The sequence below is a fragment of the Sciurus carolinensis genome, chromosome X (genome assembly GCF_902686445.1).
Source record: "Sciurus carolinensis chromosome X, mSciCar1.2, whole genome shotgun sequence".
NCBI classification, from domain to species: domain Eukaryota; kingdom Metazoa; phylum Chordata; class Mammalia; order Rodentia; family Sciuridae; genus Sciurus; species Sciurus carolinensis.
This window is the reverse complement of record NC_062232.1, coordinates 108,635,378-108,779,556: the sequence shown is the minus strand read 5'-3', so window position 1 is coordinate 108,779,556 and position 144,179 is coordinate 108,635,378. Positions and strand designations below refer to the sequence as shown.

The 144,179-nt window shown below is 41.5% G+C and overlaps 2 protein-coding genes across 6 annotated transcripts; one reads left to right on the top strand and one right to left on the bottom strand.

Annotated features, from left to right (window-relative positions):
• Positions 1–17,063: 17,063 nt before the first annotated feature.
• Apln (apelin) lies at positions 17,064–26,692 on the top strand. 2 transcript variants are annotated; one of them, XM_047536085.1, is made up of 3 exons: positions 17,064–17,440; positions 23,288–23,453; positions 24,062–26,692. In XM_047536085.1, exons 1-2 carry the CDS (start codon positions 17,371–17,373, stop codon positions 23,446–23,448), a joined length of 231 nt encoding a protein of 76 aa, XP_047392041.1. In that variant the 5' UTR covers positions 17,064–17,370; the 3' UTR covers positions 23,449–23,453; positions 24,062–26,692. The 2 variants fall into 2 exon arrangements, with proteins under 2 accessions (XP_047392041.1, XP_047392040.1); XM_047536084.1 differs by lacking the exon at positions 24,062–26,692 and adding an exon at positions 23,581–23,678 and having other exon boundaries at positions 17,238–17,440.
• Positions 26,693–77,794: 51,102 nt separating this feature from the next.
• Positions 77,795–143,448, bottom strand: Ocrl (OCRL inositol polyphosphate-5-phosphatase). 4 transcript variants are annotated; one of them, XM_047536520.1, is made up of 24 exons: positions 143,226–143,448; positions 142,887–142,966; positions 138,390–138,469; positions 126,219–126,257; positions 117,309–117,419; positions 116,798–116,887; positions 116,022–116,142; positions 115,777–115,938; positions 114,453–114,554; positions 113,652–113,766; positions 112,131–112,247; positions 111,846–112,033; positions 109,755–109,866; positions 106,636–106,745; positions 104,850–104,985; positions 97,335–97,445; positions 96,320–96,485; positions 95,815–96,050; positions 87,932–87,955; positions 84,786–84,902; positions 83,838–83,922; positions 83,083–83,210; positions 80,675–80,786; positions 77,795–80,469 (listed from the first exon to the last, which is right to left on the bottom strand). In XM_047536520.1, exons 1-24 carry the CDS (start codon positions 143,262–143,264, stop codon positions 80,345–80,347), a joined length of 2,706 nt encoding a protein of 901 aa, XP_047392476.1. In that variant the 5' UTR covers positions 143,265–143,448; the 3' UTR covers positions 77,795–80,344. The 4 variants fall into 4 exon arrangements, with proteins under 4 accessions (XP_047392476.1, XP_047392477.1, XP_047392478.1 ...); XM_047536521.1 differs by having other exon boundaries at positions 142,887–142,957; XM_047536522.1 differs by lacking the exon at positions 87,932–87,955.
• Positions 143,449–144,179: the final 731 nt, after the last annotated feature.

The following is a 144,179-nucleotide window of genomic DNA, read 5'->3' as shown; positions in this document are numbered from 1 at the left end:
AGTGTAGACATCATGTGAATAACACTATCAACCAACTTGACTTAATCAATATTTTATAGACTTCTTCACCACCACTAGCAGAATATACTTTCTTTCCAAGAGCATCATCACATTTACCAAAGAAGACCATATTCTGGGCAATAAAATAGTTGTAAGTAAACTAAAAATAATTTAAGTTATACAATGTATATTCTCTTACTATAAAGAATTTATTTATTTTTTTGATTCATTGTACATGAATGGGGTACAACTTTCATTTCTGTGTTTGTACATGAAGTACAGGCACACCATTTGTGTAATCATACATTTACATAGGATAATGATGTTTGTCTCATTCTATTATCTTTCCTACCCCTGCCCCCTCCCCACTTCTCATTTTCCTCTATACAATCCATCCTTCCTCCATTCTTGCCTCCGTCCCCCCCATCCCATTGTGTGTTATCATCCATTTATCAGACAAATCATTCAGCCTTTGATTTTTGGGGATTGGCTTATTTCACTTAGCATGATATTCTCCAATTCCATCCGTTTACCTGCAAATACCATAATTTTATTCTTCTTTATGGCTGAATAGTATTCCATTGTGCATATATACCACAGTTTCTTTATCCATTCATCAATTGAAGGACATCTAGGTTGGTTCCACAATCTGGCTATTGTGAATTGAGCAGCTATGAACATTGATGTGGCTGTATCTCTGTAGTATGCTGATTTTAAGTCCTTTGGGTATAGGCCAAGGAGTGGGATAGCTGGGTCAAATGGTGGTTCCATTCCACGTTTTCTAAGGAATCTCCACACTGCTTTCCAGAGTGGCTGCACTAATTTGCAGCCCCACCAGCAATGTATGAGTGTACCTTTCTCCCCACATCCTCGCCAACACCTGTTGTTGCTTGTATTCTTGATAATCGCCATTCCAATTGGAGTGAGATGGAATCTTAGGGTAGTTTTGATTTGCATTTCTCTTATTACTAGAGATGTTGAACATCTTTTCATATATCTGTTGATTGCTTGTAGATCTTCTCCTGTGAAGTGTCTGCTCATTTCCTTAGCCCATTTGTCGATTGGATTATTTGCATTCTTGGTGTAGAGTTTTTTGAGTTCTTTATAGATTCTGGAGATTAGTGCTCTATCTGATGTATGATTGGCAAAGATTTTCTCCCACTCTGTAGGCTCTCTCTTCACATTATTGATTGTTTCCTTGCTGAGAAAAACCTTTTTAGTTTGAATCTATTCCAATTATTGATTCCTGATTTTATTTCTTGTGCTTTGGGAGTCATGTTAAGGAAGTCTGGTCCTAAGCTGACATGATGAAGATTTGAACCTACTTTTTCTTCTATTAGGTGCAGGGTCTCTGATCTAATTCTGAGGTTCGTGATCCATTTTGAGTTGAGTTTTTTGCAGGGTGAGAGATAGGGGTTTAGTTTCATTTTACTGCATATGGATTTCCAGTTTTCCCAGCACCATTTGTTGAAGAGGCTATCTTTTCTCCATTGTATGTTTTTGGCACTTTTGCCTAGTATAAGATAACTGTATTGATGTGGGTTTGTCTCTGTGTCCTCTATTCTGTACCATTGTTCTACTTGTCTGTTTGGGTGCCAATACCTTGCCGTTTTTTTCAAACTATCACTAATTGCCAATGACATGATTCTATATTTAGAGGAGTTGAAAAATTCCACCAGAAAACTTCTAGAACTCAGAAATGAATTCAGTAATGTAGCAGGATATAAAATCTACACACATAAATCTAATGCATTTTTATTCATAAGTGATAAATCCTCTGAAAGAGAAATTAGGAAAACTACCCCATTCACAGTAGCCTCAAAAAAAAATAAATAAAATACTTGAGAGTCAATCTAACAAAAGAGGTGAAAGACCTCTACAATGAGAACTACAGAACACTAAAGAAAGAAATGAAAGAAAACCTTAGAAGATGGAAAGATCTCCCATGTTCTTGGATAGGCAGAATTAATATTGTCAAAATGGTCATACTTCTAAAGGTGCAATCCAGATTCAATGCAATTCCAATTAAAATCTTAATGATGTACCTCATAGAAATAGAGAAAGAAATCATGAAATTCATTTGGAAGAATAAGAGACCCAGAATAGCTAAAGCAGTCTTTAGCAGGAAGAGCAAAAGCAGGTGGTATCACAATACCAGACCTTCAACTATACTACAGAACTATAATGAATTTAAATCAGAAATCCTCAATAGGAAGGTTTCTGGAAAATATCTAAATATCTGGAAACTAGATAACATACTTCTAGGTAATCCATAGGCTAAAGAAGAAATCAAATGGAAAATTAAAAAATATTTTGAAGTGAATGAAAGTGAAAGACAAACAACAATTTTGGGGATGCCACTAATATTTATATTAGAAAATAGGAGCTAGCTGCAGTGGTGCATGCCTGTAATTCCAGCAAGTTGGTAAGCTAAGGCAGGAGGATCACACATTCAAGAACAGCCTCAACAACTTTGCAAGGCACTGTCTCAAAACAAAAAGTAACAAAAAGGCTAAGGATGTAGCTCTGTGGAAGAGTACTTGCCTAACATACATGAGGTCCTGGGTTTCATCCTCAACGCTGTAAAAAAGGAAAAAGAAAATAAATAACAAAGGTCTTATATTATTCAGAGTTCTCTAGAGAGACTATAGAATGTCTATAGGTATATAGAAAGAGAATTATTATGAAAGACTGGATCACATGATTTTGGAGGCTGAGAAGCCCTTTGATCTGCTGTCTATAAACTGGAGTCCCAGGAAAGCCAGTAGTGTAATTCTAGTCTAAACCTGAAGGTCTGAGAACAAGGGAAGCTCATAATGTCTGTCCTAGTCTGTTGGCCTGAGAAATAGGATTACCAATGTCCAAGGGCCAGTAAAGAAGTATGTCCCAACTCAAGTGGAGAAAACAAATTTTCCCTTCTTTCACCTGTCTGTTCCATTCAGGATCTTCACATATTATATGATACCCATTCATGCTAGTGAGGGGGATCTTTGCTCAGTCTACTGATTCAAATGCTAATCTTTTCTAGAAGCACTCTGAGAGACATATCCAGAAATAATGTTTTGACCGCTTCTAGGCATCCTTTAGCCCAGGCAAATTGACACATATAATTAGTCATCACAAATCTTAACTCAATGACCTCAGTTTCCACCAGAAGAAACTAGAAAAAGATGAGCAAATTAAACCCAAAGTAGAAGAAAGGAAATAATAAAGATTAGAACAGAAACCAAGGAGGTAGAAAAGGAAACAATACAAAAATTAATGAAACCAAAAGTTGGGAGATCAATAAAATTGATAAAATCTATAGCCAGACTAATCAGGACAAGAAGAAAGAAGACACAGATTACCAATATGAAGAATGACAGGGTGAATAACTACAGATTCTACCAAAGTTAAAAGGATACTAAGGGAAAGGTAGGTACAATTTTTTGCCAGTAAATTTGACAACTTAGATGAAATAGACAAATTTCTTGAAAGACACAAAATACAAAAACTCAGGAAAAATAAGTACTATGAATATTCCTCTATTAAAGAAATTGAATTTATAATTAAAACTTTTCCTACAGAGATAATTTTAAGGCAAGATGGTTTCAGTGATGAATTCTACAAAAATTTTAAATAAGTAATGTCAAACCCTTTCAGAAAGTTGAAAAGAAGGGAATCTTTCCTTTTTCAATAATTTGATAACAAAAGCAGAAAAAGATGTCATAAGAAAAGTATGGATCGATATCTTTTATAAACATACATGTAAAAATGTTAGCAGATCAAATCTAACAATATGTTAAAAAGACACTACATACGTGATCAAGTAGAATTTATCCCAGTAAGGCAAGTTTGGCTTAACATTTGAAAATCAAGCAATGTAATAGGCTGCATTATAAACAAAAATATGAAAAAGCCACATAATTATCTCAACAAACACAGAAAAAACATTTGAGAAAAATCTAACATTTATTTCTAAGAAAAACTTATAGCAAGTTAAGAATAGAAGGAAACTTTCTATAATGAAGAGGAATATTATGGAAAACCTATAGTTAGCTAATTTAACATTATTTAATAGTCAAATACCAAAGTCTTTTACCCTAAGATCAGGATCTAGTCACGAATGTCCTACCCTTATTCAGAATTTAACTGGAAGTTCTTGCTAGTGCAATAAGGCAAGAAAATGAAATAAAATTCTTCTAGATAAGAAAGGAAGAAATAAAACTATATTTGATGCATACAACAGTGAATCTCAAAACAATTTTGCTGTATGAAAGAAGCAAAAACAAAAAGTCCATATTGTTATTTCATTTATAAAAATTCTAGAAAATGCAAAGTATATATCAATAGAAGATCAGTGGTGGCTGTGATTTAAGGAAGAGGAAAGGGGCTGGAGGGAAAGATTGAAAAAGAGCAGAAGGAAATTTTAAGGAGCGATGGAAACTTTTAGAATGGTATTAGTTTTATGGGGGTATGTATAAGTTAAAGCTTAGTAAATTGTACACTTTTGTAACTGCATGCAATTGTACAGGCTATTGAACATTACTTATCCTTCCATAAACAAATAAAGGATGAGGTCTTTGAACAGATGAACCACAACATCATTTCCAACTCTAATTCTGTGGTACCTATTAGAGCAAATTATCCTGAAGTCTTCTACTAACACAGTGCTTTGTCCTGGGACGCCCAAATCATTGAGACAAAACTGGGGATTTTGCTTGGATTATGCCTTTATCTACCTCCTTGGGATTGTGTAGACAGAGACTCAAAAGGCCAGTGGGACAGAACAGAGAAACATACCATGAAGTTAGTGGGAATACATCCAGTTCAGAGGAGGAAACTGGGGAAATGACAGCCTAATGAGCACTGCTCTTTCCAATTTCTTTAAGTCTCTGATTCAGAGGATAGGCTCGCCATGGACATTCCAGACCAGTGAGGCATCTCAGGGATGTGAATGCATAGACATCCCAGGGGAGAAAACAATGGAAGACAAGATGGAAATGAGAAATGGCCTTTTTAGGTCTCTTGACCCAAATGCAAGGAGCTAAGAGGATATGGAGGAAGAGGTGGAAGTGTCCCTTCCCTGCAGGAAAGGAGATTATGATTTGAAGGGGTCTGGGGAAATCAAATGTAAGAAACTAAAGACCTGGAATGTCAAATCTCCAGGGATACCTTATAGATGGCCAAGCTGGAGGAGCAAGAGGAAGGAGGTGATACCCTCCCTGCCTGTTAACAGTGAAAGCCAAGAAGATGAGGAAGTAGAAGAATGCAAAGTCAAGAGACACGCTTCAAAGTCATTTGTCAGCTGGACAGTGTCTTAAGCCAGTGTCACTGCTGATGGATCACCTCACAGGAAGCACCACAGAGATGGACCCAGCCCAGGAGGCGTTACCCTATCCCCAGCCTGCACTGGGAATCAGACACTTAAAAGGAAGACAAGAAAAACCCCAAATACCTGAGCTGACTGCAGAGAATATGTACACCTGAGGAGAATGGCATTTTCTTTTTGATCCCAGAGGGTGATAAGTTATGCACTGCAAGCCTGAAGCAGGGGAATTGAGTGTTCTTGTAATTGTATCCTACATAACAGAGTCACAAAAACTTCTTACAGAGAGGAATGTAGACCTCAATTATCCTTTTCCACCTCCATCTCTGTTTCTTTGCTGCCCCTAAGCCCTGTGTAGTACACCTCCTACTCCTCAGAAAGCTGGTTACGTTGGCCAGTATCAGAACGATTCCTCAATTTATTAATGTATCGCATGGTTTGTAAAGCCCCTTCCTCTCTATTATTTCATTTTGCTTCTTATTGAAACCTGTGAGATAGGCATTCTCATTTTTTAGGAGATGAACATGAGGCACCAGAACACAGATGTTTCGACTCATTCATTTGTATATTCATTCAGATAATGATTGAATACATACTATGTGTTGGACACTGATAGGTATTGAGGAGTGTCATAAAACCAAACAGCCACAGCCCCTGCCCTTGTGGAGCTCTGTCTAGTTGAATGTGGTGGCCCAGACAATAATTCAACACAAATATGAGAGAAGTCATTATAGGAGAATCTCAGCCAATCTGAGGGTCAAGGACAGCAACTCTTGAGGAGGAGTTATTTGGTCTTCAGATGAGTTGATGGGTGATGGGCATTAGCCAGGCAGAGATTGGGCAGGGCAGAGACTCCTCCAGAAGGAGGGAAGAGTATTGGGAAGGCATTGTGACAGGAGGAACTTGGCACTGCAGACAGGAGAGTGAGAGGCAAGAGAGGAGGCTGGTGGGGCTGGATTATGCAGAGCCTCACAGACCAGAGCTGAATTTGATACAAAGAGTCATGGGGAGCCACAGAAGGTTCTCAAGTTGAGAGGGACTGGCATGACCAATGTGTGAGGATGGAGGCCTGGGAGGCTCCGATTCGTTGTTTGTTTGATATTTGTTGTTTGTAATTTAAGAGCGGTGGGGTCGCAAACCCTTGTCTCCAGCATGGGAGGCAGGCTCTCTACGTAATGGGCTATATCGCCAGCACGACCAATGTGTGAGGAATGACAGAACTTGAATTAGAATAGGGCAGCAGTAACAGAAATAAGTATAGATATGAGAGATATTTGGAGGTAAAATTGACTGACAGAAAGTTCATGCTTTTTTGATTCTACCATGCCAGGGATATGAATGGAGATGCTGGGATATAGTGGGTTGAATGGCGGTCCCCCCCAAAGATATGTCCTTGTTCTATTCCCTAAAAACTATGAATGGGACACACTTATTTGAAAATGGTCTTTGCAGATGTAACTAAGTTGAGAGATGAGAGCATCCGGGTGGGTTCCCAAAACCAATGATGATGGTCTTTATAAGAGTAAGGAAGAAGGCTGGGGTGCAGTTCTGTGGTAGAGTGCTTACTTTGCATGTGTGAAACCTGGGTTCCATCCCCAGCACCGCCAAAAAATAGTGAAGCAGAAGGAGATCACACAGACAGAAGAGGAGGAGGCCAAGTGAGGATGGAGACAGAGATTGCCGTGATGTAGCCCTAAGCCCTGGAGCCACAATAAGCCGAAAGAGGCAAGGAAGGATTGAGTTTCTTTCCTTTCCTTTCCTTTCCTTTTCTCTCCTTCCTTCCTTCCTTCCTTCCTTCCTTTCTTTCTTTCTTTCTTTCTTTCTTTCTTTCTTTCTTTCTTTCTTTCTTTCTTTCTTTCTTTCTTTTCTTCCTCTTTTCCCTCTCTTCTCTTCTCTTCTCTTCTTCTCTTCTCTTTTCTTCTTCTTCTTCTTCTTCTTCTTCTTCTTCTTCTTCTTCTTCTTCTTCTTCTTCTTCTTCCTCTTCTCCTTGTCCTCCTTCTCTCTCTCTCTCTCTCTCTCTCTCTCTCTCTCTCTCTCTCTCTCTCTCTCTTTCTCTCTCTCTCTCCTTCCTTCCTTTCTTCCTGACAATTGTGTGTATTTATTGGGGTATTGGGGTACAGCATGATATTTTGATCTCTGTATACATTGGAGGAGGAGTCAATCAAGTTAATTAATGTGTCTGACTTATCACCAATTTCTTAACTTAGTGCTTTCTTTCTTGATTTCAAATTTCTGGCCTCCAAAAATGAAAAATGATAAACTTTTATTGGTCTAAGCCACCAAGTTTGTATTTTTTACAGCAGCACTGGGAAACTAGCATGTGGGGCTTTGCTATAAAATGACTATTTTTCTTTTTCATTGTTTTTCCCCAAGAGTGTTGTCTTTTAAATATTAGTAAAATACTTGACTTTGTCTTTACGTGTGGGAAATGTATGAAGGATAAAAAAGTGAGGACCCAAAAAGATCTGTCTGTTACCAGGATCAGAACCAGGAAGTGATTGGTGCCAATCTGTGACCACTTTAAGGATATGAACTTGGATTTGAGATGGAGTCAAGTCGACCTCATTATCTTTCTGGTTTTGATACACCGTCTTTGACCTTGACCTTATTATCTTAGACCCAGTTCCCAACATCTTTGCCAGGCTCAGCACACAAAGTTTCCAGTTTCAAGATCATAAAATACCCTACCTGATGTAAGCACTGATAATATTAGCCAGGAAAGCAAGACCAAGAAAGGTTCAACAGCCCACTGGACCTGTTCATCTGGTAGTGGCCATCCCAGCACAGGAGGCCTTGCTGACTGAGGAAAGAATCTGCATGCCTCCCCTGAGTACTAGAATATTTATAAACCCTAGGGGAGAGGAAGGATGGAGACTCCTGGAAAACGTCATAGAGGATGTGCAGAGGAAATGGAACTGCTCTGAAAGACAAACAGGAGGAACAGGACCTGTGTGGCTAGGGAGAGGCCAAAGGATCAGAAGGAATTAGGCAGGATGCAGTGAAAAAGGGGCACCTCGGTGGGGCTGGGCTGGGCTGGGGGCAGGGGCAGAGGAGTGGTTCTTCATCTTCTTGGAGGCTCCTTCTGACAACCTAGCCAGTCTGTGAACAGTGAATCCTTCAAAGACATTTGAAATATGATCAATTGGCTGAATAACATTTTTCAGAAACATGGTTGTTAGTCAAGTGAGTTGTATACATGAGAACCTGAGAAAAGGATATAGTTTGCAAAGAAGTTGGAAGAAACACAAATCTACGTCAAATGAGCATTTCCAGGTTATTTGGAGACAATTTGGAAGTGGCTGAAAAGGCACTCTGTGGAAGGAATTAGCATGCAGTGGGACTAAAATACAGTATTAAGTGCCAGGGATGCACCTAGAGGTAGTGAAGTTACATTGCAAAATGGCTACTTCTCTAATTTTTGCAAAAGGAATAACTTATGATGCTAGACTCTGTGCTCGGAGAAGGGCAAGTGTGGTCTAGTTTGGGACCCAGCATGATGAGGATTAGGAGGCACTGGACACCAAGATAAGGGGAGACTCATACAGCTAGTTGAAGAAACCCCAACAAAATCCAGCCAATCCCAGTGAGTTTATTTCCTCCAAATGATCGTGAGGGTTTTTGATTCAGAGAGTAAGTTCTAGGCCAGGTTCCCCATAATTAATATCATGTTCTTTGATTCAAATGGTTTCACACCCCAAAGCGGAAGTTAATCCATAAATTGACTTAGGCATCTACCACTCCATGGCAAGCATTGTGCCCGTGACTCTGGTGGCTATAGAAAGCCCAAGTTTATACTCAATAGAATCAGAAAGACGTACTGGGTCACTAGACAGGGGAAATTCATGTTCTGTGCCTGTTCTTAACCAAGCAAAGATAATTTGTCATGGAACCAGTTAGCAAGGCATCAACTAGCAGCTGACCTCACAGGTTTCCAAGTTCCTCCAAGTTCCTATTAAGTAGCTCCAGATACGGGAAGTTTTGAACCTTTTCTTAGATACTTATTTTTAAAAAATGAATGTCCCTGCTATGAAACTCTTTTGTTCATTAATTTGGCTATGTCTTAGGGAACAAATTGGATGAGCAATATTGGAGAATCTCATTATATGTTCCAGAAGGACTGAACTGTGGAATGAGGGTCCCATGCTTAACCACAACCATTGTGAGTACCTGTATAACCAGCTCAGGGGCGTGAACAGAGGTAGTGTAGTTGGCCAGGGAGACCCAGTTCTATGCCAGGAAGACAGAGAGAGAAAAGTAAGAGACGGTCGTTAGTCAGATCTAGAGCCCAGTCCTGAGTCTGCCACCAGTTTTTTGTATAACTTTGGGCAAACTGCTTTTTCCTTTCTGGGTCTGTTTCTCCATCTATACAATGAGGGGATTGGGGCTCTTTCTGATATGAAATTTCCCTGATTGCTGGCCAGGATCATCCTTTTCCAGATGTCCACTCCTATTATCTATCTCTATTACTCCAGTAAAAACAACCACCATGCAGTTGGGAATGGGGGTCACATCTCTGTATTTCTGTTAACTATTGGTGTTGATCCATTAAAAAACCTGTTGGATAAGTTGTAATGAGTTTGCCCAAATATGAACACTTGATGTGTATCCTAAACCTACATGATTCCTCCTTTGGCTCAATGAGTATTTGCTTTGGATAATAGCACATCTGGTGAAAATACAAAAATGAATAAGATGTAGTCTTATCTCATATTGGCAAGATATATATCTTTGAGCATACACAACAATCACACAGTGCTCACCTATGAGAACTAAGCACTGTGCCAAGTACATTATAGATATCAGTTCATTTAATCATTCCAATAACCCAGGGAGCTAGGTGCTAGCCCTTTCCTTTACATTGAAGTACCTAAGGCTCAGAAATGGTTAATCATCTGCCCAAAGTTACCCTCTTAGTGACAGAGCTTCTTTATTCCAGAACCCATGTGCTTACTCATTATGGTTTACTACATCCTAACTCAAGACAGTGTTAGATGTTAGAGGTACAAATAAAAGGATATATGCACCAAAGAAGTGAGAAACAGCTTCTTGATGCCTCGTGAAGGGAGAATGAGGGCTTTGAGTTTAGGTAAAACTAGGAAAATTACTTAACCTCTGTTATCCTCAGTTAACCCATCTGTAAAATGGAGCTGATAAAGAATGGGACCTATCTCATAGGTGTGAGGATTAAATGAGTTAATACTTAAGAAGCATTTATAACAGTGCTTGAAACATAGCACATGTACAATAGATTTTAGCTATCACTAACACTGTCACTATCACCATCACCATCATCATCATCACCATCATTGCTATTTGTGGGGACAGGCAGAAAGGAGTGTGTTGCAATAGGATTACAGTCTGAAACTTCAGTAGCTGGGCCTGCAGGTTGAAAGTTGGTTGTGAATTGTCAGAGATTCACTTCATTGTTTTTTTTTTTTTATTGGTGCATATTAATTACACAAAACAGTAGGTTTCGTTGTGGCATATTCATACATACATATAACAACTGGATCAGTTTCACTCCTCAATATCTCCCCTTACCCTCCCCTCTCCTTCCCCTGATCCGCTGCCTTTACACTAATGGTCTCCCTTCTATATTCATAATGACCACTTTTTCCCCTTCAGCTTCCCACAAATGAGAGAAAACACATAATACTTGACTTTCTGAGTTTGGCTTATTTTACTTGACATAATGATCTCCAGTATCAGGCTGGGATTGTAGCACAGTGACAGAGTGTTTGCCCACCACATGTGAGGCCCTGGGTTCCATCCTCAGCACCACTTAAAAATAAATAAATAAAATAAAGGTATTTTGTCCATCTACACCTAAAAATATATGTATAAAAATCATCTCCAGTATCATCCATTTTCCTGAAAATGACATAATTTCATTCTTTTTTTATGGCTAAATAACACTCTATTTGTGTGTGTGTGTGTGTATCTCACATTTTATTTATCCATTCCTTTTTTGATGGACACCTAGGCTGATTCTATAATTTGGCTATTGTGAATTGCACTGTGATAAATATGGGTATGCATATATCTCTAAAGTATGCTGACTTTAATTCTTTTGGATCAATACTGAGGAGTAGTATAACTGGATCATATGATAATTCTATTTTTAGTTTATTGCAGAACCTCCATACTGATTTCCATTGTGGTTGTACTAATTTTCATTCCAACCAACATTATGTGTATTTCCTTTTTCCCTGCATCCTTACAGCCTTTATTATTATTATTATTATTATTATTATTATTATTATTATTTGTGTGTGTGTGTGTGTGTGTGTGTGTGTGTGTGTTTCAGTACTGAGGATTGAACCTTGCACACAGGGGCACTTGACCACTGAGTTATATCCCCTGTCCTTTTTGTTTTTATTTAGAGACAGGGATTGCTAAATTGCTTAGGCTGGCCTCGAATTTGTGATCCCTCTGCATTAACCTCTAAAGTAGTTGGGATTACAGGTGTGCACCACTAAACCCAGCTTGTTATTTGTACTTTATTTATTTTTGTTGTTTTTAGATATACATGACAGTAGGGTATATTTTGATATATTATACATACATGGGGTGCAACCCATTATAATTTTGATCCCATTCTTATGGTTGAACATGATCCATTCTGACTGGGGTGAGGATGGAATCTCAATGTAGTTTTTTTTTTTTAGTTCTTTGAAATCAAGCTTTATCAAGTATTCTCCCCCCACCCTTAAATCACAGATAACATTCAGGAAGAATATGGTGGCAGCTGAAATTTCTGGGAAATTCAGTACATTTCAATTAAATTATTTAAAAATGTTCTTCATTGATGGAAAGCAGTTACATTTTGAATGCATTATTTCTAATGACATTTCTGTGGTTTTTAACTTGTTAAATCTGTTCTTTTTAGTTATATATAACAGTAGAATGTATTTTGGCAAATTATACATATACAAATTATAACTTATTCTATTAACGATCCCATTCTTGTGGTTTTAAGTTATACTCCATGTAGTTTTGATTTGTATTTCCCTGATGGTTAAAGATAATGAACATTTTTTGTTTGTTTGTTTTTGCAGTGCTGGGGATTGAACCTAGGGCCTAGTGCATGCAAGGCAAGCACTCTACCAACTGAGCTATGTCCCCAGCTCTGATGAACATTTTTTAAATGCATGTTGGCCATTGTGCTTTTTTGTGAGAAGTCTCTATTCAGTTCATTTGTCCATTTATTGAGTGGGTTTTTAAATTATTTGGTGTAGAGTTTTTGAGTACTTTATATAGTCCTCCTTAGTTGATTAGGAACGAGGTGAGCTCTGTGTACAGAAGACAATGAAAATCATTGCAGTGTCTCGTTGCTTAAAAAGGTAGAGTTTGCTATTACCTTGGAATAGGAAATTGTCTCCCCAAAGCCCTATTAGAATGAATATCATACATAGGAGGCATAACCTCAAACCATTATAGCCAGGCATGGTGGTGCACACCTGTAATCCCAGCAACTTAAGAGGCTGAGGCAGGAGAATTGCAAGTTTGAGGCCAGCCTCAGCAATTTAACAAGATCCTCAGCTAGTGAAACCCTGTCTCAAAATAAAATTAATAAGTAAATAAAAAGGACTGGGGATGTAGCTCAGTGGTAAAAGGCTACTGGGTTAAATCCTCAGTGCTCCCCAGAAATTATCATGTATGAACTCCCTCAATCAAGCATATTCATCAGATCAGATTAACCCCAAAACCCCAACAAATACTGGTGCTTTGTGGGAATAAAATAGTAAGCAGTTTTGATGGCTCCTAAGAACACAGATATGAATTGAGGCGGGCAACTTCAGAGTCCTTCCTTCCTGATAAGTCAGTTCCAGGAGGCCAGAGGACAGACCCAAAGGTAGGAGGAAGGGGAAGTCAAGCAAAGGAGAAAACATTGAATGAGCAACTACCATGGATGCAAACTGTACTAAGTATTTTGACATATATTATCTCATTTAGTCACCCAACCATAATGTCCTAGTTTATTCCTGGTGCTATAACAAAATATCCAAGGCTGGGTAATTTACAAATAACAGCAATTTATTGCTTACAATTCTGAAGGCTGGAAAATCCAAGATTAAGGCACCAGCATGTTTGTTGTCTGATGAGAGATTCCAAGCCCTCTTTTCTGCCTCTAAGATGGCACCTTGGATGTTGCTTCCTCTGGAGGTCATGAATGCTATGTCCTCACAAGGCGGGAGGGACAGGAGGGTGAAAAGGACACTGAGTTGCTCCCTTAAACCTCTCTTATAAGGACACTAATCTATTTGTGTGGATGGAGCTCTCAAGACTTAATCATCTTCCAAAAGGCCTGTCCTCTTAATATCATTACCTTGGGGTTTAGTTTCAACATATGAATTTTGGAGGGACATATACATTTAAACCATAGCACATAATAAGGTAGGTACCATTATTATGCTCATTTTATAGATGAAGAAACAGCCTTGGAGAGGCTAAGTAACTTGCCCAAGGTCACATAGCTAATGAATGCGATTAAGGGGCAGAAATCCGTTATAAAAATCTGAGTTATTTTTAATATACCACACTGCTCATATAAACCCACAGTACAGAGAGGCAGACAAATAAACTGAGGAGTTGTAGCTAGTGGTGATGACATAGCTTGTGATAATGCCAATGAGGGGGACAAGTCCACACATTAGTTTCAGGTAAGTCATCTATCTCACCTCTGTCCCCCAAATACTCTGAATCCTACCCCTGCTCTCAGGATTGTCCCTCACCATCCCAGAAAGTGAAAGATTGAGTCTTGCCCCTGACCATGGTCCCAAACCCCAAGTGCAACAATACACCTCACCCTGCTGCCTTACAGCAGGAGGGTAGGACTGATTTCCTGAACCTTCAGAGACACAGTATCATCTTCCTGAACAAAAGGCAGTACAGAGTTCTGCTGGCAGTTATTTATTTATTTGACAAACAGTTATAGGGTGCCACCTGTATGCCAGGCACTGTGCTAGGTGCCATCATTCCAGTGATCTTAAAGTTGGGTACATGGAAACAGGAAAACTGGTCATTTCAACATGATATTGAGATAATAGGGGATTCTACAAGGGGTTCAAAGTGAGAAATCACAGTTGCTCTCCTTGCCTCATGGGGCTTGATTTCAGAATGGATACAGTCAGCCTTCTCTTCAGAACAGCAGGTCTAGAGCATGGCATGCCAATACAAAAGTGCTCTCAAGCATCCTCAAGAGTAACTGCCCATGAAAGGTCCAGCCCATAGCTGGCATGAAGAGGGCAAGCTCACTGTGGGCAAAAGTGGCCTAAGAAGAGAGATGAGATCTTAGCTCTGGGACTAAGAAAATGGATATAATTTAGTTAAGTGGAGAGAAAGATTAGGTTTAAAAATGTTTCTCTCAAGTTTTCAACTCTTTACATCTTGCCTTAAATGAACACCTTCATATTATTGCTGCTTTGCTTTAATTTGTATCATTTACTTGTATGTAAATGCACATACATGTATGTGTTTTTCAGTGTTTGGGGATCAAAACCAGGGCTTTGTGCATGTTAGGAAGTGCTCTACCACTGAGGCACACCCCACCCTTTAGATGCATGTTTTGAAAACTAGGTAAGGTGGGGAAGGAGTAATAGGACAAAGTAGAATCAATGAGTGCTTTAACCCAGAGTCATGCAATAGAACTCTCTGCAATGATTGAAAGCTCTACTCTGTTATGATCAATACAGTTGCTACTAGCAATATATGACTCCTCTGCAACAGAAGTATGGCCAGTGCGACCGAGGAACTGAAATTTTAACTTCTTTAAAACGTGGTTAGTAGCTGCTCTATAGGAAAGTGCCACTGTCACCACTCAGTTGTAGCCCATATGGACCCTAGTGAAGGTGTGAAGTCTTCTATTAATCTAGTTATGGGGGATACTTATTTGGGTGTGCATGTGCTTGTTCAATCAAGGGTTGGAACACCAAGTTTCCTAAAAATGAGGGACAGAAGGGCCAAAGGAGTAAGGGCTTATTCCTGATTTGCACAGTACTTTCAGGCATAGTACCTCATTCAATCCCATAACAACCCTGAAACAGGCAGGGAACAGATTATCATCCCCATAAAACCCACTAAATTGAGGGATGATAGCAAGGCCCTACAGCAGATATTGGCACCTAGGAGCTAAGTGTTTCTCTTCCTGGTTGGAACACTTTCCAGGGAACAGTGAAGGAACAATGATCTCATGTTACTCATGGCTGCTGCTCAGTCTGGGCCTCTCAGAATAAGAGAGATTCTCTGCTTCATATTCCTTTTTCTACCTGATTGTGGATCATAAACCATTACCAAGAACCCTATCATATTCCCTTCCCTCTCCCTTGATTTAGGCATTTAGGGATGCATTTGAAAAATTCACTCATATATTCAAAATTACATATTGAGCATCTGTCATGTCCCAGACACTGTTCTGGGACACAGCCATGAACTAAAGTAAGATCTCTCTTTTGTGGTGCTGACAATTCTGGTAGAGGAAGACTAATAATAAATAATGTACATTCTGTATTTTTGTAATATTTCATAATAATATACCATGGTTTCTCATGTCTTTTATGTCACACATAAAACACTGTCCAATGTACCTTTTTGTAAATCTGGACTTGCACTTCAAGCAAACTGCCTGGCTTGCTGAAAGGTGGAAACACCTTTTGAGTTAGTCTTTTAACAAGTGTTGAGTGCCACCTATGTGCAGAGTGTGATATTGGGGACTTTGGAGAGATGCAAATGACTGATAGGACTGGGTCCTACCTTAGGGGATTCCCAGTCTGATGCAAGAGGCAGCTCCTTTCCTTGGGAGCTCCCAGGCTACAGAAGGAGCAAACAGTGTAGTCTGGAAAGGCAAACTTCAGAACCCACTCAAAAAGGGGAATCCCATGTACATGCACAACCAGCTCAGCCTAGACTGTGTGGACTTGGGTAAACTAACCCCTCTTATGATCATGGAACTAGATAGAGGACAGCTTCAGGGAACAAGAAAAGGGACACCGTAGGAGCTGTCCCATGTCCCAACAGTGAGGAGGAAAGGAAGGACAGCCCCTACCGGATTATTGTTACATTACTGAGACTCTGGATGAGATGGGATTTGAGGGACTGGTGGCAAGAATGAAGAGCTCATGGGCAGGATGGGAGGCAGGTATTCCAGGTAGAGGATACCTCCTGGGAGATGGTAGGAGTGCTGGGCATAAGCCTTGGCAATCACCCCAATTCAAATCTGATTGAAGGTGCAGAAGAGAAAGGACCAGCGCTCCAGGGTAGGGGTGGGGTCTTGACCAAACCCTTGGAGATGCATAGTGGCAAGAGAAAGGACCACCGTCAGGGTCAGAGGTGCAGGGGCTGAGTGGGGGCAGTCCGGATGGGGTCCTTCCCTGAGTGCCCAAGTTTCCTGACAGCTGTTGAGGAAGCGAGGTGAGAAAGGGTTAAGTGTGCCCTCCACCGCCCCAAATGCTTCCTGTGTTTGAAATCCTTTAGGTCTCCGCAAACTCTCTGGCCCCTGGCCAGGCGGGCATTGTCCGGGGAGCGGTTGTGGGTTGCCCGAGCGGTCAGTCGCTCAGTCTTTGTTGTGGGGCCACCTCGGGGTTCCCTCTCGCGCCCTGCCTGGGGTTGCAGAGTGCGTGCCTGGAGGGGGGCGGTGCGGGAGGCTCGCTCCCTCTCCCTCTTCCTGGCCCCCCCTCCAGCCCTCCCGATGACCACATGACCAAGTGGGCTCGCGGCCAAGCCACAAGCTACAAAATGCAGCCCCTGGAGTGAGCGGGGAGCATTCTCGCTGGCAGCCTGGGCCACAAGCAGTTGCAGACGCGGCCGAGCAAAGTCAGCCACTTGGAAAGAGATCGCTGCAGAGCTCTGCTTCGCGGCGCTGCTCCGCGGCGGCGGAGGGAGGCTGCAGGAGAGCCCGCGCGGAGGCGGCAGACTGCGGCGCTCACACTCACGCGGCCCGGGAGCCACGCGAGTCCCACGCCCGCACGCGCCAGCCGCGGCTTGCGCCTTTTCGGTGCCTCAGGGCTCCCAGCCTCTCCCGCTTCCCGCCGGCTCGTCAGGGCCGCGGCGGCCCGAGGAGCAGTATGAATCTGCGGCTCTGCGTGCAGGCGCTGCTGCTGCTGCTCTGGCTCTCCTTGCTCGCGGTGTGTGGAGGTGAGTGCGCGCCCTCCTGCGCGCCCGCTCTTGCTTTGGCTTTCCCCGGCGGCAGCCGGCGCGCTCCCCTCCCTCCGCCCCACTCGCGCTCTCCCGGCCTCCCAGGGAGCCCGGCGCGAGCCATGCAGCAGCAGCCACGCGCTGGCCGCGCCGGGCGGCAGATTGACAGGGCGTCCGGAGCCAGGGGCGGCCCGCGGCGGGGACCGGTTCCTGGCGGGGTGGGGGTTCAGAATGGCCTGGAGCATCACCGGTCTGCGCCTGGCCCCTTCTGACCGCTCCTCTAGGTCCCGAGGAGCTCAGGGCCCCAGGCGAGCGCCTCATGTCCCGCACCCTGCACCCCACGTGGCGGGGGCATGAGGGCCTGCCCAGCTCCCCGCGTGGGTCAGAGGAGAGATCGGACCTGAGGTGGGTGGGCTGGGTTCCCGCGTCGAAGGTCTTCTGGCTCCTGGAGGTTAGGGGCCGCAGGCCACTGGGGATGATGTGCCAACATGCCGACGTGACACTTGTTGCATAGGCAGGAGTGTGCGGCGGGGGCGGGGGCGGCGGCGGCGTGGATCCCAGCTGTTGCTACTTTCAGCCTGCAAGTGAGCAGAGGCAGCCTCCCCCAGGCTGCCCTGCCGGTCTTCTTCATTACTCCAAGGTCCTCTCTGTCTCCTCCCCGACTCCTGCACAGGACGCCTTCCCCACAGCCTCCGTGCTACTTCCATATCCTGGCTCCAACCTCCACTTTGTCCCAGGCATATGCATGCTTCACCTTCATCCCTCTGTCTCCCAGCCCCAAACCAGGAAACAGGCACTGACTTGGCACCTCTATGCAGGTCAGGGGGGCCCTTTTGCCCTTACCTGTACCACACCCTCACCTGGTAATACTTGGCACTGGGCTCCCTTGCCTGTCCCAAGCCTGGTTCCCATCCATGCCCCTGCAGCCCCTGCCCAGGTTGCCTGTCCTTCGTGGGTCAGTGTCTCTCCAGGCTGCCAGCTCCCACCTCCAGCTGCCACAGTCCTGTGATCTGGCTGTCACTGCTGCCTGCCTGGCACCAGATGGAGAAGGCCAAGACTAGGTGGATTAATGCCAGTACCAGGGCTGGAGTCACAGGGAAGTGAGGTTGGAGGAAAGCAGAGAGCAGAGCAGCAAGTTTCCTAGAGGAAGGACACAAGGCCGGACTTGATTCCAAACCCTCCAGAACAAGAATGATGGCTTACAGCCCAGGAACCTCTGGGGGTTCAGCCAACTCTGCCTGCCTCTTTATATAGGCCACCTCCTTTCTCTACTCTTGCTCTTTGGCACTGGCCTGATCCCAGGAGCACTGCTGAGCTTCTTAGGAAGGTGCATTGGTTGGGTCTGGCACCTCCTGCCTCCAGCTGGATGTCCAGTGATCTCCCTCTTTGAGACTCCAGCACTGAGCCGGTTACCTCCTTGGGAAGAAGGGAGCAACCTTTCTCCTCAGAAACTCCTGTCAGGCAGGCAGTGGTTGGAAGGGAACAAATAAAGACACATCACCGGGGCCCACCTCCCAGGAGCTACCATCCAGTAGAGTTGGCAAGACAAGAAACCACAGGCAAATGGTCCATGGTGTTGCCTTCAGGGGAGAAAAAGAATAGGTGCAGAAAGGGTATCTGAGAGGAAGCTGAGGTTTTGGGATCGCACACTCAAGGCTCCCTTGAGGTAACAGGGAGACCCTTGGCCAACAGATACCACTTGAGCCTTTGTGGCAGTACTGGTAAAGGGAAGAGCTCGTTTCAAAGGAAGAGAAGTTGGCCATGCTGCCAGAACACTGTGTGCTTCTGGCCCAGACTCTGCCGCTTCTTGCTTTATTTCTCCCTTTTTCATGTCATCTGTCCCCTGATTTGGGGACATTCTTGCCCTCATATTTTACCTAAGCCTAGCATTGGAAACTTTCAAAGCCCCCACTTCTTTTCCACCTTTTGACTTATCCTGGAGCCAAGGAGAGCACCTCCCTGCAGGTGGTCACTAGCCAGGGGTCTAGGTACACATGCCCCCTCTTCCTGCTTTCTGTCCTGGCCTAGAAACAGGCACCCCAGAACTATCTTATCCTTGGCCCAGACTTACATGCACTCTCTTCAGCCAGAGTCCCCAAACTTCCAGGCCTGAAAACCATGCTTCCTCCTCTTGCCCCACATTCTGTCCTGACATGGGATGTTCACCTCCACTCCTCAATTCCTTCCCTCCCTCACCTCCACTCCTCAATTCCTTCCCTCCCTCCTTCACTGCCTCCTGACCTGGGATACACTTTGCTCTTCTGCGTCTGAATGCTGCTGGACCCAGGCCAGTGTCCCTAGGTCTTTGAGCACCTCCCTTTCTCCCCTCCTGCTCCCCCTTTCCAGTCCCTGCTCAAAGTATGCAGTCACAGTGGCAGTGTGAGGACAGCCTACTGTATTCCCCCCACTGGGGGAGCATCTTCTCTCCATTCCCAGTCCCAAGCACTAAGTACCCATGGAACCTGAGCCCGGCCTCTCAGAAGCAGAGGACTAATGCAGGTCAAGTGGAGGGACAGGCTGCCAGAACCTGAAGTGACCAGGCTGAAGAGCTGGCACGAAGAGATAGCACAGGGTCCTGGAGAAGGGGACTGGGGTGGGAGGCTGGGCAGACAAAGGAAAATTGCCTCACCTCAGAGACACATGCAGTGCCACAGAGCAGCAGAGGCAGGGGGTGCATTGCCAGCAGGGTCCCCAGCAGAGCATGACTGTGAGCTTTTAAAGCAATCACAAGACAAGCCAGACCACAAGAAGGAAAACAGGTGCATCATTCCTGGTGAGGCCGGCAAGTTCTTGAAAAGTTGCATGTACCTCTTTGTACATTGGCAGGGTTGGAGTTCAGATTGCATGTAGGTCACATCCCATTCTCCCCTGACTGTGGTTCTCAGTGTGGAGATGCTGTAGCTTCATGACTCAGGGCACTTCAGAGAGCAACAGCTCTAATCCCTCGAGCTCTGTGATTCTTTGAGGGATCGCCCATCTTAAGCAGCACATGAGTTGGAAGGAAATATTGAAGTGCACTGGGGATGGCCCCTATTTCTAAAGGCGAGTTCTTTTGTACAGGCAGAATCTCTGCAGTGTTGAGAAACAAGTCTCTAATTTGCCCTTTTGGACAGCACAAAGGTAGAGTTTCAAGTGTCAGCTTATCTGACAGTGAGCCAGACTCAGCATCAAAAGTAGGAAACAGGTGGGTGATGGGCTCAGGGTTAGGGAGGAACCTACAGACTTCTGGTGACAAGGAGGACAATGAGCCCCCATCCAATGGGATACAAGGGGCCAGGGGCTTCTAGGTGGCTGCCCTCCAGGGCCTGGCTGATACTCAGTGAGCTCAGGGTGACTCTTCTCTGTATGCTTACAGTCTAGACATCTTCCTGGCCACTGTCTCAGCCACCATCCCTGCTCTTCATCCTGGCTTGTGACCTCCCTTCCCATAGGACCCTCGCCCAGCCCTCCCTTCCTGAATATCACAGGCACAGTCTGGTATGCTTAACATGTGGGGATGATACTCTTCTCCTTCTGGCTCTGTGCCTCTCTTCCCATGCCTGCTTACCCCTGGGGTACAATGGCCTGTGCTCTTGCCCCTGCCCTCACAGTAGTTGAAGTCATGGACATTAGAACAAAGGCTTCACTTACATTTTAAGACCCTTATGTCCTTCCCTTATTCCTGGCCACATGCTCAGCATAGTTCCTATTGCCCTGAACCCCGAGTGTGTATCTGATACTAACTCCTGATCAGCATCATTCAGATCCATCCTAAGTGTGCAGAGTGAGTTTTGGGGTTCCCCCAAGGGCATACATTGGAACTGCTAGGATGGGAACTTAATGAAGGTCTTTCCTTCCCTCTTTTCCCTCCCTCTCAAGTGCCAGCCTCTTAGCAAATGGCAGCAAGAGGGGACCTCTGGATCAGATCAGACAGAAGCCACCCCCTTGCTCCAGCTATCCCTCCTATTCCAAAATGCAAATATAATTTTTTTTTTTGGTACCGGGGATTGAACCCAGGGTCACTTTACCACCGAGTCACATCTCCAGACCTTTTTATTTGTTTTTATTTTGAGACACGGTCTTGCTAAGTTGCTCAGTACCTAACTAAGTTGCTGAGGCTGGCTTTGAACTTGCGATCCTCCTGCTTCAGCCTCCCTAGCTGCTGGGATTACAGGCATATGCCACTGTGCCCAGCTATTTTTGTTTTAATTCTTATAGGTTATGAGTTTAGGGGCTCAGTTGACACATTAACCCACCTTGACCATTAGCACGGAAGTATGGCTCGTTAACCAAGTAACCCTAGTTGACAGTGGGCCTGATGTTTTTTCTTGGAGAAGGAAAGGAGGGTGCAGGGTTAGAGATGTTCATGTGTGGGGTGGGTATGTGTGTCTGAATGTGAGTGGGGAGAAAGAACAACAGGCCCCAGAGGCTGAGCAAAGAGGGCCTAAAGGACAGATCTCACCCACTTTTGGCCTAAGAGGAGACTAAATGCCTGGAAATTGTGTGCAAACAGAGGAGGACTCATAGGAGCCAAGGAAGAAACCAGAGCATGGGGGCATTGGAGGCGGGGTTGGGGGATGAGAAGCAGCCAATGAGAGGTTATATGGAAACTGTGAGCTATTAGGGATTCCTGAATGGATGGCAATGAGGTTCAAGAGACAGGATATAGCCGAAGGCAAATCTGATGGTGTGAGAGGCAGAGAGACTGGTACTCATTATCAGTGGCCTGAAGACTGGCCCCATATTGGGCACTGCACAAGCACCCTGCCCCTCTGCCTCTTCCCAACACCGTCTCATCTCAACACACTGCCTGAGTCTGTTGGCCACACTTGTCTCTGGGTGCCAGCTTGGCTTCCCTAGCTGGACTTTAGGCTTCAAGAGAACTGGCAAGTGTGCCTTCTCCCTAATCATGCCCAAGTATACCCAGCACCACTTGGATTCCACTGTCAGGGCTCGGGCTGGCATCAGGAGACTTCTACTCTAAGCCCCATATGGGCAGATGTCAAGAGGAACCTGGGGGAGCAGAACAGAAACCAGCTAGGGTTAGAATAGAAGGAATTTACATCAAACACAGGATGGGAGGTATGATCTGGTGCATATACATGCTGTTAAGGTGACCATTCACTCATCCATCCATCCATGCATCGTGCATGCAATGTTTATTAGCCTCTAAATATGGTCACAGGCTGAGTCACAGATGCCCAAGCTACACCCACAGGGCAGCCTCAGGACAAGTGAGATGCCTAACCACTGATGAGATGCCCATGGGCGAGGCATGAGATATCTAGTACTCAAAAGTGGGTCACCCTGCCCATCAAAGTATGTAGGAGAACAATGACGTGATGTTCAGGATTTGCTTTAAAATACCATAGCCAAGAAAAAAGAAAAGGGACAACTGGAGCATATGTGACTCCATCTGGATTGCTATTGAATCTGGGTGATGGATCCATGGAAGGGGAGTCATAGTAATGGTGTGTGTCTGAAATGTCTAAAGTATACCAGTCACTGGGGCACCATGGTTACTGCCTCCTGCACCCCAACCAAGTATAGGCCTGATGCCCCAGAGTGCACCTCTCAATGACCTTCCAAAGAAAAGAACCTGTTTGTGCCTGTCAGAAACATGATTCAACCATCAAAACCATCTACCTCAGTGGCAAGATGTGAGTTGTGGGTTCTGTTTGCCCTAGGACAGTGTGCAAATGGCAAATTTTTCATCAGGATAGTGAAGAACGAAAAGAGAAAGCTATGAGGAGTGCCACCTCATGGAGAAATTGTTCTCTCCTGTGGGCCTATGGTCTGTGGTCCCCTTTCCTGGCCATCTGCCATTTTCATTAGCTTTCCAATTAACAAACCTTTTCCTTTCTGCAGTGCCTGTGATGCAGTCTCCTGATGAGAAGGGGCTGGAGGAAGGCAATGTTCGCTACCTGGTGCAGCCCAGGGCTTCAAGGAATGGACCCTGGCAGGGAGGCCGGAGGAAATTTCGCCGCCAGAGGCCCCGCCTCTCCCACAAGGGCCCCATGCCTTTCTGAAGCAGGTACTCACTGGAGCCCCTGGTCAGTCAGTGGGCAGTGCTAAATGGGAAGGGAAGGGAGAACCTAGAAGCTAATAAGCCCACTGCTTACCACTGGCCAGACACATCATCTAGCTCCTTCACTTTACAGAGGGGAAGACTGAGGCCCAGAGAAGGACTTGACAGTTGGGACTGATATCTGGACTTCCCAAGAGCTGAGTGTTACCTCCCTTCTACCCTATTGCCTGGGGTTGGGCAGGCTGACCGTTGGAGAGTTCTGGAAGTCCTAGCAGCCCTTAACTGGGGAGAGGTGCACAGGATGTGCCTATGGGTGTCCAGGTCTAGGACTGAGAAGGAAGGAGGCAAGAGCAGGAAGAGAGCTGGTTGTGGTGGTCCAGAGCTTCAGGTATCAAAGGTGGCTGCAGAGAGCAGGGCCTAAGGCTGCCTCTGAGGCCTGGGCTATTACCATCCCTTGTAGCTGGGACAGAGGAACACCAACTCAGAGTCTTGGGCTTTAGGTTCAGGGGTAGGGATATAGGGGGTTGAAGGCTGTTCTCTCCTTTCCTGGGGCAGGGGAGTCCTTTGACCTGGGACATGTCCATGACTTCTCTTGTTATTTTTTGTTTCTTCAGGACTGAAGGGGCCCCTAGGTGCCCATCCCCTGCGGTTCTCTCTACTCCACAGTTTGGTCTACTTCCCTGGAGCCCTCACATCCATTCAGCTGCCGTCTTGCACCTGTTCTAGCTGCTGATGGTCCCGGCTCTTCTCACCCACCAGCTTCCTCTAATGGCGTGGTCCTGCCCCTCATTCAGATGATTCCATTTCTCTCATAAGGATCCATTTAACCCAACTTTCTGGCCCCTCCCTGGACTGACTCTGGATACCCAGCTTCTACCTGGCCTGCTGCATACCCTAGTCCCTATTTTACCCATCTATGGTCCCCACCATTCAGTTAGCCTTTCCCTCCTCAATCCTGCCCTGGAATCTGGATGGAAACACTCTCTTCTTCAGTGGGCTCCTTTCAGATCCATATTTTCTTGTCAGTTGGACCCTTCTCTCTGCCACCAGAGAGGAATACAAAGATGTACAATGAGATAGTTAGAGGGGCTGGGTGTTGGGATCCAGAGAGGGTACATTGGGGGCACCAAAATGGGGAGGAATGGTCTTCTGGTGAAGTGGGGTGAGGCACTGGAGAAGAAGACCAATAGCCTCTGTGACCTGTTCCTCATCCCTGTGTTGGGCTTCGTTCAAGAAGAAAAGAAGAAGAGGGGCCCCTGAAGTACTTTGTTACTTCTCTCACCTTATTCTGTCTCCTAAAACATTCTTTCTCTCTATCCCCCACAACTAGTTCAAATTCTGGGTCACAAGAGGAGGGTGCTGGGCCTGATGTGGCCCTATACCCTCCCAAGGGTAAATGCCAAGTAGGAGGGTTGTTTTTGCCAAGAATCCCAGAATATCAGAACTGAAAGGACCCTTGGAGATCACTTAGCTCAGCCGCTTTATGCCAAAGCCTGTGAAAACAGAGTCCTGGAGAGGGGAGTGATCTGCTCAGGGTTACTGCTGAGTCAGAATGGGGACCAGGTCTCCAGATTCCCACTTTATGATATCCTCTTCCCTCTTGATGATGCCTAACAAATGAAGTGCCTTTTGCTGGGGTTAGGGCTGGGAGTGTCTGGGAAGGGAAGGGAGAGGTAAGCTGGCTGTGAACTGCCCTGTTGTGGGGACGGAGCTGCTCCTACCTCCCTTGCCTTCCCCTGCTGCTCCATTCCCAACCTGGAAGGTTCCAGAACTGGCCAGCTGCCCCTCTTCTGGCAGTACTCCCATGCCTCAGGAACTTTAACAGGGGAGCTCAGGCACTGGGATTACTGTTCAGACCCCACACTGTCCATTGCCAGAAGTAGTCTTAAATCATTGAACCCATTGGCCTCCCCTTCGTGTTGACTGGACCCTCTTTCCTAGTGGACTTCCTTGGGGAGCAGAGGGCAAAGAATGGCAAAGAAAGGGAAGGAGAAGAAGGAGAGATGGGAAGATGTACAGATAGGGTTGCACCTCTTTCGCCAGGGCCTGTCTTCCATGAGGGGCCTTCTCAGCCCTTCCCTCTTGGGGACCCTCTTGCTTTTTTGCCTGTGCAGATTTCCTTCCCAGAAGCCTCTAAGGAGGGAGAAAAGGGAAGACAGAAGCTTGATGCCCACCTACATATACATAGGGTAGGGGGAGTCAGGGCCCCCCAGGTCCCACAATAACGCCAATGCCTGCCTGTCCACCCCCCCTCAAGTCTTTCCCTCTGCTGCTGCTAATGCTGCTGCTGCTGCTGCTGCTGCCATAGCCTCAAAGCCCACCCTGGGGAGCCAAGCTGGACACTGTCTCCCCACCCCACCAGACTTGGAGTTGGGGCTGACCAGTGTCCAGAAAGTCTCTTCTGCTACTCGTCCCCCTAGTAGGGACCTTGCCTTTTTATTCCTCCTTTCTGCATCTCCTGCCTCATCAGCCTGTCATAACCTACAGCCAACCCAGCCCCATGGGGAAGGGAAGAGGAGAGGGATGGTGGCTGAGACAGATAGGAGATACAGGGCAGAGGAGGGTAGTGGGTGGGCTAAGGGGGCTGTCTTATTTAAAGTGGTTGTGTATGATTCTTATACTAATTTATACAAAGATATTAAGACTTTTCATTAAGAAATTGTCCCCTTCCTGTAATTGTGTTTGCTGTGTTTGTAAAGATTGTTCTGTGTAAATATGTCTTTATAATAAAGAGTTAAAAGCTGACAGTTTGCCCTTACTCTTGGAGGTCATGTTCAGAAGGGGCATTTCCCCTGTGCAGGGCCATGGTTGTCCCTGTGCCCACAGATTGCGCATGCAGGGAGGTAAGTGCTTGCATCCCAAATCGGTTCTAGGTCAAGTGGCCTGAAACCAACTTGCCACAAGCTCACAAAAGGAATCTATGCATAATGACCAGCTCACACAAAATTCAGCCCACTCTTTAGTCTTTGGCATCTGTTTGAATGTCCTAATTTTTTCTGGCAGTGACATTTAAAGGATTTTTTTTAACAGCAATTTACTTAACATGCTGATTGAAAGTGGGATTTCTACTAAAAGTTGTATTGGTGGGTGTCTTCTACTTTATCTACTCTTGAACACTTTCGGGACTTTTTAGCCAGTTTGCCTTTCTCAAAAAATGGTATGTTTTCAGCAAAAAATACATTTGGTAAGACTTTGTATGTATCAATTTTATGTTTCACAAAGTGGAGTTGTAAGATGAATGAGATAGACCGAAAAATAAAATGCAAGGAGTTCAATACAGTTCCACCCCATCTGTCTCACTTTTTCATGCTTGTTGTCAAAATGTCAATATCTTGCAGAACAGAAAGGAACATTGGGTACATGCTAATTTGGTTAATAAACACATTAGGTGCACACAGGCATACACTATACAGAGTAAAACCCAATGAGAAGGAGACAGGAGTGATCAAAATGGGTGTATTCGATAAATCTTGTGGGGAATTCGATGGATTTGACAAGTATTTAGTGCCAGAAATATACAACTTTAAAGAAAGTGCCTTCAGACGAAATTGCTAAAAAGTCATAAAACCAATAGGAGATAAAATAGAAGTCACTCATAAGCATAAAAAACTATCTCACCATTGACAAAGTGCTGCAAATTATGACACAGTGATTTAAAAATATGACATGTTAGAAGTCTCTTAGGAAAATTGGTGCAAAATGTCTTATTTTAAAATTACTAGTTTGACTTTTAGACAAACTAGTCATTGGAGGAACTGGGTTTAGGTAGAGGTTATGGGTGGCCTGACTTTACTCTGATTGGCCTGTTATCTCCCTAATCACACTCAAAGCTCTAATTTCATATGAAACCAAGAAGAAAGGGGTGGGAGCAGGGCAGAACAACTTAATACTGACCCATAAGATTACAGGCCTTTAACAGTTTACAGAGCTCTTTAAAAATATTAACTCATCTTCCTAATAACTGAGCCACAAAGCCCACTACTAGATCCCTGTTTAAAAAAAAAAAAAAATATATATATATATATATATATACATAGTTTTTAGTTGTAGATGGACACAATACCTTTATATTATTTATTTATTAATTTATTTTTATGTGGTGCTGAAGGTCAAACCCAGTGCCTCACACATGCTAGGCAAGCGCTCTACCACTGAGCTACAACCCAAGTCTCTTGAATCTCCATTTTACAGATGAGAAAATAGGCCAGGAGGGGAAGTGACCAGTCCAAATTCTCGCACCTTGCAAGTGAATTTTAAATCTGGTCTGCTAATTCTAGAATGTGAACTCTTTCTACAGTAGTAGAAAGGAAGGTCCTCTAACCAGAGGGTACAAGATGTGTTTTGTTTTATCAATAAGTGCAATTGAAATTTGGGATACAAGATAAGACAGCCTGGCCGGATGAGACTGGGGAAAGTGAGTGGAGTCTGAGCAATTAAAACTGGCCCCAGAAAGTTCAATAACATTTGGCTAAGTTTGGCAGGAGGATGGTGGGTGGAAGAGGTTGGCACAAGGAAGCCGGAGCAGCCACCAGGGTCCATGGGGCATATTTAGTCAACTGGATCCTAGTGGGTGGACACAGCAGGGGATGAGGGGAAGGAAAGTTGGCAGGCTTCTGTCAGGATAATTAGATGTCGAACCAAAAGAAAGCAGACATACAGGTTGCCACCCTTTGGACATATCTTAGATTGACCTAATAAATACAACAGAATCTGCGTGGGGCTGTTTGTCAATATGCAGAGCCTTATTTACTTATTTGCTATTTTTATTTTGGTACTGGGAATTTAACCCAGGGACACTTTACCACTGAGCTACATCCCGGCCCTTTTTATTTTGTACTTCTATTTTGATGCAGGGTGTCACTAAGTTGCTTAGGGCCTAACTTGCTGAGGCTGGCCTTGAACTTGTGATCCTTTCAAGTTGCTGGGATTATAGGCATGCACCACCAAGCCTGGCTCAAAATGCAGAGCTTTAGAAAAAGAAAAAGAAGTTCACTTAACTGATTGTTTCTGACCAGGAGGTCCTGGACTAAGGTTGAAGGGTGAGGGCAGAGAACCTGAAAAACAACACTGCTTCAAATTCATCCGGAAATTAGTCAGTTTCTGAAGTAACAGAGATTAAAGATACACATGACTTTTCAGGCCCCCATGTGTGGTGTCAAATGAGCCATAGCTGCTTTGAAGCCCAACACTTCAGACTCTCCCATAAATCCTGGTTGACTTGGTACTCCCAAATGGGGCAAGGCTTCTCTTCCACAACCAAGGTAACCATGGAACCTGGTTTGAGCGGCCATTCTGAGGTGATTATATAATTCCATTTTTGTGGCCTAAAGGTTATTCCACTGAAATCTCTCAATTCAAGGTTACTTTCTGACCACAGTGAGCCTGTGCCAGTTAACTGCCAAAGAAAATGGTGGAGAAGACTTAGTGCCTTCTTCTCCTAGCCCCAGAAGGGCTGCCAACTCAGCCAGTATTTCCCTGGAACCCCCAAAAGGAAAGGTCTCTGCAGTGCTCCTTTGAAAAGCCAGTTTGCCCTTCGTAGTGATCCATTCTTGGAGGGGATTCTGGCAAGGAACTCCAACTGCAGCCTTGAATTTTGAAATCAGGGGCCAGCAAACTTTTTCTGTAAAGGGCCAGGTAGTAGTTGCTATTTTATGAGCCATTTAGGCTCTGTCTCAACTACTCAACTCTGTTTTTGTCATGTAAAAGCAGCACAGACAATACATGAACCACTGGGCATGGCTGTGTTCCAACAAATCTTTATTTATAAATACAGGCAGCAGGCTGTAGTTTGCCCAACTCTTTCTCAAATGAGGTATCAGCAAGCCCTTCAATTCAGCCCTTGAACCCTTGCCTGGGACCTGAGAGGAAGACTTGCATTCTACAGCAAGGCCTATCGTTAAGGGAATTTAATAAACTGGTTATGATCTGACCTCTATGCCGGTATCTGACCATACTCAGACTAACAAAGTGCTTGCAGTGGAGGGGGAAGTATAGAGTCAGACCAGGATTCAAATTCTGGTACATTTACTCATCGGTGTGACCTCGAAGCCAGTGTCTTGACCTGGAAAATTCTGCATTTTTTCTCTATGCAGGATGCAGCTACCAACTTTACAGGGCTGGAATCAGGACTGAACACCATGGTGCAAGTAAACTGTTTGGCATAGAGCCCATCCCATGGTATCAACTCTCTAAGTGGAAGCTGTTGTTATTTCTGCCAAGTCCTGCTCTAGTCCTGAGAAGCAGACAGGGCAGTCCCCAATTTGTAGATGGGGAAATGGGCTCAGGGAGGCAGAGCTGCTTTTTCAAATGCACATAGCTGCTAATTGTGAGTCATGCTTCAGACCGAGGTTCAGCCTCACCTTGGGTTAGCCACCCTTCCCCAGCATGGGGTTTGCTTCCCCATAAGGAGTGTGCCTTGGTCACTGGGACCTTCTTGTCTCCTAAACAACACATAAGGCCTCTCCAGGGACAGGTTAGGCCTACCTCATTCTCCCTTGAGGTAGCTTGAGCTTCAACAGCAGCCCAAGAGGCCTCTCCAGAGGTGCTAAGTGCTCATCATTAGTTCCTTATCTGGGCATCCTTGTCTGGAACTGTGGAGTCAGGAATCTGTTCCAGAAGATTTAGAAGGCACTAGGGGTACCAGAAGCCTGGGTTATGTCCTGAATCTGCTCCTGCCAATAGTTTGCTTGGCATCTTGGCAAATTATTTCCTTGTCTTCTGAGCTTCAACCTCATTACCTGCCCAGGCCACCTTGGGGAGGTGGATGGGTGTGAAGCACATGATGATGAATAGACCTTGTTGTGGTCCCAGAAACACTGGAGGTCCCTTGGTTTGACCTCCAGAGGGAGTTCAGGGCCTGACACAGGGGCTCATAGGGAGGAATTCTAAGAGAAAAAAAATAGGCATTTGGCAGGAAAATGGGAACTTTAGCCAACAAGGAAGGCCACTGCAGGGTTATATGGGTCTGCACATTTCCCTTTACCTCAGGGGCTTCTGAACCTCCATTTCATACTCTTCCATTGTGGAAACCAAAGCCTTTCTGATCTTTGCTGAGGTTTAAAGAATTGGCAGGCCATAGCCGAGCTAGTCCAGTGACAGAAACTCCAAGTTCAGAGCTCTAGATCCTAAATCCCACTTGGCCAGTAATGCTGTGTGATTCCAGCCAGGTAAGGTCAGTTCATCTTTTGGGGCTCTCAGTTTTTTCTCACCTATTTTCATAGGACAAACACCTTCGCCCTCCCTACCTCAGACATATCAAGTCCTAGAAGGCTAGAGCTGATAGGAGCCTGGGAAGGTATTCAGTACCTCAAACCCTTTCATTTTTTGCAGATGAAGAAAGTCAGACTTGGAAAAGAAAAGTGACCCACTTAGAGGGACGTAGCTAGATAATACCACTGAACTCGTATACTGCATTTCTCAGGTGCCAAACACTTCAATGCGCTGTGCCTGTTCTGACTCAGATCCCATCACAACTCCATTTTATAGTTTTTAGGAAATTGAGGCACTGTAAGGCTAAGTAGTCAGTTTAAGGATCTTCCATGAGGTTTGCTAATGAATGCAAAGAAGCAAGGTGGCATTGCTTAAAAGAAGTCAAAGGCACTGCAGGATTGCCAAGCACTCCCTCAGGGCTGCAGTCACCTGTCGACTGTAGGGTAGAGGCATTGTTCTGGTACCTTCATTCCCAGCGCAGCAGAGTGGCTTCTATCCGCAGGGTGGTGAGAGGCCTGCTTTGAAGAAGATGCCCATCTTTCCAGCTAAGCAGGGATGTCTTTGGCTCCCTCTCAGGCAGGCATGGTAATAAGGGCTAATGAGCCTGGCATATGTTATGGGGAGGGGCATCCTCCTCCCTGTTTCTAGGCCGCCAAACTTTTTCACAGCCTCAAGTTCCTCTAGCCTCCCTTGGGAACTCCCAACTCCTCAGGTGGGAGGGATGTGGAAAGAAGATGAGGACATATAAGACAGGGAGGGAAGAAATCACGCTGAGGCATGGGAATGGGTCCGGGAGAGGTCTTCCCACCCAGCCTCCATCTTCAGGACCTCCGAGATCTTCCAAACTGATTCGCTCCCCCCCATTCTAGGTTACCTTCCAGCTCAGCTCCACAGCCCTCCCCCACTCCATCTTCACTCCCAAATGGCCTTTCAAGTTTAGGTCCCAGTTCTTTCTTATTTATTTATTTATTTATGGTACTGGGGACTGAGCTACATCCCCAGTCCTTTTTATTTATTTTTTTTATTTTGACATAGAACTTTTCAAAGTTGCTGAGAGGCTCACGAAGTTGCAGAGGCTGGCCTCAAACTTGTGATTCTCTTGCCTCAGCCTCTGAATTGCTGGGATCATTGCTGGCTATGTCCCAGTTCTTGTGCAAGTTTCCAAAGGAGTTGCATTAAAAAGCCTTTTGTGCTTGCCCGGACCCATGATAATCAATTCCCTGGACATTCAGCAAGAGAAATGCCTATCCTATGTGGGATACCATGTGGGGGACAGTGGAGGAGGCTTGCTTCTCACCTTTCCTCTGGGAGGCTCCATGAAAAAGATGTGTGTGTTAAGTGACAGACCTGGCTGTCTGTTGCTGCCACAGTGCTCTCTGTATCCCCACTCCACCCAGATCTCTCCTCTGTCCTAACCTGTATATGGGCCCAATTGTCCTCTAGTTTCCCCAGAACTCCCTTCCCTGGTTCTCTGTCTCCCTATTTTCCCAGTCCTTTAAGCGAGAGCCAATGCTGCCTCCCCCATGAAACCCAAAGCTCCCCTAGTTCTGAAGGCCTCCCAGCAAGTGAGACCAGGATTGGAACCCAGGCTTGTTCCCCCCACCTCCAAAGCCCTTGTATTTGCCAGACTGAGCATGGGCACGACCATGATTAAGGTGAGGATATGCACACTTTCTAGCACAGGATATGGAGACTTAAAAATCTTGGCCCCTCCACCTACCAGCCTGGGTCAGTCACCTTCCCTTTCTGGGCCTCAATTTTATCATTTCTAAAATGGCAATAATAATCCCTAGCTCTTTTGCTAGCTTATAGCAACTGAAGTTTCTGAAGTAAAAATGTTTGGTACATCAAGAGTACCATGCACCATGCATGTGTGAAACAGGGAGAAAAATGGCCTCTCTCAGCATCTCTAAAGGACTATAGAAATTCCTTACTTAGATTGGGCATGGAGCTCTGTAGTAAAGTGTGTGCTTAGCATGCATGAGGCCCTGGGTTCACTCCCAGGCACCTCTCCCACCAAGAGAAAAAAAAAAAAGAAAAGAAAAGAAATAGGATCTTTGGTCAACATTCACCAAATGTTTCTTGAGTGCCTACTATGTACCGCACTTCTTAAACCTGGAGAGGGAGACAGTTATTATTCAAGTATCACAATGAATGTCTGACCAGAAGCCGAGGAAAACACCAGGCCTCTAGGCAGTTTCCTACCCAATGTACCAGGTACTTGGGGACTTGGGGTGGTGGTCAGAGAAGACTTCCTGCAGGAGAAGTGCGAGCTGAGACCTCAGGAAGGCAGGTCCTTACAGAGAGGGCTCAGGAGTTTACTGCTTCATTCTCTCTCTCTCTCTCTCTCTCTCTCTCTCTCTCTCTCTCTCTTTCTCTCTCTCTCGTCCCAGGATTGAACTCGAGGGCACTTAACCACTGAGCCACATCCCCAGCCCCTTTTATTTTTTATTTTGAAACAAGGTCTCACTAACTTGCTTAGGTTCTCACTAAGATGATGAAACTGGCTTTGAACTTAGGATCCTCCTGCCTCAGCCTCCAGAGTCTCAGGGATTGCAGGCATGTGCCACCACGCCCAGCAGACTGCTTTATTCTCAAACTCATTTCCCAGCAGAGGAAGCAGACCTTGAGAGGCAGTTACTTGACCAGTGAGCCATTCCATTGACCTGCGTTTTGGCGGACTCCCTTCCCGCCTCTAGGCTGGCAGGCAGGGTTCGCTATGGCAGTTAAAGCATTCTCTCTTGCTAACACGCCCAAGGCTCTGTCAATTTCACCTGCTGCTCAGTAGGGGCGGAGGCTCCCCACCCACAGGACTGGGGTGGTTGCTGTGGTCCTGGGCCAACTCACAGGCTGGCCTCACACTTTGAAAGTTTCCTGTACGCTCCCCTTTCCTTGCGGTAGCTCAGCCTCACTTTCTCCTCCCAGCGTGCTTAGTCTTCGGGAGAAATCCAGTGCGCCGTGAGATGCTGCCCCCTGCTGGCTAAGAGCTGGAACTGCAGTCCTGGAAATGCTCGTGTGTATGAACACTGAAAGGCTAAGCGTTTGTTTGTAATGTGTACCTTATTACAGTCTGTAGGTATGCTGACTGCTTGTGCATGATATGTAAGTGGGAGAGGGAGAGTGGTTGCCCTCCAAGGATACCAGGGATGAAGTCTTTGCTGGCAAAGGGCAGTAGCTGTGCCTCGTTTGTTTGCATCCTTACAGGGCTGTCCTAGGTGATCTGGTTCTCTCCCTGTCCCAAGGAGCTCTTCTTTCAGCTAATCCTATGTTCCCACCAGCCTTCCCCCTGCCAGGTGTATCCCAGCACCCCTGCAGCTCCTGTGGGCAATCGCATAGCTGCAGGAGGTAAGAAGCAGATCTGATTCTTGCATATGCTCACAGGAGAGGTCTTAAGAAGTATCTCCATTCTCTGCCAAGGCCCACCTCAGGGCTGCTCATTTCCTCTGTGCTGGTGCAACCTTGCAAGGTGTTTCTGGCCAGGAAACATTCCAATTAGTCAATGCCCATGCCATGCTGGTTATCAGAGATTTTCAAAGATGTCATCCTGTCTACTCTCCACACTCCCAAGTAACATGTATATTTTAATCCAGAATTTCAGGAGGCCATGAGTCAGGGTATTACTCTTGTTCTCAAGCCTAATAAAAAGCTTTTCCCTCCTTTTAGCAAGCCTTTTGCATCACTTCTGCAAATGGCAGGAGAACATTAGCTCACATTGCTGGTCTAATCAAGCAAAATCCCTTGGTGAGGCCATCAGTCATCAGTTAATTTCTCAAGTCACTAGGTTGGGAACAGAATTTCCGGGATGTTACTGGAGTCCTAGGCCAGAGGCCTGATTCTGGGGATCCAACAAACCAGATCTGGATACTTGCCCCAAAAATCAAACAAGAAAAGATAATGGTGAAAAACATGAAAGGAACTTTAATCAGCATAGCTACACTAAGAAGACAAAGGGACCCGTGTCCTTAGCTCTGTCTTTGAGGAACTGACAATGACTTTGAGGTTTTATAGAAAGGGCAATGGGGTCAGGGGCCAGGGGTTTGCATAGCTGGAGGGTTTGCACAGTTGCCAAAGCAGGTGACCTTGGTCAGGTGTGGTCTGGTCCATCGTTATCTCCGGATTGGTCAGGCAGGGAATTGTTGGCATAAGAAAGTTGCTGCTGCAGGCGGGGGAAGGCTGGTTTCCACACATCACAAGATGTTTATTGATCAGACCTGTTGTTTCTGGAATCCAAGGTGAGCCAGAACAAAGAAGATAGATGCAAAATGGAGGTAGAGAAGCCATGTCTTTAATCCTGCTTTTAGCTACCCATCAGTTGCAGGCAAAAGTGAAGCGTCTAAGTACTTGTTGCAGGATCAGTGTCTACCCCTTTGGACTGTGCCCAAAGAGAAAGCTTTCTGAGTGAGCTCAGAGGGATGGGAGTCCTAGAGGAGCCAAGTTCAGCTTCCAGTAATTAACTTCAAGTAAGTGCTCACGCACAGCCTTGCCTTCTCCTTTGCCAGTGGGTGGAACACACTAGCCACACCCAGAGCATTTCTAGGAAATACCCTTTTCTGCTCTTTAGGTCGGGCCTTGATGCCTCCGTGCTGAAGTAGGAGAAGTGGGAGCTGCCTTCCACAGTAACCATTACTGGGCACAGCTCCTCTGCTGCCCATCCCGTGGTACGCCCCTTCCCAACTGCTGTCCTCCCCACAGGGCAGCCTTGAGGACTGAGAGGTGGCATGCCAGAGGGGAAGCTTCCATTCCAGTTCTTCCCCTGGATAGCTGAGATCACTCACCCCCTCTTAGCTTCTCTTCCCTTATCACACGGGGATGATCATTGTATCTCTGGTGGTGGTCCTTAGACGAATGAAGACACTGAGTCCCAAAGCACTTTGAAAAGAAAACAAATGCTGGAAGCATGGGAGTGGGAACTTTAAGGCTCTGAAGTGCTCCCCGAAGCAGCTCCCAGTCAGCACAGAGCCCCACCCTTGCCAGAATCCCATTTTTTATCCCTCAGGTGTACAGAAGACTTAAAGCCAACAGTCAGATAGCATTTCAGGTTTGGTAGGGACTTTAGTTGAGCCATCATTAGGTAATTCAGGCTAACATTTTTTGAACACTTATATGCTAGGTATTATTCTAGGTGCTTTACATATGGAATACTCATTTAATTTCTACAACAACCCTATAAGGTAGAAACTCTTATCATCCCCATTTTGCAGATGAAGAAAGCAAGGCTCAGTAAACTAAAGTAAATCACCTAGTCACACAGTTAGTAAACTGGGCCAAGATTTAGAGCCTGACTGCCTGACTCCAGAACCTGAGATCTAAATCATTATGTTCTAATGGTCTCCATATAACCTCACTGAGCAGTTGTTTTGTCTCTGCTTGAATACCTCCCCACGATGGGGAGCTCATTACTTCTCAAGTAAGCCCATTCTGACTCCATACAACTGTAGCTTCTCAAATCTTCTGGCATCTCTGGTCAAGATTTTGGAGATCCAGACCACACAATGATCTAAGTTTTCTGAAGACTGAAACTGGGAATAGGCTAAAAACAGGAAGTTGTCAAAAGCAAAAATTCCTGTACTCCCTGGCACACAGAGACCCTCTGATCCCACTCCTCTTAGCATTCCAACATCTTTTCATCAAATGGAGGTTGAAGCAGGAAGTAAAATGGTTCTCTCCACCTTGATATTCTTTCAGTCAAGGAAAGTGGACAAGCTGGTGTTGTTTCCTCCAGTTATATCATATCAACAGAACACATGCAGTGCCCATTGTATTAATAGGTGCTCACTAAAAGCTGCACGATGAAATGAACGAATAGATAAGTCAATGAAATACAGGCTCACAGCCTCCTTTCCCACCAGCCTCAGTTTCTTGAAAGAGTTGGTTTTCATCATGCTTTGAGATCCTTAAAAGTGCATTTCCATGGTAACCAGACATGGACCTGACCTTCTTCCAGCCAAATGGAAGCTATGTGACTTTTCTGTCACATAGACTGAGCTCACTCCAGAAAAGACCTCAAATTACCTTTAGTGTCCTCTGAGTAGGCCACTGTCAGTTGGGAGACCTGTGGAGTGGGTACTGTCATGGGCGGATCCCAGAGAGCCCATATCTCCTCAGGGAAGTCCCTGGGCTGATTGACCTTGCTGAGGTTTCCATGGTAACAACACTAGGCTAATGGGTTGCCAGGGTGATGATGCGCTACTGCTAAGATTGCACGGGACCGGACCACACAGGGCCACCGGGTTGAAAAGATGCTAATAACACCTTTCTGAGTTTCCATGACAACAACACTCAAGCACTGGGTAGGCTTTGTCCCAATCCCAGATTAGGCCCCCACCCTCCACACTCAGCAAGAACACCCTGGGGGGCCAGGCCACTGGCCCCATGTCCTCAGGGCTTGGCCCCTGCCATTCCCTCCCAAGGGGAAGAGAAGTCCAGGGCTTGCTCCCCTCCTGGGCCCCCTCTCTGCGCAAACCCCCTCATCATATTTCTCTTCAGGGTGTCCTGCTGAAGCAGACTGGGTTTGGGCAGTTGGGACTGTCAGGTAGAACTGGGACAGGAACAGGCTCAGAGTGGTTGGTGTTGGAGAAAATGATTTTTGAGGAAAGCTTTTGAAATCAAGTGCTTCTCTTGCCTGCTCCCAGGACATGCATTCTGGGGCTGAGGACACAGCCAAGGGTCCATCTCCTCCTAGCAAAGCCAGGAGCATGGAATCAAGAGTTTTCACACTATTTCTAAAACCATGGCACGTGTAAATTCCATCAAAGCAGGATCAGGTGCCGAAAGCATCACCTATTCAATCTCATCCCTCTCCCCACCAGTGTCCTCCAAGGCACCTAGGCTTCCGTGGAACACAATTTGAAAAGTCTCAGCTCTGGGTCCAGATGAAAGGGCTGAGAACCAGAGAAAGGCCTGGGGTTGTGACTCAGTGGTAGAGCACTTACCTAGCACCTGTGAGGCACTGGGTTCCATCTGCAGCACCACATGAAAACAAATTAATTAATTAATTAAACAAAGTTGTAAGAACAATGTTTAAAAAAAGGAACTAGAGAGAGCAAGGGACTTGCCCAAGGTCCCACAGTCAGTCACTAGTATAGCCAGAACTAAAACCCAGGGCTCTTATGTTTGCAGGGTCACTCCCAAAAAATTAGGATGTTATGAACTTTTTGAGTGAGCTATAATCTGGGATCTCTGACTTCCCAAGGACCACTGGGACTTTTACCTTTCTATCTATTCATGGGGCTTATAATGAGGATCTGGGGAAGAAAGGAGGGTCCATTGTGGGGGTAGGCCAAAATGTTTAGAATGGATCTTCCAGTTTTGACACTTTCAGCACCTACTATGCATAAGTCATTACGTTAGGATATGTTTTGTGTGCTATTTGTGCTCTTATTTTTTCTTTATAACAAGTTATGAAAACAGGCATAATTATCTTCCTTTAAACAAATGAGAAAAAGGAAGCCCAATGTGGGGGATAACTGAAGTTTGCGAGTATTACACATTGAACATCTCTTCAGCAGGATGCCTCCTGACAAGCTCCAGCTGGGGATTCTGCGATGACTAATGACCCATGGCCTATCTCTGGGGACACCGAGCTGAAGCAGATGGATGCAGTGAAGGTATTAGAACCCCTTACTACCTGCCCCGCCCCCAGCTAATGTCCTTTAATGCCCCATCATGGGTGAATAAGGAAAATCCCATCTCTAAGGTGAGATGCGTGTTATTCGTTCACAATATGACACAGCTGTTCATTACAACAGGCAGAATATTTTGTGAGTTGGGATGGGGGTGGTGGTGGTAGTGGTTGTATCTAGTTACCATGGAAACTCAGGAAGGTGTTATTAACACTATGTCACATGAAAGGTCGGTAATTATTCCCTGATTCCTGAATGTGTGGCCTAGCTGAGCTGTAGCTAAGATTTGTGGCTCTGGTGAATGTGGCCCCTCTATGGCTTCCTGGGAACTGCTCAAGTGTAACTTCACTGGGACTCAATGGACATTGAGTGTTCTTGGGTTACACCCCTCCAACTGGACATTCTTTCCCTCTGTCTTGTTTGTTTGCGCTGCTACAACAAAATGCCTGAGACTGGGTGGCTTGTAAACCATAGAAACTTATAGTTCTGGAGACTGGGAAATCCAAGGTCAAGGTGCAGGTAGTTCAATGTCTGGTAAGGACTTTTCTAATGGCGCCTTGTTCCTGTGTCCTCCAGAGGGGAGGAGCACTGGATTCTCACATGGTGGGATAGCAGAAGTGAGCAAACCCACCCCTCAGCCCTTTTATAAGGGAACTAATCCCATGCATAAGGATTCCACCCTCATGACTTAGCGCCTAAAACCCCACCTCTTAATACTATCACATTTGCCACTAAGTTTCAACACATGAATTTGGAGGGAGGACACATTCATAGCATCCTCCTTTGAATTCTATCTCACATAAGGTCACTTTCCTGCCAGGTTAGGTGGCACATGCTTGTAATCCCAGCGGCTCTGGAGGCTGAATCAGGAGGACCATGAGTTCAAAGCTAGCCTCAGGAACTTAGTGAGGCCCCTAAGCAACTTAGCAAGACCGTCTGAAAACAAAACAAAACAGACTGGGGATGCGGCTCAGTGATTAAGTGCCCCTGGATTCAATCCCCAGTACATTTACTTTCCTGTCTAACACTGTCTGTCAAACATCCCTCCTTCATTTCACAGTAGCACCCCTCTTTCATATGAACTTGTTTGCATTTGTTTCCATTGTGAGGATTACACTGGATTGAATTCTGAGCATTGACTCTGGGTCTCAGCTCCGTGACTCACTGACTATGTTCCTGGTCAAGTCATTTGACTTCTTCAGGCCTCAGTTTCCTTCTCTGTAGTCTGCGAGTTAGTTGTCCCCCTCTAGGCTGAGAGCTCTGTGACTGCAGACACAGGACTTTCTGATTCACTGCTGTAGCCCCATCCCCCTGTATATCCCTCCTCCTTTCCTCCTCCTCCTCCATAAGAACCCTGGCTCAGCCTTCTTAGGGTCCTGGTGTCCCCACAAAGGTCAGAGAGATCCATGGCAAAGCTCTCACTGGGGCTAATGGTTTAGATGGCCCCTCCATTTCTTTTCTTTTCTTTTCTTTTCTTTTCCTTTCTTCCCTTCCCTTCCATTCCCTTCCCTTCCCTTCCCTTCCCTTCCCTGCCCTTCCCTTCCCTCCCTTCCCCTCCCCTCCCCTCCCCTCCTCTCCTCTCCTCTCCACTCCTCTTCTCTCTCTCTCTCTCTCTCTCTCTCTCTCTCTCTCTCTCTCTCTCTCTCTCTCTCTCTCTCTCTCTTTTTCTTGTACCAGAGATTGAACCCAGGGGCACTTAACTACTGAGCAACATCCCCAGTCCTTTTGCTATTTTTTAAAACATTTCGAGACGGGGTCTAAGTTGCTTAGGGCCTCACTAACTTGCTTAGGCTAGCCTTGAACTTGCGATCCTCCTGTCTTACCCTCCAAGTCACTGAGGTTACAGGCATGTGCCACCATGCCCAGCTTGCCCCTCCCTTTCTAAAGAAAGGCCAGGGGGGAGGCCTCAGGCCCCATGACAGGTGAGATGATATGGAGGTGTGTGGGCCTCTGTCAACCCCAAATCATGCCTTTCTTTGCCACCTTCAAGCAGGGTGGCTGTGAGTGAGTAGATCTTTGACCAGTGGGGACAGAAGCTTTACATACAAGTTTCTCTTCACAGGCAAAAGACAATCTAGGCATAGATTACATAGACATTAAAGTCAGATGGCCTTGATTCTGATCTCAGCTTTGCCACTTAACAGCTGTGAGACTATAGGCAAGGCACTGTAGTCTCAGGGGTAGTTTCCTCATCTATAAGATGGAGGTGATTGGAGGTGATGACAGTGCCTGTCTCATAGGGATCATGTGTTAATGGTTTGTGTGTGTGTGTGTTGGGTATATCTGATAATGCTTGGCATCAAGTAAGCACTCAATAAAAATCAAAGAGGAAACAGCTGGGGGTATAACTCTTTCCTAGCATGGGCAGGGTCCTGGGTTCTATCCCTAGCACTGCAAAAACTTGAAGGGAGAATCAAGGAGGGAACTCTTTACCCCAAGTAAGTGTGGGGAATCCCTCCCTCTCACCCACTCCCCTCCCATTGCTGCCACCACCCCAGTTTGTGGTCAGAGTTGTCCTACTTTCCCATGGGAAGAAAGTCCAAACTAGTTACTCCATTGTTGCTGATTGGGCCCTAGAGCAGGGCAGAGTTTTCTACCTCATGGCCCAGTCTTTTCCCTGACCTTTTCAGCAACAATCAGTACCATTTATTTATTTATGATGCATTTGTTGAGCTCCTGCTATATGCTACTCCTTTGCTACCTCAAGTTTTGCTTGGATCAGCTCTTTAAACTCTGCTTCAAAGGACTACCCTAGCTTCTCAACAGTCCTTTCTTAGCATAAAGTCTCCTTTGAACTATGGTCCACCCCTCTCGGCCACTCAGTGGCTCTACAATCTTGGACCACACCCCTTCCTATTCTGTGCCTCAATTTCCTCATGTAGATAATGAGAGATGGATAGTCTCTAAGGTCCTTTTTAGTGCAGGTGGTTATAGTGACTGGTTGTCACTGGCTTCTTGTCCCAATGTCAGGATGAGTTGTGTGTAACCTAGGAGCTCACGAACAGCAGGACTTGGAGGTTTGAGCCCTGGGTTCCCTGATTGCTGGGAGAGTCTCCAGGCTCAAGGTACTCCAGGACTCCTCAGAAAGGGGTAAGGCCCATGGTGGGGGCAGGCGTGGGGCCTGAGGCAGGGATTCCCAGAAGGGAGACCTCTATCTTTCCAGTGAGTTCCCAAATGTTGCCCAAGGCATACTGGACTCCAACTGAAAGGGGAAGACAGGCCTTGCCAAGACTGGATGAAAGCAGCTGCCCAGATCTGGCTAGGGCCTTCCAGGCCTGGACAGAAACTCTTTCACTAGGCTTGTCAGCTTGCTGGAGAGCCAATGGTGCCGAGCAGCGGCTGCAAGAGGAAATAATGGGAACAGCTCCACTGAAGTGAGAGCCAGGCTCCCAGGCTGCCTGCCTTCCCTGAGGGCTGTGCTTGGCCCACAATGACCCTCCCACACACTCCTCATTAGGCCTTATCCGAATTCCATTGGCCTTACGGCTTGCATCTCACCATTTGGTCTTCAAGGGCTTCCCCACCCACCACCCTCACACCCCAGAGCCTCCCAATTTAAATTACAGTCTCTTGACACCCAAGGAATTCTTACTCATTTCCAGCTGTAGCATTTCCTGTTTGAACCCAAACCTTGGTCCTCATTTCTTTCTTTGTGGGGTGGGAGAGCTCCTCCTCAACCTCACAGGCATATGGGATCAAGCCAAGGTTGGTTCTCTAGCAGAGGAACAGCAAGCATGCTGAAAGCAATGGAGCCTAGTGCAGAACCAGCACTGGACTTGAACTACTTGCAGAGAGAATACCTGAGTTTGCTGGTTCTGGCTTAGCCGTTTGTTGCGTATATAACTTATAGAAAGCCACTCCACCTCTCTGCACCTGTTTCTTCATCTATCACCTATCATCTATCATCTATCATCTATCATCTATCAGGTGATGCTATCACCTGCTCTACCAACCTTGCTGGAGCAATATGTGGCTCATATAAGAATACATATGTGAGAGTGCCCTCATCCTACATGGTGCTGTGTAAATGCTTGGAAGTCACAAGATGCCCTTCCTTCTCTCCTAGTAGTGTGCCTTCCACACCATTTTCTCCCCTTCCATCATCTGCAGTGGGCTCCTTCCCCTTGGCCCTTGAATGTACTCAAAGCATCCCTGTCCCTCCACTGACTTCCACCACCAAATTCTGACAAATGGTCCCTAGCCAGACACCTTCATTTTCTATCCTCCTCCTGCTGTCTGGTTTTCCTTCACTCCTGCCCCTCTCCACTTTTCTTCTTCCCTGATGTCACTGCAGGCATTGGGTCCTTTTGATCCCGATGGTCCGCAGTGATTCCTACCTCCTGCTGTTCCCACCCTTATCTAATCTCTTCCCCTTCAGTGTGGGCTGCACCTATGAGTTTAACAAATAGAATATGGCAAAGATGATGGGGTGTCATTTCTGAGGTTAGATTGTCTGATAATAACTCCTATCTTTATTATACTCCCTCACCATCTCTCACTTGCTCTGAGGAAACCAGCTGCCATATTGTGAACTACTCTCTGGAGAGGTCCACATGGCAAGGAACTGAGGTCTGCCAATAGCCAGCAAGCAATTGAGATTCTCCATTCAATAGCCAGTGAGCACCTGAAGGCTCCTGACAACAGCCTTATGAGTGAGCTTGGGGATTCTCTGCCAATTGAGCCCTGAGGTGACTGACACCTTGGCTATACCTTGGCTATACCCTGGCTGACACCTTGACTATAGTTTGTGAGAGACTCCAAAATGGAGGGGTCCAACTTAACCACACCCAGACCCACAGAATCCAGGAAATAATAAATGCTTTGTTTTTTAAGCTGTTAACTTTGACGTTTCCAGGACTTTGAACAACATAACTAACCAAATATTGCTAGAGAGAAATCAGGCTAAGACCAACTTAGTGAATAGGGCACAATGAAATCAAGAGATAAGGCTTGTTTCCTATTGCCTGGGAATTCATGATCCCAGGCACACAGATGGAGGGGAACAGAAATACACAATCATTTACTATCTGTCTGATGCCTAGTATCATAAAGCTTTGCATCACAGTTTGTAGAAATAGAAAATGCATCCAGAAATTCAAATAAATGAAATTCTCTTAATAGGAAGAAGGATAAAAATTGGGGCACATTTATGCAATGGAATATTATACAGTTATATTGAAAAAGTTGGATGTTTTGGTATAATATCAAAAACCTAATATTGAGCAAAAAGAGCAAGTTGCAAAAAGATGTAGAGGATATTATTTTTATAAATTTCAAATACTCATAAAGCAATCCTATAAATTGTTAATAGATACAATGTATTATAAAAGTATAAAAACACGCAGGGGAAAGGTACAAATCTCTCTCCAGAGCTCCAGACTCACACCCCACTCAACATCTTCCCTTGGATGTCTAGTAATGTGACAGTGATCTAGTGCCTGATCCTCCCCTCCCACAAACCTGCCCCCAACCTCTGCAGTAAATGACAGGACAACTCCAAAGTGTCTCAGGAGGAAAACTTTTGGGTCATCTGTAATTTTTCTCTTTCTTTCCCATTGTGCCTTTTATCAAATCCATTGGCAAATTCTGTTGACTCTGCCCTTAGATTAGGTCTAGATTCTGCCTGTGTCTCACCATATCCACCATTACTGCCATGGCCTAAGACATCATCAACTTTCACCAGGATTATTGCAAGAGATTTCTTCAGTCTCCCTATTTCCTACCCTTGTTCCTCCTCAGTCCATTGTCAACACTGTAGCTGGAATAATCATTTACAATCTAAGGCCACGTCTCTGCTCAGAACCCTCTGATGGTCTCCATCTCCTTCATTACATTGGCAAATGAGGACCTCCAGGATCTGGCTACCATTAGTTCCCAGCCTCACCTCCTGCTGCTCTTCCCTTGAACCTTCCACTCCGAACACACTGACCTCCTTGTTAGTCCTTGTTCACTACCAGCACATTCCTACCTCAGGGTCTTTGCACTTGCTACTCCCTTAGCACAGACTATTCTGGATATCAGCAAGGTCTACTCTCTCATGTCCTTTGGTATTTACTTTAAATGACACCTTCTGAGTAAAACCATTTCGACCCATCATATTTAAAATGATTGCAAATACCCTTTACTCAATTCCTCTTTCTTGCTCTATTTTTATCCATACCACTTATTGCCACATGTCACAGCACACATTTTAGTTCTTTGTTTATTGTTATTCTCTCCCCATACAAGAAATGTGAACTCCAGGAGGGTGGGGATTTTTGTTTGTTGTGTTCTCTACTGTATTCCCAGGGCCTATGAACTTGGCACATAGTAGGTGAAGACAGGTGGCAGCTTCACCCAGGAAGTTTTGCCTATCAGTTAGGGAAGGCTTTCTGGAAGATTCTTATTCCTACACCCATGGCAAAAGTAGTGTCTGGTCCTGCCACACCTAATGGCCTCTCTGGAAGAATGGATTGGGTGAGAGTATGCATGAGAAAGAGTATGTGGACCTGAGTGGAAATGGATAGGGCTAAGAGTGGGGAATGGAGGGAATCTTATTGTGTGTGTAACTGTGGGGGTAACTGTATGTTGGTACTCAGGAAGGAGAGGGGAAAGATGCCTGGCTGTGTTAGGGTGAACCCAAGGCACAGAGGTCTAGTTAGCCCCTCAGATTCCATCTTGGATTCTAGCAGGTGTCCTTAGTATGGTCAACCTAGCTGTATCTTCCCAAGTAGTGTCCCTTGAGGGTCCAGGAGTGCTGGTGACTATTAGACCAAGCATCATAGAGGAGGTGGGGTGAAGCTTCAGGCATTTCCCTTCAAAACCCAAAGGAATGCCAGAGAAGCCCTGAGAACAATGGGGAGCTGACAGACCCTCAGAGAACTTGTGACGTGGGCTCTGAAGGGGGGCACGCAGCTGTCTGCCAGAACTTGGGGCAGGGGAAAGGGGTTGGCGGGGATACAGAGAAGTCGTGGAATTCTTGAAGGAAGAAGCCGGAAGCAGCTGGGGATGACACTGATAGGCATTTCCCGCCTCAGGATGCCCTCCTGCTTTCTTCACTGCCGCTGCAGCTGCAAAAGCAAAAGCAGCAGCTTCCCTCTGGCCCCAAATGGCCATTCTAGATGTTGGGAGCTGTAGGGCCCCCGTCAGCTCCCTCCACTTTCAGCCACCCTCCCAGTCCCAGAGGAAAGCAGGCAAATTCCTCAGCTCACAGCAATATATTAGGCCTAAAGGTTAGCAGTTGCAGGGTATGGGTCAAGGCAATTGTCTACAGCTCCCAGCCTTTGCCAAGAGAGGACCCAAGGGCATTTGGGTCTGGAAGGGTATTTGCCTTCTTGAGCTCTCACTGGGACTCAACCACCCCATATTATACTGGGCATTGCTCAACCTCCAAATATTCTTTGGGTACTTCTGTGAGCAGCACTGGGCTCCAGGCAAATAGAAGTTTCACTTAAAAGGCCCTCTCACTTTTTTCTCACCTTGGTACCCCATTCCAGAACTTCTCAATCTCTCTTGCATTGTAACACACTTTAAGCATACTGCCATTGGCATACTTGAGGTGTGAGCTCCCTCAGCCCAATTTGTAGTAATCGTGGCCACACCTCTTAATAATCCTTAATAGTTGCTCAAGGTTTCAGCATAGGGAAGTTAAGCTAAGGCCATATGCAACTCCAAGCTGTCTAGCTATACTCTCCTACTGCTTTTCTCTCCCATTTAAGAAAGCCTGACCAAGGGAAAGTAACCTTATTCTGTGAGGAACTCCAACTTCACCTTTGTTTATAATAAGGATAATTACAAATCCAATTTCGTTTTACTGGCAAACTTTGATACTTTACTATTAGCAACATATCTTCTAACCAATCTGCCTTCACTCTGTTGTTCACAGAAATGGCTCCTTTCAGAGCCTGCTCTGAAATTCTATTGTATGAAAGGGGTTTCAAGGAGATGTGTGTTAGTCAGTTTTCAGTCACTGTAACAAATTCCTGGGGTAATCAACTTATAAAAGGAAGAGATTGTGTTGGACCTATGACAGCACATCATGAGTAGAAGTGCATGCCCCAGCAAAACCACTTACCTCACGACTGGGAAGTGAAAGGCAGCAAGAAGAGACTGGAGTCCCACAATCACCTTTAAGAGCATGCTTCAATGGCCTGAAGATCTCCCAATAGGCCCACCTCTTAAAGGTCCCACCACATTCCAATACTGTCAAGCCGGGATCAAACCTTTAACACGTGGGCCTTTGGAGGACATTTAAGATACACACTATAGCAAGAGGTCCTCCACAGATACCTCAGCCAAGGTGGGTTGGTGGTGATGATGGGTCTGGATGTCAGACTGCAGCAGAGACCAGCACCCAGGCTGTGCATATAGCAGCAACAATAGCAGCAACAGTCATGTTTGGCTCAAGTTCTCTTGAACACTGAGAAACAGCCTGCTGCTCACCACCTTCTAGGTACACACCAAAAGGCTGATGCTGATCCAGAGAGGGATAGCTGAAGAGATTCATAAACAGAAGGGCTATAGTTCCTGAAGTCCAAACATGAGGATGTGCTTCAGGAGGTACAGACACATGGAACCTTTCAATGGGAGAGATGGTTTCCTTAGTCTGTTTATGTTGCTATAACGTAATACTACACACTGAGTGATTTATAAAGAAAATAAGTTTATTTGATTCACGATTCTGGAAGCTGGAAAGCCCAAGGACATGGTCACAGTGTCTGGAAAGAGTTTGAGTACTTTCCTGTTACATACCTCCTAGTGGAAGATATCACATGGCGAGAGGGTGAGTGAGCATGTGCAGAAGAGCCCACTTGTATAACAAGGTCACTCTAATGAGAACTAGCCAACTATCACCAGAACCAATCCGTTCCCATTGGAAGGCCTTAATCTGTTCATGAGGGTGGAGCCCAGGTAAGTTAAACACCTCCCATTAGGCCCCATGTCCCAACATTGCCACATTTGGAGTTAATGCTTCAAAAATGAACTTTGGGGGAACACATTCACACCATAGCAAAGGAAAAGGTGTTCAGAAATCATTTAAATCTTTGCTGTTCAGACCATTACCACTAGCCACACATGTTTATGGAGCACTTAGATGTTCCCTAAGGGAAAAATATACACCAGAATTTGAAGACTTTGTATGAGAAAAGAATATAAATAATCTCATTAATACTTTTATACTGATTACATTTTAAAATGATATTTTAGGTTCATTGAGTTAAATTAAATGTATTATTAAATATACAAAATTGCAAAGGAGCAGGAGGAATCTTTTGGAAGCTTCCTTAATTATTTTTGGCTCAATTGCTCAATCAAGAGATGGAAGATGGGAATTAAATCTATGTTCACTCTGATCACATTTTTCTTAACTTTTATAATTCTGATTATACAAGCAGAACCCTGAGTTATGAGGTTCCTCCATTCCCCTTAATATTTAAATGACATTGCTTTAAGCTCTGTTATAAGGAAGGTTAACCTGTACCCATCCCCAAGATGTTAGGTGCTATAAAATTTATGAAAAAATCCACAGTCACTTCAAATTAACAGAAAGGTCATTTTTGCTATGTGTGGCACAGGGAAAGAAGAGAAATCATTGTAGCAGAGTAGTTAAAAGTACATGGGGGTGCTTGAGATCACTGAGAATATAGCTCAGCACCCTGGTGGAGCCAAATTCCAGCCCCAATGGGTGGTGAACCTGATTTGAAGAACTTCTGGATATATCTAAAATCCTTGACCAGGAAGGAAAGAATCTGGAGGTCCAAGTTCAACAGGGACTGGGTAATCATATGCATTTTTATAACAGGAAATGTATAGTGTTTGATTGAGTTCAGAATTGACCTGGCTTTACTGTAGACCCAGAACCCTGGGATGAGAGTGGGCACACAACAGCCTAGATCTGGTCCAGGGGTCAACATGGTGGAGGCTGCTTGGTGCATCCATTCACTATTTTCTATTTTCATTTTTTTCTTTCTGTTTTTCTTTGTGGGGGCGGGATTATACTGGGGATTGAACCCAGGGATGCTTAAGCACTGAGCCAAATCCCCAAGCTCTTTTAAATATTTTTTTTAAGATACACAGTCTCATTGAGTTGCTGAGGGACTCACTAAGTTGCTAAGGCTGCCTTTGAACTGGAGATCCTCCTGCCTCAGCCTCCCAAGCCACTGGAATTACAGATTTGCACTACTGTGCCCAGTACTTCACTATTTTCTTGAAAGAAGGGAAGATTTGAACATTATTTCCTAAAGCTTTATATAGTGTTTACTATATACCAGATACTCTTCTAAGTGCACTGCAAACAATAATTCATCTAGGTCTTACTACAATCCTATGAAGTGCCATTATCACCCCATTTGACAGATATGGAAATGGAGGCACAGAGTTCATTTACTTGTCCAAGACCACACAGATGGAGGCCAGAATCAAATCTAGACAGATTCCATGTTCATAACACTGTTATACTGAATGGGGTGAGGGCAGGGTAGTCCAAGCTAGGAATAGAATAAGCAGAGTCAGGGACACAAGAACACAGAGACCCTCATGGAAAGCAGAGATGTCACTGGTATGGCTGGAGTGTCTAGTGCATGAAGGGGAGTAGTCCAAGAGTGGGAAGGAAAGAAGTGGCTTCAAGCTAAGTCTTCAGGTACCTGAGGAGAAAGGGTCTCATGGAGCTTTGAGGAGTGTAAGAGCAGCACTTACCCCAGGTTGGCTCAAGAAAGAAAGGAGACATACCCCTCTGAACTGGCCCAGCAGAGACCATGCTGCTCATTTCCCAGAGGGCCTCCCTGAGTCTCACTGACCATCCACTAAACTCTAAGGCCAATGTTCATTCAAGGACAAGAATGGAAAATCCATCATGCTCAAGGCCGGAAATTCCACAGTGAAGGCCTGTTGAGCTGCACCATTGCAGCAAAAGCCAGCCCCCGCACAAGGCCGGTCCCATTCCTGTTTTGTTTGTTTGGGGACTGTATGTTGTTATTCCCCCCCTGCCTGTGTTTATGTCGGGGAACATTTGCTGTCAGAAAACAAAGTCCATGCAGGGCCCGCCAATGCAGCTGACTATGGACCCCTTCACTCGGGCATTTCCGGGCTTGCTTCCTCCTGATGGATTTCTCAATTGAACAACATCAAAGATCTTCTTTTCCAGCGTCCCTCTCATCTTAAAGGGACTGTGGTGCTGAGAGGAAGCCATTTGATTCTGAAAGCAAAGCAATGTCTAGACTTGGCATCTTTACGTGTCTCCAGCACAGGAGAGAAATAAAACAGGCCTGTCCACAACCTCCAGCAAGCAGGAGCAAGGAACCCAGGGCCTGATCCTCCAGGCCTCTCTTCAGGGATCATATATTCATGGGAGCTGATAGGGTCAGAACTGGGAGGGCAGTCCTGAGGCGGTAGTTCTTATTGACTCAGATCTCTGAACTAGAATGGAAGGCAGGAGAGCCAACATCTCTGGCTTCCAGTATGGAGCACCTTTATTTTACAGATGAAATAACTGAGACTCAGGAGAAAAGGAGGAGGATGAAGAGACCCAAAGAAGGGAAACAGATTAGGGGAGTGGTGTCAAAAATAAAGGCTAAAACAGGAACATAATGAAAGATAAAGAGCCAGGGTTGACTTGGGAAGCTGAGGCAGGAGGATCATGAGTTCAAAGCCAGCCTCAGCAAAAGCAAGGTGCTAAGCAACTCAGTAAGATCCTGTCTCTAAATAAAATACAAAATAGGGCTGGGGATGTGGCTCAGTGGTCAGGTGCCCCTGAGTTCAATCCCTGGTACAAAAAAAAAAAAAAAAGGCCAGGACTATGCCCACAGCCTCTGCAAGATCTGGCCAAAGGTCACTTTGTATCTTTCTTCTGCCCCCTCCCTGGCCCTCACCTTAGATGTTTGACCTCTTGCTTGAGCCTGATGGACATCTGCACTCCTCATTGCCTGATGGTCCCTGCTACCAGCCAACAGACAGCTGATTGCATCCCAGCAAGCCTGGGGGAAAGTCTGCCCATCGCATCTGAATCCTTCCACTCCTTCAAGTCCAGCCTGACTCCCACTTCCTCTGCCCATCCCTTCTTCTTGGACAACAGAAAGTCTTGGATGCATTGTTTAGCACTAGGCTGTTTACTGTATGGCCCATGGGTTTCCCCACCCTCCTGCATGAGATAATGTAATCCATCAGGCAGGGCAGAGGCCAAGTCTTCCCCTCCCATCCCCTCCTCTCTCTTCCTCTTCCCTTCTTCCTTTCAATGGGTCATGCCCTGTGTTAGACACAGTCATATGATCCAGTGGGCTTCCCCATCAACATGGAGATCAACTGACCACTCAAACTAGTAGTGACTGAGGAGAGATTGGAGAATGGGCAGGTGGCAAAAGAAAGGGACACAAAAGATTATAGGAAGAGTTCGGAAGTTGTGAAGGGTAAAGAAACACATGCTGATCCAGTTAAGATCTCCTCCACTATATAGAGCACCCTTGACTCTGCTAATCTAAAGCTCCATCCAAAGCCTAGCTTGCACTAGCACTGGGCTCTCTATCCCCAGGCACAGCTTGATGGACACCATGCCCCATGGGGTGGGCCTCCTACTCAGCAACTCAGTTGGGGACTGGAGCATGGATGTTGCACCAAGCCAGCCAGCAAAACATTCACTGACCTGGTCCCTGTGAAATCCACATCAGAAACTCATACCTAGTTGTAAGGTCTCCTGGGTAAGGCACCTGGATCTGGGCAGTAGCATCTGGGTGAGGAACACTGGGCAATAGTATCTGGGTGAGGAACAGAGCCAAACTGGGCCTTGTCTGAGACATCTTTGAATCCCCTGATTCCCAACTCTTCAGTACCTAGCACCATGCCTGGGACACAGAGGGTATTCAGCAAACCTTTGCTAATGAATTGTAGCCATTGTCACAGAACACCTACTATGAGGCAGATACAGTGCTAGCCTAGGTACCTAGGTACCCTACAAAAATCTTGACAACCCTAGCAGGAAGTTACTGTATTTTAGCCCCATTTTATAGATTTTAATTCTCAGAAAGATTAAAAGAGACTCTTTCTGAGGTCATACAGAAAGTACATGGTCGGGCTAGTATTCAATTTCAAGTTTATCTGATGCTAGAATCAGGTTGGTAACCCCATTCTACACTGTCAAATGAACAAATGAACTGGAATCCATGATGATGATCTCATTAGCCCTAGGTCCAAGCAAAAGACATGAATCTATGAAATGTGAGAATCTGAGATACACTCCCCTTCCAACACACACACACACACACACACACACACACACACACACTCACACGCACACAGACACACCCTGGGCTTGGAAAACATCTCTTCAGAGCAAATGTTGTAACCCTCAGCAGGGAAGTGACTGCAGAGCACAGATTGTTGGGGTTAGAGGGAGAGAACTTCACGCTAAAACAAGCCTGCAAGGGTAGGCAATAGCCAAGGTCCCGGGGAAACTGAGAAATCACTGAGAAACCCACTATAAAACTTTCAGGATTAGGAATACACCACGGTGAAACTCTACATCATGTCCAACCACAAGAATGGGAAATTATACTCCATGTATGTATAATATGTCAAATACACTCTACTGTCATGTATAACTAAAAACAACAAATTAAAAAAAAAACATTCAGGAGACTTGTGACTCTCTGCCTGTTCCTTTAAGTCACAGGAGCGGTATGGGTGGTTATTCAGCATAGCAGCTTCCCAAGCCCCAGCAGGGTGGGTGCCCTTGGGCCTAGCTTCTTGTGGCAAGCCTCACCCATTAGCTGACAGACATGAATAGAGTCAGAAAGAAGAGATCCACCTAGGACAAGCCAGGTCAATGCCCAAAACCTCATGCACACAAAGCCTTCAGGTGAGGCTCCTGGAGATGTCCTAGCCCCTTCAGATCTTTGCTTATGATTTGCTGCCTCAGTAAATTCTACCCTTCCCACCTAATTTTTCTCCAATCCATTACCCCTGAACCCAGGTCCTAACCCAAGTCCTACTGCTCTGAACTGTTATTACTTAGGGCAGAAATTGAAGCCCCATGGTGTGTCCAGTCACAGCCTTCTCTTACATTATTGGGACAATGGGTGGAAGGTTGTTCTGGTATTTTTATTGAAATCCACATGCATTTGCTAAAGAAGGGTCTATTTTTTCATACAAACATGTATTTAACAGAAGCCTTTTTTTTTGGTACCAGGAATTGAATACAGGATTGCTTTGCTTAACCACTGAGCCACATCCCTAGCCCTTTTACATTTTTTTTATGATGAGACAGGGTCTTGCTAAGGTTCTTTGGACCTTGCTAAGTTGCTGAGGCTGGTTTTGAACTTATAATCCTCCTGCCTCAGCCTCCCAAGCTACTGGAATTACAGTTGTGTGCCACCATGCCCTGCTAACAGAAGCCCTTTAGAGGAAGCATCATGGCCCAGTTTTTGAATCAATTGTGACCACTTTGCTCTGGTCTCTTCCTCCTCTCAGTAACTGTGCCACATTTCATACAATGCTCAGCCAAAATCTTGAAGACAGTAGTCACAAGGCAGTAGATGTCAAAATCAGACCAGATTGCTATTTCCACCTGGACTCCCCAGGTATAGCTTGGGCTGTTAAGGTCCCTTCTCATGTGGGTTCTTCATCAGGCAGGGAGGCTTGGGGTAGGCCTGTCTGGCAGGAATGCAAGAGGGTCAGGTGAGTGAGCACTGTTCTCAGAACAGAACCTGCAATGTAAACAGGTTGATTTTACCTAAATGGAGCTGTTGCCTCACTCACCCTTCCCAGTCACTTTACCAATGCACTCCTCAACTGGACATTCAGAAACTCTCTCACCTCAGATCTGATCAATTACTACCCCATTGCCACTCTGGTGAAGCCACCACTGACTTTCCCTGGGATTTTCCAACAGCCTCCTCACTGGTCATCTGGTTACTGATTTTTACTCAGAGGCCAGAGTCTGAGACACTGAAAACAGATGTCCTGTTCATGCTCAGGCCCTGCAGGCCCTGGCCCACTGCCTCTTAGGCCACATCTCTTCCCTTCTCCCCTCCCTCCTTCTACTGCAGCCACATTGACCTTCTTTCTGTTTCTCCTAGGAGCTGAACTGCTCTAGGCCTCAGGAACATTCATTCACCCTGAATGTCTCCCCCTCTCCACCCCAGACCTTTTCCTGGTAGCCTGTGATATGGTCCTCTGGTCAGAGTTACTAGGTGCCCTTCTCAGAGAGGCCTTCCCTGACAGTTCTGTCACTGAGTGTCCCCCTCCATTCCCTGCTGAGTCTTATCACTGAAGTATGCCTCTGTCTACTTTATTTAAAGTTGCCTACATGCACTGCTCTCCCTATTCCTTTCTATGATTTATTTTTATCCAGTGGCATTTATCATCAAATGACTTCTTTGACTATGTACTTCTTTTCTTTTTGTATGTCTATTACATGGAATGGGATTTTAGGTTATTTTGTTCACCGCTGTAGTACCAGGACCAAGTATAGTACTTTGTGTATAGTTGGTGCTCAAGAAGAATTTGCTGGATGAGTTCACTGATTTCAATTACTTGTGAGCACTATACAAAACAAGATCATATTTATACTGTAACTTATTTTCAGCCATTTCTTAGGGGAAGGCCTGGTGTGTGGGAACATAGCCTATACAGAATCCATTAAACTGGCTAGTATGGAATCCTAACTTAGAACAAAGAACAACTCTTGTATACGTGACTTCCTTGCCAAGATCAGTTATTGCAATCTTCACTCTTGAAGGAGGACTGAGGTTTGACATAATTCAATCACATACAAGATCAATGAGAAATCTTAGCAGTGTTTAGCTCATTGTTTGTTTACCTCAACTGTTGGCAGACAGGATCTAAACTGCAGTAGGAGTTGATGTAGCACTTCCTAAGCAACCTGGGTCAACAACAACCACAACAAAAACAGGGGAATTCCCCAGGGTGGTAACTAATAATAGCTCATTTCACACTCACCAGCTGTGTGACCTCAAGCAACTTTCTTGACCTCTCTGAGCCTCAGTGTCCCCATCTGTAAAAATGAGAATGATAATGGTACCTAACTCATAGGGCCACTGTGAGACTTAAATGAATATGTGGATGGTGTTTGGAACAATACCCAGTATACAATAAGCACTACCCAAGTGTCACTTATTATTTGTATTATTATTTCTAGACAATAAATGTCTCCAGAGAGGATCCATATCCCCCATCTGCATGCCCTGCACAAACTATATAAGCACAATAGAACTGTAAGCTATTACTACCCTTACTACTGCTATCAGGATGATGATATCTGAAAGCAGTAGTGTGATTACTTGAGTCATGTTTTTTTTTTTCCATAGAAACTGCAAGCTCCATGAAGGCAGGCAGGGACCATGACAGCCAAGAGCCCTGGAACATAGTGAGTGCTAAACTTACACATAGTAGATGCTCATGAGTGACTTTCACCCAGGACTTTGGTAACTCATGTCATGAAATGAGTGTTCACACCCTGGGCAGGAGACATAGTAGACCTCAAAATACACCAAACACAAGAACAAGTTTCCTACTCACCCCACTCCCAACAGGAATCCTGTTCAGAATCAGGTTCCAGGTCTGGGCTCCTCAAACCTGCCTGGCAGACAGTTTCAGGTGTGTTTCCTATCTGACATTGCAGAACTGTCATTCTGCCCTTCAAGACGTTCTCCTTTACTAAGGCTCAGACCAAGAGACAGCATATGGCAAAGATTACACTCAAATAATTTTTGTTCCCCTACATTTCCCAGATTCTCTTGCAGTTAAATTTAGGCCTATGACAAATTCTGACCAAGAGAGTCAATGGGAATAATGTGCATCATTTTGGGGCTGTAGCAATTAAGTTGGTATGCTGTTATGGACTGAATTGTGTCCCCCCGCAAACGCATATGCTGAAGCCAAAATCACCAGTGTGACTGTATTTGGAGTAAGGAGTACTTAAGGTTGAATGAGGTCATGAAGATGGGGCCCTGAACCAGTGGGATTAGCCTCCTCATGCGAGAGAGCTTGCTAGCTCTCTCTCTCTGCCAGAGGACACAGTGAGAAATCAGCTACCTGCAGGCAGGGAAAAAGTCCCTCATCAGGCACTAAATCTGCCAGTGTCTTGATTGTAGACTCCTCAGACTCCAGAACTGTAAGAAATAAATTCCTATTGTTTAAGCCATCCAGCCTTTGGTAGTTTGTTATGACAGCCTGGGCCAACTAAGACGATGTGCTTCTCCATGTTTCTCTTCCCCTGACCTGAAGCTCTTGGAGGTCACTTGTTTCAGATAAGTTATCTCCTATCCAACCTGACCTAGACTATGTGTGAACAAGGACAAAGACCTTCTTGTGTTTGACATGTTCAGGATAACCCAGCCTATCCTGAACAATACACATTTGGCAGGGAAAGGACCAAAAAAATAGATGCACGTTCTCCCTCCTGGGTCAGCTTGCCCCCCCAAACGAAGTGTGGACCCAGTGAGTCTTAGGTATTAAGACAAACTGTGCTTCCTGTGTCTTGGGATTCAGCAAACAGTGACTATTTAAAGTGCTCAAGGAATCCAGTGAATTTTCAAGTAAGAAAACAAGAAGTCCAGCTGCTAAAAAGTTAGGAAACACTGGGAGGTAAGGCATTGTTTTCAGGAAGCCCCCACTGAAATGCACACCACTTCCATGGAAGGGGTCATACGTTTATCCACTGACAACCAAGGGGCACATTCTTAAGGGCTGATTTTCAGGGGAGGACTAGAGGGAGAGGTTCAAGGCCTCAGGGCCACCCTGGGTCACAAAGTAGGAGACAGACTGCACAACCTGGCCCAGAGTTATTCTTCTGGGGCTCCTGGAGGAGGCTTTCCTCCAGAGTAGGAGGCCCATGTCACTACTTCAGTTTCTTTGTGGTTTCTCACTGATGTGCCTTTTCTGGATCATGCCACTCCATGACCATCTCTTTAGACCATACATGAGAAAGAAAGGAAGTGACTTTTTGTTTGTTTGTTTGTTTTTAATGGTTGGCAAGACTTACCTCCAAGTGGCTTTTTCCATCTGACATTCCAAATTCTTTTCCTCATTCAAGATCAAGCTCAAGCCTAATCTCCCTTAGGAAATCTTCCCTGACTTCTTCCCTTTGTAATGCCTGCTGATTGACTAATAACACTAGCTGCAACCAATATTTATTATGTGCTTAAATGAGCTAAGTTGGGGCTCATTTTTCTTTTATGCTGTCTCATCTGACCCTCCCAGATTCTAAGGGAGGTGTGGTTATCATCCCTGCTTTACATCTAAGGAAACTGAGGATCAGAGATGGAAAGGAACTTAGCCAAAGTTGCACAGCTAGCATGTGGCACAGCTGGAAACCAAACATTTCTGATTCAGAGACCCTGATCTTAACCACTGCTCTCTACTGCCTCCCACGCTCAGGCCGTGAGCTCTTGGAGGGTAGGGATGGCTTCTTCTGATTAATACTTAGTCCTTCTCCTTTGAACAGGACTTTATAATTAATATGGTGTGTCTGCATAATATCATCTAATCTTTATTGCATTCCTGAGATATTTGTGTTATCCACAGTTTACAGACAAGGTAACTGAGGCTCAGAGAGTTCCATGTCTTGCAAGAGGCATTCAATGAGCAACAGTGAATTGGTCTTTCTCTGCCCCAAGATGCTTCTTTCTTGGAAATGGGTCCTCCACTCTTGGCAATTTGGTAGGCTCAGCCTCACTTCCACCCAATTTAAAATAGCTGAGATCAATAAGGACAGGCATTTTATCTTCACTCCTTGGGAGTTGGAGCAGAGGCATACAAAGTTATGCAATTGGCATTCATCAGGATGTAAGTGGGCCTTCTGCAGCCCCTAGAACTGGCAACTAGGGCTCAAAGCTGAGGATAAGTCCCAAGAGAGAACTGCTAGGGAATAGGGGCCCAAGGCCTCCCAAACAGGCTCTACTGCTTCCACCCTCTCCTCTCCCAGTTATATAAGCAGAAGGTGGTGGGGGTGCCTTATGAGATCAAGAGACTCTGGCCTAGTGTTGTGACTTCTCACTTCCCCAGGCCCCCAGCCAAGTGAGGGGTCCCAAGAGAACGTAATCAAGAAGAGCAGGGAAGGGGATGGGTTGGGGTTGGACTGTGAAGAGGGAAGGATGGCATCTTGTTCCTAGCTAGGGTGGCAGGCCCATGGCTCTGCCCTGAGCCTACGTATGATAGCAAAGTGTAGGGGAAGTGGAAAGAAGGCTGAGCAGAAGCAGCAGCTGTGTGGCCAGCGGTGTGTGTTTTCCTCAGTCAAGTGGACACCCCAGAAGGGAGGTAGTATGCTTGAACTATCTTACCTTATTCCAGCTAAGAGGACTGGCTGCTCGGCACAAGAGATCCCAGAAGCAAAGGCCTTTCGGGATACTAGTGAGGGGCAGGTGTATATAAAAATGATTGGAAAAAGCAGGGGAATAACTGCTTCCACATCAGGGAACTCTGAAACGGGGAGGCTTCCTGACCCTTCTGAGGTGGGGGTGGTGACTGTAGAAGAAGCTCATTGTGTGCACCCTGTTGTGTTGAGATTCTATGATGAACCAATTACACAGGTGAGACCCAGTCCTTAATTACCCGTGATCCTTCCTATCTTCCTTCAAAGAGCTCTAGTGGCACCCTGCCTCCTTGCAGCCTTTCAAGTCTAGACTGGCCTAGCAGTTGGAAGAGGGGAGGACAGGGTCTCAGGCAGGGACTACAGAGAGGCAAGAGAGGCCCCACGCCTATGCTACACTTGCGCAGCCCTGTGTGCAAGCACCTCCCTAAACTGTGTACCCCAGGGGCCTCATTTGCCTCACCTTTGACCAGACCCTAATGGTACCTACCACAGGTCCTGAGCCACTGCTCACTGGTTCCCCTGGGATTCATGGAACTTTTCAGGTCCAAGAGGACTGGGTGCTGAGGACCTAGGGATCTGGGGCTGACCCTGTAGTCAGCTTTCACTCAGATGGGCAGACCCGGAACACATGGGCTTCCCACAAAGGATACCAAGGGGATGCCTGCAGCAAAACAGCCCGGAAGAAGTATCCCTCATCTCCCCATTCCAAATCCAAAAAGTTCTGTGCATGTGAGGAGGTAAGGGCATAAAAATGGAAGAGTGGAGACCTGCACCCAAGCTCCCTGCGCTTTACTGCTGTGTGACCCAGCCAGGTGACAACCTCTCTGTGCCTGTTCCCCAACTGCAAGATAATGATAGCCCTTCTTCATAGGGCTGTGGCAGGAAGGACATGGGGTCGTGTCTGCAAAGGTCTGGGCTTACTCTCTGTGTAAGTTGGAGCAAGTTCCTTAATCTCTTTGTGATTTATCCGTAACATGATTTTTTTTTTTTGCAGTACTGGGAATTGAACCCAGGGCCTTGAAAAATGTAGACAATCACTGTACTTCTGAGCTACATCCCCAACCCCTTTAATTTTTTTTTTTTTTTTTTGAGACAGGGGCTTGCTGCCTTGCTAAGTGGCTGACTGGCCTCAGACTTAAGATCCTCCTCCTCCAGCCTCTTAGGTGTGTGCCATAGTGTCTAACTCCAAAGTTATTTTAAACTACCAGAAAGCAGGTAGTTAAATAGAAATGGAAAGACTTTTTTAACTATGTGAAAGCAGACTGCTGGTCCAAAGACTTTCTTAAGGTCTTTTCTTGTTTCATGTTTCCATGATTTAAAACAAAACAAAACAAATAATCAGAAATGCCTCTGCTTCGAATTAGAGAAGGGAGCTTAGCATGTACCACTCCCCATCCCACCCACCGGCCCCCCCCATCCAGCCAACCAAAGAAAACTAAGGTTATTCTGCCCCCTGGTGTTCGCTACTGTCACTGAGTCATTTCCAGCGACCCATCTAGGTTTCCGATTTAAAAATCACTAATTTGTCTTCATTCATTCACCCATTCATTCATGCCCCATGCTTTTTTTTTCTTTTTTTGGTACCAGGATTGAACCAAGGGGTGCTTAACCATTGAACCACGTCTACAACCCTTTTGAAATATTTTATTTAGAGACAGGGTCTTACAAGTTGTTTAGGGGCCTCGCTAAGTTACTGAGGCTGGTTTTGAAATCATGATCCTCCTGCCTCAGCCTCCCAAGCTGCTGAAATTACAGATGTGCGCCACCACACCTGGCATGACTCACAACTTTTATTGAGTGCCCCACTCTGGGCCAGATGCTGTACTGCACACTGAGTTTATAAAGATGAACAACACTGAGAACATTCACTGAAGAAGGTACAGTCCAGTGGGGAAGACACACACAAGCAGATTGTTTTGATGTAAATAAGTGCACTGTAAAGAGTCATGATACAGTGCAAAGAGGGTGTGCTCAACTTGGGGGAAGCAGGGGACATGACAGGAAGAGCTTGGCAAGAAGAGGCAGGGGTTGTTTGATGACTTTGTTGAGTTCTTCAGATGTGTGTACAGAAGGGAGTGCACAGGGGTGCATTTACGGGGGTGTAGAGTGGTGTGACGGGAGCACAGTGCAGGTTCCAGGTAACAGTAGGAGATGAAGGTGAGAGCTGGGAGGCAGTCAGGGAATGGTGGGTCTTGTGCGCCAGGCAAAGGGCTTGGATCTGATCCCTGAGTGATTGGGAATCATTGATGACCTTTGAGCAGGTCAGTGACATGGTTAGGTCTGAACTTCTGTAAGTTCATTCTGGCTGCTTTGTAGAGGTACAAGGATGGAGAGGTTCTTGGTCCTGTTGCTAGGCTGAGAAACAAAATTAAAGAAACAACATGAAACCCATATTGTCAAGTTAAATTTAAATTTCAGATACAGAATAATATTTCTGGTATACGTATACCCCAAATGTTTTACAAGATATCCTAAAAATTATTCTTTTCATCTGAAATTCAAATTTAATAGGCCATCCGTTATTTTATCTGGCATCCCTATCTTAGGGCCATCAAGGAGAGATGACAGCAATTTGGTCTAAAGTGAAGGTATTAGAATTTGGATAGGCATAGAAAAAGTCAAGGGATATTCTAGATACAGAAAGAACTTGGGATGACACAGATATGGCACCATGAAAGAGAGGGAAGAATCAAACATGACACCTGATCTGTAGTTTGGGCTGTTTGCTCTATGTTGGGTCCTCCAACTCTACCCCCACACTGAGCAGGTCCTTCCTAAAACATCCCAGAGAAAACCCGAAGCCAGGAGCCAAGACACCCTCCGGAGCCTCAGTCTCCTCTGCTCAGCTCCATCTTCTGCTTGGTTCTGCACTATGGTCCTGCCTTGCTTAGGTCAGTTCACCTGTCAGGTCTGGGGACTACAATGAAGCTAGGCCCCTCTAGGTCTCTGTTCCTTACCTCTCTGCACCACTCTTCACAATACTGCACATGAGGCATGCAGCTGAGGCCCCCACTGCTGACTAGGACAGATTCTTCCTGCCACGGAGGAAATTCAAAAATCCCAGTACCGTAGGGGTTTTCTTACCTCCAGAAAGCTGGAACTGAATAGGCGGTCTGGACTCCGCAGGCTTCTTGTGACCCAACAGTGCCTCCCAGTGGTCATACAGCACACTGCAGGCCAACGTGAGACAGGAGACTGGTTTGTTGACCACTGAGAAAGCCTCACATGGAAGAATCAGGGGTCCTGCCCCTAAGTTGGCCACACATCAAGAGTGCCCTTGGAGGGGCTGGGGTTGTGGCTCAGTGGTACAGTGTTTACCTAGCAAGTGTGAGGCACTGGGTCAATCCTCAGCACGACATAAAAATAAATAAATAAAAAAGAATGCTCTTGGCACTCGTAAGCTTTTAAGGATCTGAGTCACACATCTGTTTGTTGAACCTGCTTGTAAAGAGGTGTCCTAAGATGATAGCCAATCAACCAGACCGTGAGGTCTCCATTCTTGGCAGGACCCAGGAAGATGCTCCAGGCTGAACTGTTCAGTCTTTCAAATTGCCGCCTTCTGGATTTCACAGACACCAGCCTACAAAGAAATCTCGATGTTTTTGAGGACCCACCCACACCTAGTTGTGAATGGGTTGGGAGGGAAATCTCATAATTGGGTTCCCCACATTGGGCATGTCACTAGGCCAGAGGGCTATGTTTGTGACTACCAAACTCTCCAATACACCATCGCTCTTTCTGAGGGTCACAACCAGTCAGAAAAAAAAAAAAAAAAAAAAAAAAACCTGTCAAATTTCCTACCTATATCCCCTCCACACTGGAGCCTGAAAGCATATGGCAAGAGGCAAGGGACTGTGCCCCAAGAGGCAGAAGTTAAGACAATTAGGTCTCAGATGACTTTGTGGGCTGGCACTCAAGGCTGCTCTGGAACAACTGAAGAAGACTTCTAAAGGGGCCTGGCTCAGGAAACTCAGGTCCTCCCTTTCCCTCAGACTCCAGGGGGCAGGGAATACCCAGGCTATGATGCAGAGGCTGAGGCTATCGCCGACCCCTGCTAGTGTCTTCCTTCAGTCTCTGTCTGAGAGAAATGGCATGCACTCTGCTTTCTATCAGGTTTTGGCCATTAGTCTTTATAATGTACCCTGGGGGATCTGACCTCTATTTTCTTGAGCACAGACACTGCAGAGATATAAAACTTACCATGTGCCTCATCTATAAAATGGGAATAATAATACCTCACAAGGTGGTCAAGAAAGCAAAATGAGTTTAAACATGTCAAATGCTTATTTTGTTGTTAGTTTAATTATTTCTAATTCTTCTAAGAGTCTGAGATTTACTCTCTGCAAGGGTCTACATATTGGCTTGGGTCTGAAGTTCCTGAATCTTTCTCCTTTGCCCAGAGGATCTTCAGTTGCCTACTTGAAAAATGAAACAGGGATTACTCCATTTTTTCCAGGATTACCTCAGCTCCTGGACCAACTCCATCAGCTGTGAGTCTTCCAGAATGCAAAACTCTCTAAGGGTTCTGTGGCTCAAGGAGCACCATAATCATGTTCACTGGTTTGTGCAACACCCCAACTATCTTCCAGTAACTAATGAACAGCAGCTTGCCAACCTCTGGGCTGAGGAATTGTGGTCTGCCTGTGCCATCAAAATACACTCCATATTTGAGCCACTGGTCTGTTCTCCCTTCTAGACTGTTTGTTTTAGCCCTACTTCCTGGGCAGCTTTCAGAGGTACACAGTGGGAAGACAAAGGTGAAGTTTCTAGGGCCTCCTTTTGCCTAGCCAAAGGGTCTTCCTGCTGTAGACCATCTCCATCAATCCCACATTCCCTGCAGCCAGAGTCCCACAAGCCATCTTCCATGTCCTTAACCTGACTATCCTGCCAATGACCTCAGGCAGGGGAAGTTTCTCAGTCCTCAATGGTGGGAATTTATCTGGGTTTAGGTGTATGGTATGGATCCTATGGATATTCTTACAGATGTTACTCAATTGTCCCAATACCACCTAATGAATAATTAACATTAGAATAGATTCCACATGGCGAGATACTTGCACAATGAAAACTACATATATTAAGGGATGAGTACATACATGATTCCTATTGATCTCATGCTCACTCTACGTACAAGCTCACTGAGTAGTGGTGTGTGTGTGGGGGGGTAAAATTGTACCAAATCATTGTTTTCATCTCCTTTATTTTTTGTTCTGAGTACTTGTGTGTGAATTCTGAGAGTTAAATGCTATAAGATATGCACTTACTATCAAATCAAGGCCAATTTCCGGGTTCTTAGGTGCTATATTAAGGGACCCTGACCTTCAGTGATAGGGGCTCAGACAACCACAGACTAGCTCAGTGATTGGCATTCTTTTGGAAAGGATGTGATAGTCACATGGTCTCTGTGACAACCAATCAATCCTTCTGTTTTAGTACAAAAGCAGCCATAGATTACCTGAAAAGAAATGAGCATGGCTGTGTTGCAATAAAAACTTATTTATAAAGACAGTGGGTTCTGTTTGGTCAATGTGCCCAAGTTGGCCAATCCCTGAGAGCAACTGAGACATAATTCTATAGGACTTGTCCAGAGGTTAATTATATGTTAGTCATACAGGAGAGTGTCATAAAATATAGGGTCATTGAGAGTTCTTCTGGACATCTTAAATGGGCCTTTTTGTCTAGATAGATAGTCAGGGCTTCTGGCAGGTGATCCCTTAATAGTATGGCCTGTGTCTACTCTCATAGAGAAGGCACTGATGTCATTTTGGATCTCCCAGGGATGTCCCTAAATTAAGTTTAAACTTCAACTAGGACCATTCCACAGAGATATCTCCTTTTACCTTCATCAAACTGTGTTAGTTCACTGGTCAATTCCAAGCATATCACCAACAAACCCTGGGTTATCACTCATGCTGCCCATCAAAAGAGAGAAGGGGTATGAGGATTGCCAGGGTTGGATGGTGCTACCATTCACTGAAAACCCAGGAGAAGGAAGTTTATGGGGGAAAATGAATTCAGCTTGGGATAGGTTGAGTTTAAGATGTCTATGGGACATCCAAGTAGAGATCTCCAGCCGATAGTGCCACACAAGCATTCAAGCTATCTACATGCAACTCTGCTCATGCTTTCCAAGAAAGAGAAAATCACAGTTGAAAGTATTCTTGCAGTTCCACCTGCCTTTTGGTCAAGTGAGCATGTGCTCTTGAATGAGTGTGAGATGGAAGAAGTGGCTCTGCTATTCCTTCAGTGGCTCTCAGTTCTAACATACCTTTAGTGGTATGACCAACTCCCTGGACTGAAGACATTCTAAAGATGACACTGTGTGTGACAGAGAGAGAGAGAGACAGACACGAGACACCTCTCCTGAAATACCCACTTGGGGATATTTAAGGGATTTTTTTTCTGGGCATATTCAATTTCTGCCTTAGGTAAATTGGCTTTGGAACATAAACACAAATAAAATGTGACACCACTGTAAATGAGTCTGAAGTGGAGAAGTGAGGATGGACATTGCTTCAGATAGTTTGGGAATTCATAAGCACACAGTTGGTGACTGCAAACAAATCAGCGAGTGGGGCTGATGGAAAGAGAATCAAGTAAGAAGTGACCTAAGCTCCAACCCCAGCACAGGGCATCAGTTAGTGGTGGGATCAAGGAAAAGGAGCATGCAACAGAGACTGAGATGGAGCAGTCAGTGAGGTAGGAGGAAAACCAGGAGTATGGAGTCCTGACAACCCAGTGAAGGGGGTGTTCCAGAAGAAGGATGACATGCTGCTGAAAGGTCAGAAAAGGTGACAACTGAGAAAAAGCCTTTGGCAAAATAGAGGTTGCTAGTGAACTTGGTGACAGTCATGTCAGAGGGATGGGCTAGAGGAGATTGAGGGGTGAGTGAAAGGTGAACAAGTGTGGGTAGCAAGTGGAGACAACTCTTCTAAGTGTGACTGTGGAGTGGGATGACAGTTTGGTAGACCAGGAAAGTTCTATCCTTCAGCTCTCATTCCTTTCTATCAGATCAGTCCTGGGGATGAATGAAGGAATTTTATCCCTTGCTATCATTACATGGCCCCCAAAGAGTCTAGGTCTACTGTACAAAGTGAGAGGCTGAGATAACGATTATTGTCTTACAGCTCTAGTGGCTGGAAGTCTAAAATCAGCAGGGTCGGTTCCTTCTGAGGGCTGTGAGGAGGATCTGTTCCATTTCTCTGACCTGGCTTCCGGTGGTTTGCTTGGCATTCCTTGTCTTACAGATGTATCACCTTGATCTCTGCCTTTATCTTCATAGGGCACTCTCCCTATGTGTGTGAGTCTGTGTCCAAAGTGCCCCCCCTTTATAAGGATATCTGTGATAATGGAGTAGGGCCCACTCTTGTCCAATATCACCTCATTTACCTAACTACATTGGCAACAACCCTATTTCCAGAAGGTCATGTTCTCAGGTATTGGGGATTAGGACTTCAACAGAAGAACTTGGGAGGATATAATCCAACCCATAACAGGTCTCATTTCCTTTTTCTTCTTTCTTTTCACTTCCTTCTCCTATCATCTGACCAGGGGTATCCTGTTCTTTCGCAGTTCACACCTGTGCTTCCCTCGCTTCATCCAGCTGCCCCAATCACTTCCATCCTTCTTTCCCAGCTCCTTTCCCAGATCTAAGCCATTAGCTTTCAGCAGCAATATTACCTCCCAAGCTTTGTAGACAATTTCTAAATAATTTGAAATATTGAGAGACAGTGGCAGAGGAAAACATTATTTAATTCAGCCTGGTGTTCAGTGAAAGAAGGCTGAGAACTCCATGACCTTTAAATAGGTTATATCTAGTCCTGAGAAACTGTTTTGCTTTTGTTGACTTTTGGCGTCATAGGTAGGAGACTATAAGGAAAATAGTGTATCATATTCCCCCAAATAGAAAGAAATGATCGTGAAATAAGAAAAGTGCACTTTAAATGCCAGTTTTACAACTGAGAATAATCATTCTCTTCTGCCATCTACTGGTCACAGCTACAATCAGTAAATGATCCTTGTTTGTCAAAGCCAGGGCCACTCTTAGAGGTAGAGGAGTGGCCCATTGTTGCCAAAAGGCCCTGGGTGGGAGGCGTGTGGAGGGGGGTGGGGGGAGGTTATGGAGGCATGCCTTGCAGCTCCCTCTGAAGGGCACAGTCAGGACAGGACTGTTGCTAGGTGCAATGGCACATGCCTGTAATCCCAGCTACTCAGGAGGCTGAGGCAGTAGGATTGCAAATTTGAGGCCAGCCTGGGCAATTTAGCAAGACCCTGTCTCCAAATTAAAAAAAGGGCTCATTGGAAAAGCACCCCTGGGTTCACCCCAGTACAGAAGAAACAAAACCAAAAATAAACAACAACATAAAGATAGAACTTTTGCTGGGCTACCTTGTAAGAGCTGGAGGAGAGTTGCCCACATGGATGTGAGAGAAAGAACAAGGCTGCAATGTGAAGGAGCAGTGGTGAGTGGCCAGCTCTGGGCTGGCAAGGCCTCCTCCAGTCGCCTCCATGCCAGAGCAGGACACTGTGTTCATTCATTCTAATACACAGACATTTCTTTCTTTCATGAAATAATGTTTTCCTTGATCCCTTTCTGATTATGAAAAGCAATACACATTCATTGTAAAGTATTTACGAAATGAGAAAAACATAAAAGTGAACAAAAATCATTGAGGTTGGCACCAATGAGTGACTTGGGATGCTCTACCATAATCTCCATGAGCACCCCCAAAGTTGTTTTGAATACACATGCAATTTAAAGTAGAACTCTGTTTGCTATGCAAAGGCAGCTTGCAGCCTCAAGACAAATTCTCCAGCCTACCTTTTTCTTTGGTTTTGTTTTTGCAGTACTGGGGACTGAACCCAGGGCCTCAAGCATGCTAGGTAAGCATTCTACCAGTGAGCTACATCCCCAGACCACCAGCCTACCTTTTAATGGTTTCTAAACTTTCCTATGTGGCATTCTAGAGCCACCACAGCTCATAATGCCACCATCTAAGGGTGACTGCTATCAACAATTTGGAGCATGAACTTCCACTATCTTTCTGCCTATGTATTATCTTTACATCTGATCATTTGACTTTAGAAATATTTAGTACCTACCTACTTATATCCTACCTTTTCCACTGAATGTTACATCCTAACATTTTTTCCATGTCATCACCTCCCAAAAACATTTGGAGTGAAACTCCACATCATGTACAACCAAAAGAATGGATCCTAATTAGAATAAGATATATCCCATATATGTATAATATGTCCAAACACACTATTGTCATCTATATCTTTAAAAAAATTTAAAAAATGAAGAAATGGAAAACATAATGCTAAGTAAATTAAGTCAGATAGAGTAAATCAAGGATTGATCATTTTCCCTCATAAGTGGAAGCTAGAGCAAAATAAGCGGAAAAAAGTAGGGGTGGGGATGATTGGATATCATAAAGATATATGGTAGATCAGTGGGATAGAAGGAGATTACGCAGGAAGAAGGACAGGAAAGGGGAGGAGATGCAGAATGAATTTAACAAAACCATGCTATGCACATATGTAAATATACCATAGGGAATTCTACCTTTATTTATATGTAAAAAGTACCAATAAAGATAAATGAATAAATAAATGAGCAAAAGGTAGATCAGTAGAGAAAGAAGAATAAGGGGAGGGAAGAGGGGAGGAAAAGCAGGGAACGTAGACTAAAAGGGAGTAAATCAAATCCCATGCATGTATGACTTTGTCAGAATGAACCCAACTACTATGTATAATAAAAAGAAAAAACATTATTTGGGGTTGGGGACAGAGCTCAGTGGTAGAACACTTGCCTAGCATGCACCAAGCCCTGTGTTTGATCCCTAGTACCACAAACAATAACAAAACTATACTATTTGTAAAGGCTCCACAATATTCTATCCACAAAAATCAATGTGTTCACCAACCTTTTGATTATGAAGGCTATGTAAATTTTTTCTAGATTTTTGGCTCTATGAATAATACTGGGATAAACATTCACAGAGTTATGCCTTGTGCTCCTCTAGGATCGTTTCCTAGAAGCAGAATGATTAGTGTCAATGTTTCTAGGCTCTTAACACATATTGCCACATTGCTTCTAGATGACACTCATTGACCCTTTACAAGTCCCAGGCAGGCTTGTTTTCCCTGAGCTTTGCCAACACTGAAGTAATAGATGACAAAGATTATTGGACATCAGGCACTAAGTTAGGTGATGGGGCTATGAGATTAAGGAAAAATCCAGGAATTACATCTCTGCCTCCACAGAGTTTCTGACTTGGTGGGACAGAGTGACTTTGATCAAATAGTAATGCATAATTACAAGCTGAGGGAGAGGAAAGGGTATGAGGAGAGTGTGTAACAAGGTTAGGATCTAGCTGGAGCTGGGCAGTGGCCAAGGAAGGCTCCTCAGAGAAAGTGACATTTCTGCTGAGACTGAAGTCTTGGGAGGAGTTGGCTCTGTGGTGAAAGGATTCAGACACCAGTCAAGGACAGAAATCATGTTGGTTGAAGCCAAAGGCACGGCAGGTGGTAGGGTGTGAATGGAGTCTTAGTTCATGACAATCAGACCAACTGGACCTTATAGGTCCCCATGATAATTCTAGGAAACCACTGGATGGTTTAAAACAGGTGATATAGTTGGATTTGTTTTCTGAGAATCACTACAGTTTTTTAAAAAAAAATTTAATTGTGATAAAAAACACAAAATGTATTATCTCATTCTTTAATATTTTTTAAATTGTATATGGACACAATGTCTTTATTTTTATATGGTGATGAGGATCAAACACAGTGCCTCACACATGCTAGGCAAGCACTCTATCACTGAGCAACAACCCCAGCCCCCATCTCCATCATTTTAAAGCATAGAGTTCAATAGTGTTCAGTATATTCACATTGTTGTGCAACAGATCACCAAACTTTTTCATCTTGCAACACTGAAACTAGATACCCACTAAATAACTGCCTATTTCCTGTCCTCAACTCCTAGGAACCCCATTCTACTTTCAATCAATTTGACTACCTCCCATTAGTAGAATCATAGAGTAAATGTCTTTTTGTGACTGGCTTATTTGATTGCCACTTTTGGTTATTGTGAATAATGGTGCTATGAACATGAGTGTGTAAATGTATCTTTAGGATCTCGTTTTCAATTCTTTTGGATATATATCCAGAGGTATGATTGCTAGATCATATAGTAGTTCTATCTTTAGTGTTTTGAGGGATCTTGAGAATTACTTTAAAAAAGCAAATTCGGCAAGGCTGGTTTTGCCACCTAAAACCAATAGAAAATAGCAGTACTCTATGACTGCTAAAAATTATTACCTTCTTGGACTACATTAATATAGTTCACTACATTTTCTCTGTCACACACACACACACACACACACACACACAAACTCATCTGAAGTTAATAGAGCTCAAAATGAATAATTAATCACATACACATTTTAGGAATATCTACTGCATACACTTATATCTTTAAGTGGCTTTGAGGGACAATCTTTGTCAACCAAACATCACTGAGCACTTGATCTCTGTAAGGCATCATGGGGAAACCCCAAATAGGCTGAGTTTTTCTACTCTCTTGAAGCTTCCAGTCCCAAAGAGGCAACAACACTCTTTGGTGTGTGGTGTGTTGATCTAGTCACACAAGGAATGGTTTTAGGGGTCCAGGGGAGGCAAGAGTCATGAGGAAAGGATTCTTGGAGGTCACATTTGGGTTTGATAGGGTTTGTACAGGTGGAGAGGGAAGGGCTAAAGGGTTCTAAGTGGCTGCTGTAGATTGAGTTAGAGTAGAGTGTGCATGAGTTTAGGGAAGGAGTAGGCATGAGAAGGTGGAGTGGGCGTGAGAAGGTCGAGAGGGGGAGACTCAGCCAGAGAAATGGGTGGAAGAGATTAATGAGAGGTTTGAATGCCAGGTCGAAGAACAGGAACTTCTTTGGTAAGCAGGGAAGGGGGGCACAGAGGGATTCTGAGTAGGGGAGTGACATCAAAGAGTGCAGTGATGTGTAGGATAGACTGAAAGACAGAAAAACTGGCAGCTGAGGAATTCATTAGAAAAGGGTTAAATTACCTTAGGTTTATTACCCCAGGTCTGAGATAATGAGGGTTTGAATTCTATGAGGGTGGGAAGTGGGTAGGGGCAGGGAGGGGTCAGTGAGAGGAGACTGTGAAATGTCCTGATCCTGTTCTCATTTCCTTGGACATTTCATCATACCTTTTTCCTTCTCCCTTCTACCCTCCCATTTTGTCTTCCCTCTCTTCTTCCCTCTGTGCTCTTTTCTTGTCCCCATCCTCCCTCCATCAACCCCTCTTTTCTTCCATCAATCTTTTTTCTTCTTTAAGAAAAGACCATGTACTTGTTTCCAATCTTACCCATTTTGCTTTCCTTCAGAACCTTGCACAGTGGCCTGCACTTAGCAGGTGCTTCATTAATATCTGTTGGGTTGCAACTGGTAAATGATTAGAAGTGGAGCAGGGTCAAAAATAGGCAAAGGTTCAGGCCTGTGTGATGGGAGAGAGAAAGATGCCAGGAGAAGCGGGTTAGGGTCTAAGACAGTTTGAACTTGAGCTGTGAACAGGTTATCTAGTTGACATGACATCTTTGGGTGCAGTGAGAAGGGATGGCGATTTTAAAGAGCATCCTCACTGCTCTGGTTTGGATGTTGAATGTCCCCCAAAAGCCTAGTGTTAAGTGCTTGCCCCTCAGGATGGTGCTATGGGAGGTGGTGGTACCTTTAGGAGGTGGGACCTAGTGGGAGTAAGTTGGATCACTGGGGGTGTGCTCTTGAAGGGACTCTGATCTCTTCCTCCTTTTTGGGTTCCATCTCAGCAGTTTTGTTGCACCACGCACTCACTACCATAGCCATCCAGTATTCCCACCAGAAGCCCCAAACAATGGGGAAACCAAATCACAGACCAAATCTCTACAAACATGAGCTAACCGAACCCTTTCTAAGTTATCTCAAGCACTTTATTATAGTAACAGAAAGCAAACATACCCACCTTCACCTCCAGTACAGCTGGGGAGATAATGGTTGTGTTTAAGAGCACAGTTTGGGCTCTAGGGTCATATTCTAGTAACTAGCTGAATAGCAAGTTACACAGACTCTTTGAGCCTCTGCTTCCTCACCTATAAAACTGAGGATAAAGCAGTACTTTTAAAGGTTTTTTTGATGGCCAAAATGATAGTAAATGTATTATTACAGAATCTGGAATAAATGAGAGCTAGAATTATTAGCTATTTTGTTAAAGTTAGGAAGAGGACATCACATCATGGAGCAAAAACTCATTTCGCATCATTCCTCTGAGAAAAGCCACTCATGGCTTCCTGTTGCACATCAAGCAAAATGCTTCCCTTGTCCCCTCAGGCCCTCTGTGATCCTGCCCTGCTCACCTCTTATCTAGCACATCCTCCTCCTCACGGTGTTCTGCCTGGCTGTCCCTGGAACATGACAAGCTGGTTTGCTTCCTTAGGGCCTTTGCATTTGCTCTTTCCTTTCATTGGAATGTTCTTTGTTGGATCTTGCCTGTCTGGCTTTTTTGAGTTTTGGTATGTATTGTGTAACCACCATTCAAATCAAGATATGGTATGTTTTGGCTTCCTGAGATCTAGGTCTTAGCTCAAATACCTCCTCCTCAAAGCGATCTTGTCTGACCAAGTCCCTCTGTCGTACCCTTTCACACTCACCTTGCTTTGTCTGCTTCATAGTACCGTGATGGCCTGTGGCTGTCTCGGTGTACTTCCTTTTGCCTGTCTCTTTACCTCCATCCCTGCCCCACCCTCCTAATGAAAGCACCAAGAGAGCAGTGACTTTGTCCTGTTTACTTCTGTATCACCACTTTGAACAGTCTGTGCCTGTAGGAGGTACTCCATAAATACTTGTCAAATTGATAAATAAGATGCAAGAGGAGGTGGTGATGGTTGAAAAGGAAAAGTCCGGCAAGGGTAGGAGAAGGCTCATACAAGGAAGTGCTGGCCTCGGCAAGAAAGAAGGTGAAGCTAGAGACATTCTGATGTACAGGGCAGGACTTAGAGAGGGCCGCTTTGCTATTTTCACAAAGTAAAGGGTGTAGTCACCTGTAGAGAGCTGAAGGGCAGCAGGAGAGAGGTCTGGGACAGGACCAATAGGGAGTTTGGGCTACTGCTATTTCCTACTTATTCACCAGGCATTATTCCAAGCCCTTTAAATGTATTAACTGATTTTATCCTTATGACAATCCTGAGGAAAGATTACTATTACAATTTTTATTTTAAGGTGTAGGTTGCAATGGTTTGAGGGTGTACCCCAAAGGTTCATGAACTGGAAGCTTGATTCCCAGTGTGACAGTGTTGAGGTGATGGGAACCTCAAAGAGGTGGAACATACAAGGTGATTAAGTGATTGGGGATTGATGTGGTTCTTGAGGAACTTGGGTTATAACAGTGAGTTTTTTTTATAAAGAGTCTGGTCCCTGAATCTCTCATTTCCTGTATTGCTATGTGATCTCTTCTTTTCCTTGGAGTGCTCCTATCATGATGCCATCTACCCTGTTGTGATGTAGCCAAAAGGCCCTCACCAGAGCTGTCCCCATGCTGGCACCAGATGCCCCAAACTAAGCTAAAAAACCTCTTTTCTATATAAAGTACTTGGCCTCCAGTATTTTGTTACAGCAATGCAAAAAAAGACTAACACATGGATACACTTTAAATATGTACATTTTTCATCTGTCAATTATACCTCAATTAAGCCAGATAAAAAAGATGTGTAAGCCAAGGCATAGAGAGATCAATTAATTTTTGCTCAGTATCATATATCTGGGAAGTGGCAGAGCTGGGATTTGAATTCAATTTGACTGCTGGAGCCTGTGTTAAGAACCACTACAGTTTCTTGCCTCCCTAGTCCCAGTGGAGCAAGTAGGTGAACATTCAACATGAATGAAAAGGAGGATTACAGAACCACAGATGGCAGGCCCAGGGGCAGTTAGCCAGAAAACTGTGACAAAAAGCTCAGGACTTGGATCAGAGAATGTGAATGGCACAGGGTGGATGATGGAATTAGGTACAACAAAGATGGGGGCTGAGGCATTCTGAAGGGTGAGTGGGTAGGGAATTAGTTTTCTAGGGAGAAAAAATAGTATGTGCAAAAGATCTGACCTGGGAAAGCTCTCAGCTCACTGGAAGGGAACAGTGTCATGGTGACAGGGGTTGGGGAAGGTTACTAGTAGACAGGGATAGGATCCTTCAGTGTAATATTCTGCAAAGTGTGGTCTAAGCAATCCTACATCAAGATGCTCTTGGGTATTTATTTAGAATGTGGACTCCTGTGCCTCATCTCAAACCTACTTAATCAGATTTTCTGAGTAGGGTGTTATGATTTAGATATGAGGTGCCCCCAAAAGCTCATGTGTGAGACAAGGTAAGAATTTCCAAAGGTGAAATGATTACAGAGGTATAATTTAATCAGTGAATTAATCCATGGATATGGATTAATTCGGTGGTAACTGCATGCAACTAGGGTGTGGCTACAAGAAGCAGGTCACTGGGGGTGTGCCTTTGGGGTTTATGTTTTGTCCCTAGTGAGCAGAACTCTTTCTCTTCTTCTTGATTGCTATGTCTTGATTGCTTTCCTCTGCCACACCCTTCTGCTATGATGTCCTACCTCACCTTGGGCCTAGAGCTATAGAGTTCATCAACCATGGACCAAATCTCCAAAACCCTGAGCCGAAATAAACTTTTCTTCCTCTACATTGTTTTTGTCAGGTCTTTTGTTCATATCAGCACAAAGTTGACTGAAACATGGTGCCTGGGACCCACTTTTTAACAATGTCTCCAGGTGATTCTTTTTTTAAAAATTTTATTGGTTCTTTTTAGTTATACATGACAATAGAATCCATTTTGACATAATTACACAAGCATGAAATATGTCTTGTTCTAATTCAGAGATTGGCACCCACCAGTGTAGGGCCTAGTGAATCATGGGAAAATTCAGGTTTCATTGTAAATCCGACCTACTGTGACATTTATGTTCATTAAGAATTCAGTGATGGGGAAATCACTGAAGGGTTATCAAGAGGGGAATGATGAGACTGATGCTCTTAAGTCATGCTGCCTGCTGTAGAATGAATTGAGGGCAGCAAGGCTATGAAGACAACAAGGTAGAAGGCTATTACAACCGTCCATGTGAGGAATGATGGTGACCTGGATCAGTATATTAGCAGTGGAGGTGATGAGAAATGGATGAACATCAGGCATTGTCATCAAGGTGGAGTTGATGGGACATGGAGAAAAAAAGGCTAAGTCCTAGATGCTTAGCCTAAGCAACTGGGTAGATGGCACTGACATTCTCTGAGATGAGGAATGACTGACAGAAGATCTGGGTTGGGTGAAGATAGAAGAATTCAAAATAAAAGAAATCCATTTTGTATATTTAAAGCTTGAGAGGCCTATAACTTATCCAAGGGGAGATGTCAGTTAACTAATTGGACATATTGGGCAGAAACTCAGAAGGTATGAGTTGAAAAATACACATTGGACTCAGGGGCATTAGAGTTAGTATTTAAAGCCATGGTAAGTGGCAAGATGCCATGAAAGTAATGAATGGAAAAGCAGAGTGAAATTGTTTGAAAAAATAGACTTCCTACTTAGGATGAAGAAGAGGCTTAAAGAGCATGAGAAAGCAGAAGTGGATGATTAAGAGCTCTGGTCCTTTTAGGGTAATATGTGGCTAGGCTTGCAGGAAAGCTCTATACTGGGTTGATGGCTGAAAGAGTGGAAGTGAAGGTCTCAGGGCTTTTGAAACAAGTGATATTAATGTCAGGTGACACTGAAGTCACCAAAGATGATGGCAGGGGGCGAGACAGAGAGGACAAATGGCACTAGGTAGTGACAAATGTGTTGTGAAATAACTGAATTGGTAAATCTTTGGTCCCTATACCAGTAGCCTCAACATTACCTGGGAAATTGTTAGAAATGTAAAGTCTTGCCACTCCCCATATGGTTTGTCCCCAGCAAAACTCAAGATGAGGCTTGGTCACCAGTATAGCAGTGTTAGGAGATGGGGTCTTGTGGGAGGTATTTGAGTCATGGGAATGGAGCCCTTGTGAATGGATTAATGCCCTTCTTTTGGAAATGGGTTAGCTATCATAGGAGTTCAGCCCCTTTTTCTCACTTGTGCACCCGCCCTCATGCCCTTCCATTTCCTGCTATGAGCTGAAGGAGCATGAAGGCCTCACCAGAAGCCAAGCAGATGTCAGTGTCACGCTTCTGAGCTTCTCAGTCTCCAGAACTGAATCAAAATAAACCTTTATTCCTTATTTTTAAAGTATCCCAGGTGATTCTGTTGTGCCGCCAAGGATAAGAACCACTTATTTAGGCAGTTTCCAGGTAATGCTGATGCTGCCAGGTTGGGGACCACAGAAAACCACAGCCCTAGACGACTGTAATGAGTGGTCAGGATAGAGAACCACCCATCAAATTGAAGATGGGAGAAGTGTACAGCACAGAACCACACTCTCAAAGCATCAAGGAACAAGCAAGACCCTCTTCTTTGCCCTGGGATCTGGAGGGGTGGGAATAGTTTCCACTAGTACAAGATGAGAGAGAAGGTACCACTGGTGGATAAAAATCAATTCAGGTAAGAAGTTAGACAAGGCCCAAATAGCAAAGGTCAAAATTAAAGAGGGATTTACTCACTAGGCAAGTCAGAAGAGTCAGAAGCCAGGCACCCAGGAAAAGGCAAATTTCCACAGGAAAAAACAAAAGGCCAGCAGGGAGGAATGGGCAGAGCAGCTGGTGTGGCTCCTGAAGCTGGATGGCAGTCAGGTGTCACACATTGGTGATGGTAAATTGTTATGCATTCTTTGACTTACACCTCACCCTCACTAACAAAAAGGTTTATGGGAAAATTCTAAAATACAGAACTATAGAAGGTGTGATGGCATGTCTGGGGTTCATGTGTGTGTGAAGGGGTTGAACAGGCTGACCACTGGCCTGATCTTACCTACCTGACAAGGTTATCATCAAAAGAGAAATCTAAAGCATTAGGTTTAGTCAATATGACAAAGAAGAAAGCTGGGGGATTGGTAATCTACTTAGCATCTTCTATGCACCAGGTACCATCCTGGGAACTTTAACTATTTCTAATTTAATGCAGGGTCTTGTGGGTCATGGGAAAGTTTGGATATTATTCTAAATGCACTAGGAAGCCTCTGAAGGGTTTTTAACAAGGAAGTGATGAGATTCACATAATTAAGTCATATAAGATCAATATTATGCCTATTCCATTTTTAGGCAAGAAAACAAGAGGTTAGCTAGTCCAATAAACCAAGTCTCTTTGAGATAAAGCAATTATGGCAAAATGTTAAGTGGAGAGTTTAGGTTAGAGTGTTCATTCAACCAGGTCTAACTTCAAAGCTCAAGCTCTTTTTTCCCACTCTGCTATACTGTATTGCTAACCTAAGTAACTTTAGGTCAATCATTGTCCCAAGACTTTCCCCATTTAGACAGTGAGATTGAATTAGATCATCACTAAGTTTCTCTCCCAAACATTTTGTGATTTCACAGTTGCAGTGTGCAACTTTGGAAAATTAGGGAAAACCAAGAGCCAATTCTTCAACTTGCCTTGTTATCAGAGAGGCCCTAATGGATCTCCTGTAACAGAAGCCCAACAGCCAGGATGCAGTTTCCTCTGCAACATCAGGCAAGTATGGTTATCATGCCTCCTATGCCACACTGACCATCACTGTGTAAAAATGCTGGGCATAGCCAGGTACAGTGTTGCACACCTTATAATCCCAGTGACCTTCGGAAGGTTGAGGCAGAAGAGCTGCAGGTTTGAGACCAGCCTTGGCAATTTAGAGAGGACCTGTCTCAAAATAAAAAATAAAGGGGCTGGGGAGATAGCTCAAGTTGGTAGAGTGCTTGCCTTGTAAGCACAAGGCCCTGAGTTCGATCCCCAGCACCCAAAAAAAATAAATAAATAAATAAATAAAATAAAAAATAAAAAATAAAAAGGACTGGGTCAAAAAAAAAAAAAAAACAAAAAAAAACTCAGTGGTAAAGTACCCGTGGGTTCAAATCCCAGTATTGAAAAAAAAAAAAAAAGCTGCTGAGGGGGAGGTCACTCTCAAAAGGAAACACCTTCTTCTGCCAAGCATTATGGGTGGGGTTAGAAAAACTATTCTTGATAACACTGAGTAAGCACATTCATCAGGATCAAGCTCACAGTTGGAGGGAACTGGAAGAGTGCCCTGGTTGAGAAGAAGCTTACAGCTGAGGCCTCTTCAGTCTCAAAGGGAATGGAATCAGAATTCACAAACTCATAATGGATATTGGCTGGGAAAACATGGCACCCTGCTCCAATCAGGGGTATCCTCCCTAAGTGTTAGCTTAGATCTGAGATACCCAAAGTACTAAATTTATGTACCTTATCATTCCAAAGGGTAATAAAAGTTCAAAACTGGCTTTGAAAAGCTGCAAAATGAATTATGTGAAAACAAGCTCTTTAGGAGTCATGGCTAACCTACTGAGGTTATGTCAGAAAGAACAATTGGGTCTTCTCCCAATATGTAAGCTAAGAGTTTGTCAAATTTCTGAGGCTGGAAAGATCATGGATCTGACCTAGTGTGAAATTTATGTGCATTAAACTTCAACATACAGCTGGGTACATTGGAATGCGCTTGTAGTCCCAGTTACAAAGGAGGCTGAGGAAGGATCATTTCAGTTCAGAAGTTCAAGGCCAACCTGGGCAACATTGCCAAACCCTACTAAAAAAAAAAATCAACATCCTTTCCTTTTGTTGTATGAGTGCTTAGGATTCAAATAAGGGTATTTGGTTGGCCTGTGAAAGGATATGACTTTTTAAAATGTGTTTTGCAATGCTGGGGATGAAACCTAGGGCCTGGAGCATGCTAGGCAAGGACTCTACCATTGAGCTATACCCTAGCCAGTGTTACTTCTTTATTGGCTTCTGAAAACACATGGCTTCTCATCTCTGCGAGCAAATACACTGAAAAGTTTCTTTGTTTGTTTCAGTGCTGGGGATCAAACACAAGGCCTCACATATGCTAGGCAAATGCTCCATCACTGAGCTACAGTCTCAGCCTGAGAACTCCTATAAATGATACTTCCCTGCAAGAGAGATGATCACAGTAAAGGTATATCTGATGGGGACTACAGCAACATCAAGTGGGACCCAGTGATATAAGCTTCCCTCCTCAGTTCTTTTTCACCAATATCACATTTTGATTTTTCATACAACATATATTTATTCAGAAAAGAATTTGCAATAAATTATAATAAAAAAGACACAAAATACAGAATCCCACTAGCAGCTTTGCTTAGTGACTAAGACATTTTTGGGAAATATAACAAACAATTACAGAATAAGAATCAGGAAACAGTGAAAGGAAAACTAATGCAATGTCACCTCAGGGATTTGAACCATTTCTTCCTAAAACAACAGGTGCAGAGTCCTTCCCTACCAGTTGAATCTGAAATCCTTAATTTGGAGGAACTATGAAATAGTACCTTGGTGTACTTAGGAATTAGAGGGTGGGATGCTGGGACAGGCATAGGAGGGAAGCAGATTTCTTATATCTAGTCTGTCTTCTCTTCTCTATCTAGAGATTGTCTAAAATCCTCAACCCTGTATATATCCCAGGATGAGCCGGGAAAAAGGTTGATGCAGTGAACCAACTTAGTGCTTTGACCTGATTAAGAAAGAGGCTATATGTGTGCTGCACAGAGCTCATAATAACCATACTCTTGGTCACCCAAAGACCCCAGGTTGGAAAGATACTAGAAAACAGGCTTAGGAAAGCCATTTCCCTGCGTTAGTACTCTATCCTAGCTTCAATTATCTAGCTCCTATTCTCTGCCTCTTTCTGTGACCACTTTGTGGACAACTGGAGATGACCAAACTGTTCTGCTCTCAGTCTTCCATTAACTAAGTTCACCACCCAGCCCCTGACCTATCAGACCTTAAACTATCTGGCATCAGTATTTTGACTCTAATTTCTCTCAGGCCCAATCAAGAAAGGGTTTAACCAGTATATTGCAGTATACATACCTTGTCTTCCCCCAAAGAACTCAACTTTCAAGAGATTGGAGAATCGGAGAACCAGTCAGTGGTAGAGTTTCCCCTGGCCTCTCATTGGATGGTCTAGAAGAGTTAAGGAATCAAAGCCCAAGATTGCACAGAGCCCATACATTATGTCCCTTGAGTCTAATGTTAACAGGCAAGAATAACTTGGGGTGGTTTTAATGAAAGAAACCAGGAGGAAGTCAATTGCATCAGGGAGTTTTGCAGTCAGTGGCTGGTGGCTTGTTTGTCAATCAACAAATTAATTTTTTAAAAGGCTGTCCCATAAAGCTTGAATGAATGAAATATTCAGAGGGTTATCTTGGGTGGGCAAGGCAAGGTTTTATGGTTGGTCCCACTGATCAATCTCTCTTACACAATACTGTATACAGTGACTGGGAGGCAAAGGGAGTCTTCTACATCCTTGAAGAAGCCAGATATGCAGCCCAAAGTCAACCCTGCTGGGGTGGGGTAACACATGTCCCTTGGTACTTCAGACAATTAAAGAAGGGTTCTGAGGGTTATCCTCAGTATCCTTGCTGTGGGTGGAACATTAGCTCCAGAGGGGTCTGCTAGAGGCACACAAACTCCCTTTTTCAGTGTGGGGAAATTGGCAAGTGTTGCTCTGGAGGTGAATTTTTTCTTTCTTTTTACACTGGGGATTGAACCTAGTGGTGCTTTACCACTGAGCTACATTCCAAGTTCTTTTTTTTTTAGTCATTATTTTGAGACAACGTCTCACTAAGTTGCTGAGATTGTCCTCAAACTTGCAATCCTCCAGCCTCAGTTTCCCAAGTTGCTAGGATTTACAGGTGTGCACCACTGAGTCCGGCATTGGAGGTGGCTAAGTGGGAGATGCATCCCCTAGTGTCCAGGATTAATAATCCTCATATAATAATAGGATAGGGAAAGTAGGAAGCAGGACCTATCAAATGTGAATACTCTCACTCCTGAAATACTCAAAGTGCTTCCACTCTGAATGTGATTCTGTTATGTCAATGGGATGCCATCTCTATAGCTCCTAAAGTTATGTTACTAAATGTGATCTAAGACAAGAAAAAAGGTTCCACCCAGTGCGGATCCACAAAAAGGCTGATAACAGTGACATATACATGCCATTGTAGTAGAAATGCACAAATGCATGTAATGACCACATATAGACAGTGAACTCACTGTTAAGGAGAACCAAGGAGTCATTAGCCTCACCCAGGCTTCCTTTGAAGTGATAGAAGGAGTGAAGGGGAGTGCAAAGGAGTGACATGGGGAAGAGTGGGTCAAAAGTGCATTATATGGAGGACTACAGACAAGTCTGAGATATAGCAAGTAGTGCTTATAGACCTAGAATGGAAACATCTCAGAATCTAGGCCTATGACTAAGGACAATCATGACAATTGGGTAGGAGGGCAACAAACATTATCCGTAGGTAAAGGAGTGTAAATACAGACCTCTTTGCCTTATAAAGAGAAAACACAAAAACACCAAAATACGGTAACTTTGGCTTGGCAATATAAGTCTAAAAGTATTTTGCTGTGTAGAATATGGTAAAGAAGGGATTAAGAAACTCTTTTTCTTTTGCACTATTAACAGAACCTGAGATCCTGCAATAGACCCTTCCTGTGGCACGCCTTCTCAAATCATTCTGAAATACTTGGAGCCCAAGATCTTTCTCCTCTAGAATTTTGAAGAAGAAAAGACTTAGTCTTCATCACTCCCAAGCAGAAAGCCCAAAAGAAACTGGATGGCACGCTGGCGGTCACTTGGAGTCTGTCTTGCCATAAGGTTGGGTGGAGGCCTTAGGAGAAGAGTAGTGAAGAGAGTGGCTGGAGGGGAAGAGAAAGAAAAGGGGAAAAGCTTTGTGAGACATGATGTAAGTAAAACCTCAGGGCTGGAAGGCAGGGGGACAAAGACAGTAGGATTGAAATGACTGTCATGTGCTTGAACATCCATAAGGTATACAATGTAAATGATGCACAGACTGTTGTCCACAAACACCCCCATGTAGCTGTTCTTATGAAGTACCCTTACCGATCATGTTGGCGCTGACGTTGTTATATTCAGAGAATTTTAACAGTTCTCGAAGGAATGCCATCAAGTAACGGAAAACATTTCTATGGCATCTTGGCAGCTGGGAAATTACCTGTTTTTAAAAAGGGGATGGACAGTGAGGAAAATAGGTGGAAGAAGGGAGTAAAAAGAATTTGTAGGTGCCATAAAAGCAGTTTACAATCCAATCTTTATGGACCCTGTTTTTCTCTACCTTCCATTACTTACTCATGACCAACATAATACCTGCCAAATTGTATCTTCTAAGTAAGAATGGTCATATTGTTTGGTACCTTACTCAATGACCAGGCCATACATTCATCACAGATTTACATGCAAATGATTCCTCAAAAGAAGGCAGGTGCTACAGTGAATCTCACCCTCATACATATCCATAAAGACTGGGGTCCTAATTAGAATGAGATATATTTCATGCTTGTATAATTATATCAAAATGGATTCTATTGTCATGTATAACTAAAAAGTACTCATTAAAAAAAAAGATCAAACTGTGGTATATACATACAATGGAATATTAATCAGCCATAAAGAGGAATAAAATTATGGCATTTGCTGGTAAATGGATATCATGCTAAGTGAAATAAGCCAAGCCCCCAAAATCAAAGGCTGAATGTTTTCTCTGATAAGTGGATGATGACACATAATGGGGAGGGTGGCGGAGGTGCCAAGAGAAGAATGGAGGAACTTTGGATGGTGTAGAGGAAAATGGGGCAGGAGGAGGTGGGGGAAGGAAATATAGTACACTGAGATGGACATTATTACCCTATGTACATGTGTGATTACATGAATGTGTGAATCTACACTGCGTACAAACACAGAAATGAAAAGTTTTACCCCATTCGTGTACAATGAATCAAAATGCAGTCTGTAAAAAATAAAAACTTAAAAAAATTAAAATTGAAAAAAAGATCATATGTAAAAACTTAAAAACTTAACTTCCTAGAAGAGAACAGCAGAATAGTGGTCAGCAAGGGCTGGGAAAGAGGTGAGGTAGGGGCAATAGAGGGAGGTCACATGACCAGACACAGTTAGACAGGAACAGTAGGTACTAGCTTTCCACAGTGTAGTAAGGTGGCTGGAGTTTACAACGTATTACACATTTTGTAAAGAACTAGAGAGGAATTCAAATGTTTAAGGAGATGACAATGTTAATTATCCTGATTTAATCACTACACATTCTCTACCTATATGGAATTAAGATACTGTACCCCATAAACATGTACACATTTTTAGAATAAAATAATTTGAATAGAAAAAAGGGGGGGCAAGAATGGAGGAAGGAGGGACTGTATAGAGGGAAAAGAGGGGTGAGAGGGGTGGGAGGGGTGGGGGGAAGGGAAAAAATAACAGAATGAATCAAACACCATTACCCTAGGTAAATGTATGATTACACAAATGGTATGCCTCTACTTCATGTACAAACAGAAACATGTATCCCATTTGTTTACAATAAAAATAAATTTAAAAAAATAAATAAAAAAGAAAAAAAGAAAAAAGAAGGTATAAGTTCATTAGAGTAGACAAAGGGGATGGAAGGAAGGGAGGGGGATGAAAATAGGAAAGACAGTGGAATGAATCAGACAGAATTTTCCTTTGTGCATATATGAATACACAACCAGTGAAACTCCACATCGTGTACAATCAGAAGAATGGGATCCTAATTAGAATAAGTTATACTCCATGTATGCATAAAATGTCAAAATATACTCTACTGTCATGTATATCTAAAAAGAGCAAATAAAAAAATTTTTAAAAAACCCTCCTCAAAAAAGGTAGATGTTAATCTGTTCTTTTCCTATTTTTCCAGACAGGTAGCCAAGCTGAATGGAATTCTCTACAATGTCATTTAGCATCACTGAGGACCTCCCCTCAATACTCACTAGTCTAATTTATAGGTAGTATCAGCTATTGTGCATCAAATTCATCTGAAGATTAAAAATACACCAAGAAGACTCAAAGGCTTCCTTCCAAGAGTCACCCTTTTTGGTAATAACCATCAGAATGCCATGTACAATCAACTTCACCAATCTTAACTCAGAGTAGAGGCATCTACTTCACTTTGTCTTCTCTAAACAGAAATAGGCCAACTGGAAAAAAATGTGGCAAATATAATGAGAAATAACAACCTAAAATTCAAGGGTCTCAACTCTGAATGTTGGTGTCCTGCCAAGAATAACATACCCAGACCGATCCTACCATGCAGCTGGCTGACTCTCAGGCTTTGTAAAACTGATGATTTCTCTGTGGGCGAAACTGCCCCAAACATACCTTCAGATCAAACTCACCTGTCGGCAGACTCAGGGCTTTGTAAAACTGATGATTTCTCTGTGGGCAAAAATGCCGCAAACATACCTTCAGATCAAACTCACCTGTCGGCAGACTCGAGGATCATGAGCAGAGTCAAGACATCGCTGATACAGCTCATAACAGATAACTGGCTCTGGCAAGGCTTCCAGGAAAATGAGCAGTGCTTCAGCCACAGAGTGATTACTGCCAGCTGAATCACCTTAAGTCAAGGGAAAGGGGCTCCAGGAAAAAGGCCATTTAGAGTCTCAAACGGCTCCCTTCAGCAAGTTCTTGAAGGAACATTTTCCTCCTCATACTCAGGGCACACCGAAACTAACTTGGGTTTGATATGTTATTGGTCCACGTACCCTGCAGCTGATTTGTTACAGAATTGGTCAAAGACTCTGGGATACTTGGCCCAATTTGATACTCGGAAGAATCTAGAGCCAACAGAATAAGAGTTCCCACTGGAACAATCCTATAAACTAACTGCCAGTGTTTCCCATCCTTCTTCCTCCCCTAATGACAGCACATGTGGGGGCAGGAGTAAGTGAGGGGCTGAAGGAGAACAGTCCTGAGGCTGTGGCTCCTATGCTCCATACTTATTAAAAGTCATTGTTACCTACCCTTGCTTCCTCTTAGTAATACCTTGACACACAGAGAGGTCAAAAGTTACTGAAAGAAACAGAAACAACTGGATAGTTAGTGATTATCTTATAATAAGAGACAACTACAAAGACAATAAATATAGAAATACGAAAATTACACGTAGGTGGGAAAAAGCGTTTGGTCAAGTACCCATCCAGCTTCTTAAGCCTTGCTTGGGTAGAAAGGATACGAATTTTCTCAGGAATGCTGGTATCCAGACAATCAATTATCTGCTGTAACTCTTCCTGCATTCCAGGAGTTTGGAACAGGTCCTCCTACCAAAGAAATCAGAATGAAGGGAACAAGGCAAGATAATTATCGCTTCTGTTCTGAAGATCACAGCAGAAAGCAAAAGGGAGGGCAGTATGTATATTAATAATTAGGAATGGAAGTTTGAAAACAACACTTTTCCTTTACATCATCTCTACAATCCATGTGAAATTTTATTTCAAACAAGAAAATGATCTTCAATGGTTTTAGCCTACTCTTGACACGGCAAGAGAATAGTGGTCAGATGAAGAAACTAGGTGTCCCATTTGGAGCCTCTGGACAAGACAGGGTACACTTAACCATGTTCAAATACTGACACTACTGAATGCTGGAGAGGAGTAAATGCCATATTTATGCTAATTTTGCTTTCATGTTATATTACTCTTCAGTAGATAAGAGAACATTACCCTTCAATTTGGTCCAAGAGAATTCTCTTTTATTGGGTAATGGGTCAGGGTGGCTAGTGATTTAGATCTGATTTAAAAGATATATCAGGACTAAGTTAAGGAAATGGGCTTAACGTTTGCTTTGGACTTTAAAATCAGTCAGGCTATGTGACAGCTAAAGTGAGCATTACAGTCTGAGGTACTCAGAAAAATGTGCAGAGCCAGGAGACAGGTATTCTCAGCTCTGGTCCTAGTTCTGCTACTGTACTTAGATCATGGCCTTAGGTAAATCACTTAGCTCACATACTTTAGCTGTCACATCTGTGAATAGGGATGCTTCCACCCATGCAGGCAATCTGATACTGCTACTGTGTGGAGGTGGCTTGGGAAAGTTTAAAAGCACTATGCTGACGTGAGGTCTTAGAACTTCCTATGGGACTTGTACACATCTGAAGTTACAAGGAAAGCCTACTCTTACTTACCTGGTGACAGGCATATTTGAATAAGTGATCTACTAGAAGCCAGATCTCCTTGGGGACTTGAAGGGGTCTCTCGCTGGTACCTTCATCCAAGGGAACCATTTGCAGAAGGTTTTTCTCCTAATAGATGCAACAGGGTGAGGATTAAAAGGGTCTCAGAATAAAAACTTAATTTCCTTTTAATTCTATTCCTGTTGAGTACAATGTGATCTGTATATCTTAAGATTTTTCATTTTTTTCCTCACTGGGGACACCCCTTGTCAGAGGCACTTGACACAGATTCCCACAGTTAAAGGATCTCCTTTCCTAAATGCTTCAGTTGGTCATCAAAGTGTTTCACTTGGGTTTACGATGTTTATCATGTGGATACATTCTGTGTTATAAATCCTTTCAAGGTGACACTGAGAACCAACATTTTAGAAATACAGTCATAACAGTGTCCTCCCTGACTTGTGAACATTGTTACAATCATCAATAAGTACTTTTGAGAGACCATGCCTATACTTAGGTTTGTTTACTTTTAACTTAGTCTTCCTTCAGGTATTATCACAAATGCTACCATTTTCATTGTTGTTTTAAAGGGGGTTCTTTGGCTCTCAGGAATTAAAGACAATTGTCCATGTTAGACCCACATGCATGAATATTTCAGGCTTAATAGAAGTTCTAATCTTAAGGCACTAAACTCATAAGCCTTAAGAACCAAAAGCAGTAAATTAAATACAGCAAGCGAACAATCAGAAATATCATGAAAAGTCTAGGGTCTAAGTCCAGAAGTTGTTGTTCATAATAATAACTCAGTGAAGATTTCTATGAGAATTTACTCCTTTCACCTGCTTTTCTACTATCTTTTACATTCTTCTGAAAGGATGAAAGAGAAAATAATCTAGAAGTGTGACGTCAATTAGATCAATAAATCTGAGCTTGAAAATGGCTAGGAAATAAACTGAATTGTGCCTTAGCACTAAAAAAAAAACACCCCCAAAAGGAAAAACCTCCTATGTATGTAGTAAAATATAAATTATATGAGAAAGATGTCTGAAATAGGTTAAAAGAATTCTGAAGGCAGCCTTCAGAAAAATACTAATGAAGAAAACGTGACCATTTTTTGGCATCCTCCTTTCTCCCATATCTTCAGCTCATACACTATATATGTTCAACTTTAGGAAATCCTTGCCCAACACTGTGCAACCTGTAAATTACATCCACAACCCCCATCCATGTATCTTTAAGGGAAAAAAATAAACATTCTTCTATTTTCACAGAGGCCATGAATATTACAGCAGCACTGAGGTCTCAAGTTCTTAACACTATGTTCTTTAATAAGCACTGATGATCTTCTAAGGCTACTGTGCCTTTCTAAGGTAATAAGGAAGAGAAGGAAGCATGACAGTTGGTTACCATTTAAAGTCCATATATATTTTTTTATATTTGCTTTGTTTCCTTTCTTTCTTTCCCTGGGATTCTATCACTTGATATTCATGTTCCCTATAGTTGCCAGAACTTCCATCAGTGGCTCAACCATTGACTTCTTTCTGGTTGCAAGTATTAAGTGCAGGCATCCACATGGTGTCTGAGACAAAACACTGTCCATAATGTACTCTTCTTTCTGGACCAAATGCAACACATGTACAGATTGTTTAGCAGATGCCTCCAAACTTATCATATATAAATTATTCAACACTGATTCATGTACTTTAATAAACATCTGACTTCCAATGCCTTAGTACATTCTTGTACTAAGGCACTGAGGCAAACACACAACACTGACCAAGAAAAAGACAGAACTTGGACTACTCTTAACAGGGAAGGGCTGGGAAGCAGAGCTGTCTCAAATCACAGTGGTTTAAAAAGGTTAATAAAATGTCAATAGGTTATATGTCCCATCCACTATCCATTCTCAAATTCATGTGAGATAATACAAAATATCATACTTGCATCTCTGAAGTCTAGAGAAAGACACAGTAAGAAAATGAAGAAATAATAATTTTTAAAGTTCAACAAATTATCCTGAATTCTGAATTTTGAAAAGGAACCAAGACACTTTGCCTTCTTTCAACGAGACACACTCAGTGCCTGTAAAGTCCAATTTTTGTAACCTTAGTGCTAACAACTAAAGCACAAAACAGTACACCATCCCCACTGTCAAAACATATTTAATACCACCAAATGAGGAGGCGTCCCATTAGATACTATATGAAAGTGCTAGATAGAGACTGTTTACCAAGCCCATGCTCCTCTACTTGACAGTCCTCTGTGGAGCTGGCCACTGTCCAACTGAAGACAGAGAGGTTGTGAGGTACTGCAGAAGGAGCACTTTACTGGGCATGCAGGAAACATGGGTTCTAGTGCCCTCTGCCCCACACCACTGCTGTCAGGAGTGGTGTGACTTTTACAGGGTCTCCCTACCTTTCCAGGCCTTGGTTGTTTAGTCTATTAGAATGGAGGAAATACTTTTTCCAATCTGAAGGCAGAGGGTTGAGCCAGATGATCCCTTATGATCTTGTTCAGCTCCACAATTCTAGTCTATGGTCTATTTCTTGTCCATAACTGTGTATTCTTTTAGGAATTAATCGCCATTATCACTAACCCCAAACTACTCAGTGCAACGGAAATGTACTTGTTTTGGCTTTATTATCATTGGAAACACAGGATAGCTAAGTGGTACCTTCCTCCTTCAACTCATGAGCTTTAGATACATCAAGACAGCTCTGGGTTGGATATAGTACAGTGATAATGTTTGCCTCACATGTGCAAGGCTCTGAGTTTGAGCCTCAGCACCATGAAACTCACAAACACCCCCCACTCCGAATCTGGAATCTTGAGTTGTACTGCTTTTATGTACTATGTCTTAATAACCTGGAGGATGCAGTAACATCTTTCTTATACTTCACATTTAAATACAGCTGGCAGGGCTGGGGTTGTGGCTCAGTGTTAGAGCACTTGCCTCACATGTATGAGGGCACTGGGTTCAATTTTCAGCACTGCATATAAAAAATGAATTTAAAAAATACAGCTGGCAGGACTTTAGGTGATTCTCACCAAGTCAGAGGTCTCTGATATGGGAACACCTAGGGACAAATTTCGGGGATCACAATTAAATGTTAATCAAGCACAAGGACACTCTCATAACCACCAATGGATTGGATTACCTTTTCTAGGAAGCTGTCTTCTTCCTGAGAGCAGAGCAGGAAAAAAGTCATTGACAGATAGAAAACGATTAGAATTTTATTACAGAATTAGAAACAGATCAGTATTAGAACTCACTAGCTTACTAAATTCATATGCTTTTTAAAGCTTTCAATTCTTCAAATAAATTATGATTGTTGAATGGAACACATTCTCCTATGTAAACTTCTCTATTATGCATATTAAATTTTTGTGTGATTTACTAAGAATATCCCTGGAGAAACATACTTGTGCAGGACTAGACTTTTGTGCTCTCAGCCAGCTGGCCCAACCAAATACCCACTGATGTTTCTTCCTGTTCAAATGCTACGCTGTGCAGCTTCTTACCTCATCATAACGCAAACTCAATGGAAGAGTTTGGTGTCGGCCCAACAGTAACCATTCAGAAGTAAATGACAAACTACATTAGTTTCCTTGCCATTCCACTCTTTCTAGCTGGCCTCCAGAGTAGTGACCCAGACTCCTTTCAATCTCCCAATACATACCCTCCTTCTCAAAGGCACCTAGACTCCCCAGATTTGAAAGTTCTTCTGAAATGTAAATAAATTTCATTTCAGACCTTTGTGGATCAGAAGATCCATCAATAGCATCTCTTTTTGTTTTCTTAGTGGGTAGAAGAGAAAAAAAGAGAAGCAGAGTGGAGGGAAGAAAGTAGTTTTTTAATCTTCCCTGTATTTATGCTATTATTACAATTCAATAATAATAACAGCAGTAATAACTACCACCACCACTTAAGGAACATCTGCAACATGCAGGAGTAGTGCGAAGTGCTTCTAAGTGATGTCATTTAATCTGCACATGAATGTAAAGCAGGTAATATTCCCTTATTACAGATGAAGAAACCGAGGCTCTGAGAGTTTAAATTATTTGCCCAAGGTCATGCTTATGTAAGGGGCAAAATTGGGTTTGGAACTCAAGGTCTGAGTAACTCCATGGTTATTATCACCATGCTCCCTTAGACAATTCAAAGAGGGCGATGCAACTGCTTCCTGAATGGAGAGGCAGGGGAAAAGTGAAAATGTAGTTCTCAGTTTTCAGGCTAAAGACAGTGAGATGCCCTTACTTACAAGGCCACATCATTAATGGAAAGAGTATAGGCAGTGATGTTAGATGATCCTGGGTACAAATCTTCCTTCTGCCTTTTAATTTTGTACAGACCTTAGGCAAGTTACCAAACTTCATATTGCCTCAGTTTCTTTATCTCTAAATTAGGGATAATAGTATTTGTCTCATAGGACAGTGAAGCAGCCTAAAACCAAGGGGTAGTGGGGCATACTCCCCAGCAAATCCCTACTGGGTTCCTCATGATCTTGCAATGAGTCATTAGGAATTCAAATACAAATCACATGTATCACAATCTGGTAGGTAGAAGGAGAAATTCCAATCTTACTGTCTAAGATGCATGGGGGCTGGGAGTGGTAGCAAGTATGTATTCGCCGACATTGTAAGTGGTAATGTTGAATGTGTTTCCCCCAAATTGTTGTTTGCATATGACCATTAGGTTTTTTAGTATTGTTAGATGCATTGCAAATTAAACCTGCTTTTATGGGTTTTATACAGACTCTTAAATACCCCATGAAATAATCAGAGCAACAGTGCTTTATCAAGTACACATTATTTATAGTATTAAATAATTATAATAGTTCGTAATGTAAAATTCTGAGTGCCAAACATCTGATTTAATACAATTCTGGACAACCTTTTATAAAGTTTAGGAGTACCTGTTAACAAAGAGAGAATTTCCCTAATAGATTTTATATATTTTTCCTCCAATAAATACTTGACAAATAATGAGTAAAACTAGGCAGAAATTTGGTGCACTAACCTGTCAAACCAGACTTTGAAAGAAGTTCTTTGAGTGTTGACTATCTACTAGTACAAGGCACTGTGCTCAATACCTTTGCAGGGAGGGCAATGAGAAATGAGGACACATAAAGTAGAGAGATGTGGTTGGTCCCTAATCCTGGTTTGCAGCTGAGTTGGGTAAGGAGTCCCAGAATTTATGATCACATGTAAAAGTTTTATGGTCACTAATCTTTAAGTCATGGGATTTTTTTTTTGTGTGTGTGTGTATGGTGCTGGGGATGAAACTGAGGCCTTGCACACATTAGGCAAATGCTCTACCACTGAACTACACCCCAGCCCTGATTCATAGGATTTTAAGGAATAGACATGGGAAGGGGATATCACAAGTGGAAGAGGCAAGTAAGGTCTTGGTGGCAACACCTGTAGTCCAGCTATTCTGGAGGCTGAGGTGGGAGAACCACTTCAGACCAGGAGTTCAAGGCCTGCCTGGGTAACATAGCCAGACCGTGTCTCTTAAAAATATGTGAAAGAGGAAGAAATAAAGAAAGGCATAGAAAAGATAAATCACAAGGCAAGATTTGGAAGAAGTTAGTCATCTAGTTTGTGCTAAGCATAAGCTGAGATAATTAGAGAATGCTGAGAAAAATAGTGGGAAATAAATCTGACCTTGAATAACAAGTTAAGGAATTTGGATTGTATTCAGCAGGCATGGGGAAACCACTGACTACATTTAAGCAAGGAAGTGATAGACCACAAATCAGTATTATAAAGATGAATCTGGGGCTGGGGAGATAGCTCAGCTGGTAGAGTGCTTGCCTGGAAAGCACAAGGCCCTGAGTTCGATCCCCAGTACCGCAAAAAAAAAAAAAAAAAAAAAAAAAAAAAGATGAATCTGATAGCCCTGAATAGGAAAATCTGAAGGGCAAAGACAGAGATAAAGGGAAACACTAAAGGCTATCAAAGTAGGTCAAGAAGGAGAGAGTCAACAATTTAAAACTAATAGTGGGAAAATAATTATTTTAAAAATGATTAATGGACAGCCTATGGATGCAGCTCAATCACAGAGCACTTGCCTACCCTGTATGAGGTCCTGTGCACCATCCCCAGCACTGGAAAAAAAAGAATGGATAAAAAACAAAACTCTGAAAGAAGACTCAAAAGGACTTTGATTAAATACTGATGGAGGGGCAGGAAATTTATATTGAGAATTTACTTCTCTGGGTATAAGCATAAAGAAAATAGATGAAGCATAAAAGAAAACACATTTAACCCAACATTAGTTTCAATTTTGAAAACAGAAACATCACTTAACCTCCACTGATGAACAGTGTATTCCAAAGGTGGTCTGAAGTTACTAATTACTTAATTCGAATGAACTTTAAAGAGTAGAAATGCCCACTCTTTGCAAGAGGCTGTGTTGATCACATTTAAAAGGGAACCTAGATCAGGATCTCCCTAGTGGGGCAATACTGGCACATAGTAAATGCAATAGAAATCACTCTTTACCCCAACATTTACTCTCAGTTTAATGTTCCAAAGTGGTACATGTAGCTAAAATAATATTAAAGTTATTTAGGGGAAGAAGATACATACTTAAAAACAAAAAGCAGAAAATGGAATGGAAATTGAAGTTCTCAAAAGGATTAGTCCATATGAAACACAGAGAACAAAATAGACATCTAACAGATAAAAATTAGGGATTAGATCAATAGGATAAAGTAAACATCTAGTGAAGAGATCACCAGAGACAAACTGATCAGCAAGTTGTTATTCCTGTTATCTGAAATTTTTTATATCCTTTTCCTAAAGACATTTCCCAAATAAATGTAGTTTCTCCACTCATCCCTCATTTTTTTTTCATCTTAACCAGATTTGGTAGTTCAAGACTAGTCCCTTTTCCATTAGCTAATTTTATAAGCAATACCAGAATGTTTCTCCCAACGTTGTTGATTTACAACATGCTAGTCCTCAAAGTCTTCTAAAGGTTCTGGATGCCCTCTGGCTCAAGCATAAAGCTCATCTGCTGACTTTGTGACTTTTTATCACCTGCCCCTATCCTAAAGAACCAGTTTTACATGCTCTTATCCTTAACCTTCACTCTTTCCTAGAAAGTATTTTTTTCCCCCTTACCCAGGGAATTGAACCTGGGGAACTTAATCAGCGAGTTATATCCCCAGTCCTTTTTAATTTTTTTAATTTTTTAAATTTTTTATTTTGAGACAGGATCTTACTAAGTTGCTTAGGGCCTTGCTAAGTTGCTGAGACTGGTTTTGAATTTGCGATTTTCCCGCCTCAGCTTCCTGAGTCACTGGGATTACAGGAGTGGGTCACTATACCTGGCTCCTAGAAAATCTTATAATCTTTCATTTGTTATCTTTTCACTTTCACCCTTTATCCTTTATTCAAGATGTCCCTTGCTCCTGGAAGAGCCTGTTCATCCAATATATGAATACATTCTTCTTAACTACTTGGATTTGCTTGAAAATACTTCTATGACTAACACCAAATCACTGTCCTAATTTACTTTATTCTTATTTCTAGGTCACGTTAATGTTACATGTATCAAATATTCATTAAAACCAAAACAGGCTGATTCTGAGATTGATTTTTCAGAGATTAACTTGTCAATCAATAAAACTTTTATGGGATATAAGGGCTTGAGTAAATAGCATGGGAAAGGAGTCTATTCTTAATACAAATCATAAGCTCTATAACCTTCACTTTACATGACCTTCTAAAACAATGATCTGTGAAATACAGTGGACATTAGCTAGTAAAGATAGTTACTGTTCAGGTTATCTCTAACCAAACTACTAACCATGATTCAGAAATTAGCCATGCTGTATATCTAAGTATACTTTCATAACCACTAAATTATGGAACCCACATAAACTTCATACTATTTATATCCAGTGTGTACCAAATAAATATTGATGATTATTTGCTACTTATATGCTATTTAATAAGCAGAAAAATCTATTTTTTTTAATGATTTTTTTTTTTTTGGGTGCTGGGGATCGAACCCAGGGCCTTATGCTTACAAGGCAAACACTCTACCAACTGAGCTATCTCCCCAGCCCCCCCAAAAATCTATTAATTCTGGAAAAGAATAAAGAAAATAACAAACAGAAGATTGTTTTCTTTTTCCAGTTTGTGCTAATCTCAACTACTCTAGGAGTGGCAAAGTGACTATTATTGAGAAGGGGAGGAAGAATGAAAGGATTTATGCCAGTTATTTCATTCTGAGGAGCAGGGTATGGCACAAAAATCTTTCTGTAACAGTACATAGAGAGAAAACACACATGCTAGATTGATGTCTGTCTTCACCATAATTTTAAAGTACATAATACAATAATGGATGGGTACCACTCTCAATGGCATCATCTCATGGGATTTGAAATACCATCTTGGGTCTTAGAAAAACACACAAACATTAAACCTAAAAAAGCATTTCAGAAGGTTAAAATTAAGTCAAAACAGAGTACAAAGGAATTAATAATGGAGTACTGATTATTTTAGATTACTTGTTTATTACCCCATGCTAAAATGGGTAATTTCCTCATCAATGAGATATAGGAATTTAATAACACTGAAATGCAAGACTGTGAAGGGAGCAAAAACCCCAAATCTTACAAAATAAAAGCTTTAAAAGAAAAAATGATGACCATACCAATTTAATAAAAACTGAGAAGTTCTGTAATTCAAAGTGATCATATTTCTATTTTTTAACATTGAATAACTGATACACACAAAGAAGAGGGCTTCCTATAGAACCATTAATTCCCTAATGATTTTGGCTACTTTCTATTCATGGGTAAATGTGGCAGAATTACCTGATAATACATTTTATGTAATTTTTTATGCTGGTTGAGCATCCTTCCAATCACTTCCAGAATTAATAAGGAAAAAATATTACAAAGGCTATAATAATGCCTCTACCAATTTTGACCCAAAATAAGCTAGGTTTCAGTTTATAGGAAATAAAAGGGGAAAAGAGAGTATGCAGGGATAATTTAACAAATGCCTAGAAGAAACAATTAGACAAATTTAGAAAATGGTGGAACCTTGATTGGGTAACTATATGAGATTCTTAAGAAGACAACAGACTGGGCTTGGTGGTATGCACCTGTAATCCCAGCAACTTGGGAGACTGAGGCAGGAGGATCTCAAGTTCACAGTCAGCCTTGGCAACTTATTGAGAATCTTCTCAAAATTAAAAAAAAAGGGCTGGGGGTATAGTTCATTTGTAAAGTGCCCCTGGGTTCAATCCCAGAGCTGCAAAAAAAAAAAAAGTCAGTATCATTAAAGGAAGGAGTGAAGAACTGTTTTACTCTTAAAGAGACTACAAAGACTTTACCAGATGTACTGATGAACTGATGTACTGATGATTGCATTTGGGCTATAAAAAGCTATAAAATAAATTCTTGGCATACCTGCAAAAATCTGATTATGGACGAGATGTTAAATGATTTTGTGGATAACTCTGTTTTCTTAGGTGTAATAATGGTATTATACATAAACAGAAGTTTTTCCTTTTTCTTAAGAGATACAAGCTGAAGAGTTTAGTGGTAAACTGACATGATACATCAAATGGTACAGCAAAAAAAGTGTATATATGTATAAAGGCATGTGGGGTTTGTTGCATTGTCCTTTCAAATTTTCCACAGGCTTGACAAACTTCACAATAAAAATCTGGGACAAAGAAAGCTGGTAAAGGGTATTGGGGATAAAGGGAAGAGGGTAGGAAAAAATTATTCCAAATGTATTCTAAAAGATGAAACATTGAATTTGACAGGCAGGAATACGGTGGTAGAGAAAAAAAACAATTATCATGAGAAACAGCAGGATGGCAGGATATGAATTTCTTAAGAAAATGATTCTCTTTCAGTGATAAAACAGTCATGAGGGCTCTAGGGAAACAAGTATAATTCCAAGAAAGAATGTTGGGACTGGACTCAAGTGCTTTAATCTGCTATCTAAGTCACAGCTAAAACAACTCCATGGCAACAGAACAGATCACACTCAGACAAGCCAGCAGCCTGGCTCACTGACCTGGCCCTCCCCACTAGATGATGTGATCACTTGGTCTGGCTATGCCAAAGGAATCAATTTGAATACTTAAAGTAACGATAAAGTTTGACTGTCACTTGGCCTTACTTTCTTGGGTAAAAGATCAAGAATATACTTTTGCAGCCCAAAGAGATCTGCCCACAAATCCAATAATATTTTCATTTAGAAGAAAAGTTCTCAATTGGATGAACTTGTTATTAAAGCAATTTATGTTACTAAAACACTGTGCATTTCCCTCATATGGACATTGATACTATAACTTGGTTGAGGGCAGGAATTATCCTCCTTTCCTTTCTTGAGTCACATTAAGTATCAAGCCTTAGTGGGATGCTGATAAAATACATATTCCTAGACCACACAACGATTCTGATTCTGCTTCCAGAAATGAGCAGTGGGAGAAACCTCTATTTTAATAAGCACCACCAAGGATTCTAATACAGGTTCTCCAAGGTTTCACTACAGGCTTCTATTAGCAGGGAAGTTTTACTGTGCTTGGATATAATGTAGCATAGGGAAGAATACTGGAGCAGGAGTGGGAAAAATGTGGGTGATAAATGTGTCACAAACTTATTTGACTTTGGACAAGTTGATGTCTCTGTGTCTCGGTTTTCTCATATTCATAAGAATAATCACCACCTGCTCCACTTATTGTACCTCACATACTGCCAACTGAGACAAAAGTGACTTGAATGTATGAAAAACTTAATGAATATGCATTGTACCTTTGATAAGGGAGTCTTTAATTTTATTTGGTGAGCTTAATATTATCTATTATATTCCCATTGAGAGCTAACTACAAATTAAGTCTCTCCTTTCTTAGGCTTAATCTAACCAAAGTAGGGCTAAAGTAACATTCTTCTGTAGCACTTAACAGTCCCCCTGACCCAAAACAAAAAGCACAGAGATAAGAACATCATTTAAGTATCACCAAGATTACATGTACTGAAGGCTTATGTCTTATGTTTCTTACCAAGTCTATGAGTTTGGTGACTGGTACTTCTCGGATTGGTCTTTTCATTCGGCACAAAGCCTCTAAGGATGTACCAAAACAACTTGGGAGGTAATTTCCACTGATGGTCAAAAAGTAATCTTTGCCTCGATCCAGGTGAAGGACAAGAATATCTTCAATCTTATCTTCCCCTGAGTTCAGGATGGTCACAGAGTCTTTGCTGACATACACATCAAGAGAAATGTCCACTGTCTCATCTGAAATAGAAGAGATGATACATGATAATACAGAAACTTCAAAAGGAAAAGTAAAAAGGGTATGAGACCAAAAGAATATGTGTCCTCTAAAAAAAAAATCACCAAGCAACAAAAGGGAGTAAACTGGACACACAAAAGAGGCATAATCAATATAATGACAGTGAAGGTAAGAGACATATGGTTAGAAAACAAGAAGTTAAGGCAATGGTATGGGAGTGTTAAGGAGATGATACATGACAAGCAGAGACAATGGTAAATGGAACACTCACTTGGCTCCAAGTAGCCCTCAAAAGGTTCAGCCCGAAGCCATGGCTTGCAGTACTGGCTGTCATTAAGTTTAGGGATGAAAGAAAAATGGCAGGGAACCTGTCCATTGTTGCTGATCTGGAACTTCTCTTTTTGTAGTTGCCGAAACTTCACATTCTCAAACACAAACTGGGGAATAACAGACAGACACAAACATGCATCACTAGTAGGGGAAGTAAGTCAGTTGGATTATTCCATAGAGAATATGAATAGAGAATAAGGTAATAATTAACAAGGTAACTTCCATATGCATTCACCAAGTGAGCCGACTTCACATCATATACTACCATACATTATTAAACTCACAAAAGCATAGAAGGAATTAGGTGGCTCTTACTACTTCTCTAGGCTACTCTGATTGGCCCTGGAATCATAAGAGGTTACCCCAATCTTAGTCCAGAGTACTTATTCCATGACCAAATCTTGTTTTCTGAGATATGAACCATGAACTCTGAAATATTAAATAAAAGTGGCTAACATGGAGGCTTTCTAGGTGCCAGGTGCTATTCTAAGAGCTTTCCATGTATTAACTCATATTACAATGCCCTTAATCCAATAAAGGAAACAGAGTGTAAGACGCTTGCTGGCAGTCATACATCTAATAAATAGCAGTATTGGAACCTAAATGGAGGTGGTCTAATTTCAGCACACACAATCTTAACCACTTTGCCTTGTTGAATTTTATTTTCCCTTCTTTTCTTTCATACTGGGGACGGAATCAAGGTCTTCCTGCATGCTGTGCAAGCACTCTATCACTGAACTACAGCCTCAGCCCTTTCTATCTTATTTTGAGACAGGGCTTGCTAAATTTCCCAGGCTGACCTTCAACTTTCAATCCTCATGCCTCAGCCTCTGGAATAGCTACGAGTATAGGCCTGTATCACCATGCCTGGCTCCTTGATGCCTTTTCTAAGTATTATAGTCTCCTTTGTGCTAACCACAATATGCAGTAGACTAGGAGGCATGTACTTTGCTCACCTCCCTCCTGCTGAGTTCTAAGGAAGGAAGGAAGTCATTTTCCATCCTGTCCATGATGCGTACAATATCTTCAAAGACTTTCCGATACCTCCGTTCATCCACTACTTTTACCTAAAAGAAAAAAAAACATATTTTCAGTCTTACATGCTCCCAATTCATCTCCCTTTGAGATTATCTAATCAGTCATTACAACAATCCTTTAAAATAAACTGTAGTGTGAATAACATCCTAAAAATTCTGACGTCGTGCTTCATCCACAACTTTCCCCTGAAAGAAAACAGATCTTTATTTTAGTCTTATGTTCTCTCAACTTCTGAATCTCCAAGAGTCTGTAAAAACTTTTAAAAGGTTACTAAAGCAAACATAAATCAATCTAGTAAGCATTACAGAAGCATACACTTTAAAGTAAAGGTAAGGTTAACTGTCTAATTTCTGGAAAAATTAAATCTCTAAGTTAAGAAGCTTGGTAATAATAAATATTTGGGAAGAAAATTTTCTTGCTCCATTGTTAATATATTTGGTACTTCAAGAAATGTGATAGTGGGAACATTCCTTAACATTGTAAAGGCCATCTATGCTAAGCCCATGGCTAATATCATTCTAAATGGTGAAAAACTGAAAGCATTCCCCCTTAAAACTGGAACAAGGCAGGGATGCCCTCTTCCACCACTTCTTTTCAATACTGTCCTTGAAACTCTAGCCAGAGCAATTAGACAGACCAAAGAAATTAAAGGGATACGAATAGGAAAAGAAGAACTCAAACTATCCCTATTTGCTGATGATATGATTATATACTTAGAGGAACCAGGAAATTCCACCAGAAAACTTTTAGATCTCATAAGTGAATTCAGTAAAGTAGCGGGATATAAGATCAATGCACATAAATCTAAGGCATTTTTATACATAAGTGATGAATCTTCAGAAAGAGAAATTAGGAAAACTACCCCATTCACAATAGCATCGAAAAAAATAAAATATTTGGGAATCAATCTCACGAAAGAGGTGAAAGACGTCTACAGTGAGAACTACAGAACACTAAAGAAAGAAATTAAAGAAAACCTCAGAAGATGGAAAGATCTCCCATGTTCTTGGATAGGAAGAATTAATATTGTCAAAATGGCCATACTACCTAAAGTGCTATACAGATTTCAATGTAATTCCAATTAAAATCCCAATGATGTACCTTACAGAAATAGAGCAAGAAATTATGAAATTCATCTGGAAGAATAAAAAACCCAGAATATTTAAAGCAATCCTCAGTAGAAAGAGTGAAGCAGGGGGTATCGCAATACCAGATCTTCAACTCTACTACAAAGCAATAGTAACAAAAACGGCATGGTATTGGTACCAAAATAGAAAGGTGGATCAATGGTACAGAATAGAGGACATGGACACAAACCCAAATAAATACAATTTCCTCATACTAGACAAAGGGGCCAAAAATATGCAATGGAGAAAAGATAGCCTCTTCAACAAATGGTGCTGGGAGAATTGGAAATCCATATGCAACAGAATGAAACTAAACCCATATCTCTCACCATGCACGAAACTAAACTCAAAATGGATTAAGGATCTCGGAATCAGACCAGAGACCGTGCATCTTATAGAAGAAAAAGTAGGTCCAACAGAGCTTCAACATGTCGGCTTAGGACCAGACTTCCTCAACAGGACTCCCTTAGCACAAGAAATAAAAGCAAGAATCAATAACTGGGATAGATTCAAACTAAAAAGCTTTCTCTCAGCAAAGGAAACTATCAGCAATGCAAAGAAAGAGCCTACAGAGTGGGAGAAAATCTTTGCCAATCATACTTCAGATAGAGCACTAATCTCCAGAATCTATAAAGAACTCAAAAAACTCTACACCAAGAATGCAAATAATCCAATCGACAAATGGGCTAAGGAAATGAATAGACACTTCACAGAAGAAGATCTATAAGCAATCAACAAACATATGGAAAAATGTTCAACATCTCTAGTAATAAGAGAAATGCAAATCAAAACCACCCTAAGATTCCATCTTGCCCCAATTAGAATGGCGATTATCAAGAATACAAGCAACAACAGGTGTTGGTGAGGATGTGGGGAGAAAGGTACACTCAAACATTGCTGGTGGGGCTGCAAATTAGTGCAGCCACTCTGGAAAGCAGTGTGGAGACTCCTTAGAAAACTTGGAATGGAACCACCATTTGACCCAGCTATCCCACTCCTTGGCCTATACCCAAAGGACTTAAAATCAGCATATTACAGAGATACAGCCACATCAATGTTCATAGTTGCTCAGTTCACAATAGCCAGATTGTGGAACCAACCTAGATGTCCTTCAATTGATGAATGGATAAAGAAACTGTGGTATATATATACTATGGAATATTACTCAGCCATAAAGAATGATAAAATTATGGCATTTGCAGGCAAATGGATGAAACTGGAGAATATCATGCTAAGTGAGATAAGCCAATCTCAAAAAAAAAAAGGACGAATGATATCGCTACTAAGTGGATGATGACACATAATGGGGGGTGGGAGGGGTTAGTGTTAGGGTTAGAGTTAGGGTTAGGGAGGGGGGCAACAATGGAGGAAGGAAGGACTGTATAGAGGGAAAAGAGGGGTGAGAGGGGTGGTGGGGAAGGGAAAAAATAACAAAATGAATCAAACAGCATTACCCTATGTAAATTTATGATTACACAAATGGTATGCCTTTACGCCATGTACAGAGAAACAACATGTATCCCATTTGTATACAATAAAATAATAATAAAAAAGAAACGTGATGATTGTGGTAAAAATGATTTTCTGCATTGTATATATTGACAGTGCCAAAATATACCCATTACTGTTTTCACAATCATCATAAAGTAGTGAAACAGCAGAAAATACGATTAAAGCATTTAACTCCATTAGCTGTTATGCACAATGCCAAGAATCATAATAGCACTGCTCAGATTATATAATGGCAAAGGTGTGTGCCATTTTAGAAAATGGTCAACACAAAATGTCCTGGAGTAAAACCATGACAACAAACAAATCATCTGGACTAATCAAAATATTTCCCACCTGACACAGCACTTTCAACTTCCTGTTATAGCTGTATTTTTTAAAAAAATATTAGAGCTTCAAACAAACCAATGCCAAAAGTTAATATAAATAACAACATTTTTAACTTACTGAGACATCAGTTTCTTTTTCAGAAGAAAAAACTTCACAATAATCCATGTTTTAAAAAAAAGATTCATGTATACAGAAAAGGTTCTAAAACAGAACATCAAAACTGAGCCAAAGATCTCAGACTAGAGAGGTTTTATTACATATTTGAACCACAACTCTTAGGGAACGGAGGATCAATCACTTTAGTGTCACCAGGTTCCATATTATACATACTGTTAAGATGAATTTTATACTTTCACGAAATTTTGCAAACTTTTTATTTCAAAAAAGTATTTTACATATGTCTTTTTATTACAATAACCTGCAAAGTTACCAAAGCAAGGAATATTCTGATGGTTGAGAACATCAAGATACAAAACTTGGGGCTGAGGATGTGGCTCAGTGGTAGAGCACTTGCCTAAGATGTGTGAGGCCCTAGGTTTGATCCTCAGTACCACATAAAAATAAAATAAAGGTATTGTGTCCACCTACAACTAAAACGAAATATTTTTAAAAAAAGATACAAAACTTGCTCACTGCCAGAGTATACCAGAGGTAATGGCTGGACCTCTAGCTGGACTCTTTCTAAAACACGAAGTATGTGAAAGAATTAACCCAGTTGTCTTAAATACCATGGGTGCATGGGCCTACCAATCACAATCTCCAGGAGTGCCCATGCATCCATATATTTTAAAAACTCTCTAGAGAATTCTGTCCATGGGAGTCTGAGAATCAATCAATGGATCATGGTACCAAGCCCAGGAGTGGAACCCTATCTCAGTTTAATCTCAGTCAGCCCACAGCAAGTCTTCTGAAATTAACTGACCACAGAGCATTTGGCTCCTCTGCTAACAAGTCGTAGGTGCCAATGGTGGTAAAAATATAATGTGGTTTTTAAAGCCTCTAATCATAGCATGCCCAAGAGTCCAAAATATGGAGTGGTTACTCAATAAAAGCAAACCTTTTCTCAGTGGGTTAACATGACTTAATGGCACATTAAGGATAATGAGGTGAGGAAAACCAAAGAATTTCACCATCTGATATATTCATTTCAGAAATAGAAATTACCAACAAAATTAGGAATCAGATAAAAGTACAATGAGCTAGATCACTATGTAATATTACAGAGAGCTCTCTAAGACATGCTATTAAATGTTAAAAAAAACAAGTTACAAACCAACATGCATGGTATGAGACTACTCACAATATACACAAAGTTGTACACAAAACAGTATTTTGTCTATGGGTAAACAAAAAGCACATGCAAAGGTCTAGAATTGAACTGTCCAATACAATAGCCACTAGGCACATGGGGGACATATAAATTTAAATTGCTTACAAATTGTACCTAGTTAAAAATTCAGGGGGGCTGGGGAGATAGCTCAGTCAGTAGAGTGCTTGCCTTGTAAGCTTAAGGCCCTGGGTTCGATCCCCAGCCCCCGCCCCCCCCCAAAAAAAATTCAGTTCCTAGTAACAATGGTCACGCTTTAAGTACTCAATAACCACCTATACCTAGAAACAACTGGTCTGGACAGCAAAAATACAGGACATTTCTATCATCACAGAAAGCTCTAGTGGACAATTCTGGTCTAGGAAGATATAAACTTATAAGGGGTAATTGATCTGGCCGGTGAGTGGGGGTTTAGGTAGTTAGAAGTGGGAACTGAGAATAGGAATTGAAGAACTTCAACCATATTTGTAAATTCTGCTTAGATGTATATTTGAAAGGAAAAGCTCTTTGAAACTGCTGTACAATTTTTAAAATCATTAAAAAATAGAAAGAGAGTCCTTTGTTGAAGATACACAAAAATATTCAAAAAGCCTGGAAATTTAAAAAAATATCCCACTGGGAGCTCTGGATTAATGTGTAACAAAGAATTAAAAATATTTCAAGGTTCTGCTAGGCATGGTGGTGCAAGCCTATAATCCTAGTCACTTGGGAGGCTGAGACAGGAAGGTTGCAAATTTGAGGCCAGTCTTGGCAGCTTAGCAAGACACTGTCTCAAAATAAAAAGAAAAGAAAAGAAAAGACATGGCTATGGATGGAGGTCAGTGGTAGAGCACCCCTGGGTTGATTCCCAGTACCAGGAAAAAAAATTTCAAGCTTCTGAAAAGAAACACCAACAAAAAACCAAGCATAGCTTATTAAACCAAGGAGGTAAGTGTTTGAGGAAAAACATCCTCATAAAATGGATTAAGAGAATTCAAATGAAGAAAAGAGGAAAGTCCCCAAGTACAAACTGGAATTTGATGGGCTAAAAGTAATATCTGAAGGCATATTTAGTCAAAAAAAGTACTTTAGAATAGGGGAATTGTGGGATAGTGGAAAGGCCATAGTTAGGGAGTTAAACAGACTTAAGATTTCAATCTCAGCTCTCCTTCTAGTTGAATACTCTCAAAGAAGTTATCTTAACTTGCAAGTTTTCCATTTGCTCATCTGTTATATGGGAAATATTTAACTCAAATCGTTGTGGGGAGTGAGATGTGTAAAATTTGTCTAGCAAAGTTCCTGGCACACAGCTACTAGTTTAATAGTACTGATCATTATTATTTTAATGACTTCCAAATGGGGTCTGGGGATGTAACTCAGTGGTACAGTACATGTTTAGCATGCACAAAGCCCTAGCTTTGATTCCCAGCACCACAAAAACAAACAAACAAACAAACATGGCAACCAGGGATACATAAATTAAAACTGCATTAAGATTTCATCTCAATCTAGTCAAAATGACAGTTATCAAGGATACAAATAATAATAAATGCTGGTGAGGATGTTGGGGGAAAAGCACATTCATACATTGTTGATAGGACTGCAAATTAGCACAACCACTCTGGAAAGCAGTATGAAGTTTCCTCAAAAAAAAAAAAAAAAACTAGGAGTGGAACCACACATGCAACCCAGCTATTCCACTCCTTGGTATTTATCCCAAAGGAAAAAAAAATCAGCATACTGTAGTGATACAGTCACCTAGGTGTTTACAGCAGTACAATTCACAATAGCCAAATTATAGAACCAGCATTATTGCCTATCAATGGATGAATGGTTTAAGAAAATGTGGTATATATACACAATGAAGTTTCACTCAGCCATAAAGAATGAAATTATAGCCAGATGTGGTGGTGCATGCCTGTAATTCCAGTGGCTCAGGAGACTTGAGGCAGCAGGATCACAAGTTTGAGGTCAACCTCAGTAATTTAGCAAGGCTCTAAGCAACTTAGTGAGACCCTGTCTAAAAATAAAAATTGAAAGGGGCTGGGAATGTAGCTCAGTGGCAAAGTACACCTGGGTTCAATCCCCAGTACCAATAAGTAAAAAAGAATGAAATTATGGCATTTGCTGGTACACAGATGGAAGTGAAATAAGCCAGACTCAGAAAATCAAGGGTCCAGTGTTTTCTCTCATATGAAGAAGCTAGAGCAAAGAAAGAAAAAAGGGGTGGGGGATCAGATCACTGGAGTAGAAGGAGGAGGAGGGAGGAACAAAGGAGAGGAAAAGGGAGGAAACGCTGAATATACTTACCAAAATTATGCTATGTGTATGTACATATACCACAGTGAATTCCACCTTTATGTATATCTATAAAGTGTCAATTAAAAACAGTCAAATAAATAAGTGAAAGTAAGACCACTAAAGTAGAGGAAGGGAAGAGTGGGAGGGAAGAGGAGAGGGGAAGCAAGGAGGCACCAGAGACTGATATGGAGTAAATTAAAGTTCATGCATGTATGATTTTTGTCAAAATGAACCCAACTACTCTATATAACTATAATGCACTAATGAAAGCAAAACAAAAACAAAAAATCTCATAATTTTCAAATGGACAAAAAATAAAATGATGACTGTCCTGATAAAATTTAAAATATATTCAAAGAACAAGAATTAATTTTGCTCCTCCAAGAAAAGTTCTTTTTTTTTTTGCAGTGCTGGGGATTGAACCCAGGGCCTTGTGCTTGCGAGACAAGCACTCTACCAACTGAGCTATCTCCCCAGCCTGGAAAAGTTCTAAAGTCATTCTTCTTTAAAAGAGGCGTGGGATAAGCAATGCTGGTGATAGCTATCTCAGAAATGCTTCCCTTCCTTACTATCTGATGAAAAGCCATTCATCCTTTAATACCTAGCCTCCAACTCTTCTTTATGCTACTGACTTTAGGAGGCTCAGGTTACCACCCAATCATTAGGTATCATGAGAAAATTCTGTATCACGAAAAGGTCTGGCACGTGAAGAACTATAAGGACAGCAAATGGGAGGACTAAGGGCACTAACTTTTCAACCCTGCAAATGATTATTCAGTTATGGATCATATATGGCTCACAGTCTAAATAATGCTCTAGAAATATTTAACACACAAATGAATGAACAAACAAGTGTTCACCCCAATATGGAAGAGGGCGCTAACAGGCTTGTGGTCACTGGTTTTCAGTTCCATGTGACTCCGATAATGAAGCTGATTAACATTTGTTCCTCTCCAAAGAATTCGGTCACACCAGGCTGGAACTCGACATTTTCCACTGTAAATTAAAAAAAAAAATGAGGTATAGCGAGAACAAACCGCAGATGAACATATTACCTACCACACCAGTGTAAGATCTGGATTAAGCCCTTTTGTTATATGCTCCTAAAGAGCCATGTACTCCTTCCAAAGGACCCCTATCATCTTCCTGACTCCAATGCAAGCTCTGTTAAGAGACTGTTTCTGCTTGTCTGCCATGGAACTCCTGGCACATAAGTATAGTATTTGGTGTAAAGAGGGTGCTCAATGAACAGTTATCTAATGAATGAATAAATGGTTCTCCTAAGATTAGGTTTACATCTTCAACAATTTTCTTAAAATATCCCCAGAAGTTCAGGATTCTATCTACTCTGAACACTTCCTCTTTCTTTGCTCTATGAACTGCAATGACATGTCACCACAGACAGATAACTAATCAGGTTTAAAAATCCAGTCCTCAGCTGGGGTTGTAACTCAGTGGTAGAGCACTTGCCTAGCACATGTGAGACCCTGGGTTCGATCCTCAGCACCACATAAAGATAAATAAATAAGATAAAGGTCTAAAAATAATTTTTTAAAAATAAATCCAATCCTGTATTACTAAACGAGGCTTAATCTCTGGACAGACCCAATAAGAGATTTCTCCTTTAAACCTAGACTTTTATGGACAAATGCAGTTTCTTCTGAAAGAGATGAACTAACATCGAAGCATGTAAGTATGAGCATGTAACTATCCATGAACTACTAAGGATATGGAGAAATCTATTTATCATTCTATTCAAATAAGCAATACCTTGTATGCCTGATCTAGAAGATGACATGAATATTTCTTATCAGAAGCTCTACAGCTGGATCTCAAGTGAGGTGTAGAAGAAACAAGGTAAAGTATACATCATCTATTAGTGTCACTTTTCTTTTGCTGACTGGTTCCACTGGAACATAGGAATACAGACTCCTCCCACCCCATGCTGCCCCAGAGCCCTCAGAGAAAGAAGCAGCTGAGTATGCTCAGGGATGCTTTCTCTTTCAAGCTTCTGTGTTCAGCCAGCTAGTAAACTGTAAGAAACAAAGAAACAGTAGGGAGAAGACAAATAATTACCAAGAACTTACTGACAGAAGCACTTCACTGGAGTGATTAGGAAATCAAAGGGTCTCCTAGATGATTCTTAGTCTTCTCCAATAGTGGCAGACATGGGGTCCAGGCATGAGTATTTAAAAAATATCTCTAAGTGATTCTAATGTGTTCTCAGGATTAAGAACTACTGTGCTAGAACAACCTTTCATGGCCCTATGTTTTTACCTTCTGGTATCCTGAGTTAAACAGCTAAGAAGCACTTTGGGAACAAAGGGCCAGAAGAGGGCAACAGGTGAGAAACAGGGGCAAGATCAGAAGTCAAAAACTTAAGCAAGTATGTTGAGGTGATAAAAATATTTACTATAGGCAGCCCATGAAACTTAACCAGCCCTGACAAATAAGTAACAATTTCCTAAGATAAGATCACCATTGAGTACACAATTAAAAACTTTCTGATAATAGCATTGAGCCATTAGGTTATTATCTCTTCTTATGGTATGGACAAAAAAATTTCCTAGTCTCTTACTAACAGAGGAGGAAGAAATATAAGATTAAGACTTAACTTATTCTGTGAGAAGGTTCTTATTACTTTACCTGGAATCCCATCGGTCTGTTTTCGAGTCATACTTGTAAGTGGGGATAAACTTGATTTCCCCTTCATTGAAGTCGATAAAAGCTTTTTTCTGTGTGCGCTGGATATTTAGCTACAGATAGGAATAAGATCACATAAGCATAATACCCTCTTTTTTAAAAAATATTTTTTAGTTGTAGATGGACACAATACCTTTATTTTATTTATTTTTATATGGTGCTGAGGATTGAACCCAGTGCCTTACACGTTCTAGGCAAGCACTTTAACACTGAGCCAGAACCCCAGTCCCTAAGCATAATACTCTCTTAACATAAGTGATAATCAGGTTGATTAGTCACTGCACCCATTTCTTTTTTCTTTTTTTATTCGTGGTACTAGGAATTGAACCCAGGGTAGTTATACCACTCAGCTACATCCCCAACACTTTCCCCCCTTTTATTAGTGTATTAAAGATGTACATAATAGTTGGGTTCATTTTGACATAATCATACATGCATGGAATTTAATTTATTCCATTACAGTTCCGGGTTCCCCAACTTTCCCTCTCTTCCTCTCTCCCACTTCCTCTTTCTCTACTCTCTACCTTCCACTCATTTATTTTTAATTGGTGCTTTATAGATATATATAAAGGTGGAATTCACCATGGTATATTTATACATGTACACAGTGTAATTTTTGTCAAATTTATTCCACATTTCCTCCCCTTTCCCGTGCCTCCTCTCTCCTATTTTGAGACAGGGTCTCACTAAGTTGCTGAGGCTGGCCTCAAACTTATGATCCTCCTGCCTCAGACTCACACCCCAGCAGCTGGGATTACAGGCATGCACTTCCATGCCTGGACACTGCTTCCCTTCCTAAGTATCTAATTCTACACCTTTTATAACTGTGGGGGAATACATAAATAAAATTTCTGTATCTTATGAATAAAATCGTGGTATTCCCACAGCATCTAAATTCACCATCATAAGGGATGCTCATTATTTGCACATCACTAATTTTTTAGTACTAATAATGCTAGGGGTAAAATGGAAACATGAAATTTGAATAATAAGTTCCTTGGAGCTGGGCAGAAACGATCCAGCGAAATTATAATTAAGTACAAACAATTGTTGAATGGATAATTCCAAAAACTGATTTCAGGAATAGTTACAAATTGTTTTGAAAGTTATCCTCGCTCAATTGTTTTAGCAGAGTTACAAAAGATTCAGAATTTACTCCAACTGTACTTCTTTTGGAGGCAGGAAAGAGGAAGAAATGCCAAGAAATTAGCCAGTCAAACTCAATACAAAGGCAAACGATCAAGAAAGGTTCCCTACAGTCAGGCACGGTGGCACATGCCTATAATCCTAGCTGCTCAGAAGGCTGAGACAGAAGGATTGTAAGTTCAAAGCCACCTCAGCAACAGTGAGGCACTAAGCAACTCAGTGAGACCCTGTCTCTAAATAAAATACAAAATAGGGCTGGGGATGTGGCTCAGTGGTCAGGTGCCCCTGAGTTCAATCCCTGGTACCTGCACCCTCAAAACAAAAGTTCCCTACAAAAACCATTCTACTGTAAAACATTTGAATTTTGACCATGTCTAAAGGCCAAAAAGGCTCTCCATAAGGATTTAAAGACACATGAATTAAGTCAAAACATTACTTTCCTCAATCAGAAGCATTCATTTTTGTGCTAGTACTATGCTATTCTGTGTATCTATTCAAAGGAAATAATATCAATATATCAAAGTGATACTTGCATACCCATGTTTATTGCAGCATTGTTCTCAATACCAGATACAAAATCAACCTAGGTGCCCAACATGGATGAATGAATAAAGACAATGTGGTATATATGCACAATGGAGTATTACTCAGTCATAATGAAGAATGAAATAAATCCTAATCATTTGCAATAAACTGAATGGAACTAAAGATTATTACATTGTTAAAGGAAGTAAGTCAGACACAAATACTGCATGTTGTCTCTCATATGTGGAAGCTAAAAAAGGCAACCTCAATAAAGAATATAGAAAGGCTGGGAAGGGTGGAGGGGAAGGTAGATAAAAGGAAACCAGATTTGACTAATACATGCTGCATGCATGTGCTGATATATCACATTGAACAGTATTAATACATACAATAAATGTATGTTAATCAAAAAATTAAAAAGCTTGATCAAATTGTGTTTTTATGTATGTGCAAATATCCCACAATGAAACCCACCATTCTGTATAATTCATTTGGATGAATCAATAAAAACCAATCTTGGAAAGGATTTAACTCTTCAAAGATGTTTAGGCAACCAATCATCCTTCCCTTGGGTGAATTATATTTTCCAAAAGGGAAAATTTTAAGACAAAGGAAAATGTATTCATTTTTTCTACTTCACACTGACTCTAACTAGAATTATTTTACCAGAACCTAAATGTGTTTTATGGAATAAACTGAACTCCACCATAAAAATGCACTAATTTGTAATGGTCAGTATCTATATACTGAAGTAAAAATTTAAGTCACATGCAGGGTCTAGGGGCAAATATACTTCCTGTCTCACTTATATGGGAACTGGGTTCCTGAATATCAGGTTTTATCTGAATGTCACAGAGCCAGTGCTTTTTCCAAGGTTTTAACATGAAGAGCTATATATCAGCTAAGTCCCAACTAACCAATCAGTTCCAATTAGATTATAGTTTATGCTATTCTTCCCAAACAAATCTCCTTTTGGTGCTTCCCAATCTCCCTCATGGGACCTCCCTTTTTTTTAAAATAACCTCCAAGCTACTGCTCAGCCTGCCAAGTAATCATAGAATAGTTTTCCCTGTTCCATCTGCCAAACCACATCAACAGAGTTGAAGGTCCACTTCCTCCAGGAAGTATTCTCCAATTAACCCCACCCATTCTCCAGCTCATTTACACAAATCTCTGCTTGCTAATGTTATGTTTACTTTTCACCACCAACGTTATATCCCCTCTGCCCATCCACTTAATCAAAGCACTACAAATACTGTATGCACTCAATTCATCACTAGTCACACTTTTTGCAAGACAGTATGACTTTTCTATCTCTTCCTAGAGTAACACATGCCTGCCATGTGTCTATCTCATACTTCTCATAATCTTGGTCATGGAATCTTACTTACCTGATCGAATTTCAAGAGTCTCTGAAGGTCATTCTTACTAATAAGACTTTTCACTTCACTGGCATCAGGCATGCAAAGTCTGTAGTTCAAATCTCCCAACCAAATTACAACACTGAGGACCAAGAAATATATGAACAGAAGTAGCAGAATTAGCATAAAAAAATCAGAGAAGAACGGAGAAAAGAAAATGGGTAGATTATTATAAGGATTCATTTATCATTATAAAGGTTTAAAACTGTCATTAACCCTTTGGGGGCAAGCACTATCAACATGTGAGAGAGAGAGAGAGAGAGAGAGAGAGAGAGAGAGAGAGAGAGAGAGAGAGAGGAGAGGAGGATTATAAAATAGATGGAAAAACAGGCACTCTGCATATGAAGAACAAAACTGGGAAATAGAGTATATGTGTAGGATTCAGTAGCCAAGGAGTTAATGGACTGAGAGCATACAGTTTATTTGCTGGACAAGCTTCAAAATTTTGCCTGGTTGCTTGCCAGGTATTTAGGGGAAGAGAGCTGAACATTTTCTGACTCTCAGAGCTCTGAGATTCTGCAGACTCTCTGCTAAGTTCTGCATGGTCAGAAGGACAGCTGTCTGAGTGACCAACTAGGAAAATTAGGTCCAGGGCTCTCCAGTATAGCCAACCTGTCTACCCCTGCCCAATATCTGCAGGCCAAGTTCCAGCTGAGGAGACTGGAATCCCATAGGATATTCAGCTCCTAATCACAGTGTCAAGACTTGAGATGTGCTGAGAGGGAGACCCTAAAATTACCATCTCAAATGGATTCTCTTGTGAGCTATCAAGTTTCCAATGAGTAATGCTACCAATTTCAAACACAACATGAAAATTTTTTAATAATGGGGAAATAAGTATATCTAATTGTGTGGCAACTTCATGAGCATAAATTTCAAGACCTTGACTTTATCACTTTGAAACAGAATTCTATATGATCCTAACTGTTGGAACAATATGGAAATGTTCCAATACCACGACCCTTCCCTACTCTTTCCTCAATTATCCTACTCTCTACTGATTCTAATTCCCTAAAATATCCTTTGTTTTCTTAATTCCCATCTCAAACTACTTATTCTAAATCACACTTTTAGAATTATAATAACCAGTATTAATTAATTAATAATTTTCCACCATCAATCCATCTATTCCTTAAAGAATTTCTACTTCTATACCTATTAAGTCCCATTATTCACTGGCCTCTTTCTGCTACTCCTATTGTTAATAACCACAACCACTAAAAATAATAATGCAGATTTGCATATACCGGCTTGGAAAGAAATCCATAATAAACAGGACAATATGGTCACATACAATAAGCATGTGTGTGTTTGTATATGTACGAAGTCTAGAATAGCACTGTTGAATGGAATTAATTATAATGCACGTCACAATACAATTTTAAATTTTCTAGTAGCTACATTTAAAAAGTAAAACAAATGAAAAAACAATATTCACTTAACCCAATATATCCAATTTTTTATTTCAACATGTGATTAATTAAATTTTTGAGATAGTCTACATTTTTCCCTACTAAGTCTTCAAAATCCAGTGTATAGTTCATGCTTACAGCACATCTCAATCTCGGATAGCCATTTTCAAGTGCGCAATAGCCACATATGGCTACTGGCTATCATAATGGACAACGGCAGATGTAGATGGATACACACCCAACTGTTAAGGATGTTTCCTTTGGAGATTGGGGATGGCTGGGGAGAGTAAAGGATGAGAAATGAGGGATTGTTACTGTTAATATTATCTTTATTACATTTACACGTCTATTTAATAAAAAGAATAAAAAACAAAAGTTGACTCTAATCAACAGATCCCTTCAGCATTATTCTAGATGCTCCACTAATACCACTAACCTTTCTTCTAATGTCAAATCCAATTCCTCTATCTCAATGAGTCTGCTCTTCCTAAAAAACAAAACAAAACAAAACAAAAAAAAAACCCTCTGTTCTTTGTGACCCCAGTCCTTAAATGGAAATCCCTCAGTCTTCACAGCTCTGTAATTTCTCACCACATTTAATCTCTTCTTATGCCTACTATTCAAAGGCTATGGGAGATATGCCACTCACTCATGTTTCATAATGTTCAGTTGCGGGAGAGTCTGATTGGGGACCACAAAGCTCATTCTTGCACAGATGTCCTTATAATCTTGATTCCTTCTCTCAAAGTCTTCCACATGGGCAGCCAGGTGAGAATTAACAATGCAGAAAGTAGTGTTGTGAAACACAAATCTCACAGCTACCCCACCTTTGTTTCCCTGTTAGCAAAAGCAATTATTCAGTTAGTACACAAAACTAGAAATTCGATTTCTCACAGACATAAAAATAGTCAAGTTCATTTCCAAAGTAACTCACCATTTTCCCCATGATCCCAGTTCCAACTGTTTCTGTAGCAACATCACGGATATACCGACACTGATCCTTTCTGGCAAATATAAGGAGCATCATCCCAACCAGGCGGACTAATTGAACCTATGAATGCCGGGAATTACAAAGGGTTTGTGTTAATACCACTTTTTACTGTATATTTGACTTTACAGAATTTTTTTTTCACCAAAATGATATACTGATCCCTAAATCTGAATCCAAATTCTCTAATTTCTCACTGGATCCCATAAAGTAGAAATCAAAATTCTCTGGAGAACCTCTAATCTGGCTAACCAATAAGAGTTAAAAGCTTTAGCTGGAGCAGTGGTATACACCTGTGATTTCAGAGAATTGGTGGCAGAGGCAGGAAGATGGCAAGTTCAAAGCCCATCTTGACAACTTAGCAAGACCATCTCAAAATAATAAAATAAAAAGGGCTGGGGATATAGCTCTGTGGTAGAGTATTCCTCGGTTCAGCTAGTACTACACCCCTCCAAAAACACACAAAAAAACCTTGAATAACAACAGGTACACTAAACTCTATATTTATTTGTTCAATCTCTGTTTAGCCTACCAAGAGTACATTAAAAGTTAAAAAACAAAGACAAGGCTGCTATCCCAGTTTCTTTTTTCCACTTTTCCTAGTTTCTGATTTCTAATTTTCTAAGAAATTTAAATCTATAAACAGCAATTCTTTTTTCTTTATTATTAACCTCTGAATAAGAGATATAAATGTGTCTAAGATGTTTGTTTATTTGTTTTTGGTGGTGCTGGGGATGGAATCTGGGGCCTTGCACAGGCTAAGCAATTGTTCTACCACTAAGACCTTGAGATATGTACTCAACAAAACCTATATGAGAAGAACAATATCTTTAGGAGTTATGTTACCTATATAAACTGTTAAAAGATATAGAGGTAAATTACTCAGATTACTCCTTTTAAAGAGCTTAGGATGGTAGCCCTGTAATTAAAATAATACTTCTGGTAGCTAAATGCCTCTAACAAAGTTCTTTTAAAGACCAACAAATTAGATCACCTTGTTTAAGTCAACTCTATTCTTGACCTGCAAACACATTTAGAACTTGTTTAAATTCCACAACACTTCTATTATTTGTTCTGATTCCAAAGTATAGTCTTTGCAACTACGTGCTTCATATTATTTTTCTATAAAGCATCTAAGTCTGACCATGTCAGTGAACAATATCACTCTTCAATTTTCATAGCACAAATCAATTACCTTATGTGTAACTGTATTGAATTATTGATATGAGAAAAATAAAACTGTTCTCTCCTAAAACCTACCTAAGCAATAAAAATATTGGATCAGAAAGCTTAGAGAACTCTTTTTCTTAGGAAATAAGTATGAAGGCTTAGTCTTCCCTATCCCAGTATCATATATAGGAGAGAATTCTATTAAACCATTCTTTTGGAATAAGTTATAGATAATAGAATAACTCTCAGCAAGTTCTATTTAGTCATATACTAAAAAGATTATTAAATGCAGCTTACTTTCTTATACTTGGCTTTGGAATGCAAACCCCTCTCCACAGCCATGGACCATTCTTGTTCCTTCACAGATTCAAAGTAGAAAAAGGCCTCTGTGCTCAAATCCAGTTCTTGGAATCTAAGAGAAAGAAGAAGTGAGATCTATACCTTTCCCATAATTATCTCTGGCTATCTCCTGTCCTGTCTCCTTGCTGAGAAACATTGCACCAAAAATGAACGGAAGAGAGAAATTTTATAGAATTGTTCTGTTGACCTAGGTTATAGTAAGTTAAATAAGTAAGGTTATCAGTAACTTAAGTAAGTTGCTTTTTTCCCCCTAAAGAATGAATCCCCACTATTGTATTAATAGGGTATGCAACAAACAAAACCTCCCTAAAGGGATATTGGTAGTGCTTTGCTCTTACAACCCAGCTAGAGTCATTATTAAAATTGACCTCAAGAGGCTGGGGCTATAGCTCAGTGGCAGAGTGCTTGCCTAGCACATGTGAGGCACTGGGTGTGATCCTTAGCACCGCATAAAATAAACAAATAAAATAAAGGCATTCTGCCCATCTATAACTACAAAATTTTTTTTAAATTGGTCTCAAGTCTCATTTTCTATCTAGAATATAGTTTTCTATAGGTTCTTCTTTACACCATGTTAGGTACCTGTTCCTTTCTGATCTCACAAATTTGACTCACAAGTTAACTTTCATATACATAGTCACAGTAGGGTTTTACAAAATATTTTTTTAAAAGAAGGTAAATCATCACGTAAACTAACACCAAACATTGCCAAAAGGGAGTTCTAGAAGTGTTCTTTACCCAATGCAGTAGATATCAGGAGGATTTGGATCACAGTTCAGCCAGGGTTCTAACGTGCTATCCGGAGACTGGCCATTCACATTCCAAGTTCCAACAAAAAATCTAATACATTACACCAAAAATAATTTGAAAACAAAGGTCAAGTATGAACAAACAGACATCCTCTCTTGTCATTTCTATACAAGGGTATATTCACAATAAGCCAACATAATTTCTCAAAATGTTTTTCCACACACACAAGGAAAAGCTCTTGCATGTAGAGTACGAAGGCAGTAAACTTATTTTCCCTAAATTTCACATTGAAGGAACCTACAGAAAGGAGCCAAGTGTCTATTTTAAAAACACAAAGTTAATTGCTCTACCACATTTTCTTTCAGTTAAACCCATCCAAATTCTTACTTGAATGGAAAGCTTATGGATGGGAAAGGGGTATCTTCATGTGGCAAGTGAGTCTAATATGGATAACTGCTCCATAAGGAACTGTAGTTGCATCCAAAAACTCACTTCCCAAAGGATTACAAGGACATCTGTGTAGGAAATTCTGATGAGGCAGATATAGTATTAAGAGGGAAAGCAGAAGGGAAAACTCCTGGCTGTCTTAAGTGTTTACATACAAATATAAAGCATCATGTGGAACATGAGAGACTGAAAGTTTTCATAGGGATATAGTTATGATTGAATTAGAATAAATAAGGCATAATGGGACAGCAGATGGAACTGGAGTCTTGGACTAAAAGGATATATTCTCTTCATAAATAACAAAGAGTGGTGTTGTTGCTTCACACTGGGGATACACACCCTGCACCACACATACCAGGTCCAGAGAAGAGGATATCAATGAGGTAAAGGTACAATGAAAAATAATACAGAGGAAAGAATCCCATGACAGACCTTTCAATCAAGAGGACTTGGTGTAACTTTCTTTAATTTACCAAAGTAAGTTAAGTGGTAATGGTGAACTTTAATTTTCCAATATTGGTTGGAAAAAAATTCAGAAGCCCAGATAGATAAACATACTTGGGTATGAAAAGTGCTAGGGGACAATTATCTAGTACATGTGAGCTTGATTTGGTTCCCTAAGAGTGGATAGAAACATTAGTAGACACGACATTATTAACAGGTAGAAAAACCAAGGGAAATTGAAGTATCTAAATTATTTTGGATATGCATGCTATTGACCAGCATAGAGGCAGGGACTCAAATCAAATGACCATTCCCTTTTTTCATGCTTGATTCTTAATTAAGTAATACCTTGATTATCTAAAGGCTATTATTGTCTGTTATACCTAACATTTTAGACTAAGTAAGTAGAAAAGAGACTAACTTGAAAGTATGAATGTTGACATATTCTTTTTCTCGTTTTGCCAGGATATGTTTGATGAGACCCTCCCGCTGGCCAGACTGGGTATTTGGTACAAAGAGCTTCCTCATGGTGTTGGTCACTTTGGGCTGTTCCTTGTTAGAAACTTCTTTTTCACGTGGAAGCCTAGCAAATAAATGAGGAATTCAAAGTAAAATTACCTAAAATATACGTCTCCTACTGGGAAAATGCTTCAATGTAGGACTTACATTCTATTCAAAGAAGTGGGTGGAGGTGGGGGTTCCCGATGAATCCCCGTAGGCTGATTTTGTGAATTTATTTTCTTGTCCAAATTCATAGATGAAAAATTATCCTCAAATCCAAGAAGCCCTGAAGGTCATAGAACCCAAAGTCAAATTGGGGAAGAAAGTTAATATATAGCCAGGGTAGACAGGGCTTTGATTGGATCAGCAGTATTACTAAACAGAAAGATAACAAAAGGGTTATAACTACTTAGATTGGGGGAAGAAGTACATCAACCCTGAAGCATTGACACACTAACTAGAACAGACATTTACATTAATTTGGAACCTGCATAATAACAGCTAACATTTATTGAAGAGTTAGCACAATACCTGTTTGACAGTAAGGGATAATATTATTTTCTCCCTTAATCATCACAAAAACCTCACAAAGTAGGCACTGTCAAGAATTTTCCCATGTTATAGAAAAGGAAATGGAAGCTCAGAGTTGTTGAGTAATTTGACCACGATCATATAACTAGTAAATTTCAGACTTAGAGTTTAAACTCAGGCTGTCTGGCTCTGGAGTCTATTCTTGTTTCCACTATGCTAAGCTGGTTTCTAAAGAGCTACTATATGACATATAGGATTAGGAGTGAATATTAGTCAGTGGCTGTGGACTCAATAAAGCCACTTCACAAGAGACTGTGTCTGACATTGGCTTTAATCCACATCTGGCCTAATAAAATCTAAATGATCTGAAATGATCACAGCAACCAGGGATAAAAGAATCCTTTCAGTACCTGAAAACACAGAAGGTTTGTCCTTAGTGTCTAATTTCTGGAACCAGCTAGATGAGTCTTTTTGCTCTGGAGCAAGAAGCTGTGACTGAGCTGGAAAGATAAGAGTCATTGTCAGAAACTGGGGAGCCCGGTTCTGAATGGAATTTATCATAAATATAAAGTCATTCACTCAACACTCCTCAAATGCAGGGGCCAGCACCATTTCTGAAAGTTACAGAAGAGACTAAGGAAACAAGGGCAGTTCTGGGGTCATCTGGGGGCAGAAGGAAGATTGCAATGTGTGGTAAACTGTATGCCATGACACTGAAGGTTCTAGAAATTGACTCAGTAACTTTATAGCTTAATAGACTAGTTCCCTAACCTATTCCTGGGTTCATTCCTGAAGAAAAAAATTAACTATAAAGGCTGAAGGGTAAGGCACTTTGCTAAAGGCCACCTGCCTCTGAACCAATGTGTCAGTATTTCATTCCCATTAAAATAATAGAAAGTAAAGCACTGAATTTTGTGTTACCTTCCTGGGCAGCAAGGACCTCTGAGAGAAACTTCAAACAGTGTTCCTCATCAGGGATTTCAAAGCGGCGTTCTCTGGTCCAGTCCCCCTGAACCCGAATTTTGCAGCCACCTAAGAAGAATTGAAATCCATACACATACAGCTATAGGATACAATGCTGTATTGAGATAATATTCACAACTTAGGTTAACAGAAAATCCAGATCAAAAGATTCCAGACCTCTAACACAGGAGGCACATGTATAAGGGATGAGATGTGGTAGAGGGAGATGAAGCAAGGAGGGAAGCTTAAGGGAAGAAGACAGTAGTCTCAGGGATGATGAACTATGTTAAAACATCAGCCAGATCTAGTGATAGACGTACTTAAACCTGATCTATCTCTCAGATGGCAATGCAGGAATGTCCAAATTCTAGGAAAAGATAAATTTCTCAATCACTCGCCTCCTACTCATGAGCTGGAAATTCCTACCATTTCAAATTCAGATAATACAGTAAGAATATCTGAAGCATTAAGAGGATAAAGGAAATAGAATGGTTGTTTATAGGTGCAGGGTAAATTAAATTTATGAACTCATTAAAAATAGTGCAACTGGTCCAAAGTATTTGGAAAAGAAACATCTACATCTCATTACACCAATTGAAAAATGTGTGCTTTACATGAACTTGCAAAAGCAATATAATGATCTTTGTACAGGAGAGCTCTGGTTCAAATATAGCTAACTGGACACAAATTTACCTTGGGCTTTAATGTTTTAGAGTTATAACATCTTATCTCCCTCTTTCTGATGCCCATAGTTATTATCTAACTCAACTGTTTGGATATTGTGATTCAGAAAATATATATATATATTGGTTTACATTCTTTTTTTTTTTTTTTGGTACCAGGGATTGAACCCAGGCGTGCTTAACCACTGAGCCATATCCCCAGCCCCTTTTTATATTTTATTTAGAGACAGTGTCTCACTGAGTTGCTTAGGGCCTCACTAAGTTGCTGAGGCTGGCTTTGAATTCGCAATCCTCCTGCCTCAGTCGCCTAAGCAGCTGAGAATACAGGTGGGTGCTATCACACTGGTTACATTCTTATCCTAACAAGTTGACTAGGTATGCTGCTTTTCCACACCCCTGGAAACCATGAGCTCCTTAAGGGCAAGAGGCAGGCTATATATATGTTACTAAATACTTTCCATGGTCTAGGGTGAGGAACTTTCTCAGGATTGTCCAGGACTAAGGAACATCCTACAACTCAACATTTTCAACACCAACACTGAGAAAAATCCCAGGCAAACCAGTCCTGGGCTGGTTGGTCATTCTGCTGGTGACAGTGATGTCAGACTTCATAGACAAAAAGCATTTAATAAATAACTCTTGAACCGGACTCTTCCACACTTGTCAATTGCAAAGAAATATAAAAATCATAGTTTTTTTGTGGTAGAAATTCACTTCTGAACCTTTGGTTCTCTTTGGTCCTCTAAATTTTTTGTTGTTTCTATCTTCATATAATGAGTTTTAAAAAGGAAAATAAAATTACTGTTCAGAAGAAGAAAAAAAGGTAAAAATGAAGAAAAATGTGAAAGAAGGTATCCAAATGTAGCAGAGATAAGAAAATTAATGAGGGTGCCACTGTAAGGAGGAAAACAAAGGAAGTAAGATGAATAGAGTGTCAATTAGGAGCAGCCTTGAAGATATAGAGACAAACTCCTTCAGGGCATACCAAGTCCTCCCTTTCTCAGATAATTTTATATTCAGAGTAGTTAAAAAAGAGCAGTTTCTACCTGATAGAAATTTAGAACAAGAATAAACATTTTCTTTCTCTCACAATTCTTGAAAGAAATATTTTAGCAAGTATAAAACTGACCTACTTAAGAGCCAGAAATTGTTTATAAAATAACATTGGATGTTCTCTCACCGTGTTGCTTGGAAAAGAGGAGAAATTATCCCATAACCCAGCCTCTCCTCTCTTCCCTTCCAAAGCTCTTCAGGACCTCTGTGTTCTGCAAACCCTATTACATCTTCCATTTCGTCTAACAATTCCCTGCAACTCTCAGTAGTTCTCAACCATGGATGCATTACAATAAGCAGAGGCACTTTTAGAAAACATTGACACCTGGACCTCACCCCAGGGCAATTAAAACAATTGCTGGGTATAAATCCCAGGAAGTGGCAGTTTTTTAAAACACTGCCCAGGTGATTCCACTGTATATCCAGATTGAAATATCAGAGTCAACTGCAAACTGGCTGGTTCCTAAGAGGGGCACTTCCCCTGCAGTTCTCTTAGTGGAGGCTGTTTATATTCTTTCACACCTGATGGAATACACACGAATACATAAACACACACACATAGATTATGGGCATGCAACACCTTGCCTGGCTTACACTAGATGGAATTTAAAGTTGGTGTCCAGACCATTCCATCTCCTCCCTCTAGAAAAACCCTTTCTCCTTTGAGGCTTACCCATTGGACTGAATCATCTTCTTGCCTTTCCTCCTCTATAAGACCATCCAGCACCCTCTTAGAAACATCGGAATCTAGAATTCAATACCCAACACGTAAGACTTTCTCTTCTCTCAAACTCCTGCCATTATTTTGGGTCTCTTTAAAATTACCACAGAAAACCCAGTGAACACTTTCAACTTCTTCATCCAATGGCCTTTCCACTCCACCTCAGCTGCCACTCCCTCAGTCACTACTGGGACTCCCTCAGTTATACCATAAATTTTTTCATCATAGAAACATCACCATTTCACAAATCTCTAAATTCAAATATCCCATGGCAGCTGGGCATGGTGGCACATGCCTGTAATCCAGAGACTTGGGAGGCTGAGGTGGGAGGACTGCAAGTTTGAGGCCAGTCTCAGCAACTTAGTGAGGACTTAAGCAACTCAGTGAGACCCTGTCTCAAAATAACAAAAATAAAATAAGAAGAACTGAGGGTGAAGCTCAGTGGCAAAAGCATCCCTGGGTTCACTTGGATTTAATCCCCAGTACTCTTCCCCGACAAAACACAACAAATAACCCATGCCGACCTCTTCATTCTTCCAATTTACTTATTATCTCCACTATAATTGTTCTTCACCCCCTGGGAACCTCCAGTCCATTGATTCTTCCACTTTATCATTATCCATCAACTCCCTCCTGATTTCACTTCCCTTTTTCTCAAACAGGTACCATCATTACACTCCATTCCAAAAACCCACAACTGCCTTAACCCTGGTCTCCCAAGGCACCACCTGGCCAAATTCCAAACCTCAGAAACCCAACTAATTGTCTTCTCTGTTCTTATAACTGAGCAACCAGAGGTAGTAAACACACATGTGTATACACACACACATGCTATCATTATAAATTCTTAACCGCCAACCTCAATGAGGCCCTCCATCATAGGAGGCAATGTGTTTCCACAGTCTAGTCTCCTACTGCTACCTGGAACAATTATTTCACACCTTCTCATTTATCCTCTCTTCTCATGCACTCTCATTCTAAGCAGATTGCTTCACCTCAAACTTCAGAAAAAAGAAGCTCTCACATAGAAAACTGTATTTTGTACTCCTTCCCATTCTAACACAAGAAAGAAAATTCTTCCTACCAAGATCACCTTTGTTTGGAAATCCAGTACTGGGGATAAAACCAGGGCTTCACACATGCTAGGTAAGCATTCTACCACTGATCTACATACCCGGTCCTCTCATTTTGGCGGGTGATGGGGACCAGGGATTAAACCCAGGGTAGCTTAACCACTGAGTCACATCACCAGTCCTTTTTCTATGTTTTATTTTGAGACAGGGTCTTACTGAGTTTCTTAGGACCTCGCTAAGTTGCTGAAACTGGCTTTGAACTTGCAATCCTCCTGCCTCAGCTTCCTGAGCCACTGGCATTACAGGCATGCACCACGGTGCCCAGCCATCTCATGATTTTGAATATTATCTATGTGCTAGTGGTCCAAACCTTTCTTTTGAGCTTCAGCTGCATACATTTAGCTGCCAATTTATCATCTTCAGTCAAGTATCTCAACTAAACACAGCTAAAACTGAATTCATAACACTTTCTCAAAGGAAAACTTGTTCCTTCTGCAACCTGTTTATGCAAATTGTAGGTACCATCAAACAGGTTCATGTCAGAAACCTGGAATTTATCCTTGACACTTCCCTTCCTGTCACCCCTGTACCCAAATCGATTTCTATTGATTTCACCTCCAAATACATCTATCAGCCCTACTTCCCTCCATGTCTATTACCACCATATTTCTGGATTATACTACTGAAAAAGCTTCCCAACTGGCTGGTCTTTCTGTTTCCAAGCAAATTATAACACCTCAGCACAAACTCCTTCACTTTCTCCTCATTTATTTTATTTTATTTTTTTTTTTTTTTGTTTTTTTGGTACCAGGGATTGAATTCAGGGGTGTTTAACCACTGAACCACATCCCCACCCCTTTTTTGTATTTTATTTAGAAACAGGGACTTGCTGAATATTTTAGTTACAGAAGTTGGCCTCCCGAGTTCCTTTCTTCTCATTTTTAAAACCTAAAAATACTGATTCAACACTATGGCTTATAAGATTCATCTGCATCTGACTCTAGCCTGTTTTGCCTTGGTGCTGAACTGCAGGCATCCTGGTCATCTTTGACTTCAAAGAAACTGTGAAACTACTTCCCACCTTGGTTAACCTGGAATACTCTTTCTCTCCTGTATTCACCTGTCTGTTATTGGTCCCTCTGGTCTCTCTCTAAATGTCTTCTTCAAAGAGGCCTTCCCTGGCTACCCCTCCTAATTTAATTACCCCTCTTATAAACTCTTTATACCTCTTTGTAACAGTATTTATCAAAACTGCAATCATGTAAATGTCTGTACCTTATCAGTTTAAAGTCTGTTTCCTGCATTAAAATCCATAATTTATCAAGGCTTTGTTGTTTTCTGCTATGTCCCTAGAGCTAGCACAGTGCCTGGCCATAAAATATATTCATACTTTTATGGAATGAATTAATGAATTATAGGTAACTATGTGGCTCTAGTACCAAATAGCACATAAGCAAGAACCAAAGCAGGAGAACCAACCTTATCTATATTGTGCTCTGATGATTCTGCAGCACTTACAATCATGCCTGGCAAACAGAAGGTACTTAACAAATATTTGTTAAATAATAAATTAGGAAGGGTTATATTGATAATTAGTGTAGTAGCCAAGCAAGTGATGCACACCTGTAATCCCACCTACCCAGGAGGTTGAAGCAGGAGGATCACAAGTTCAAGGCCAGCTTGGACAATTTAGTGAGACCCTTTCTCAAAATAAAAAGGTCTGGGGGTGTAGCACTGTGGTACAGTCCCCTGGGCTCAACCCCCAGTATGGCAAAAAAACAAACAAAAAAACCATTATTAGTACAATATAGTCCATTAATAGGTCTGAAAACTATAAGGAAAGAAAAACAAGGAAAATATAACCATCTCCATAAATAAAGAAAACACATTTAATAAAATTCAGTATACACTCATGATTTTTAAAGAACACACAATATGAACAAGAATGACTTTTTTAAGGACTTTGGAGGCATCTCTTTGAATCTAACTTTTGTGGGCATTTCGTTCCAAATTGCAAAACTGGTCCCTCCAATAAAAATATGTGAAATTCATTTTTACTCTGGATAAAGTCAGTTAGATAACACAGATGGTTACCCCAACTACCAGGTAAAATTATCGTGAACTGTGGACAACATATGGTAGTCAAGTTCTCTTTCTTGAAAATTAGTTGTTTATCTTGAAAATATGTATGTCATGGGTTGTGTCTGTTTGGATATATAAATGAGTGAGATTTCTTTCTGTCTTTGTAGTTTCTTAGCGAATTGTGATGTGAATCACATTCTGTTTTAAGGCCTATTCAATAATAAAAGTATTTTCTCTAACCAAAAATAAAAGAACACACAAACTTGAAATAAATGGAATTTCTTAATATGGTCTACGTAAAAATAAAAACAAAAAACCTGTCAAATCAACAGGCAAAAATGTCCTTAACTGTAGCACCACTGAAGCAATTCTCATGGAATTTGGGATGTAAATAGGATTTAATACTGGCCCTTAAATTTCCACTGGTGTAGTTGAGACATGAACCAAAACTCATAGTTACAGCTAATAGAAAGGAGACTAAATTATTATTTACAGATGATTAAGGCTATTTACCAAAATGAAAAAATAAACAGCAAAGAGTAGTAAAAATATAGTTGGTATGGTTTAGATATAAGGTGTCCCCAAAAACTTATGTGTGGGACAATGCAAGAAAGCTTAGAAAGCTTAGAGGCAAAATGATTGGATTATGAGTATTAACCTAATCAGTGTCTTAATCCTCTGATAGGGATTAAGGGGGTGGTAACTGTAGGCAGGTAGGTTGTAGCTGGAGGTGGGTAAATGGGGTGTGCCTTTGGGGTTTATATTTTGTATGTGATGAGGAGATCTCTCTCTCTCTCTCTCTCCCTCCCTCTCCTTCCTGGTAATATCCTGAGCTACCTTCCTCTGTCACACCTTCTACCATGATGTTCTGCCTTACCTCTGACCCAGAGGAATGGAGTTGGTCATCTATGGACTGAGACCTCTGAAACAGTGAGCATCAAATAAACTTGTCCTCCTCTATAATTGTGCTTGTCAGATCTTTTGGTTACCGAAGCAAAAATGCTCAGTAAAACAACAGTGAAGTAGCCAGATATGTTCTGTATATTAATAATAAGCAACTGGAAGTTAATAGAAAAAAAATGCAATTCATAATAGCAGTAGACAAAATCCACCATAAAAATTTTAACCTAAAAATGTGATATGTATGAAGAAATTATAAAATTTTACTGAGAAACATAAAACAGGACCAAATAGAGAGATGTACCATGTTCCCTGACAGTAACTTTATTTTATAAAGATGTTAATCTAATAAAATTTGGCATATATATATGGTGAAACATTGGTCATTAAAATAATATTTTAAAATAAGTTTAAATCACATGGGAAATGTCACAATATAATATTCAATGAAAATGCAGGATAAAAACTATATGTAAAGTGCTAGGGGTATAGCTTAGTCGGAGAGCACATGTGTAGCATGCAAAAGGCCCTGGGTTCAGTTCCCACCATGAAAAAACACCTCACAAAAACAACAACAAAAACTATATGTAAGGATTCCAATTATGTAAATATATAAATAAAAGAACAGAAGGAAATAAATAAAAAAGTTAACTACAATGATTATCTCTAGATTTCAGGACAATAAATTTAATTTGATACTTTAAACTTTTCTGACTTTACACATTATACATAATGAAGCTATATTAACTCTATAATCAGAAAAACATGAAGTTTCTAATATGTACAAGTATGAACATATAACAAATCTTACCATTAAGTATAATTATATTGCACCAATAAAAATATGGAAAAAAGTGTTTAATACCAATAACCAGACAATGGGGAAAAACATATTTACACTAAAATCAGGCCTATCTAACAAACCCAGTGTCCTCCTCCTGTAATACATTGAATGCTCTAAGGGTTTATGTATGAAGCCCATTACTAAATGTGAAGAGATAACAAAGGAATTTATAAGTAGTCACTTAACTATATTACTGCTCTGATCCAGTAACTTGAACTCTACACAGAAACACATGAGTAATTTCTATGTAGGAGAATTTACAACCAGCACCATAAATTTAGTGTTTATAAGAGAAAAGGCACAGCTCATTTTCATATCTCAATTTTGGATCAAATACCTTTTTATATCAAGAACAGGATATTTTAATATCTTATTTTAACAGCAATGTCAGTCCCTGAAGAAATGCCTTTGCTCTGATTTTCCTTTTTTCAGTCTTACTTTTATCTTCTACTGCTTAACACAACAAAACAGATACTGAGTTTCTTAGATGCCTGTAACAAAAGCCAGCAGCTAGGTCTACTTAGAATCAGGATCAGTCCTTAAGGTTTCCAAAATCCATGATTAAAGGAAAGAATAATAAAACCCAAACTAGAAAAAGCCTACCTAAACCATTCAGTACAAATTAATAGTGCCAAGGGCAAGGATTGCATCTAAACAAAATTACACATAACCTGCAGCCCCAAGCTAAATGCCAAGTCCCACTCATCCAAGGGCTCAACCAAGAGATAAGACAACCATTTGATTTAGATTCATGTGGTCAGATACTCTTTTCCATAGCAACCAGACAGCAGTCACAGTAGCAGTCAAGTGCTCATTTCTCCTCTCCATAACACAGTACAATTAGATGATAAACAAAGAACAGTTTGCACAGAGAGTCAATGATGATTTGCTTCAAACAGATAAAAAGGAGAGAACAGTGGAAAGGAAGACCATGTTCCCTCTGATAAAGGGATACCTAAAGGGGATGGGGTTTAAATAAAAGACCAAATTATTTTTAAAAATAAAAAGAATGCCTGGACAAGCAACTTAAGGGACTCTGTACCTCCTAAAATAATAAAACAGATAAATGAAAACACTATGGTTTAACATAAAAAATAAAGAGGGCAAGAGAAAAGCTTAAAACACAACAGCAGTTTAAATAACCAAAAAAACACCCATAAACCTTAAGTGCTTTAAAAAACATTTTACTAGCCCTTCCTACAATTATCGGTTTCACAGCAATGATTTAACTGACAGCAATAATATTGGTAGTGCAAAGAAATTCAGCATTAGAAAAGCAAACCATGCTTTCAATTTTTGTAAAGATTCTTATCAGTCACAAGCTTTTCTTCAGGCTCAACCTAAATGTTTGTGGAAGACAACTGCTAATTTATATTGTTACCTTAAGAAAATGTAAACTACAGAATAATATGGCAAAATAGAAGATGTGCCCCAAAAGGTATCTCAGATATAGTGAGCCTTCAAGTAAATATTTGTTGAATGAAAAGCAACTGCATTCATAAAGATACTCACTGTTTGAAGCGATGTCAATCAAAAGGGTTTCTTCCGCTTCTGAGAGAAGAAAAAAGAACAGGATAAGGGAAGATAAAATCATTCATCACAATCAAAGGAAGTATACAACTAAGTGCATCTCTCAGTCACTTCTCCTAGGTTTTAGAAAACATTAAAAATTACTTGTTTAGAGGTTCTTTCCACGGGGCAATCCAAGATGGTGGAACAGAGAGTGACTGCATCGCCAGTCGCTCCAGAACCCAGGATTCAAGAAGGGGAGGCATTGAGAGACTCGGACTAAAACTGAGCCACGGGGTGAGTCTCCCCCACCGGGTGAAGCTTGGCCTGAGCGGCAGGCCTGGATAGGGGCGGCTTATCACAGCAGGACAGGGCAGCTAGAGTCTTCCCCAGGTAGCCCTGCTCACTCCGGAGGTGGGTTCCTCCCACACAGGGCCAGCTTCTCGGAGCAGGCCACCCAGTGAGAGCCTTTCCACACAGAGCCAGCTCCAAGCCCTGGAACCAGTAGTGGGCTAGGGGCAGCTTTCTTCGGAAGCACTGCATTATCAAGTTCCTACAAGACGTCTGGCTACTGAAGACTGGGAGGTGATACACTGGAAATCTACAGGGACACTATAAGCCAATAGAGGAAATCTGCAATATCTCAGAGTCCCACTGACATCTGACCAATATGAGAAAACAAGGGAAGAAAATGTCCCAAACAAACCTAGATACTATATCAATAAAACCCAATGACAGCACAGCAGAAGAAATGACAGAAAGGGAGTTCAGAATGTACATAATTAAAACAATCAGGGAAGCAAACGAGGAGATGAAAGAGCAAATGCAGGCATTGAAGGAGGAGATGAAAGAGCAAATGCAGGCATTAAATGATCACACCAATCAACAGTTAAAAGAGCAAATACGGGAAGCAAGAGATCATTTCAATAAAGAGTTAGAGATACTGAAAAAAAGAACAAACAGAAATCCTTGAAATGAAGGAAACAATAAACCAAGTTAAAAACTCCATAGAAAGCATAACCAATAGGATAGAACACCTGGAAGACAGAACCTCAGACATTGAAGACAAATTATTTAATCTTGAAAACAAAGTTGACCAAACAGAGAAGATGGTAGGAAATCATGAACAGAATCTACAAGAATTATGGGATATCATGAAAAGGCCAAATTTAAGAATTATTGGGATTGAGGAAGGCTTAGAGAAACAAACCAAAGGAATGAACAATCTATTCAATGAAATAATGTCAGAAAAGGTCCCAAATCTGAAGAATGAAATGGAAAACCAAGTACAAGAGGCTTATAGAACTCCAAATATACAAAATTACAACAGACCCACACCAAGGCACATTATTATGAAAATACCTAACATACAAAATAAAGACAGAATTTTAAAGGCCGTGAGAGAAAAGGATCAAATTACATTCAGGGGGGAAACCAATAAGAATATCAGCAGATTTTTCAATCCAGACCCTAAAAGCTAGAAGGGCCTGGAACAACATTTACCAAGCCCTGAAAGAAAATGGATGCCAACCAAGAATCTTATACACAGCAAAACTTACTTTAAGATTTGACGACGAAATAAGATCCTTCCATGATAAACAAAAGCTAAAGGAATTTACAAAAAGAAAGCTGGCATTACAGAACATTCTCAGCAAAATATTCCATGAGGAAGAGATGAAAAACAACGATGCAAATCAGCAACGGAAGGAACTAGCCTAAAGGAATAGCCAAATAAAGGAGAAACTAAATCATGTCAAAAAACAAAAATGAGTCAAATGACTGGGAATACAAATCATATCACAATAATAACCCTGAATGTTAATGGCCTGAATTCATCAATCAAAACACATAGACTGGCAGATTGGATTAAAAAGAAAAATCCAACAACATGCTGCCTGCAAGAGACTCATCTCATAGAAAGAGATACCCATAGACTAAAGGTGAAAGGATGGGAAAAAACATACCATGCACACGGACACAGCAAAAAAGCTGGAGTATCCATCCTCATTTCAGATAATGTGGACTTCAAGCCAAAGCTAGTCAGAAGGGATAAAGAAGGACATTACATACTGCTTAAGGGAAGCATAAATTAGCAAGACATAACAATCATAAATATCTATGCCCCGAACATTGGCTCATCCACGTACGTCAAACAAATCTTTCTCAATTCCAGAAATCAAATGGACCACAACACAATAATACTAGGCAATTTTAACACGCCTCTCGCACCACTGGATAGATCTTCCAAACAAAAATTGAATAAAGAAACCATAGATCTCAACAACACAAGAAAACAATTTAGACTTAATGGACATATATAGAATATACCATCCAACAAAGAACGAATACACTTTCTTCTCAGCAGCACATGGATCCTTCTCTAAAATAGACCATATTTTATGCCACAAAGCTACTGTTAGCAAATACAAGAAGATAGAGATACTACCTTGTACTCTATCAGATCATAATGGATTGAAATTAGAAATAAAAGACAGAAAAAAAACAGAAACTTCTCCAATATCTAGAGATTAAATAATATGCTATTATATGATGAATGGATAACAGAAGACATCAGGAGGGAAATTAAAAAATTCTTAGAAGTAAACGAGAACAAAGACACATCATATCAAAATCTCTGGGACACTATGAAAGCAGTACTTAGAGGAAGATTTATTTCATGGGGCTCATTCAACAAAAGAAGTAGAAATCAACAAATAAACGACTTAACACTACAGCTCAAAGCCCTAGAAAAAGAAGAGCAGACCAACACCAAAAGTAGTAGAAGACAGGAAATAGTTAAACTCAGAGCCAAAATCAACGAAATTGAAACAAAAGAAACAATTGGAAAAATTAACAAAATAAATAGTTCTTTATTTGAAAAAATAAACAAAATTGATAAACCCTTAGCCACACTAACAAAGAGAAAGAGGGAGAAAACTCAAATTAATAAAATTCCGAATGAACGAGGAAATATCACAACAGACACGAGGGAAATACAAAACATAATTAGAAGCTATTTTGAAAATCTATACTCCAACAAAACAGAAAACCTCGAAGACATCAACAAGTTTCTAGAGACATATGAATTACCTAAACTGAACGAGGAGGACATACACAACTTAAATAAACCAATTTCAAGCAATGAAATAGAAGAGGTCATCAAAAGCCTACCAACAAAGAAAAGTCCGGGACCAGATGGGTTCTCAGCCGAGTTCTACAAAACCTTTAAAGAAGAGCTCATTCCAATATTCCTCAAAGTATTCCATGAAATAGAAGAGGAGGGAACTCTTCCAAACTCATTCTATGAAGCCAATATCACCCTGATACCTAAACCAGACAGAGACACATCGAGGAAAGAAAATTTCAGACCAATATCCTTAATGAACATCGATGCAAAAATTCTCAACAAAATTTTAGCAAATCGCATCCAAAAATATATTAAAAAGATAGTGCACCACGATCGGGGCATAGATATTTATGATTGTTATGTCTTGCTGATTTATGCTTCCCTTAAGCAGTATGTAATGTCCTTCTTTATCCCTTCTGACTAGTTTTGGCTTGAAGTCCACATTTCATCCCAGGGATGCAAGGTTGGTTCAACATCTGGAAATCAATAAATGTCATTCACCATATCCAAAGACTTAAAGTTAAGAATCACATGATTGGGCTGGGGAGATAGCTCAGCTGGTAGAGCGCTTGCCTCGCAAGCGCAAGGCCCTGAGTTTGATCCCCAGTACCGCAAAAAAAAAAAAAAAAAAGAATCACGTGATTATTTCAATAGATGCAGAAAAAGCATTTGATAAAATACAGCATCCCTTCATGCTCAAAACACTAGAAAACACTGGGGTAGTGGGAACATTCCTAAACATTGTAAAGGCCATCTACGCTAAGCCCATGACCAATATCATTCTAAATGATGAAAAACTGAAAGCATTCCCTCTAAAAACTGGAACAAGGCAGGGATGCCCTCTTTCACCACTTCTATTCAACATCATCCTTGAGACTCTAGCCAGAGCAATTAGACAAACCAAAGAAATTAAAGGGATACGAATTGGAAAAGAAGAACTCAAACTATCCCTGTTCGCTGATGACATGATTATATATTTAGAGGAACCTGGAAATTCCACCAGAAAACTTTTAGAACTCATAAGTGAATTCAGTAAAGTAGCAGGTTACAAGATCAATGCTCATAAATCCAATGCATTTTTATACAAAAGTGATGAATCTTCACAAAGAGAAATTAGGAAAACTACCCCATTCACAATAGCATCAAAAAAAAATACTTGGGAATCAATCTCACAAAAGAGGTGAAAGACCTCTACAATGAGAACTACAGAACACTAAAAAAAGAAATTAAAGAAAACCTTAGAAGATGGAAAGATCTCCCATGTTCTTGGATAGGAAGAATTAATATTGTCAAAATGGCCATACTACTAAAAGTGCTATACAGATTCATTGCAATTCCAATTAAAATCCCAATGACGTACCTTACAGAAATAGAGCAAGCAATTATGAAATTCATCTAGAAGAATAAAAAACCCAGAATAGCTAAAGCAATCCTCAGTAGAAAGAGCAAAGCAGGGGGTATCAAAATACCAGATCTTCAACTCTATTACAAAGCAATAGTAACAAAAACAGCATGGTATTGGTACCAAAATAGACAGGTAGATCAATGGTACAGAATAGAGGACACGGACACAAACCCAAATAAATACAATTTTCTCATACTAGACAAAGGGGCCAAAAATATGCAATGGAGAAAAGATAGCCTCTTCAACAAATGGTGCTGGGATAACTGGAAAACCATATGCAACAGAATGAAATTAAACCCCTATCTCTCACCCTGCACAAAACTCAACTCAAAATGGATCAAGGACCTTGGAATCAGACCAGAGACCTTGCGTCTTATAGAAGAAAAAGTAGGTCCAAATCCTCAACTTGTTGGCTTAGGATCAGACTTCCTTAACAGGACTCCCATAGCACAAGAAATAAAAGCAAGAATTAATAACTGGGATAGATTCAAACTAAAAAGCTTTCTCTCAGCAAAGGAAACTCAGTAATGTGAAGAGAGAGCCTACAGAGTGGGAGAAAATCTTTGCCACTCATACTTCAGATAGAGCACTAATCTCCAGAATCTATAAAGAACTCAAAAAACTCTACACCAAGAATACAAATAATCCAATCAACAAATGGGCTAAGGAAATGAATACACACTTCACAGAAGAAGATGTACAAGCAATCAACAGATATATGAAAAAATGCTCAACATCTCTAGTAATAAGAGAAATGCAAATCAAAACTACCCTAAGATTCCATCTCACCCCAATTAGAATGGTGATTATCAAGAATACAAGCAACAACAGGTGTTGGCAAGGATGTGGGGAGAAAGGTACACTCTTACATTGCTGGTGGGGTTGCAAATTAGTGCAGCCACTCTGGAAAGCAGTATGGAGATTCCTCAGAAAGTCTGGAATGGAACCACCATTTGACCCAGCTATACCACTCCTTGGCCTATACCCAAAGGACTTAAAATCAGCATACTACAGATATACAGTCACATCAATGTTCATTGCTGCTCAATTCACCATAGCCAGATTGTGGAACCAACCTAGATTTCCTTCAATTGATGAATGGATTAAGAAACTGTGGCATATATATACAATGGAATATTACTCAGCCAAGAAGAATGATAAAATTATGGCATTTGCAGGCAAATGGATGAAATTGGAGAATATCGTGCTAAGTGAGATAAGCCAATCTCAAAAAACTAAAGGACAAATGACCTCGCTGATAAGCGGATGAGGACATATAATGGGGGGTGGGAGGGGTTAGTGTTAGGGTTAGGGTTAGGTTTAGGTTTAGGGATAAGGAGGGTGGTAGGAATGGAGGAAGGAAGGACTGTATAGAGGGAAAAGAGAGGTGGGAGGGGTCGGGGGGAAGGCAAAAAAAATAACAGAATGAATCAAACAACATTACCCTATGTAAATTTATGATTACACAAATGGTATGCCTTGAAAAAAAATTACTTGTTTATCATTTTTTCTAAAAAGAATTTCAGTAGCACTAGGTTCTGAAGACTTGAGTAATTCAAATAGGAAAAAATGAACTGAATAAGTACCAAATGAAGCTTCTTAAAACAAATCAAGAATGACAAATTAATGATAGGGAACTTAACATGTTCATTCAAGTGAAGACAAGTTTAGTCCCTCAACTATAACATACTGATTTAATATAATGTATGACCTTTAGATACTTCTTATAACAAGCCAAGGAGTGACACTGAAGGCCCCAAGGTAAATTATTTTCTCAACTCAGATCTAGTCTCTGAAAATTTCCCAGTGATTTCATTACCTCTGCTCCTGCCTTATACAAAAGCAGAGTACCAGAGCACATCTGAAATTCACACCTGGGGGTCCAATGCCTACCACACTCAAAAAGAAGTATAAAACAGTCCCATTCCTATATTTATTGAGTACTATTCACAATAGCCAAGATATGGAATCAACTGAGGTGTCCAAGGAGAGATGAATAGATAAAGGAAATGTAGTATATATACACAATAGAATATTTTTCAGTCATAAAATGTATGAAGTCCTCATTTGTGGCAACATGAATGGAACTAGAAGACATTATGTTAAACAAGACAGGCACAGAATTACAAACACTAAATGTTCCCACTTACATGTGGAAGCTTAAAAAGTTGACCTTATACAAGTGCAGAGTAGAATAGTGGTCACCAGAGGCTAGAAAAGGTAGGGTGGAGGAGGGATACAGAAGATGGATAACAGGTCCTAAAGTACAGTGAGAAAGGAAGAATAAGAGGCACGGTGGTACATGCCAGCAATCCCAGCAACTCGGGAGGCTGAGGCAGGAGGACTGGAAGTTCAAAGAGAGCCTCAGTAGATTAGTGAGGCACTTAGCAACTCAGCAAGACCTTGTCTCTAATTAAAATATTTTAAAAGGGCGGGGGGGGCGGGCTGGGGAGATAGCTCAGTTGGTAGAGTGCTTGCCTTGCCTGCACAAGGCCCTAGGTTCGATCCCTAGTACCGCAAAAAAAAAAAAAAAAAAGGTGGGGGATGTGGCTTACTGGTTAGGCACCCCTGGGTTCAATCCCTGGTACCAAAAAAAAAAAAAAAAAAAGAAAGAAAGAAAGAAAAGAAGGAAGAATAAGATCTAGTGCTCTATGACTACATATTATAACAATTTAATAAATATAACTAGAAGAGAGGAGTTGGAAGATTTCCAACACAAAGAAATGCTAATTACTGATTTGATTATTACTCATTGTATAAGTGTATCAAATTATCATACTGTACCCCATAAATATATATATAATTAATATAATATACACATATAATTATTATGTGTCAATGAAGAAAAAAAAAGCACAAAGCAGCTTGAAATTTCAGAGTTCTCTTTTCTCTCAAAGGCTTTCCTGGACTTCCTTCATTGCCCCTAGTGTCAACCTTATGTCAACCTTATCCTAGTGATAGGATCAACCTATCATTTCCTCTCTGACTTCTATGGATTTGACCAACAACCTCTGCCAGAATCTCCTGGCTAACTGAACCCTGGGTACTAACTCCTTGGGATTAGCCTGGATCTATGCTCATCAGATGGAGCAGGCTCAGACTTTTGTAGCTCACTTACAAGACTCAATTATATATTTAGCTTCATTATTCAGGTATAACAGAAGTAACTGGGAAGGAACCAAGTTGTCTAATATTAGAAATGAAGTTTGAATACTACAACTAGCATGTTGAAGCAAACTGGACATCAGGACATAGGCACTGTATGTTCATCACTGTTTTGGAGGACCTTTTAGGTAAAACTTGAGCATTTACAGATTTCCAAATAGGAAGGAAGTGAAAACATAAGGACATAACATTTTTCCACAGGGAACTACGGTGTATGCAAGCTCATATTTTCCAGATCCCAAGAAGCATCACTACAATCTAACAACTGGCTGTCTGTTTCTTATTAAAAACAATACTAAGACAAACAAGCCAAACAAGTTCCTAGAAGCAGTAAAAAAGGTAAAAAGCAAACAGGATGCTATTGTAAAGTCAAGTTCTTTTGCTTTTCTGTACAGAGCTACAACTTGAAAAGTGAGGCAGCCATAGCGACTTACTATGGTATGCAGGTGCCTTGCTTATTAACATGTCTCACTCACACAGGGCAGGCTGAATAGTTATCACTAAATTATTCTAAACAATGTAGAAACTATTTATTGAAGGTATTTTAATGCTTAATACTGTCTTTTCAAAATACCATCTTAAAAGTCAAACCTGCTACTATCACTGCTTGCTGACGACACGATTCTATATTTAGAAGACCCAAAAAGTTTCACTAGAAAACTTCTAGAACTAATAAATGAATTCAGCAAAGTAGCAGGTTATAAAATTAACACCCATAAATCAAATGTGTTCCTATACATCAGTGATGAATCCACTAAAGGAGAAATTAGGAAACTACCCCGTTCAAAATAGCCTCAAAAATATTTGCAAATCAATCTAACAAAAGAGGAGAAAGACTGCTACAATGAAAACTACAGAACACTAAACATAGAAATTTAAGAAGTCCTTAGAAAAAGGAAAGATCTCCCATGCTCTTGGATAGACAGAATTAATATTGTAAAAACGGCCATACTATCAAAAGCATTATACCGATTTAAAGCAATTCCTATTAAAATCCCAATGACATTCTTCATAGAAATAGAAAAAGCAATCATGAAATTCATTTGGAAAAATAAGAGACCCAGGATAGCCAAAACAATCCTTTGCAAAAAAAGTAAAGCAGGAGGCATCACAATACTAGACCTTAAATTATACTACAGAGCCACAGTAACATAAATGGCACGGTTTTAGCACAAGAACAGACATGTTGACCAATGATACAGAATAGAAGACACAGAGACAAATCCACATAAATACAGGTATCTCATGCTAGACAAAGGTGCCAAAAACATACATTGGAGAAAAGATAGCCTCTTCAACAAATGGTGCTAGGAAAACTGGAAATCCATATGCAGCAAAATGAAATTAAACCCCTATCTCTCACCTTGCACAAAACTCAACTCAAAGTGGATCGAGTACTCAGGCATTAGAACAGAGACCCTGCAACTAATAGAAGAAAGAGTAGGTCCAAATCTTTACCGTGTTAGCTTAGGAACAGACTTCCTTAACAAGATTCCTAAACTGCAAGAAGTAAAATCAAGAATCAATAAATGGCATGGAATCAAACTAAAAAGCTTCTTCACAACAAAGAAAAAAATAAAAAATTTGAAGAGAGAGCCTACAGAATGGGAGAAAAATCTTAACCACCTGCACCTTAGATAGAACATTAATCTCCAGGATATATAAAGAACACAAAAAACTTAACACCAAAAACCCAAATAACCCAATCAATAAATGGGCTAAAGAACTACACAGACACTTCACAGAAGAAATATAATTGATTAACAAATATACGAAAAAATGTTCAACATTCCAACAATTAGAGAAATGCAATTCAAACCACCCTGAGGTATCATCTCACTCCAGTCAGAATGGCAATTATCAAAAATACAAGCAATAATAAATGTTGGTGAGGATGTGGGAAAAGGTACACTCATACATTGCTGGACTGCAAGTTGATGAAACCACTCTAGGAAGTAGTATGGAGATTTCTCATAAAGCAGAATGGAACCACCATTTGACCCAATTATCCCACTCCTTGGTTTATACCCAAAGGATTTAAAAATCAGCAAACTACAGTGATGTAGCCACATCAATGTTTATGGCAGCTCAATTCACAACAGCTAAACTATGGAACCAACCTAGGTGCCCTTCAACAGATGAATAAAGAAAATGTGGTATATATACATAACAGAATATTACTCAGCCTTAAAGAAGAATGAAATTATGGCATTTGCTAGTAAATGGATTGAGCTACAAAATATCATGCTACATGAAATAAGCAAATCCCAAAGAATCAAAGGTCGAATATTTTCTGATATGCAGGTGCTAATTCACAGTATAGGGAGTATAGGGTGGGCTAGGGAAGAATAGAGTTACTTGGGATTTGACAAAGGGGAGTGAGGGGAGGGGGTATGGGGGTAGGAAGGATAGAATGAATCAGACATTATTACCCTATGTGCATATATGATTACATGACCAGTGTAATTCTACATCATGTACAACCGGAACAATGAGAAATTATACTCCATTTCTGTATGATGTGTCAAAATGCACTCTATTGTCAGGTATAATTAAGTAGACAAAATTTTTTTAAAAATTTCAAAAGCCACAGCATTTTTTTTGGCAATACTAGGGATTAAACCCAGGTCCTTGCACATGATAGGCAAGTGCTCTACCACATCAATTGACAATAGCTAGATTGTGGAACCAACCTAAATGCCCTTCAATAGATGACTGGATAAAGAAATCATGGTATATATACACAATGGAATATTACTCAGGCATAAAAGAAGAATAAGATTATGGCATTTGCAGGTAAATGGATGGAAAGAGAGAATATCATGCTGAGTGAATTAAGTCAATCCCCAAAAAACCATTATCTGGTAAGTGGATGCTGATACATAATGGGGTGGTGGGATAGGGTAAGGGGAGAATGGAGGAACACTGGATTGTGTAAAGGGAAATGAGGGGAGGGGAGAGAGAGGGGGAAGGAAAGATGGTAGAATGTGACAAACATCATTACCCTATGTACATGAATGATTTCAAGTATGGTATGACTCTACATCGTGTACAACCAGAGAAATGGAAAGTTGTACTCTATTTGTGTACGATGAATCAAAATGCATCTTGCTGTCATGTATAACTAAATAAAACAAACAATAAAAAAGCCACACCTGCTATTTTCACTTAGAGAAATAAATCCTGAGGAAATAAGAGATGTATGAAAATTTATATAAAAAGATGTTCATCACATTACCATATATATTAGTGAATAATAATCCAAATGTCAATCACAGGAGATTTACATGTTTTCAAAACAGAATAGAATATATCAATTAATAGCATGGAAAGCACTCATAATAATAACTGCATGTGGAACAGACAAAAAAAATTAAAAGATGAGTCCCACTTACCCTGAAAGTTATATGTGTAGAAAAAGGGGAAATACTAGGCATTTATCTCAAGGATGGAAATTTGGGTGACTCATTTTCTTTATGTTGTTCTGCTATTTCCAAACTTTAGACAGCATGCATGCATGTGTGTATGTATGTGTACATGATATATATTCTATTTAGACAGTATATATATATACATTATATATACTCTCTATATATGTGTATATACATATATGTGTACATATATATTACTGTTGTGATAAAAAACTTCAAAGTAGTAAATCTATGTAAGGTAGGATTAAAGCTTTCCAAGAAGCTACAATTGATACAGAAAACTTTTGCCTGATAAAACCACTGAACATGATAGAAACATAATGCATTTGTTCTCTAGTAATCAATTCTCTTTCTAAAGCAATGTGAGATGACAGAAGCAACACATCCTACACAAATCTCTCAATTTTGGAGTTTCATTGTAACAGATGAAACAACAGATTTTCGGTGCTCAGTCCCCAAATTTGAGGGCAGGAAGCCAAATATTTCCACTCCAGAGTTGATTTTCTTATGATCACCAATGTCAAGTTTTGGGAATCAACACAAGAGTGTAAGGTATTACAGTTTGGAAAGGCATGCTGCCAAATATTTTAATTTCAAATTGGGAACAAAGTGTTGAATATTTGTGACTCCAAATGACCTTGATACTTTACAATGAGCTGAGTGTCCATTAAGCCAAGAATTCCATTTTAAATCTATATACAGGACAATAAACATAAAAGATTACCTACACAGGTAATAGAAGACATACATTTGTAATCCCAGCTAGGGAAACAGGTCTATGTATCTATATCTAGGTATCCCTATCCATCTATGTCTATCTATGTATCTATCTATTTATCTATGTATGTTTCAATATTAACCCTTAGCCACTCTTAAACAAAACACTTATCTGCTAAGTGATAAATCAGTAATGTCAACTTTTGGTGCAAAGAGTAATATATTTCATTTTACATGCAGTGACAAATTTAAATATGTATGGCATTATACAATGTAATAATGACCAAGGAAAAACATTATAAAACTAGCTAAGCAATTAAGGCTAATACCTTGAACACATCTGAAGTGGCTATTTATAGGAATGATATCTTGGACATGCTGTTCCTTCTCATGCAACTGGATTATTAACCTAGGAAACAGAAAAAAAATGCATCAATTAATAGCTACTGAAAAATTCAAGCCTTTAGCAACAAAATACTGTGTGCTCTTGTTATACAAATCTAGTATTTATTAGATTTTCCACATCTAGTTCCCTGGATCTGAACAACACAACAGCTAGATACTGCTGTGGAGTTAAAGGATGTTTATGGTGATCAATATCTGAACACCCATAGAGTCCTATATGCCATAAAAAAACATACAGTAGTCTATGTCCTAAAAACAGTGTATGGTCTTTAGAGCATGAATTACAGAGTATACACCTTCAGAGTATGCATACCAGAGTGAAGAATGAACAGCTAGATATGAATTACATGATGGTGGAGGCCACAGCTGTCTTTTCATCATAGTATTTCTAGCGTCTAACACAGAGTCTGGCACATTAAAGGCACTTCCATGTGTTAAATTAATAAATTTGAAAAGTCATACATTAGCTTTCAAATTATAGTCCCATGACTTTTACCAAAGAATGGTTCTCTCTTCAAACAAACATGCAGGTTCACAGAGGAATATGAAGGGGTGCCAAATCAGCTGGATCAGTCAAAATAACTCCAGTGACCAACAACACAGATATCAAAATCAGATTGCCTTCACATCCCTGTGTTTTGTCCTCTGGTTTCTAGCTTCATGCTGGTATTTTTATGTAAACATGATTGAACTTGGCTCCCCAGTGTGAAATGCAAGGCTTGTAAATCCACATGTATTCCTGAAATACTAATTTTCATTTATTACTTATCGTTAGTGGCCAAGAATAAAGATATAAACTACTGGGTAAAAATCCATTCTGAATATCAACTAGCTTCTCCAAAGTCAAGCACTCTTAGGCTGTTTTTTGTTTTGTTTTGTTTTGTTTTGTTAAGCCTGGAACATTCCTTTTTTTCCTGAGACCCAGATCAAATATCACCTTCTCTGTAAAGCTTTCTTTGACAACCACAAGTAGAACCAGTGGCCTTAACCACTTTTCTTGTCCTTTTTTTGTACTGGGGATTGAACCCAGAGGCACTTAGCCACTGAGCCACATTCCCAGCCCTTTTTATGTTTTGAGACAGGATCTCATTAAGTTGCTTAGCCTCGCTACATTGCTAAGGCTGGCTTTGAATTTATGATCCTCCTGCCTTAGCCTCCCAACCTGCTGGGATTACAGGTGTGTGCCACCATGCCCAGCTCCTTTACTTGCCCTTCTAATTGAGCACTTACACACTCCATTATGGTTATATTTATTTCCCCTCAAGGATTGAGCTCTTTGAAAGCAAGGACCCTATCATATTCTGTCTGCGGCCTAATAGAAGCTCAATAAATACTGGCTGAGTAAGTGAACTAGCTTAATTAAGCTATAAACAGAGGTGAATTTCTAAATATAACTCTTCAACTACCAACATTAAAAATGTCATTGTTGGACTGGGGTTGCAGCTCAGTGGTGGAGCACTTGCCTTGTATGTACAAGGCACTGGGTTCGATCCTCAGCACCACAAAAAAATAAATAAATTAAATAAAGATATTGAGTCCATCTATGACTAAAAATATTTAAAAATGTCATTGTTTTGAAGGCTTTGATTTCTATTTTTTTGATTTCATGAGCAATTTATTTTTGCTTTTGGATATTTTTCAGATGTGTTAACTAAGAAGGGGATAACCCAGGGTAATTGCTTAAATAGAACTAAGGGAAATAAAAGTATTAATGATGTTTTTCTGCTTTGATCCTGTCTACCTAATTTGTAAGAAGTAATATTTTAAGGTGATTACAGGAATATGGGGCTGGCCTCTTTCAGCCTAGAAAGTCTGTGCTTTGAACAGAGTCCTATAAACCCAGAGAGAGACCAGAAACTAGATAAAAGACTGAGAAGAAAGCAAGGGTCAAAGAGGAAGAGCTTATTTTGAGGAAAATGAATACAAACCACCAGAATCTGAAAATATGAAGATTAGAAATGGTGGTGATCATTAGCAGTAAAGCTTAAATGGATTGTTTTATTTTAAAACACCACGAAGATGAGAATTTAAGTGAATTTCACACAAATATTTATTGAATATCTACTGGATGTTAGCCACAAAATAAACTGTAGCAAAAGAATAAGGCAAGGAAGAAGCATAAAAATCTATCTAAACATAATTATTCATTTACAAACAGAGTGATTCAAAATAATAGGTGGATGCAGTGTTACATGCCTATAATCCCAGTGACAGGAGGCTGAGGCAGGAGGATCACAAGTTCAAGGCCAGCTTGGGAAACTTAGTGAGCTCCTATCTCAAAATTAAAATTAAAAAGGTTGGTGATGTAGTTCAGTGGTAGAGCATTCCTGGGTTCAATTCCCAGTACTACAAAAAATACATACATAGGCATATAGCAAAACAATAGAAATAGGAATTTAGGAGTTGTCAAACAGAAAGAGTGATGAATTATGAATGTCAATCCAGCATTATCCCTAAGATTTGTTCAAGAAAGGTTAAAAGTCAAACAACAGGTTGTGTAATAATCTATTATCTTTGAAAAAATAATCTTGGTGTGTGATCATTTTTTTAAAAAACTTATTTGTAATATTGGTCTCTAAGTAAATTTCTTTTATCATTGATAGTAGGAACCACAGAACTAAAGATTAAGACAGGTTTCAAGTTGCAGGATAAAAAAGTGGAAAAGTAAAAAGTTTTGGACCTCCAAGTCAGAGAAGGTACTTAAGATAAAATAATTTGAGGATTATAGATGGTATTTTGGTATTAGGTGTCTCCAGTAAGTTATTTCTCTATGTTAATTCTGAGATACATTGCACAGGTTCAGATCTCAGCTATGCTACTTCCTAACTGTGAACAAGTGACAACCTCTCTGTGCCTCAATGTCTGTATCTGTAAAAGCAGGGTGATGATGATAATATTATGAGGGTTAAGTTAATTAATAAATAAAAAGTGCCTTGAACAATATCTTGCACATATCAAGAAAACAAGTTTCAATTGTTGCTACATCTGCGTAAGTTAACACAGAATTATAACTCAAGAATTCAATTTCTCTGTGGGGAGGACACAAATAGTCAAGAGAGTTAGCCCTCCAAGTGAAATATTCTTTAGTACAAGAGCCAGATAGGAATAGGCACTTATGTCCAGGCCAGCTGCTCACTCGTTATTGGCTGAACAGAGATCCAAACCTACCAAAACAAGGGACTAGATCCTTGGTTACAGTCATTTCAACAATGTAGCTATTCTACTCATCTCTTGCAATTTTGTTTTTACAGAAGATACAAAAAAAAAAATTTACAGGTTTGCTCCAAGATCACATCTCTCCACTCCATTCTAAACTTTCCTGTTGAATTTAGTTTTATTAATCTGGTCTTCCAGAATGTGACAAAATATGGGAAAAACATCATGAATTTCTGACATCAACAGAACTGACCAAGCAGAACCTAGGAAAGACCTACTTCATAGAACCAGTTGAAGTCCAGTTATAATGGCACCAATAATTTCAGCTAAGTGCAGGCTAGGTTAGTGGGAATTTCTTCTGTATCAATTAAAAAAGGTAGGGACTGAGAACATTGTTTTTATGCAGAATTCAACATCAGGAGACATGAGGATTTAACTGATCAACGATTTTTAAACTGTGAAAACATGCAATTTCAAGAAATCAGTGGACAACCAAGGAGGTGGACTGGCAGCATGTAGGGACAGGGCCCTATGATAAGTAAAGGTCATCACAGATAGTTTAAAGATGAAGGGTAAGTGGCAAGGGAATAAGATGAATAGCTATGGTGACAGCTCATCAAAACAATCAGTAGCACTCACTGATAAAATGACAAATGTAACTTATATTTCTACATATTTCATCACCTTTGCTTCCAACAGTCAAGGCAGTTACTGGCTTACACTAAACCACCACTGAATTAATGAGTATGCCTTCAAGCAAGTGGAATAACAGAGTGGGGGGGACTGGAGGAACCAGTCAAATGGGATTAAGAAAAGACAAGACTGTTAACATTGACAATGCAGTATTCCCATAGATCTTTACTTTTTGTAAACGTTTGCAAATATTATTCCCCAGTTACACCTCCAAAGGCTATAAAGCAAGGCAGTTGATTTTCTATTCAACTGATGAGGAAACTAAGACGCAGAAAGCCTACTGACTTGCCTAAGGTTACACAACACATGTCAGTTGCAGGGGCAGGAACTAAGAACTCAGGCTTCCTGCTACCCCGCCCATTAAGTCCTTCCACTGAACTACACTGCCAGGAGGAATCTAAGGGTTGCAACTTGGGGGCAAAGCCCCGTGGTTAGAGAGTACTTGCACTTCACACCTGGGCATGAACCTGTTGCCCACGTGGCCTCAGTGGGAAGACGGTGGGTGGCCCGTCGCGGGTAGGGCTTGGAGGTAATGGAAGGCTCCCTTCTGTGGGAATCAGGTGGTTACTTACTCATATTGCCCATTCCTCTGGGCTAGGGTCAGCACGCAGGGCTCCCGGAGAGGACCCTTCATCTCCAAACCCTCGATAGTATGCAGGCACTAGTCAAGGGTCTCCTTTTCAGAAGCGCGGCTGTGCAGGGGAAATGCGTTGTGGGGCGGTGGGAGTCTCCCGCCCCCCTGGCCGTCCTCCCCCATCCCCCACAAGTGTCGCCTCCGGTGCCGGCCCTCTCCCCAGCAGGGTTCATCCTCTGGGTTTAGCGGCGCCCCCGCCCTGCGATGTTCCGCAGTCCCCCAGACCCCCACCCCGGCCAAGCGCGGCCTCCCCTCCCCCTTTCTCTTAGGCGGATACGGCAAGGGGCTGGGCTCCGACCGGGAGCGGCGGCTCCATCCCGGAGGCCTGCAGGCTCGGTGGGGCTGCGGTCTGCGAGTGGCTCCGACGACACTGCCTCCAGCGTCCTGACACCAACCCGCCTCTGCTGCGCGTTGTTTGAGAAACGGCTCAGCGTTGGGAGCTGAGAGCCGGGAGGCGAGAGCCTGACCCGAGAGAGAGCGGCGCCTGGCGCCCCCGCCAGTTTTCCAGGCCGCCGCAGATTCCGCCCCCTGCGGCCAACATGGGGAACTACAGCCAGTGACCCGACGGATTGGGGGCGTCTCGACCACATCCAGCAATGAATACGTTTCAAATGCTACATTGTGACACACCAAAGGACTTTGGAAATTGCCACAGGAACAAAACACGTCCATACCTATGAAGGAACTCAAACATGGTGGGCCAGTAGGATCCTCATCACAGCCAAAAACCAAAAAAACACAAAAACACAAAAACACCCTTATTAAAGTTATGATGCACCGTGTTGGTTTTCTCACTTATCAGTTGTTCTACCTTTTCTCTTCTTTCTTCCAACTCTAACTGGAATATTTCCCAAGACTCAGATCTTTGCTCCTTCTTTGCATCCGCTCCAGGTCACCTCTAAGCAAGCAAAGTCCAAGTATATATCCCTGACCTAGACCTCTTACCTAATATATCACTTTGTCAAAAGAACACTGTATGATAGATAAAACGAGCTCATCATTTCAGATAACCACCCAGCCCTGAAACCTCAAAACCACATGCTTTCTTCCTCTCCTAATTTCCGTATCCAAACCGTTAACAAGCCTTGTTAACATTTTCTTTGGAATGTCTTTTCTACCCTTTTCTCTCCTTTCAGACTGCCATTACTTTATTGTAAGCCCTTGATGTCCAATCTGGGTTGCTGCATTTTACCCGAATAATTCCTATTGGCTTTAATCTCTTCTTTGACTT

What these genes read in the sequence shown, in the direction of transcription:
- Apln (XM_047536085.1), top strand. Translation starts at nt 17,371, where the DNA reads ATGAATCTGCGGCTCTGCGTGCAGGCGCTGCTGCTGCTGCTCTGGCTC. An exon ending in CTTGCTCGCGGTGTGTGGAG is followed by an intron (nt 17,441 to 23,287) that starts GTGAGTGCGCGC and finishes TCCTTTCTGCAG; the next exon opens with TGCCTGTGATGCAGTCTCCT.
- Ocrl (XM_047536520.1), bottom strand. Translation starts at nt 143,264, where the DNA reads ATGGAGCCGCCGCTCCCGGTCGGAGCCCAGCCCCTTGCC. An exon ending in GATTGACATCGCTTCAAACA is followed by an intron (nt 117,420 to 126,218) that starts GTGAGTATCTTT and finishes AATTCTTCTTAG; the next exon opens with GTGGCTGCAAAATTCGGGTT. An exon ending in CTGGGATCATGGGGAAAATG is followed by an intron (nt 112,034 to 112,130) that starts GTGAGTTACTTT and finishes TTTTGCTAACAG; the next exon opens with GGAAACAAAGGTGGGGTAGC.